This window comes from Phacochoerus africanus, chromosome 14 (assembly GCF_016906955.1).
Source record: "Phacochoerus africanus isolate WHEZ1 chromosome 14, ROS_Pafr_v1, whole genome shotgun sequence".
Classification (NCBI taxonomy): domain Eukaryota; kingdom Metazoa; phylum Chordata; class Mammalia; order Artiodactyla; family Suidae; genus Phacochoerus; species Phacochoerus africanus.
Window position 1 is genome coordinate 6,728,873 of NC_062557.1, and position 138,324 is coordinate 6,867,196.

The window sequence follows — 138,324 nt, forward strand, 5'->3', positions numbered from 1 at the left end:
TGGAGGAGAGGGACAAAGGGAGCAGCTGAGCCCTGCCTTCCACAGTGCTCCCCGCTGGCTGTGGACAGGGGGCAGGCACAGTTTCTTTGCAATAACTTAGATCCTCCTGGAAATCTGGCTTAAAGCCCTGCCCCTGGGGCTCCTGGTCCGGTCGGTCCATCCCGCCAGTCTTGCAGCGCCCCCTGCTGTCTGAGCCCGTAGCGACAGGCCAAAGGGGGGAGCTGGGCCTCAGGACCCTTCCAGGAGGCCAAATTTTCCCACTGACAAAGGAGTTTGGGCTTCAGGGGAGGTGGCGGGAGGGGGGAGCGGCACAAGATTCCCAAGACACCCCCATGTCAACGACAGTCCTGTTGTCCCTGCCAGTGCATCTATAACCTGGCTGACAAAGGGCTCAACATTTAATTCAATAAATAAGTATACTGTTCCTCTCTGGGGCACCTCCCCTGGGCCTGGTTGCTGAAAACAACAGATCTTCCAAAAGTCTGGCTTCTTGTCCCTATCATGCCCCCACCCCCATCCCAGGACGACATGGGCAGCTGTGGGTTTACCCAATTAGCCTGAAGTGGACTGGATGTGGCGTGGGGCGGGCAGGGGCGGGACTGGGGAAGTGAGAACAGGCCTGGGGGCACTGACAGCCACATAAGAAACTATAGGAAGTAGGTGCAGATAAGAGGGCATCTTTGGCAAAGCTGGAAAGCTGTGCAAACTTTCAGCCCAGTGTAGAATGGAAAAACACTGCTGGAGGTGGGAGTACTAAAGGGAGTCCAGGAGACTTGGCAAACAGTGTATTTATTCTCCTGTCTGAGAACCAATAAGAGCAGCAGAGGGATCCTTAACCCACCGAGGGAGGCCAGGAATCGAACCCGCAACCTGATGGTTCCTAGTCAGATTCTTTAACCACTGAGCCACAATGGGAACTCCAGACACCCAATCATGATTAAGAAAGTAGGAGAAACTCTTCTGAAATAAAAGATACAGTCAGTGTGGAATTTAAAAGATCTAGAGCAGACTTGGGGAAACTGGTTGTTTTTCTTCTTTTTTGGCCACACCTCTGGCATGTGAAAGTTCCCCCTGTGCAACAAGAGAACTTCAAACTCTGGGAAACTTCTTGAAGAAAGACACTTGTCTTCAGATATTTTTCATCGCAGTTTAATCAAAAAACATCAAGATCTTCCAAGAATCCAGGAAGAAAGATGATGTTTAAGATTCAAAACCTACATTGAATCCTGCTACTGCAACCAGCAAGAAAAATGGGAGAAAAAAGAATGTATACATGTATGTGTAACTGGGTCACCATGCTGTACAGTAGAAAAAAAAATGAATTGGGGAAATAACAACAAAAAAATTAAAAATTAAATTAAATTAAATTAAAAAAAGAAAGAAAAACGGAGGGGGTTCCCATCATGGTGCAGCGGAAACAAATCCAGCTAGCATCCATGAGGACTCAGGTTTGATCCCTGGCCTTGCTCTGTGGGTTAAGGATTCAGCATTGCCATGAGCTGTCGTGTAGGTCGCAGATGCGGCTCGGTTCCCGCGTTGCTGTGGCTGTGGTGTAAGCTGGCGGCTACAGCTCCGATTGGGCCCCTAGCCTGGGAACCTCCATTTGCCTCCAGTGTAGCCCTAAAAAGACAAAAAAAAAAAAGAGAAAGAAAGAAAGAAAGAAAGAAAGAAAGAAAGAAAGAAAGAAAGAAAGAAGAAAGAAAGAAAGAAAGAAAGAAAGAGAAAGAAAGAAAAATGAAGGAATATTTCCTTGGGGGTGGGAGTGGAGGGGGACTGTAAGGAAAAAACTTAGAATTCCAGAAAGAATTTCTGTTAGTCCGGATATTTCAGCAGATGGGTTGGAGGAATGAAGGGTCACCCACACACCAGCAGTCCCGTTCTCCTTCAGAAGACTTTGAGAGTTTAATGCTGAAAATGCACCAGAGTTCCCTGGTGGCCTAGTGCCTCGGGTGCAGACAAAAAAACAAAAACAAACAAACAAAAAAAATGCACGGGCATTCCTGCTGTGGCACAGTGGGATCGGAGGCATCTCTGTAGCACCAGGACACAGGTTTGATCCCCAGCCCGGCACAGCAGGTTACAGGATCCAGTGTTGCCCCAGCTGTGGTGTAGGTTTTAACCGTGTCTTGGTTCTGCTCCCCGGCCTGGGAACTGCACATGCCACAGGGCAGCCAAAAAAAGAAAAACAAAAAATGCATATAAAGGGAGCAAAAGTCGTTAAAAAATTTTTTTATCATGGTTGATTTACAATGTTCTGTCAATTTCTGCTGTATAGCGAGGTGCCCCAGTTGTATGTATATACATTCTTTTTCTCATATTGTCTTTTATTATGTTCTATCACAAGTGATTGGACATAGTTCCCCGTGCTGTACAGCAGGATCTCATCAAAAGCAGTTTTTGGGGTTTTATTCTTTTCAGGGCTGTACCATAAAGTTCCCAGGCCAGGGGTTGAATCAGAGCTACAGCTGCCAACCTAAGCCACAGCCACAGCAGCACCAGATTCTTAACCCACTGAGTGGGGCCAGGGATCGAGCCCGAGTCCTCATGGATACTAGTCGCGTTTGTTACCACTGAGCCACAACGAGAACTTCCAAAAGCAGTGTTAAGAATACTTTTCATTCCCATTTCAGTGGCATGCTTATCACAGTGATGATCTCTCTACCTTTTATTAAAGATGACCAGAATGTTCAAAAGAAACTACTGCCTAACGCATCTTATTAGGGAAATATGAGATTGCGTCCCAGATCTGTTGGGTCCAGGACAAAAAATTTATAAGATGTGCATACAGCGCTAAAGCTCGCCTTCCTCTAATCTTCTGCATCTGAGACCGTCTGCGAGGTGATGGGTGGACAGAGAAGGGATCAGGAACCCGCAGACATGGTTTGAGTCTCAATACCGCTCTTGACCAGCGCAGCTGCAGGGGTATCATTGAACATCTCGGTACCTCTGTTCCCTCTGTCTGTAAAATGGTTGGAGTACCCAGGATGCTGGCTTATTTGGAACCCTGAGTTGTGAATTCTGGCGGCTGGAATCCCCCCACCAGTGCAAACTTCTGTCTGCCTCAATAGGGCCTCCCCACCTGTTCTGGAAATTCCTCCTCTCCCTGGGGCTCAGGGACAATGAGTGAATTCTTTCATCTCTGGGAGGACAGCCCACCAGCTGGTTGAAAGGAGCTTCCTGTCTTGCTCCACCGCAGCGGCCCTTTCATGACAAGGGTCCCCCGATGCTGGGCAGCTCTCCTGCAGGGTCCTGCAGGTTTTGCTCAGAGTGGGAAAGGGATCTCTCCTCCACAATGTTCCTTTTTTTTTGGAGGGGGGGGGGTCTCCGCCCTGGATGTCAGGAAGTTTTTGGGCCAGGTATTGAACCCTCATCCCAGCAGTGAGCCGAGACACTGCGGTGACAATACTAGATCCTTTTTTTTTTTTTGGTCTTTTTGTCTTTTCTAGGGCCGCTTCCAGCAGCATATGGAGGTTCCCAGGCTAGGGGTCTAACCGGAGCTGTAGCCGCCGGCCTACACCAGAGCAACGCTGGATCCGAGCTGCGTCTGCAACCTACACCACAGCTCACAGCAACGCTGGATCCTTAACCCAATGAAGAAGGGCAGGGATTGAACCCACAACCTCATGGTTCCTAGTCAGATTCGTTAACCACTGCGCCACGACGGGAACTCTGACAATGCCAGATCCTTGACCGGTAGCGTTGGGAGGCACCTTTTTTCCCAGCAGCTCCCTTGGTAGGGTGGACTTGACCTCTGGGCTGGGGGAAGCATCCTTCTCATCCTCTTGTGCTTCTTCTTGGGGTCCCTGCCCTTGCACCCCCTCCTCCTTCAGCAAAGAGTGAAGCTCTGGTTCCTCCACTCTCTCTCAGTGTGCACAGAGTTGAGCTCACAGTAAAACCCATCTGCTGACGCCAGGTTGGGGTGGAGGAAGGCACAGCGGGGCACCCAGGAGGGAGTCCAGGCAGTTAGGGCTCAAAGGACCTGAACTCCTTATTCGATGTGCTAAATTACATGGAGATATACTTGTTGGAGAAAAGGGGAGGGGGGAGAAACAGTCAAATAAGACAAAATTATAATAGTTTAGTCATCACACAAAGTCAAGGACCTTTCATTCCGCCTCAAGGGCTATAGATAAAATCGTAACCAAATCTTTTTCTAAACTTTTATTTATTTATTTATTTTTGGTCTGTTTTAGGGCCATACCCGTGGCACATGTTGAAGTTCCCAGACCAGGGGTGGAATTGGAGTTGTAGCTGCTGGCCTACATCACAGCCACAGCAACGCCAGATCCAAGCCACATCTGTGACCTACACCACAGCTCACGGCAACCCTGGATCCTTAACCCACTGAGGGAGGCCAGGGATTGAACCCACGTCCTCGTGGATGCTAGTTGGGTTTGTTACCACTGCTCCATGACTGGAACTCCTCTGACCCAGATCTTTTACAGATACTGAACCACACACACACACACACACACACACACACACACACACACGCGCGCGCACACACACACGCACGTGCAAACACACGCCCGCCTTGTGGAAGAAGTTAACAGAATGCGGCCACAAGCACATAAACTCCAGAGCAGTTGGAACCAGATGGTGGATGATGTTGCTGGTGGCCTCACCACAGACCAATCAGAAGAGCGTCCATGAGCTGATCACGCACCCGGCAACCCTCCCCCTCACACTATCTTTGAAGATCTTTTCCTAAAAGCCGTGGGGGAGTTCTGGCCTTTTGAGCTGTAGCTGCCTGGACTCGGGACCAGAAGTGTCCCAGAATCCAGGATTTTTCAGAATAGAGGGAGGCAGTGTGTGGCCCAGGCACTGTATCAGCTGCAGAGTCTAGCAGGGTGTGCGGCAGCAGGGGAGAGTTACGCCTGCTGGGAGCCTGCACCAGAACCTTCGTAGCAGGATACCACCAAGCCCCATGTGATCTTGCATCCATTCTGGTCCAGCTTTGTTGCTAAATGTGTTTGTGGTAAACTCAGGAAAAATGTTTTGGTTTTCAGGGCTTTCTGGAGTTTAGAATTGTGGATCGAGGATTGGAGACCCGCCTTTTTCTCCTTCTGGGTGTGACTGAAAGTCCCTTCCTGCCAGCCGTTGGGGTGGAGGGGGAGTAGAGAGGAAAGGGCGGAAAGCCAAGTGCACTTATTTCGCACCAACTGTGTGCCTGACCCGCATCTGGCTCTTTCGCTTCTGTGATCCCATTAAGGGCTTGGGTGCTGGTGGGGGCCCGCCTGGACCATTCAGGGGAAAGGTCAGCTCAGTCTGATCTAAAAGCAGAAAGCAGACTGCTAATGTGTTTACCCAATGCCTGGAGCAGGTGGGAGGTTCATCTGCTAATCTCTCCCAGCTGCCTCTAGGGCTGGCATCACCGAAAAGAGAGAGGCCGGGAGGGGCTGAGCAGAGCCCCTCAGGGTCTCAGATCAGCTGAGCCACCTCCCTTCTGCCCCTTGGTGGAGAAAGAGACTTCTTCTCCAAGTGGAGGAGGCTCAGGCGGCGCGGGACCAAGGCCTCCCTTCCAAGCCTCCTGGCCCCTGAGCTAAGAGGGAACCTCCTTTCTTTGTCCTGCTCCTTGGCAACCATGAAAACTGCAGCCCCAGGGCTGTTTTGGGCCCTTGAACCCATTCTATCTTCTGGGCAGAAAGTTAAATGAAATCAATCCAGACCTCAGGCAGGGGTTGTGTTGCCCCAGCCCTGGGACAACACACCTGCTTAAGATCACCCCCTTTCCCAGGTGGCCCCCTCCCTGCATTGGATTCCCCCAGACCAGGAAAGGCCTGGAATCCTGAAGGTATCTTCTTTTCCTCTGGCATTGCCACTAGAAGTTGATCACAAGAGAAGTGATCGACTCAGAGAATGAAAGGTGGGCTCTAGGCTGGAAACAATATACATCTTTCCATCCATCCATCCATCTATTCATCCATCCATCCATCCATTCAGTCATTCATTCACTCAACCATCATTCATTTAGCTTCCTGGGGAGCCACTCCTGAAGGAAGGAGCCCCCTACCCCACCACACATTGCAAAGTAGGGTGTTGATAAGGTTTGTGGGCGCAACCACAAAGACCCAAGCACATCTGGTGTGAGCTCCCTGAATGCCCCCCCTACAATTCTGCCCCTCTGGGGAGTCCTGGAGCCTTTAGCACAGGTTCTGCCACCATACCCACAGATCGTGACCCCAGGCCACAGGGCAAGTGGGTGTCATGGATGACCTCTCGGACAGTGGCCCGGAAAGTCTTGCTGACAAAGCAGTAGAGGCCGAAATTAACCGCTGTGTTGAGCATGGCCGCCATGTTGGCCACATCCAAGGCCAGGTGGACCCTCCAGTCCCGGGAGACGGGGGCCACGTACAGGTGGTAGAGCATGACAAAGATCCGGGGTGCCCAAAGGAGTGTGAAGAGCGTGGTGACGCCCAGGAGGATGGCTGTGCTCTTGCCCACCCGGGGCGGCAGCCCTCTCTGGCTCCTCCTCCGGAGCCGGCAGATGATGGCCGAGTTGGCGACCAGGAAAACGCCACAAGGGATGAAATAGACAATGAGGCAGTGAGCCCACTTGAGGACCTTGTCCATTGTGCTGGGAGGGTCCGCGTCCCTCCACACATCCAGCCACCAGTAGAAGGGGATGCCGGTCAGCAGGGCAGCACCAAGGACAGCGGCAATGGCCCGGCGAGTCCGGCCAGGGGATGAGGTGGCCCGATGGTGCAGGGGGTGGCACAGGGCACTGTACCGGTCGACCGTGAGCAGGACAGCGATCCAGACTGAGGCATGGTTGGCCGCAAACTCCAGGATGTTTGCCGTGCGCACCACGGCCCGGGGCACCTCCCGGGCCAGCACGGCGCCCTGCAGGAGGAAGCCCACGAACACGATGACCACCTGGGTGACGATATCCGAGGCTGTGAGCGCCAGAAGGTAGCAGTAGGAAGGCTTCCTGGTCCTGGCGGCAAGGCGGGCCAGGGCCGCTGTGGTCAGGAGATTAACTGACAGTAACCGAGGGTGGGGATGGGAGAGGTCAGAGGCATTAGAAGGGCTGCTCAGATTTGCTTCAGCATCATCCCGCCCCACCTGCTGGTTCTGGCTTCTCTTTTCCTCTTTCCAGATCTTTCTTACTTTCCTCCTTCTTTCCTTCCTTTCTTTTTTTTTTCCCCCTGCCGTACCTGCAGCATGTGGAAGTTCCCAGACCAGGGATCGAACCCACACCCCAGCAATGACCCGAGCCACAGCAGTGACAATGTCCGATTTTTTCTTTTTTTTTTTTCTAGGGCCACACCCACAGCATATGGAGGTTCCCAGGCTAGGGGTCCAATCGGGGCTATAGCGTCCAGCCTACACCACAGCCACAGCAACGCCAGATCCTTAACCCACTGAGCGAGGCCAGGGATTGAACCCACAACCTCATGGTTCCTAGTCAGATTTATTTCTGCTGCACCACTACGCTGGATTCTTAAGCCGCTGAACAACCAGGGAGCTCCCTCCAGATCCTTCTTACAACTCACTGGGTCAGGAAGGTTAACAGACCAGTCCTGCCCTGTCCAGCCACACAGTGCCAGCCTCTTGCCTTACACACAGGCTTCCCTGGTGACAGGCAGGGACAGGCAATTGCCCAATCCTACCCGTCCTTGCCTGCATCCACACCCCACCCTGACCCCCAGCGCTGCCCTCTGAGTGCAGTGGATGGTACAGGATACTTTCCACAGAGCTGAGGGAGCCCTGCATGCATTTAGTCATCCTAAGAGAGTGCCCCTTCCTCGGGGGCAGAAGCGGGCTGTCTGCTCTGGTAAAACCTTGGGTTTGCTGATTTATTTATTTTGCTTTTTAGGGCCACGCCTTCGGTGCACAGAAGTTCCCAGCCTAGGGGTACCACTGGAGCTACAGCTGCCGGCCTGCACCACAGCCACAGCAACGTGGGATCTGAGCCACACCTGCGACCTACACCACAGCTCATGGTGGATCTTAACCCACGGAGCAGGGCCACGGATCGAACCCGTGTCCTCATGGATACTAGTGGGGTTCATTTCCACTGAGCCACACCTTGGGTTTAACTATTATCACTCTTCCCGGCCTCTCACTTTTACTTCCACTATGCTTTGCTCTCCGATGACTCAGATCACCCCACAAAGGCAAAGGGATCCCTGGGGTCTATGTCCTGGGTCTCAGGGGTCAGCACAGAGGACTGGCACCAATTGAAGGAGGACCCCCATTTCTTGCCAACCCCCAGACCCCAGCTCCCCACTCACCAGGCAGCCCCAGGCCCAGCAGGACGCTGTAGTAGATGACAGGGATGACACCGGCCACACATGGGGACCTCCCTGGGATCTCTGGCCAATGGCCTTCAAACTCCTGGCTCAGCCCACTGCCATTGGCGGTAGGCAGCAGGGTCGCTCGAGGCTGGCCAGCTAGGAAGGGCAGAAGTGGGGGTTAGAGCCTTTGGTCTCTTTCCAGCCTGGCCTGGCAGCAGCCCCCCCCCGCCCCCGACCCTGACCCTGACCCTGAGGCCTTTATTCACCCCTGCTCTGGGCCGGCCCCCTGGTCAGGCCTGGCCAAAGGGTAATTGCTATTGTCAAGTCCCCTCCATCCCAGGCCATGGCTCAGTGGCCTGGCTCCCCCATGAATGGGAGGAAGGACTCGGTGGGCGTTTCTTGTTGTCAGAGCCATTTCTTGATCTCATTGCTCCCCGTGGATCTTAAGGCTGGAAAGCAGATCCCTAAAATGGGCTTCTAGTCACTGGTGGGGGTGGGGGTGGAGGTGGGGCACTTGTGAAATACAGGTTCCTGAGCCTCGCTCCAGGCAGTCTGAGCCAGAGAGTCTGGACTGGGGCTTGAGCAGCTATGGTTTTTAAAGCATCCTGGGTGATTTGAACCACAGGCAGCTGCGTGGCTCTACCAAATGGCAGCCCATTTTAAGGAGAGATGTTAACAGAGTTCCCGTCATGGCTCAGCGGTAATGAGCCCGACTAGTACCCATGAGGACTCAGGTTCGATCCCTGGCCTCACTCAGTGGGTTAAGGATCTGCCGTGATCTGTGGTGTGGGTCGAAGATGCAGCTTGGATTTGGCATTGCTGTGGCTGTGGCTGTGGTGTAGGCCGGCAGCTGCATCTCTGATTCGACCCTAGCCTGGGAACTTCCATATGCGGCAGGTGTGGCCCTAAAAACAAAAACAAACAAAAAACAAAAAAGGAGAGATGTTACTAAGTTCCCCTCCTTTAGATGATAAAGAACTTCCTCCTCTAATGCTCTTGGAGCTGGGACGGCCCTGGTTTTCTGATGGGGAAGCTGAGGCCAGGAGGTAGGGTGACCTGCCTGCCATCACACACAGCTGGCTGGTGGCCAGTCTGGGATAAAGACTAGCCACATGCTCTGGTCCCTGCCCGCCTCAGCCCACGCTTTAGGATTTGGGGTTTCACCTTCCGACTTTGATTTCCCCCAGCAGCTTCAAGCTCCCCGCCCTGGGCTCTAGGTTTCTTACTGGCCCTTCCGCCTTTCTCACCCCTTCCACCCCCGACCTAGAGGCTTTACCTGTGCCTTGTCCCGTAAGCCTCATGCTCCTGGGTCCTGAGTCTTGGGTCACCCTGTGGCTTTTTCTGGGGGTCCCTGCAGCTCCCTCTCAGCATTGCCAGCTCTCCACGATTCTTCCAGCGGCACTGAGCCAGCGGTCAGCGCCTGAGAGGTGGGGTGGTGGGAGGGGGGAGGAGGAGGAAGGAGAGGGTGGGGCTGAGGTGGAGGGAATAAGCCTGTAATGCAGATGCTGCCTGGAGCAAAGGATCGCGCGAGAGGGCACAGGCAGGGAAGGGGAGAGGCTGGGAGGGGGACCCGGGGGAGGAGGTGGCCTCGGGGCTCTGGTGGGGCTGCCTTGGGCTCCAAGGGCACTGGGCTCAGGCTGACAGTCACACCCTGGGGGCGAGGACCTTGGGGACAGAAGGATTTCCAGAGCTGATTCTACTAATTTTAGAGAGTGGGGGAAACCAGTGCCAGGGGAGGAGAGGTGAGGCTGCCATGGGCAGGACCCCCTTCTGGAGAGAGGACTCAGGGGCCAAGTTTGAAGGAGTCAGTCCTGTGGTGGCTGTGGGCTATGGGCCAAGAAGGAGGCTACCCAGGGGACTGCTGGCCTGGAAGCATGGCAGGAAGCCATGTGCAATGCCCGCCAGGACCACCAGGAAAAGCCTCCCAGGCTGCCAGCCATGCTGGGAAGGCAAGACCCAGTGCCCTACCCCCGCAAGCTATTGTTTTCCTGGTGAAACCGACCATCCTTCATGGAAAATCAGTCACTGGCAAATAAACACCACCTAGTGTAGCCAACACTCTGGAGAGGCTGGGATCTGCTTCTGGCCAGTTGCCCCACCCCACGAGGGGAAGAGTGACCAGTGCAGCCCACAGTGGGCGCCCGGGACACTGTGTGGATTTTCTCCAGGGAGAGTTGAGGCCCAGCCTGGTATCACTTGCCCCGCTTGCCCTCTGGGAATGTTGCTGAGTGGGTTTCTGGGCCCCCTCAATTAGATCCCACCTCTGGGGCTAGAGCTCTCTGGACTCGAAATCCCAGCCCCACCTCCACGCCCAGTCGGGGGACTCACAGAGGCCTTGCTGCCCCCTGGTGGCCAGGTCCTGACTCTGCAGGCTTCCGAGAGTCACTGGCTTTAGCCAAGTCACCTGGACAACAGGCAGTACCCACTCAGGTCCCCAGGCAGAGTGTCCGGGACTCCAGCCCCAGAGAGGGCAAGGAATTCCCCAACCTGCCACCACCCTGCAGCAGGAGACTGTGGGTGAGCAAGGGGCCGCTTACAGCCTGATGTGAATCTCTGCCAACATTTCCCGAGGACCTCCCCTGTCCTCCATGTGCCACCCTACTGGCAGCCCTGCAGGCTCAATCTAGTTACCTCCGTTTCACACAAGAGGGAATCGAGGCTCAGAGAAGTCCAGCAACTAGGCTAAAGCCACAGAGCTAGTAAGTGGGGGTTGGAATCCAAACTCAGGTTTGTCCCTCCCCTAGAGCAGGTGGCTGGTCACTGCCTCCCACCATCTCCTGCCGAAGAGCAGGTGCTCAGCCCGCCAGAGGCCACTGTGAGCTCAGGCTTTATAGAGGAGGGGGAGTGGGTCAGGCACCCAGCACTCCAGCTGGCGGAAGAGTGTGATGCCGAGGCAGAACAGTGGGTGTGGCACCGGGGGATAGCCTGGTTTCAGGGACAGCTTACAATACTGAGTCAGTGACTTCAGGGAACAATTCCTTCCTGCTATATATATATATTTTTTCTTTTTAGGGCCACACCCACGGCATATGGAGGTTTCCAGGCTAGGGGTCAAATTGGACCCCTAGGTGTAGGCCGGCAGCTACATCTCCAATTGGAGCTCTAACCTGGGAACCTTCATATACCATGGGTGCAGCACGAAAAAGACAAAATATATATATATGAATAACAAGTTAGAACTAGTAAGGGGCGGGACTTCTTAGAGATGGGGAGTTGGGGGGAACCCTCCTGAGTCTTCTTGGTAACCTGGAGCCTCCCTGATCTCTGCACACTTGAAATGCCACTCATCTAATTCTAGAAGGTAGATCTTAGCCTGAGGGTGTACATAACACCATAACACTCACCAGAATGCTTAGAACATACAGGTGCCCTGGCTCATAGGTGGGGCGTGGGAGTTTCTGGTGCAGGTGGGTGACACATCTAGAGACAGATGCAGAGCCGCAGAGCCTCTGGAGACTGGAGGTGTTTTTTGTTTTGTTTTGTTTTTTTGGCTGTGACTGTGACATGCAAAATTTCCAGAGCCAAGGTTCAGACATGAGCCACAGCCCAAGCCTCTGCAGTGACAGCGCTGGATCCTTAACCTGCTGAGCCACAGGAGAACTCCAAGTCTAGAGTTAAGAAGTGTGTTTAGGTGGCCTAGCATTTAAGGGTTCAGCATTGTCACTGCTATAGCCCAGGTTCGATCCCTGGCCCAGGAACTTCTGCATACAACAGGTGTGGCCAAAAAAGACCAAAACCATTTTCCACACTAAGGAAACTCAAAATTAGCAAGAAAATCAAGAGGTAAGTAAATACTACAAAAAAAAAAGATATTAAAAAAAGTATGTTGGAGTTCCCACCGTGGCTCAGTGGTAACAAACCTGACTAGTATCCATGAGGATGGGGGTTCGATTCCTTGCCTGGCTCAATGGTGCTGCCGTGAGTGACGGTGTAAGTCACAGACTTGGCTCAGATCTGGCCTTGCTGTGGCTGTGGCGTAGGTCGTTAGCTGTAGCTCTGATTCAGTCCCTAGCCTGGAAACTTGCATATACCTCAGGTTTGGCCCTAAAAAGACCAAAAAAAAAAAAAAAAAAAGAGCCACGTTTACTGAAAGACCATTTTCTGAGTGGTGGGTTCTCTTATCATCTTTTTATCATCAATGACATTCCTATTGAAAAGCATTGTGCGCAGAAGCCAGGCTGCACTCAGAGGCCTGGACTCCCAGTCACGCTGAGGCTCTGTCTTGCTGGGCTGGGCCAGGGAGGTACTGCAGCCCATGGGAAGGGCAGGCAGGCAGCCAGTAGGCAAGGGGTGGTGGATCTGGATGAGGGGAGCCAGGCGTGAAGGTCAGGGCAGCCGGGAGGGGTTTCCGCTGGGCTGGACAGCTGCATCTCTGCCAACATGGACGAGGCAGGTGCCAGACCCAATTCCGGCTCTCTCCCCCGCCCCAGAGAGGGGGTGGAGCTGTTGCGTCTCTCTGTGCCAGCCAGGGGCAGAAATCAATGCATCGAGCTGGTCTCTGGGATCCAGAGAACAAGGGACAGCAGGCTGCGACCTGTCCCCAGTGAAGGACCAGGCCTCAGGGAGAACCTCTGAGCTGGATCTCTCGGGAGAGGCCCCTCCCCCACACTTCAATTCAGCAATTTCAAAGGACTCCCTCCCATGAAGATCTGGGCCAGACCCTACTTGTTCCTGGAAAAGGTGAGGCCTCAATGGTACTGGCCCATCCATATGCATGCCCTGCAGGCTCTAAGCCTCACCCTCCTGATTTTAGAAGAGCACCCCTAGGAGTTCCCTCTGTGGTTCAGCGGAAATGAGCCCGACTAGTATCCATGAGGACATGGGTTTGATCCCTGGCCTCACTCAGTGGGTTAAGGAACTGGCTTCGCCATGAGCTGTGGTGTAGATTGCAGATGCGGCTCGTCTGCAGCTGATTCAACCCCTAGTCTGGGAAGTTCCATATGGCTTGGGTGCAGTGCTAAAAAGAAAAAAAAAAAAAAAAAAGAAGAAGAAGAAAGAAAGAAAGGAAAAAGAGCACACCTCTGCCCCAACCCAGCCAGGACCGCCAGCTAGGTCTCTGCCTCAGTCTCTCCCACTGCGGAGATGGGGTCCTGGTTCTGCTGTGTGTACCCTTGGAACTCTGAGATGGGGAAAACTCTCAGTAGGAAGTTGGTCAGAAGCTGCTAAAGAAGCCTTCCAATGAGGTGAGCCAAGAGACCTGAGACCACTTGGGAAGGTGAATACGAGTGAGTGAAGGAGCATCTCCAGTCCCCCCGCCTGGATTTGCGCTGGATGGGCAGGGGGCTGGGCTGCCTGCCGAGGACCCACCTCCAGCGAGGTGGCCAGCCCTGTTCTGGCCAGGGATGCTCCCCTGCAGGGGTGCACAGGGTAGGGTTCATCTGCTCTATGCCTGGCCCTGCCATCTCAGCCCACCTTGACCGTGGTGGGGGGTGGTGAAGGTCACAGCCCCCATCTCTCTAAAGGCCCATCACCCTCCCCAGAGCATGGCAGGAGCATTGTTCAACAAAGAACAGGGAAATGATACCCGTTACCCCCTGGGCCTCAATTTGAGACACTTACCCTCTTTTCTGGAGGGCTAGCCCACCCCAAAATGGGAGAAGGGGAGGGCAGCCTGAGCCACCGCCCCCCCTCTCCTCTTCCAGGCCCTTCCTTTGCAGTCGGCTCACCACGGGGCTCTGGCCACGATGCTGCCAAGCGTACCCTGTGCCAGTTAGAGACTGCACAGGGCGTTGGGGGAGGGGCTGCGGACCCTCCAGGCTGGTGGCTGCCAGTGGTCCCGAAGCCCTTGGCCTGCCCTTTGGAGAGCCTTAATCTTCCCAGAAGAGGAATGACTAGCTCTGCTGGGTGGTAGGAGATGTGGGGGAGGATGCCGGATCTGTTCCCCTCGGGGGCCCACGGGCAGCACAATAGCCCCTGGGGCTGCCTCTCTCTGGCTTAAGTGGTTGCCCGGGCAACCGCTGGGGCCAGTTTCCACCAATCCAAGGCAGGGGCTGAGTTGGGGGAGGGAAGCCAGCCGAGAAAGGGAGGGTGCCGGCCCCTTGAGCTAGATGGTATATAAGGAGGAGGGATGTGCACGGTCCCCTCCAGTGGGCTTGGGGGCAGGGCGCAAAGATGCTTAGGCTGGGCTACGCCAAGCCTGGATCCTGGGCCAGCTTCTGGGCCATCCTGACTTTGGTGGGCCTGGCCACTCATGCAGGTGAGTGGGCTGTGGGCAGGGAGAGGGGGCAGGACCTTCCAGCTCTAGCTGCACACAGCCAGAAGGGGGCGATGTGCAGCCGACCAGGACCGGCAGAGTCAGCTGGGTGGAGGAGGGCAGCCTGCCTCCGAGGGTTGGAGGGCTGGGCGGGCAGGCAGGCAGGGGGCAGAACGACCAGAAGATTTTTCCACTGTCCATTGTCCTAGGCAGCTGGCCTAGACCGAGCAGAGTGGGATGCTGTGCTGATCCTTCAAAGTGACAGCTTGGGGAGGCGAGGCTGGGAAAGAACCATGGACTCCTGTCACCCCCTTTCTTCCTGCCTCTGTCTCCCTTTCTCTTACACATAGAGGCTCTGCTCTTACATGAGCCTTCTCCTCAATAGTCCCCAGACGTGTGTGTCTGTGTGTGTGTGTGTGAGATATCCATCTGCTGCTGTCAGCTCCTCACACCTTCCCCCGCTTGGAGAAGCTGCTGGCCATTTTCTGTCAATGAATTTGCTGTGACTGAGTGCATGTCCCCATCTGACCCTCACGGGTGTCCCTGGAAACATGACAGCAGGGCCCAGCGCAGTTTGCCTGGAAGCGGGGACGCCAGCCTCAACCCGTAGGTACCTTGAGGGTCCCACTCCAGGACCAGCTACCCCTCTGTGCTTTCTCTGGTCTTCCAAGGCCAGTGTAGACGTCTAACTCACAGAAACAGACCCAGGAGGGCAGCTGGCCCTGGAAACAGCTTCTCCTCCAGGCCGCCGCCTCCCCTCACGATCCGCCCCTTCCCTCCCACTCATTGCCTGGCCCCCAACCCTTTCTCCCTTCCCAGCAGGCCAAGCCCATCCTCTTCAAGAGCCTTTTTTTTTTTTTGGTCTTTTTGCCTTTTGAGGGCCGCTCCTACGGCATATGAAGGTTCCCAGGCTAGGCGTCCCATCAGAACTGTAGCCACCGGCCTACGCCAGAGCCCCAGCAACGCAGGATCCGAGCCGTGTCTGCAACCTACACCACAGCTCATGGCAACGCCGGATCCCCAACCCACTAAGCAAGGCCAGGGATCAAACCCGAAACTTCATGGTTCCTAGTCGGATAGGTTAACCACTGCGCCACAACGGGAACTCCTCTTCAAGAGCCTTTGCAGGGCTGGTTCCTGGACTCCGGCTGGCTCCTCATCACTTTCTTGGGGAGCCTGTCTCTGAGTCCTGCGCCTAAAGGTGCTGCCACTCCACTACCATCACCTCCCTCCTTTGTCACAATCTAAAGCTAGAGCGCTTATTTTAACTAGTGTACTCATCGTCTGTCTAATAAGCTAATTTGGGGGGGGGTGTTTTTTTTTTTTTTTTTGCCATTTCTAGGGCCGCTCCTACGGCATATGGAGGTTCCCAGGCTAGGGGTCCCATCAGAGCTGTAGCCACCGGCCTATGCCAGAGCCACAGCAACACAGGATCTGAGCCGCATCTGCAACCTACACTACAGCTCATGGCAACGCCATATCTTTAACCCACTGATCAAGGCCAGGGATTGAACCCCCAACCTCATGGTTCCTAGTCGGACTCATTAACCACTGAGCCACGACAGGAACTCCCAACTAATTTGTGCTTTTATGAGTGTAAGGAGCGGGCTTGTTTTGGTCACTGTGCTATACTGAGCTCCCTGGAGTGTCTGGCTTGTAGTAAAGGCTCAATAGCCATTTGTTAGCAAATGCACTGCTTCAGGCAGCTCTTGGCCTGTGTACGTGGACACTTCTTCACGACATGAGAGGGGTGGGGACTGAGAGGTTCCTCCAGGCTCGGCTGGGGGTCTGGCATCATGAAGACCAGCTCTGGACATTTTATCCCATGCTAGAGCATGACTTCTCCCTGCCAGGAAACTGTCCCCCTCCCCTGACTTCCAAGGGCATCCTCTCAGGGTCTGCTCAGGGTCAGGTTCACAGGCTTCCCTACCCAGGATGTGCTTGTGCCCACACACATGCATCCACACCCTTCAGGGGCACAAACAGGTAAGCACACAGCCTTCCCAGGCCCACCCACTCTCTGCCCACATCCAATCACACGCATCTCCAGCTGGACCCTCTGCATCCCCAGAATGCTGCCTGGGGCCCGGGCGCTGTCTCAGACTGTGCTGTGTTCCTTCCTGCTCCAGCCCACAAAGCTGATGTCGGCGGGGAGTCAACAGGCACCTCCATCAACCACTCCCAGATGCTGCTCCAACGCCTGCAGGAGCTGCTGCGGCAGGGCAATGCCAGCGACGTGGTCCTGCGGGTGCAGGTGGCAGGCACCGACGAGGTCCGAGTCTTCCATGCCCACCGCTTGCTCCTGGGGCTGCACAGTGAGCTGTTCCGGGAGCTGTTGAGTAACCAGAGCGAGGTGGTGCTGCAGGAGCCCAGGGACTGTGCTGCTGTCTTTGACAAGTTCATCAGGTGGGGAAGGATCCCTTCATCCCTTTTCCAGCCTCTGGCTTCTCTACTCACAGGGTGAGGGAAGTCCTGGCTCCTAGCAAATATCAATGGCCATTCCCTGGACGGCGTTAGGATGACAGTGCAACCACCTCCTTCTTAGTGCAGCATGATTCCCTGTTCCTGCCCGGACGCTCTGTGTCACTTGATGTCAATTACCAAATGCTCCCACAGCTGCTTACAAACCTGGCATTGAGGGCTTTTAAAAACTAGATTCCTGGCCTCACCCTGGATCCTGGGCTTCAGGTCTAGGGTTGGAAGAAGCTGTCCTTTCTGATTTTAATATCTCCATGCGGTTTTGATGTCTAGCCAGGTTTTGAACCACAGGGCTAGGGAATTGAAAAAGCTTACGCAGCTCTCTCTCTCTTTAAAAAAATTTTTTTTAGGGCTGCACCCGTGGCATATGGAAGTCCTCAGGCTAGGTGTCAAATCAGAGCTTCAGCTGCTGGCCTACGCCACAGCCGCAGCAACTCCAGATCCGAGCTTTATCTGCGATCTGTGCTGCAGCTTGCAGCAATGCCGGATCCTTAACCCAGAGAGGCCAGGGATCAGATCTGCATCCTCATGGATACTAGCTGGGAACTCCTAGCTAGCTCTCTTCCCCACCTCCTGCTTCTCGCTAGCATGTTGCCCTGGGGCACCATTTACACTCTAGTCTGAGCAAGTGACCCTGATTAATGGCTTAGACAAGATGGCTGCAGAATTCCTGTCACTGCTTCCAACTTCCAGGCAACAGGAAAAGGGGTAACACGGAAGGGCAAAAGGGTCTTTTGCACCCCAGTCTGCTCTATGTATCCAGTCTGCTCTAGGTATCCAGCCTTTCTTCAATCCCACTCTGCCTTTGCCAACATCTCATTGGCTAGATCTTAGTCACATGACCATATCCTCCAAGGAAGCCTGGGAAACTCCTTTTATTCCCAGAGGCAAATAGCGCAGTTAAATGGCTTTCACACACTCACAGCAAGTAGCTGGCAGCATATGAATCCAAGCCCGGATTGTAAATCCCACAATGGTAGGAGCCACTCTGTCTTGTTCCAGCACAGAGTTTGCCACCTAGCCGGTGCTCAATAAATGCACGCTATTTCCATATCCCCAGGAGAAATGGAAAGAGGCATGAGACAGGATGGGCTTGGGCGGGTCCTTGAGAGGAAAAGGGAGGAAGACTCAGGGCTTATTGCTCTGTCGACACCCTTGACCACGGAGCTCTTTACCCAAAGCTCGGTGCTCTCCGGACTCAGAGAGCGGCTCTGAGGGGGTCTGGGGTGTGCGTGGTGGGGCGGGCTCGCCGTGATCGCTCCCGTTTCTGTGCCTCTCCCGCAGGTACCTCTACTGCGGCGAACTGACCATGCTGCTGGTGCAGGCCATTCCGCTGCACAGGCTGGCCACCAAGTACGGTGTGGCCTCCCTGCAGCGCGGCGTGGCCGACTACATGCGCGCACACCTGGCGGGCGGCGTGGGCCCGGCGGTGGGCTGGTACCACTACGCGGTGAGCACCGGGGACGAGGCCCTGCGCCAGAGCTGCCTGCAGTTCCTGGCCTGGAACTTGTCGGCCGTGGCCGGGAGCGCCGAGTGGGGGGCCGTGAGCCCGGAATTGCTGGCTCAGCTGCTGCCGCGTTCGGACCTGGTGCTGCAGGACGAGCTGGAGCTGTTCCACGCGCTGGAGGCGTGGCTGGGCCGCGCGCGGCCGCCGCCCGCCGTGGCCGAGCGGGCGCTGCGCTCCATCCGCTACCCCATGATCCCGCCGGCCCAGCTGTTCCAGCTGCAGGCGCGCTCGGCCGCCCTGGCGCGACACGGCCCGGCGGTGGCCGACCTCCTGCTGCAGGCCTACCAGTTCCACGCTGCCTCGCCGCTGCACTACGCCAAGTTCTTCGACGTCAACGGCAGCGCCTTTCTGCCCCGCAACTACCTCGCGCCCGCCTGGGGCGCCCCGTGGGTCATCAACAACCCGGCCCGCGACGACCGCAGCACCAGCTTCCAGACCCAGCTGGGCCCGAGCGGCCACGACTCTGGCCGCCGGGTCACGTGGAACGTGCTCTTCTCTCCGCGCTGGCTGCCCGTCAGCCTGCGGCCCGTCTACGCGGACGCCGCGGGCACTGCGCTGCCCCTGGCGCGCCCAGAGGACGGCCGGCCGCGGCTCGTGGTCACACCCGCCAGTAGCGGCGGCGACGCGGCGGGCGTGAGCTTCCAGAAGACGGTGCTGGTGGGGGCGCGCCAGCACGGCCGCCTGCTGGTGCGCCACGCGTACAGCTTCCACCAGAGCAGCGAGGAGGCCGGCGACTTCCTGGCGCACGCCGACCTGCAGCGGCGCAACTCGGAGTACCTGGTGGAGAACGCCCTGCACCTCCACCTCATCGTCAAGCCCGTCTACCACACCCTCATCCGGACCCCCAAGTAGCCAAGCCGGGCCAGCGCGGGGAGCTCGGTGCCCCTTGACACCTCTGGATCAGGAAATCAAGGCCCAGCAGAGACGGACCAGAGGGACTGGCGGTGGCATGGCCAGTGGAGGTGCCTACCCTTGCCCCCTGGGTGGCCAGGCGCAGGCGGCCTTGGAGCTGGGTGGAATCCACGCGAGGGGTGGTAGACCAGATGCCTGGTTTCAGGAGCCGATTTCAGGCTGACTTGAGGGTAACGCTCTTGGTAGAATAAACTGATGCTCAAAGAGGCGAGGGGATGATGAAACCACCCAGTTACTGGGTCCAAACAGTCCAAGGGGGGTCCCATAGGTCAGGGGTTTCCCATCTTTTGTTAGCTTTTCCTGAGACCCCCTTCCTCCCCGCCCCGCCTCCAAGCACAGGGAACACAGCAGGTAAGAGCCTCCAGATGGTCAGGGCACTAGGTACCCCTGCGGGAGCTTTCTCACCTGGAAGCTGAGGGACTTAGCAGAACCATTTCTGAGTCCTGACTTCCTGGGGGCAACACCTCATTTGAATTGTGGACCACAGCAAGTCTCTGACCTTTCCTGGGAGGGGGCCTGGGCAGGTGTGAAGGCTGCTGGGATGGGGCATGAATGGGCCTGATAGCCCCGCCCTTCCTGGGGAGGGGCCTCAGGATCTACAGAAAAACCACTTTCCCCAGGAGGTGGTAGGTTGGTGCTATACTATCCCCCGGGTGGGGGGAGGGTGTGGGGGAGGGGAGGGGGGGAAGGTGTTGGGTTGAATCTTAGTCATTCATGACTGCCGCACATTCCAGGCAAAGTCTAGTTTCCAACACAACCATCAAGACCCAAATGGGATTTTATTGCTAAAAAGGAGGAGGGGGGAGCCACTGCCAAGTAACAAAACCTTAGTCCCTCTCCCACCCCAACCACAGTATGTGAAGTGCCTTTTGGCCCCACCCCTAACCACCCAGGATGCTCCTGTCCCAGGTGTAGGCCCCAGAGACCTGTCCCACTAACAGCTCCCTTCCCCCCATTTCCAAGGCTGAGTCTGGCCACAGGGCTCACAACGGGGTTTTGGCAACAGGGTTCTGTCTGGGGCTGGGAGGCCAGGGAGCCCTGCCATCCCAGCCATGCCTTCTGGGCTCACCTCCTTTTCCTTGTGGCACTGAAAGCATGGGAAGTGTGGGGCTGGCACCCTCACAATTCCTGGGCCTCGGGAGCCCCAGCCTTCTGAGATCCTGAGCTCCTGTTCCCAGGTCACTCCGATTTGGCCAGCCTCCATCTCCCATTTCCTGCTACACCCCATGCAGTCTTGGGGCTGCCAAGAGGGTTGGTTCCAGGCAGGGCCCCTCAGTTATGTCGTAGACGTCCATTTTTGCCATGGGTGCTGGTGCCATGGGGCAGGCGGGGCCCATGGGTAGCCCGTCGGGAAACACCAGCTGGGTTGGAGGGGACAGCCAGGGGTGAGAAGTCCCCAGGGCCTGCAACAGGGGGAAGGACAAGGAGCAGTGCTTTAGGAATGCCTCTCCATCCACTCTCTGATCACCCAGTGGCTTTGAACTCCTAGGGGCCCAACCCAAAAAGCCAGTCCCACAGATATTCTTGGAGATGCCTGTTTCCAGCAAGGGGCAGCCATAGGGGCCAGGGAGCTCAACGTGCCTCCTCCCTGGGCTGGCCAAGGGCTCCCCTTCCCCATCCGCATTCCGGCCCTTGCTGGTACTGACCTGAGTTCTGGCTTGGAGGGAGTTTGACCTTGGCCATAGGCAGCATGACCCTTCCCGGTTGCCGGATACCAGGGGCTGGGTGCCCGCATAATGGCATTCTGTGGTCTGAGATGCTCTCCACCGGACGGGGCCCCAGGAGGTGTGTCTTGGGGCGAGAGAGCTGTGTTGGTTGGAGAAGAGGGAGGTGGGGTTGGAGCTGCACGGGGCTCTGTCCCAGCTAAGGGGCTCTGTCCCAGCTGCTGAGGCAGCCTGGAGGACAGAGGCATGGAGGGTGGTGCAGTTGGGGGTGCCCTGGGCCTCTGGAGAAATCCAGCCGGCAGACCCCCACCAGCTAGGAAAGGGCCCCAAATCCCAAACCCTGCCCCTCAACTCACCCCTTGCCCCATGACCTCAAAGGACCGGGACCTCCGCTTCCTCCTCTTTGCCTCTAGCGACTCTTCCCGTTTCTTGTCCAGGCTTTTCTTCTGGCCACGCAGCCAGGGCCCAGGGCCATCGCCACGACGCTCCACCGCCTGGGATGGGGTGTCGCCCGTGCTGCTGGACAGGTTGTCCTCACTGGCAGCGTGCTGCAGCGTGGGGCTGGGTGGCCGCTTGCAGGCCAGAGGGCCTGGCGGCCGCGCATCATCAGCCTCGCTCAGCGAGTTCAGGGACAGGCTGCTGCGCTCCACAGAAGGTGCCAGCAGGTGGCGCCCTTCAGTGCCCAGGGCCCGCGTGCGTCGCCGGGCAGCCTTCACCGAGATGCACTTGGTGCTGGTCAGGATCTCCTTCCTCTCTGCAACGGAACAGAGGCGCATCCAACCGGGGATCAAGGCCACATATTCCTACCCACTTCTGTACCTCCAGCACTGCTCCTCTGCCACAGCATCCCCTCTTGCTTGCTATTTAAGAAACTTTGGGCAAATCTCTGAGCTTCCTTTTAATCTGTAAACTGGGGATGATGAAACTAACCCCACTGGGTTGTGAGGATTAACTCAGATAATAGGCCTAGCCTATGGCTGGGGGATAGGATTCGGTCTACATTTGCTATTATTTTTTGAGGATCCTAAAGACTAAGGGTCATGTGCTCTCCGTTCTGATTCTGATTTTTTTTTTTTTTGGTCTTTTTAGGGCCGCACCTGCGGCTTAATGGAAGTTCCCAGGCGAGGGGTTGAATTGGAGCTGCAGTTGCCAGCCTACACCACAGCCACAGCAAAACAGGATCTGAACCATGTCTGCAACCTACACCACAGCTCATAGCAATGCTGGATCCTTAACCTACTGAGCGAGGCCAGGGATTGAACCCACATCCTCATGGATACTAGTCGGGTTCATTACTACTGAACCGCAACAGAAACGCCTTTTTTCTTTTCTTTTCTTTTTTCCTAACAATTATTTCTAAGTATCCTAAGTGCCATGTGTCCCCATTCTGATTTCTGATTGTGCCCCCAGCATGCATAGCACACAATTGCATGGCTGTGTTGCAGGGCAGAAAACAGACAAGGGCTTTGGGCTGGACCATCTGAGCAGTTTAGGCGATGCCAGGCTCAGGGCGACAGGGTGGGCGGGTGGGGGGGCAGACCTTTGTGGGACAAGGGGATCTCCGACAGATTCTCACTGCTGTCGGGGGAGGAGTTGATCCGGCTGCTCAGGCTGACCAGGCTGTTCTGAGTGGGGGCCTGTGAGATGAATTGGTAGGGAAGAGAAGCCATTGGACACAGCAGGGACCTAAGCCCCCAGGGCGCTGTTTTGGAAAGGCTCCATCCTAACCACTGGGTGTCCACCCTTGTGCTCCCACCCTCAGCAGAGGCCAGTGGTGCCCCGTGCTCACCTCCTGGGTCACCAGGTTGCCGATCCGGATGGGAGGAGGGGTGGCCACAGAGGAACTCTTCCCCTGCCAGACCCGGGGACTGGCCTTGAACGTGTAGTTGACTTCACTGAGGATGGCAGAGGAGGATGGGCATCTGTTGACCAGGCTGGTCCCACTGCAGTCCCCCACCCCCACCCCACTGGAGAGCTGCCGTGTAAAGGGAGAGGGAACCCAAAGTCATGGCTGCAGACCTGCGCTGCCCCCTTCCTTTCATTCCTGCTCCATCTTCCCCAGGACACCCTAATCTGGGTTGGGGCCCCAGGACATGGCACAGCCCCGTGGTGGCTCAGGCAGGCAGGACTGGCAGGAGGGGGTCCCTGGTCTTACCTCTCTGTGCTGAGTGGAGGGAGGAAGCTGCTGTGCAGGCGCTGGGCTTCAGTGCTCAGTGTCTTCATGCTCTCTGGCTCAGACTCCGGGGTCAGCAGGGTTCCTGCTGGGCTAATTTGGGGCAAGGAGCTGTCCTGGGAAGGGTGGAGTGGGAGTGGTGGATGCAATCAGAAGACTTGGCCCTGGACCAGGTAACAGCACAGGGTGTCCGGGGCTGTAATAGGGGCTGGCAGCCACAGGCAGCAGTGAGCTTGCGTTCTAGGTCCCAAGGGGCAAGCAGTGATCTGCTAGGTATCCCCAGTGGCACCGCCTGGTGGCCTGGTCTCCTGGGAGGGCATCTGGGGCCATTTGTGTTATCTCAGCCAACCCTGACCCTCAGGCCCTGGTTGGGGACCGATGCCAGAGAATACCCTGGGACGGAGATATTACTCAGGCTTGGCAAAGATTTGGGTGGGGTAAGAAGAGTCAACTCCGAGGGGGCCAGCTTAGTCTCATCACCATCCCAGCTACCTGCAGGCACTGCCTCCGACACCAGCCCATCCTTTAGCACATGTGCGCATGCTCAGGCCCAGGCGCCCACCTGCAGGGCCCTTGAAGCCACGCGGTCCATGATGGTGGCCCGCTCCAGGCTGCCCTCCTCCAGCTCCCGCAGGTACACCTCATACAGCTCCTCCAGGTGCTGCGGGACGGCCAGGTTGTAGTCTGCCAGGGGAGGGGCAGTGCTCAGCGCGTGATCTCCGACCCTCCGCGGCTCGATGGGGCCCGTGGGGGGCTCGGACACGCGGGGCGCGGGTCGTACCGTCGATGATCTGCCGCTGGCACTGGATGATCTCGTCGCAGAGGCTGCGGTGCTGCTCCAGGCGGCGCACGGCCTCGCGGCGGTGGCGGAGCGCGCCGTCGCGGAGCAGCGCGTGCGACTGCATCTCGGTGTTCTCCACCTCGAGCTCGTGCACGCGGCACAGCAGGCTGAGCACCTCGCGCTGCTCCTCGGAGCCGATGCGCCGCGGCAGCGTCTCCTCCAGGCGCCGGCCTCGCGCACGCAGCTCGCGGCAGCGCTGCTCCAGTGTCACCTGGCGACGGCGCAGGGTCAGCGCCAGGCGAAGGGCCGCTCCCACCTGCGCTTGAGCCTGTCCCTGCCCCTCCAGTCCCCGGACCCCAGGCGCCGAGCTCCGTTCCGAGGCCCACCGTCGAAGCTGTTTCTTGGGCCTTGCAACCAAGGGCTGCTCCTAAGTGGCCCCTCTGTCCCCACCTTCTTGCCTCCCTGACCACAGCCTAGAATCAGCTTCGTGGAACTGCTCAACCCCAGCCCGTCCGATGCCCCTGAGGCTCATGGAATCCTGAGGCCAGAGATCTTTTATCTGGAAAATCCTACAACAAAAGCCAGAGATCTCTTATCTGGAAAATCCTAGTTATTATACTGGCTTACCATTTTTTGAGTCCTTAGGAGGTGAAAGGCATTTATTTCATCTTCCCAACAACCCCACTAAGGCTGACTACCCCCATTTTACAGATGAGTAAGAGAGGCACAAAGAGGTGAAGGAACTGAGCAAGATCACAGGGGACCTGTGGCCTGAATTCCCGGGTTTCACTCCCCCACCCCCGCGCCAGCCCCTTCCTCTTTAGACCCTCTCGAACCCACTCCCCCCGACCCCCACACCCAGGTACCTTCTGCTTTCGCAGCTTCTTCTGCTCGCCCATCAGGGCGGCGATGCTCTCCCGGGCTGAGGCGACCTCGGGGGGCTCCAGGATGTCTGGTTGGTCATCACCTGTGTCCGAGTCCTTCTCACTGTCGTCCTTGGTGTAGGACTCCTTCCGCTGCTCCTCGCGCCACTTGAGGGCCCTGCGTGACTTCTCGTGCTCCCAGCTGCTCCAGCCCCACCCCCGAGAGAGACAGGGGATTCAGGCCATGGCTGGCACGGCGCGCAGCTCCAGCTCCCGGCCCCGGGTCCCGGGACCAGGGAGGTGCTTACCCGGCGATGGTGAGCAGGTGGCGGGAGGTGTCAATCTGCACCTCCATGGCGTGGTTCTCCAGCTCCAGCAGGCGTCTCCGCACGTCCATCTGCTCCTGGAAAGCGCTGATGAGCTGCTCCCGTAGCTGTCCTAGCTCAGCCTGTTCACCCTGCCCGCTCTGAAGCGGGACCTCGGCTGCCCATTGGATGGGAGGTGGGGGGAGATCAGTGGAGAAGGAAAGGAAAGTCTGGGCCCATCCGGGGCCCTTCCTCTCTTTCTTCCCATGCAACCACCTCCTCCAGAAAGACCTCCCAGATTACTACTCCCTCCCACATCCCACTTCCACACTGAATCTTCAGGCTATGACCCAAAGGTGATTCCCAGTATAAACTAGACTCCAGACAGCCTTTATTTATTTATTTTTCTTTTTATGGTCACACCTGCAGCATATGCAAGTTCCCAGGTTAGGGGATGAATCGGAGCTGTGGCTGCCGGCCTAGGCCACAGCCACAGCAATTCCAAATCCTAGCTGTCTCTGCAACCTATGCCACAGCTTGCAGTGGCTCCTTAACCCACTGAGTGAGGCCAGGGATCGAACCCACATCCTCATGGATACTAGTCAGGTTCTTAACCTGATGAGCCACAATGGGAACTCCTATTTATTAATTTTAATTTTACTTATTTATTTATTTTTGGCCATGTCCGAGGCATGCAGAAGTTCCCAGATGAGGGACTGAACCTGAGCCACAGCAGTGACCTGAGCCACTGAAGTGACAATGTGGGATCCTTAACCTGCTGAGCTACACGGGAACTCCCAAGACTTTAGAGCTTCTTTCTGTCAATTAATAAAAAGTGCCCCTTAGGGAGTTCTCTGATGGCCTAGCTGGTTGAGGCTCCTGCCTCCTGACTGCTGTGGCTCTGGTTGATGCTGTGTGGCATAGGTTCGATCCCTGTCCCAGAAACTTCCACAAACTGCCTGTGTGGCAAAAGCACACAAACAAAACCAGCAAAAAAACGACGTACACACACACAAAAAAAAAACCCCAAGAGAGAACCTGAAATAAACATTGCAACTCTCATTGGGAAAAAAAAAAAAAAAAAAAAAAGCACCTCTTAGACCCTTTGCTGCTGCGGAAAATCCTCCGAGCAAATAGAGAATTCTACAAGAGAATTTCTGGTGATGCCAGGCAGTCTCACAGCCCTGCACTGCAGCCTCGAGAGTGATGCCCCACACAGCTAAATGGCCCTGTGTCTCTCGCTTGTGTCATTCCCGCCCCCCCCCACCCCGCCCGATCTTCAGGTCAAGTGTCCTAAGCAGAGATCATGATTCCATTTGACAAGGAAAAGGATGCAGAAGGCCCAAGGCCATTCAGCCAGAAAATGCCTGAGTCTGGCTTTGAACCAGGTCGCTGCCTGACCCCAGGGTAATTCGAGACAGCCTGGAAGGGCGTGGGGAAACTGGCTCCCACTAACCCAGACCCATCCGCACACCTGGGATGGGGCGGATGTCGCCCCGCTCCGGCTGGCAGCGGGCCCGGCCCCGCCCACCCTGCTCATCGATCTTGCGCTTGAGCCGCTGGATCTCGCCTCGCAGGTCCGCGATGATGCTGGTGTACTGGGCGATGTGGTAGGAGACGCTGAGCAGATTCTGCTTCACCTGCGGGGATCGAGGGATGAGCAGGAGGTCTCCAATTCCCAAACCTGTCACACCACAGGCCTCTGCCAAAAGCATAGCTTTTTTTTTTTTTTTTCCTTTTTAGGGCTGCACCTTTGGCCTATGGAAGTTCCCATGCGAGAGGTTCAGTCAGAGCTGCAGCTGCCGGCCTACACCACAGCCAGATCCGAACTGAGTCTGCCACCTACACCACAGCTCATGCCAACGCCAAAAGCATAGTCTTAAAATGCTGCCTCCCCTGCTCAGCCTTCAGTGGCTCTCTACTGCTGGGGGAGATGCCCAGACTCCTTCACCTGGTGGTGCGCCTCTCTCTAGATTTTCTTATGACTCTGGAACATTCTGCTCTAGCCAAGGAACCATTCTGCTCACTCCACTCCCACCACAGACACCACCTCCTTCCTGCCTTTGTTTTTTTTGTTGTTTTTTTCTTTTTAGGGCTACACCCTCGGCATATGGAGGTTCCCAGGCCAGGGATTGAATCGGAGCTACGGCTGCCAGCCTACACCACAGCCACAGCAACGCGGGATCCGAGCCACGTCTGTGACCTACGCCACAGCTCACGGCAATGCTAGATCCTTAACCCACTGAGCAAGGCCAGGGATCGAACCCGAAACCTCATGGTTCTTCGTCAAATTTGTTCCCACTGCACCACGACTGGAACTCCTCCGTGCTGCCTTTGGAACGTCTTCCGTGACTGCTCCCTCACTTCTGGAGTTTCTTCCCATCCTTCAGATTCCCCATCAGTCTCCAAAGAGCTCCACGCGTCCCTCCCCCCCGCCCCCCGCCACTGTCAGCATCATTTCCTGCTATTAATACTATTCTGAGCTATCAATTCCCCCCCCCTTTTTTTTCTCTTTTGGCCCCACCTTCGGCATTTGGGAAATTCCTCCGCCAGGGATCGAATCTGAGCCGAAGCTTCAACCTCCGCCACAGCTGTGGCAACTCCAGATCCTTAACTCACAGTGCCAGGCTGGGGACTGAACCCTCACCACCCCAGAGACACCTCTGGATCCCTAACCCACTGCGCCACAGGCAGAACTCCCTCAATTCACTGTTTTAAGGCCAAATCGCCTCCCACCATTAAGTTCCCTGAGGGTTGGAATAAAGCAGAAAGCGCCTGGAACAGGGGCTGGCCCATTGTATTGTTGGGAGAATGTTTGCAACATTCTAGAAAACAGAATTCCTAATAGGCTGTGGGAATTCTAACACCAGAGGGGGTGAGAACGTGAACTTGGAAACCAGGCAGACGCAGCTCTAATCTCAGCACCATCACTGCCCAGTTGGGGGGGGGGTCACTTAACGCCCATCCCCTCATTTTCCACAAGTGTAAAACGGGGCTAGAAATACCCCCCGCCTCCCCCGAGAATCATATCAGATTTAGCCATGGCCCGACACAGGTGCTTAGGGATGGGTATGACTTTTCTGACCAGGGGCTGTGGGAAGGTACATGTCTGAAGGCCCATCTGATGATGAAAACCGGAAGATGGACGGGGTTGGGGCTGGGGGAGCACAGACGTTGAAAAGGGGACCCTCGGGCAGCACGTGTGGGAGGTACAGGGAAGGGCACAGCCGTGACACTAGACTGGGAAGTGAGGCCAGTGCAACGATGGCTGTTTGCAGAGAGCATGGGGTGGATGGCAGGGCCTGGAATCAGTCCAGGGGCTCGAGTCTTGGTCCGGGAAGGTGGGTTCTGGCGGGGGGGGGGGGGCAGACCCAGGATCCCTCACCCTGGTCTTGATGTTCTTGGCCCGGCCGGCGTAGGTCAGGGTGTTCCGCGACTCCTCGAAGGCGCTGCTCGCAGGGCTGATGTGGGCGATCATCACTGTGCGGCTGTTTCCCCCCAGGGAGTCCTGGAGGGGAGGGGGGCTGTGGTCGGCAGGGGACACCTCCCTGGACCCAAAGCATCACACCCCTCTCCTGAGTCCAGAGGCCCCTCCCCTGTCATCCCCTCTCCTCTCTTCCGGTTTCTTCTCCAGAGGTCACATCTGAAAACCTCCGAGTATCCAGGTCAAGGTCTCCTGGCTTTCCCTTCTCTTCCCCTCTCTGATGAGAAGGAGGGAAGCCAGCTGCCCTGGTTGCCCGTGGGGTCTGGACCCTCCCCGCATCACCCCAGGCCTCCCAGGTCCTCCCTTTTCTGACTGCTGTTGGCACCGTTATTTGCATGGAGTGAGGAGGGGGTGGAGACCTCTGTATGAAAGCTGAATTTGGCCTGTGGGCACCCCTCCCTTGTCCTGGGCTGGCCGAGCCCCCCGAGAGAGGGGGCGGTGGGGCTGAGACAACCCCTTGGCTGCAGGGAATTCCCGTTGTGGCACAACGGAAATGATTCCAACTAGTATCGATGCGGATGCGGGTTCGATCCCTGGCCTCACTCAGTGGGTTGGGGATCTGGTGTTGCGGAGAGCTGTGGCGTAGGTCACAGACGTGGCACAGATCCCACGTTGCTGTGGCTGTGGGGTAGGCCAGCAGCTATAGCTCCGCTTCAACCCCTAACCAGGGAGCTTCCATATGCTGCGGGTGTGGCCCTAAAAAGCAAATAAATAAATAAAAATCAAAAAAACCCCAAGCCCTTGGCGGAAGCAATTACCAGCTGAGTGGTCTCAGGTGAGCTCCTTGGCCTCTCTAGGGTGGCCATAGCTACCTGTCCCTACCTCCCAGCCCGTGGGTGCAGTGACGTGGGCAGGTGGATGGCCAGCGAGTGCTAAGTCCACTGCAGCTATGGTATTTGCCCAGACCAACCCCTGTTTGGATCCTGTGTCAAGCACCCAGTAGCGGGAGCCTTTCGCCTCTTTGTGCCTCAAATTTCATCACTTGCAAATGGAAATAGTAATCCCCTAACTCTGACTTGCTGAACACAGAGCCCACCCAGGAGTGGGCCCACAAACAGCAACCTCTGCAAGCCGCAAGGCTTACTGCCTGAACCCCCAATCCAGACAACTCCCGGTTGCCCCCAAACCCACAGCCCTGGGGTGGGGGTGGGGGGGTCAAATGCAGTCCCAGTCCCCATCCCTGCTGCCCACTCTTTGGTGAGAATCCCCAGATCATATACAGGACACCCAGTTAAATCTGAATTTTAGATAAACAGTGAATGATTTTTTAAAGTATAAGTATATCCCAAATATGGCATGGGATATACTTATACCAAAATAGATTTTTGTTGTTTACCTAAAATTCAAATGCAGCTGGGAGGAAAAAAAAAAAACAAAACAAATTGCCCTGAAAAGCAAAACAAAACAAAACCCAAAAAACCAAACGCAGCTGGGCATCCTGTATTCTAATTTGTGCATCTGGCAGCCACTCTCTGGGCGCCCAGTGCCCAGACCAGGCAGCAGCTGGTACCTTCAGGAGCCGGGTCAGCTTGCTGTCTCGGTAATTGATGTACTTGTTGCCGCTCTTGTCGCTCAGCGCATTGATGCAGTTGCCCAGGGCCAGCAGCGAGCGGTTGATGTGCGCCCCCTCTTTCATGCGCTGCCCTCGGTTCTGTGTCTGCGGGGCAAGAAGGGAACATCACTCCCCGCCCCGGGGCCATCCTGGGTTGTAAACCCCTGCCTCTCGCCTGGGACTCTGCAACATTGGGGTGATGCTGCTGGCCCGGTCCTGCTCTCTGCCCAGGAGTCGTGGAGGGCATTTGAGAAAGTCAGAGACCAGGAAGGCGTCTGAACAAGGGCTTCTGAGGAGGGCTGAGGGCCTGGCTCTTGTCACACCCAGAGCTGGCCTGGTGGCCCAGCCAAGGCCAGCGCAGAGAAGATGGAAAAAGTCATGACCTCCCGGGCAGCTCAGCTGAGAGCCAGCCGGGTCACAGGCACTGGGCTCTAGAGGGCGTGCAGGATTTAGCAAGGAAGGAGGAAGGGGTGTGTGTGTGTGTGTGTGTGTGTGTGTGTGTAGGATAGAGTCAAATCCCAGGGGGTTCTGCCCGCAGCCGCCCTCAGGAGCCGGCTGTGCCCAGCCTGGTGAAGCTGGAACCTGCTTGCTCCAGTCACTGAGAAGCCCACTCCCTCCCCCCACTCCTCCTCCAGGAAGCCCTCAGGCCTTTCCTGGAAGAGAGGGCTGTGTTTCTCCAGCCTCACCCTGATTAAACCAACCCTACAAGTTCAAACACGAAGTCTTGTTACTTCTCCCTGGAGCCTCCTGTCCCTTCTATTTGTTCCAGTGCTAAGAGTGACATCACCCAGCCTCCTCACTCAGGTGACCAGGAAACCTCCAAGTCGGCCCACAGGAGGGGGCCCAGGTGGTGAAGCCAGGCAGGCAGAGCATAGTGGTAGAAACGGGTGACAGACAGACCTTTTTCTCTCCTTGGTATGGTTGGCAGGGCGCCCCCCAGGCTCTCCCCAGGGAACCTCAATCAGAGGATGTTGTCTGCCTGCTACCCCAGCACCTCCTCTGCGCCCCTTCATTCTCTTGCCCCCTCGGCCCCCCCCGACATTCCTCAGGGCAGCCACAGGCTCGTTCCCTGGAGAAACCTTCACATTCCCAGGCCCCTTCCCGCAAACAGCCCCTGGGTGCCTCCCCAGGGTGCCCCATGCCATCCCCTCCTTCCTGTTCCTCTGGGACATTCCTCGGTCCCTTCCCCTCATCCCTACCCTTCTGGGGACAGTCCCTACCCCACCCTTCAGGGAGCTGGGTGGCCAGCATCCTTGCTCTGCCCCAGCCCCAGCCTTCCTCCCCAGCCCTGGGGGAAGCCAGCCTCACCTGGGAGGCGCGCTCGGAGCCGGCCAGGTCAACCATGAACAGGCGGCCCTGCCGCACCTCCTGCAGGATGTTCCTGACCCGGCTGCGCTGGCGCACGGCCACCTGGAGCACAGCGTGGGAGCGGGAGGACGTCTGGTTGGCGGCCGTGGGCTCCTGCGTCCTCTGCCGGTTCCCCTTCATCAGCAGCTGCATGATCTGAGTGTGCGGGACAGAGCAGGGGAGGCCACTCCTGGCGACCGTGGGGATGCTCCCACATCCCACATCTGAGAGGCTGGGAAGGGGTCGGGGGGCAGGACAGCCCCCTGTGTGCTGGTTGCCTGGTCGGCCGCCCAGTATCCATAGGGCTGGGGACACGGAGGCAGGTGAGAGGCCCTCGTTTGCTGTCAGATAGGATTCTCTGTGTCTGCCCTAGCCCCAGGCCCAGCTGAGTGGGCATCTGCTCCCCAGCTGCAGTGCCCAGCCCCCTCCTGCCCTGCCCCCTCTTCCAGGGGTGAGGGCCCTCTCCACTGCCCAGTCTGGCTGCACAAGACTTGTCTCTTTAGGAGTTCCCGTTGTGGCTCTGTGGAAACAAATCTGACTAGTATCCATGAGGATGTGGGTTCGATTCCTGGCCTTGCTCAGTGGGTTAAGGATCCCGCTTTGCTGCGAGCTGTGGTGTAGGTCACAGACGCGGGTTGGATCCTGTGTCGCTGTGTCGCTGTGTCGCTGTGTTGCTGTGTCGCTGTGTCGCTGTGGTGTAGGCCAGTAGCTGCAGCCCCGACTCGATCCCTAGCCTGGGAACCTGCATATGCTGCGGGAATGGCCCTAAAAAGCAAAAAGAAAAAAAATGGAGGAAAAAAAAACAACTCGCCTCTTTGGCATTGATGGTGGAGACCTCGGTGATTCCGGCCACCTGGATCACCCCTTTTGAGTCCTCCCTCAGCTCCAGGTACCCGAGGGCAGGGTTCAGCAGGTCCCGGATCATCTCATTGTAGATCTGATGGAAACAGGTTGGGAAGGGCAGGGGGCAGATATTAAGGGGGATCAAGGCCAGGAGGTTCAGGCGACGGCCAGGCTCCCCATCCCTCCCCAGAGCTCCAGGCTCCTCTCACAGACACTCTGGTTAAGGAGAAATAGCCTTTGGCCTTGACAGGCAGTGGTTTCATGTGGGATCTCAGTTCCCAGACCAGAGCTGGGCTGCAGCAGTGAACGTGCCGTGTCCTAAGCACTAGACCACCAGGGAACTCCCAATTCCTTCCTTTTTATGGAGTGGGCATAAGGAGATTTTAGCATCCAGAGGGGAACACTAGCCTGCCAGAGTCAAGGGTACAGAAGGCATCAGAGCCAAGTGGGACTCCCTCTGCACCCAGCTGGGTACTGGGCAGAGGATGGGACATGACCCATGGCCGAGCCCTGTTTGTTGCTAGGCAACCCGTAGGCTACCTCTGCCTCCCTTCCCTCCTAGGCCCCCGAAGTGCATCTTGCTGGCTGAGTCAATACCACACTGGCTGGAGCAGCGCTGGCAGCAATGCCTTGCTGCCCTTCCTGAGCTGTCACCCAGGAGATTATCAGTTTCCCGAGGGAGCTGGAGGGGCCAGGAGCCAGATGGAATCTAGCCCACCGGCTCTCCTGCCTCTGGCCTCTGCGCACTTGCACACCTGCTGATCCATCATTACCACAGGTGGGGAGTGGGGGCTGTGGCAAGGTCATGAAGGCTGGCAGGTCCAAGCCTGTCCGTAGGTACATGCAGTTTTCACCTGTGCCTATACCACCGAGTGCAACAGGTAGCCTGGCCAGGCAGACAGGGTCAGCTTTAAGGAGTGGGCCCAGGAAGATGCCATCTGGAAGGATGGCTGAGGTCTGTGCTCAGCGACAAGGCTACTTTGGAGTGTGACACAACAGACAAGGTGCGGCTTTAAAACCCCAGGGTCCTGAGTTTGGATCCCTGCTCCCTCACTTACTGTGTGGCATTGATCTAGCTGCCCAACTTCTCTGAGTCTCAAGGGTTTGTTTGTTTGTTTGTTTGTTTGTTTGTTTTTTAGGGCTGTGCCTATGGACTATGGAAGTTCCCAGGCTAGGGGCTGAATCAGAGCTGCAGCTGAGGTCTGCGCCAGAGCCATAGCAACGCAGGATCCGAGCCATATCTGCAACCTGTGCCCACAGCTTGCAGCAACACCCATCCTTAACCCACTGAGGGAGGCCTGGGATCGAACCTGCATCTTCATGGATACTAGTCTGGTTTTTAACCCACTGAGCCACAACCAGAACTCTAGTCTCAGGTGTTTATAAAGCAGGGCCGCCTGTATGCACGTGGGAGCTGTAGTAGGAGGCCCCCAGGAAACCGCCCAGCGACCTGGCCCCAGAGGGGTGGTCCAAGCTCCGTCCCATGGGGTTTGCATCCAGGCCGAGCTCCGGGGGGGCCTCACCTCCAGGTAGGACATGGACACCTCGTACTCCATGTCATCGCTGGTCTCCTCAATGGCTCGGAAGAGGTCATTGAGGGTCCGAACATAGATACCGGGCTCGTGGTCCGTGCCCAGCATGGTATAGGTCTTCCCGCAGCCTGGGGCAGAGCAGGGGTGCGGGTGAGCAGGGTGGGGGCCCGGAGTCCAGGGGCTCCTGGCAAACCTGGGGCTGTCCTCAAGGCGACCAGGGAGGTGCGGGGAGGGGGAGAAGATGGTGTCCTGGGCTGGGGATGGGGCTCTGGGTCCAGAGGGCCCTGGGGGAGGGCAGCTTCAATCAGCCACATCCTGACTCCTGCCGGCCAGAGGGGCTCGATCCTCAGCGGGCAGGGACAGCTGGGGCATATGGTCCTCCCCCAGGGGCTGGACTCCCCTCACCTGTGGGGCCGTAGGCAAAGACAGTGGCATTATAGCCTGAGATGACGCCTTCGATGAGGCTTTTGGTGGTGGCCTGATACACCATCTCCTGCAGGGAAAGGAGACCCGTCAGGGGCCTGGGCACAGGCAGGGCAGGGCACACAGGCCTGCAGGCCCCGCCTGGCCCCAACAGAAGCAGCTTCTGTCTCTGAAGCCCTCCGCCCTAGAGAAGGCGGGGGTGGGAAGTGCGGATGGCTGTCTCTGCTTTCACCCCATGGGGGGATGCCAGCCTGAAAGGGAGTGCAGGACACCTGAGACGCTTCCCCCCACAGCTGGGTCCCAGTCCCCAGCCTCGAGGACGCATTACATCTGCTCCTGGGAGCATCCCGCACACGGGCAAGGCAGGGGTCCCTGCAAGGGTGTCGGCTTCCCCGAGGCTCTCCCATCAGCACCAGATGGGCTTTGAGCACCTCCTGTAGGGGCCGCCTGCGGGGGGTGCTGTGGGGGTCCCTGTGTCGGGGGGTATCTGCGGGCTGACCACTGTGTGTCCACACAGGAGGCTCACACGTATGGGGATGTGGCAGGATAGAAGCCAGAGAGCAAGTGGTGGAGGGAAGGCCGAGGTTTGGTGGCAGGGTCCCCTGAGAGCTCCCTTGCCAGCGGGGCCGAGGGCAGAGAGGGGATCCCCTGTGTGTCCCCGGGCCCAGGCCCTCCCTTACCTGGGTGGCAGTGAAGTCAAAGGCCACGTCGAATAGGTAGGACTTCTCTCGGGAGCGGTGCGCCCGCAGGATGTCATCGGGGTCCTCCATTGGGTCCATAAGAACCACCATCTGCAAAAGTCCCCAAGGGGGTCCGGTGGTCACCTGGGAGCCCCAGGCCTACCGCAGGACATGGTGGGGAGTGGGAGGGGCCGGATGATGCTGCGCCGGGAGCACCAGGACCAAGGAGGTAAACTGAGTCCTAAGAGAGGACAGGGCGCAGAGGAGGACGGACTGTCCCAGGGCCACCCAAGGTCACAGAGACAGTGACAGAGCTCCCTTTCAGGGTCAGCAGGGGAGCCAGGGCCAGTGACACTCCACAGAGGCCTGGCGAACAGAAAAGGAGGGATGGGCAGCCACAATGAGGGGCAGAGGGAGCTGATGGTGAGGCAGCAGGGGGCTGACTTGGGAGCCCAACCCACCCCGTGGACTTGGGGGGTCCGCGTGGGTCCCTTTGGGAGTACCCTTATCCAGCACCAGGATCCAGGGGGCCCAGTCCAGGGGGGCTGCAGCCCTGGGGCTCCCACCAGCCTCCTCCCAGCACTCTCCCTGTGCCCTGATTGCACCCCCTCCTCCTGGACTCCTGCCGTAGGTACACACCTGCGCTCATTGCATCTAAACTGGCCTAAGACCCTCGGGGTCCCGGCAGAGCTCCCTCTGGGATTCTCAATGGAGACGGAAGAGGTAAGACAGCTCCCTGGGAGGCCTGACCCTGGCAGCCTCACCCAGAGGCTTTTTCCAATCAGATGGGCTTCCAGGCAGGCCAGTTAGGGAAGATGCTACAGACAGGTGAGGCTGGGCTTTGTGCAGGGCAAGGAGGAGGCTGCTGACAGAGGTCCTGGAGAAGCTGGCCAGAGGCTAGGGGGCCACCAGGAGCTGAATGCAGGGCTCCTGGGCCTGTGCTATGCCTCGGGTGCCCACATGTCCCCAAACACCTCTTTTGGGGCTTCCACCCCAGCACCCTGGAAGCTTTGTCCAGGATCCAGTTCTTGGCTCAGGCCCTAACATCAGCCACAGGAGCCCTGATGAAGTTTCAGACCCAAATGGAGATAAACCAGCCCCCAAATCCGCAGGTATGGACCGCAGCAGGATGCAGCGGAACCTGAGCAGCCATACAGCTTGCACCCTGGTGCCAGAGACAGTGTCCCCCGGAAGCTCCAGCGGCCTCCAGGGCACCCTCCGTGGTCTTTCAGTGCAGGCGCGGGTGAGCCACATGCACTAATGCCCATCACCCACTGATCACCTTCAAATGACCTCTGGGCATTGCCAAGTTCATGGCACCGTGGGCATTTGGTTCCTTTGAATCAGGACATTGTCAGCACTGCTGCCATGGTCCCCTCTTAAAGAGGGCTTTGTCTGGGTCTCTGTCTGCCTGGGCCCCAGCCTGCACCCCACCCCTCAGAGCATCACCCCCATCCCTGTCCACTCGGGCACACAATGGAGGCCTTGTGCTGCATGGCCAGGTGAACTGGAGCTGAGCCACGGACGGCTGGAGAGGGGCGTGCTCTGGGTGGCCAAGGGGAGCAGCATGGAGAGGTCAGGTGGGGTGACCACGATGGCTGGGTACCTTCTCTATACCGGGCATTAAATGAGGCTCCAAGGAGGGAAAATGAGATACGGTTCCAAGAGGCCTCTGACACGCACGTCCAGTGGGGAATCGATGATTATAATAACAAGTGCCAGGCTACGGGAGGCTATCAGAGTTAGGGGCGGGGCATCCAGCTTTTCCACTCCAGGAGGGCTTCCTGGAGGAGATGGCATCAGTTCTGAGTCTTAAAGAATGAGGAGGTCTTGGCCGAGGAAAATGAGGTGAGGCAAGTACAAGGAGGGAAAAGCACCAGCAAAGCCGTGAGGGGAGAGGGAGGCCGTGGGCAGTTCATGGCAGGGCTGGGATGAGCACAGACCCAAGATAACCTCCGAAAGGCCTGGGTCTCTCCGGGCCCTTCTGTGAGCACATGCTGTCCCGCTCTGGGAGGCTCCCGCATGTCCTAAATGTCACCCTGGCCAGCAGCCAGCATCTGCCCAAGGAAAGGTTTCTGAATGAAGCGGCACCCGGGGAGCTTTGACGGTGCCCACGCGGCTCTGAGCACCTTGCACGCGCTTTCTCATCTTCTCTGACAACTCAGAGCAGGCGCTCTTGTTATGGTGGAATTGTAATGAGAAATCAGTTGTGTAACGTCCCCATTGCTGCCCTGCCAAGGACGGAGCTGGCTGGATTCAGAGCTGTTAGGTTCCGGAACCTAGACTCCTCACCCCAAGGCCTCCCATCCCTGCCTCTGGAGCCATAGCGGCCTTCCTGAGGAAACGCCCATTCGTCGTGGCTGCCCTGCATCCTTCCCAAAGTCAGATGTCGAGGTCCAAGCCCCAGGACCCTGAACGTGATCTTGTTCGGAAACAGGGTTGCTGCAGATGTCTTTTGTCAAGTTAGGAAGTGTCCTGATAAAAAGGGGAAATTGGGACACAGGCACACATGGAGGGAAGACAATGGGAAGAGACACGGGGAGCAGGGGCTGTCTGCACATCATGGGCAGAGGTCTGGAAAAAGTTCTCCGTTGCAGCCCTCAGAAGGAGCCAGCCCTTCAGACGTCTGGCCTGACGTCTATTGGTCAAGCCCCCAGTCTTGTATTTTCCTGCCCGCGAGGCACCGGGCACCGGCCTCTGGGACGTTTCAATGAGGATGTGGCTCACACAGGTTGCACGGGGGCCTCCCATCGCTGCCAGGAGGGTGGGAGGCATAGAGCAGGGCTCTGTCCCCACAGCTCCAGGCCTCCTAACCCAGCAGAGGCCCCAGCTTCACCGTTCCCTGCCCCCACTGCCTCCACACCAGGCCTGTTTTAATTCAATGCCCATTTTCTTTCTACAGTTCTAGCTTTGGGCTCCGATACCCAAGATCCGAGATCCGTTATGGAAGTAGGGGGGCCTCAGGTGAGGGCGAGGGCGCCATCCATGGTCTGTGTCCCTGTTAGGGGCCAGACTCCTCCCAGCATCTCCTAGGTGAGAAATACCATGAACAAAGCCGGTCGTGTTGGGAGTCCTTCCTGCTGCGCACCACTAAGCTGTGGGCTTTGGTCGGCTTTGCAGCTTTAACCCATTCCTTTCTGGCCTCCAAAGGGCTAAACCAAGACCAGGGTTTCAGAATCTTGGCATTACTGACACTTTGGGCTGGTGCACTGTCATCGGGAGCGTGTTTAGCAGCAGCTCTTGGCTCTACCCACTAAGACGCCAGTGGCACAGCCTCTGCCCAGATGTGACACTGCAGAATGTTCCCTGGGGAGCAAAATCACCCTGGTTGAAAACCTCTGACCTAGATTATCCCTCCTCAAGCCTCCCAACCGGTAGTGAACCCTCTCGGGGAGGAGGTGGGCAAATTGGGTTCAGGTTCAGGTTCCACGCACCTCTCTGGGCCTCAGCTTCTTCCCGGTTGGAAGTTAGAGAGGACCAACCGAGTCATAGCCTTGAGAGAAGAAATCACGCCAATACCCCTCACCGACTCAGAAGGCCCAGCAGAGAATGGGAATCTGGGGAGGCCCCAACCTGGGAGCATCATTTCAGCTCAGGGAGCTGGGCCCATAGCTCCTTGATTCTCCAGGTATTACAAGACAAGTAAAACGAAAGCCTGATTCCACGTGGATATCACTCCTGTAAGGCTGTTTCTAGATTTTTTGCTTGTTTTTTTATTCTTTAAGCAGGAGAACTTGTGGCTGTCTTATTTCTAGTTATGTACCATCTTGGGGGTACTCAAGAAAGGAGAGTTTTGCAATCCCAGGCCCGGAAAGCCCGCAAGCTACATAGACCAGAATGCTGAGCTCATAAAGCCACCAAGGCTGGTGCCTTGGCCAGGTCCCCACCTGCCTGCAAAACCCTGGGGACCCTGAGGCCTGGGATGAGGGGAGGCATAACGAAGATCACCTAGGGCTGCATCTCTCACGGGTCTGCAGATATCTTCATCAGCATCCCCACCCCCACCGCGGAGCTTGTAAAATACAGATTCCCCCGGTGCCACAAATTCACTAAATGAGACTCTCTGGGGAACTGGGCCCACACATCTGCCTTTTTTCAACCGGTACTCTTGCTTTGTACCCGTTCTGGTGCTAAGTATCAAAATCTTCGCATCCTGGCAGGTGTGTTTTTTTTTTTGTTTGTTTGTTTTTTTTTTTTTGGTGGTGTTGGTGCCCACAGCTGCAAAGGTTCCCAGGCCAGGGATGCTCTTGCCACAGCAGCGATCCGAGCCACAGCAATTGACAATGCTGGATCCTTAACCTGCTGAGCCACCAAGGGACTCCCATTATTCATAATAGTCAGAAGGTAGGAAATAACCCAAACGCCCATCAGCTAAAGAATGGGCCAACCCAATGCGGCGTATCCACTGCCTGGAATACTATCCACAAAAAGGAAGGTCTGGCACATGCTACTGTGTGTGTGAACCTCAAAAACATCAGGCTCAGTGAGACAAGTCAGACACGAAGGGCTGCACATGGTATGATTTCATTTACACGATCTGTCCGGAACAGGTGAATCTAGAGAGATAGAAAAAAAAAGAAAAGAAAAAAAGAAAAAAAAAGGAGTTCCTGTCATGGGACAGGGAAACGAATGCAACTAGGAACCATTAGGTTGTGGGTTCGATTCTTGGCCTTGATTAGTGGGTTAAGGATCCGGCGTTGCCATGAGCTGTGGTGTAGGTCGCAGATGAGGCTCGGATCTAGTGTTGCAATGGCTGTGGCATAGGCTGGCAGCTGTAGCTCCGATTGGACCCCTAGCCTGGGAACCTCCATATGCTGCTAGTGTAGCCCTAAAAAAAAAAAAAAAAGGAAAAAGAAAAAAGAAAGCCTGGCCTGGGGCCGGAGCGGGGAGGGGACGTGGCTGGGGCAATGGGTGGGGTGGGGTGAGGTGTCCTCTAAGGGGTGGCAGGAAAGACTCCTGGACCCTCTCCCAGTCACCCTCCACTGGGCTCAGCTCTTTGGGGCAACAGAGCCAAGGAGCATCCAGATGGGTGTGCAGGGCAGCCCCCAGCCCTGGGCAGACAAGTGGCTAAGGTGCCAGGCTGTCCCCATGGCATCTGTCACCTTACACTTTATCTTTCACAATAGTGTCCCTCTTGCAAGGCAAAGCTTCCCCTTACAGATCACCTCCGATCCTCGCAGCAGCTCTTGTGCTGGGCAGGGCAAGTTCGTAATATCCTGTCTTCTGATGAAGAGGACTTGGACGCCCCTTGCCTGGGGGCTCAGACAGGACTCCAGAAGCACAGGAGAGTGACAGGTGGGCTTTGAGCAGATAAAAGCTAATTATGGGATTATGCCTATGGCCGGGCAACTCAAATCTTGTAGATAAACAGAGTCTGGAAGGCTCGGGGCAGGGTCAGCGGGCCGTGGGCTCTGTGGGCTGGGGGTCGGGGGGTGCGGGGAAAGTAAGTCTTCTTTTTCCAGCCTTGGTACTTCTGGGTCCCACTGGCCTCTCAGGCTGTCCCCGCCTTTTGTGGTCATTGATGGCACCCCTGAGGGGTCTGGGCGTCAAGGTCTAGTTCTACCCCAGATGCTACTAGGAGACCCAGTTCCTGCCACTCTCTTCCAGGAATACACATGCGTGGTGGTGACAGACTGGGGACCTCAGACAGAGTCTGAAGCCAAAGGGGAGGAAGGGCAGGAGGTGGGCCAGGGTCTCACTTACCCCTGGGGTCTGAAACCATCCTGTATATCAGCCCTTGAGATACACTAACATCTATTAAGCCCCTACTGTGTACGAGGCACTGGGTACCCACTGCCCACGAAGACTTCTAAGAGCACCCTGTGTGGGCCTGAATGGAATGGGGGGGCTAAGACCCAGGCAGCCACACTGCCCCCTTTACAGCTCTAAACCCTAACTCCAGCTTCCCCAGAACCCAGGCACGCCGGCCTCTTGACACCTGAGGACACTCTGCCGCATGAAGGGCCACCTCTGCCAAGCCAGGGGAATGATGTCCCCCTCGTCCCCAGGAGAACAATGCCCAGCTCTATGCCAGGTTGCCTGGGACCCCTCATGGTGGCCCAAGCCAGGCCTTGGCCCACCTCGCCCCACCTCAACATCCACCGACTTCAGCAGCACCATCTCCCTGCTGACCAAGGGCTGGGCCCTCCATAGTGGGATGCTCGGCTCAGGGCCCCTCCCACCCCCAGGCCCAAGATGGCACCAGCAGTGGTGCAGGCCAGTGATGCAGGCGTGGAGGGGCCAGGGCCACAGACAAGCTGTGGGGATCGCTGGAGAGGGATGGCACTCAGGGGACAGGGCCTGGTCAGAGCAGGAGGCTGGGCCATCGTCTGTCCATTTTGCTTCTTGGACTCCTGGGTCTTCGTCTCCTGCCTGCCAGGGCCTTACTGGTCAGAGGGACGGAGCGTTTGGGCAGTGGCTGGATTTAAAGAGGTTCTCAGCCTGCATTTCCCTGCAGGGCCCAGAGTCCGTGTTGAGAATCCTAAGCCCTCGCTACTCCTGCAAGTCCAAGCTGACAACGGGGCAGCCCCACTGGGACTGGCCAGCCTGGGACCTTCTCAGAGGCGCAGCTTGGCCTCCTGCTCCACTGGCTGGGACAGAAAGGAGCCAGTGTTCGCCGTGAGTGGGCACACAATAGGCTGTGACCTGGACCAGAGTGTTTCCATCAGCATTAGGGAATATCTATCAGCCCCCACTCCGGCTGGGAGCCAGGAGCCGCCGAGAGACAGCATCATTGTCCCATCCCTGCGGACCCGATGGCCTCGGGGACAAGTTGGACTGACGCGGAGAGGCCTTGCTTGGAAGGAGGTTTCTCTGGCTCTTCATGGCTGGCCCCTCTCACCAGCCAATCCAGCAGCTCTGGGCACTTTCAGTCACTCATAGGTGATGACTCAGAGCTCTTAAATGCCTACTGTGGGAGCTCCCTGGTGGCCTAGCAGTTAAGAGTCTGGCGTTGTCACTGCTGTGGCTCAGGTCACTGTGGCGTTTTTTTTTGTTTGTTTGTTTAGGTCCACACCTTGGCATATGGAGGTTCCCAGGCTAGGGGTCTAATCGGAGTTCCAGCGGTCAGCTTACACCACAGCCACAGCAATGCCACATCTGAGCTGCATCTTTGACATACACCACAGCTCATGGCAACACCGGATCCTTAACCCACTGAGTGAGGCCAGGGATCGAACCTGCATCCCTGTGGATGCTAGTCAGATTTGTTTCTGCTGAGCCACAACAGGAACTTCTGTGGTGCAGGTTCAATCCCTGGCCCAGGAACTTTCGTAAGCTGCCAGTGCGGCCAAAATGCCTACTGTGTTCCTGGGGGAGGCACTGTGCATACACTAGTGCCCAAAGATTCTCTGGAGAAGGTATTATGGCTACTGTCCCCACTAACAGAGGAGGCAACTGAAGCTTCTGGAAGAACCTGGCCAGGGCCACACAGCTGGCAAATAGCAGAACCTCCCTTGCCCACCCTGGGCCTTTGCGTGGGGGGGTCTTCCCAGCCATCTCCCACTTTCCCTGAGGCTACCCTTTCCCAAGAGGGAACAGGAGAAATCAGGAGGCTGGTACCACCTGGCTCTGCTGTCTGTGCCCAGAGCTCATTGGGGCTGAAGAAAGAGGCTGGGTGGGCACCAGTCCCCAGGGAGCCCAGAGGCAGGCAGGCATCTTGGGCTGTGCTGTCCACCTACGGTTTGCTTACTGTGGCCCTTGGGCTTCCTGAGTCCAGCCTGCCAGGCCCCAGGCCAGCAGGTGCCCACTTTGCACCTTTCTCTGCATTGCACTGTGCCACCCCGACTCCTGCGATCCCCCCTCCCCAGCCCATCCTGCCACCTGCATGAGCCCTGGTCTCAGGAGAAGCCAGCAGCAGCAGCAGCCACTGAGCGGAGGCAAGTGGTGGCTCTCGGGCTCCCCATAGGCCTCATCGCCCTGACCCTTCTAACTGGGCATCAAGGCTGCCCCCACTGCCCTCACCCCTGGGCCCACCCCACCGCACACCTGAGGGCTAAACTGCCCACCCAAACAGACATCCTAGCCGCAGTTTAGTGTGTGGTCTGGCTCCTCCGACACTTCCAGCCTCACGCACACCTCTCCCCGCTTCTCTCTCCTGCTTGAGTTACCCAGGTGTATCACTATCCCTCTCACCACAGGGCCTTTGCACATGCAAGCCCCTCTGGTTGAAATATCTCCCTTCAGCACACTCCTAATCACCTCTTCTTCATCCTCTTCCAGCTCAAGCATCCTTTCTCAAGGAAGCCCTCTCTGACCTCCAGGACCAGGTCAAGTTCCCTTTGACTCTCATAGCCCCCCACATTTCTTTGCACCCCTGGTTGACTATACATTCACAGGTCTGTGTTTCAATTCCTTCGTTAAAGTCTGGTCGCCATGCACTGCCAACAGAGGGAGGACAGGGGCTTTTCTGCTCACCGCAGTTTCCTGGCTCTTAGAACTGCCCCCAGTGTGTTGTGGGTACTTGATAAATATTTATTGTCTCCTGTGTAAACGGAGGTGGGGCTTGCCCCTCCCACCTCATCATGGTGACAGGAGGACCCAGAGAGCAAATAGACATCCAAAGACTTTGCAAAACATGAACAGTCTGGAGGTGAGTTAGCTCTAGTCCCTCTGAGCACTTGCTCTATGGGGACCAGACACGTTAAGGTGAGGAGTCATGTCATGGGTTCATGGAAGGTATGTGAATTTTTTCAGGGCTGGATGGAGGGGCTCAGGGCTCCCCCTTCCAGGCCAGGGAAGCTTTTAGCTCTCCTTGGATCAATCTAGGGAGGCTTACTGGAAGAAGGACCATGGTTTCCTGATGATGGAATCAATAGTGCAGCCCAGAGTTCAGAGGGTAGAGGAAAGGCTCTTTCCCTCCGCCCCCTCCCCAGGTACCTGCCCCACAGGTGTCAGCAGACCTCCGCTCTGCCCTGCAGTCCGGTCCACAGCCCCGCTCACCTGCTCGTCTACTTTATGGGCGATGAGGGTGGCTCCTTCCTCCAGCTCCGCCACGCTGATGGGCCGGACCCGGAGCGCCACCTAGGAGGGAAGGCCAGAACCCTGGACTCAGATGGAGAGAGCTGTGCTGGGCCACAGAGAGAGAAGGATGAGTGGACCCCTGGATTCCTCCCTCGGACAAGCTCCATGGATTCTTCTCTGACCTGCCCCCCAAGCCTGGTTCACCTTTTTTTTTTTCTTTTTCCCTTTTTAGGGCTGCACCTGTGGCATATGGAAGTTCCCAGGCTAGGGGTTTAATCAGAGCTGCAGCTGCCAGCCTACGCCACAGCCACAGCAACATCAGCTCTGAGCTGCATCTATGACATATACTGCAGCTTGTCAGATCCTTAATCCACTGAGCGGGGCCAGGGATGGAACCCACATCCTCATGGATACCAGTAGGGCTCTTAACCTGTTGAGCCACAACAGGAACTCCTAGCTTGGTACATCTTAAGGAAAGCTCAGTATTTTAAGGCTACCATCTAGGTCGAGGGCGCCAGGTTTACAGGGACAGGGCTGTGTCTGAGTCTATGAATTTCCCAGGAGCCTGTGCCCCAAGGAGAGTCCCAGGGGAGAGAGCTGTCTGCTCCTCCGGGCTGCATCAGTCACACGGCCAAATTAAGCACCTGCAGCTCTCCTGGGCTTTGAACTAGGCGCCCTTGGCACAGGAACAGACGGTCTGCGCATCTGTGAATGATGCACTGCTCACAGTTGGTGGGTGATGGGGGAGGGCAGAGAATGTCCCCTCCTTATGCTGACAACTTGTGACCATGTTCCCTCCCGGGGACAGTGACATCGGGATCTCCCTCCTCCGCCTATTCTCCGGCCAGCGAGAGGTGTGCGTGGGAGGGTCTTCATTCTGGGCATGGGTCTCCCCCAAAGGACAGTGAGACGTTTCTTCCTTTTTTTAAAAAAAAATTTATTATAGTTGATTAACAATGTTCTCTTAATTTCTGCTGTATAGCAAAGTGACCCAGTTATATATAAATGTTCTTTTTTTCACATTATCCTCCATCATGTTCCATCACAAGTGATCAGATAGAGTTCCCTGGGCAGAATCTCATTGCTTATCAGGAGCTGTTTCTTCTGCTGATCAAGGGGAAATAGCTGCTGGGCCCTCACACTGTACGAATCCCTCACTCTCAGAGGCACTTGGCTGCCTCTCAGATCTTCCGTGTCGGGCTCCTCAGCCAAACTCCTCTGGCAGGAGGGGAAGCCCCTTGTTCCTGCCCCAGACACACCACACACATATGCCAAGGCAAGCCACTCTCAAAGGGACAATTCTAAACTGCCAGAGAGGGTCTGGGGCTCCTTGGGGGCCTGCGGCTGAGGTTCCCCTGCAGAGGCTGGAGTCTCCGGGGCTGCCTTGTCCTCCAGTTACAGCACCACCCACCTGCTGGGGAGGGAGGCCCTTCCCCAGATCTCAGAAGTCAGGGGGCAGGGAGGGGGCTGGGAGGAAGCAGTGGCCTTGGGGTCACGGAGTTTTCCCCCTCAGCACTCTCACCTGGCACCACGGGTCATTAGAAATCTGTCTTTGGAGTTCCTGTCGTGGTGCAGCGGAAATGAATCCGACCAGGAACCATGAGGTTGCAGGTTCGATCCCTGGCCCCGCTCAGTGGGTAGGATCCGGCGTTGCTGTGGCTATGGTGTAGGCCAGCAGCTGTAGCTCTGATTAGACCCCTAGTCTGGGAACCTCCTTATGCCGCCGGTGCGGCCCTAAAAAGCAAACAAAAGAAAAAAAAGAAATCTGTCGTTGCCTCTACCCGCCTCCCACACCCCCCACTCACACCTCTTCCTCTGCCCCAGATCCCAGGGCAGGGGGCGGGGATGGGGGGTGGGGGTGCATCTTGTTTGCTTCCAGCACTTCTCTGAAATATTTAGAGTCCTGACTAGGGCAGCCTCTGTGTTGCAACCCAATAAGCCAGCCACCTGCAAACCTGTGCCAGCTCCTCTGGCAGGTGGGGGCGGCTATTGTGTCTACCTGTGATTCCCCAAACCCTTTAATCGCCTGAACTAGGAAACTCCCACCTTTCTTCTCAGGGCGGGTAGGTCAAGCCCTCCCTGCCCCTGGCTTTTCTGGATCAGAGAGCAGTCTTGTCCCAGAGGCCCATCTGCAGAGGTGAGTGCCAGGGGTCCCCTGGTGGGAGGGTGGAAAGGGGGAGCGGGGCTGAAGCCAGGTTAACTTTTCAGGCCTTAGCAGGATGGCCGCGGTGCCTTCCTCCTTGACATCCACGACTCGGGGAAAGTTGCTCTGGACAGTCCCAGCCCGGATGCTGAGTGTCCTCTTCGTGGGGGCACACAGTCCAGTCCAGAGGCCGACGGAGAGTTTGGGTTCGGGGTTGTTGGGGGCATGGAGGGGTCGAGGAGGAGGAGGAGGAGGAGGCTGATGGGGTCTCACCATGAGTTGCTGGTCCTTGGAGTCCCCGCTGTCCTTCATGCTTGCGGCGGGTGGAAGGGCTCAGGCCGCGACAGCGCGCATGGCCGAGCCGCACCCCCACCGCCGCCGTCGCCGCCGCCGCCGCCGCCGCCGGGTCCCTCGCAGCCTCGCCTGCGCCGCGGCTGCCTGACAACCCGAAACCAACAACGCGCCCGCGGCCGAGGGCGCTGACCCGGAGGCGGGGCCGGGGGAGGGCCCGACGGCGCCTCCCGCCCCCCGCGCCCCCGCCCCTCCGCGCTGCGGCTCAAAGCTGGTCGCCTCCGCCGAGGAGGCGCCCGAGCCTGCGCCGCTCTCCCGGCGACTGTCCGCCTGTGCGAACCTCCGGCCCCCGGCGCGGCCCCGCGTCCGCCGAGCACCGCCGCGTCCGTCCGTTTGGTAGCTCTGGGCTCCCCCTCCCCGCGGCCCCCGGCTCGCGGCCCCGGCTCCCCTCGCACCGCCCTCCAGGGGGCGCCCGTCCGGCCGCGCGACTCGAAGGCCCGCCGCGCTCCCCGCCGCTGGGGCCACGCGCATCTGCTGCCAGTCTGCCCTCCTGTCTGTCTGATCTCAGCGTCTCCAGGGCGGCGGCGGGCAGCCTTGTGTTTCCATGGGCCCTGCGTGCATCGTGGCTGTGGCTCGTGTCTCTGGCGTGGAGTCTTCACTTCGTGTCCAGTGACAGAGGAGGTAAAGAGTTGGCCTTTGGCCCGGGCTGCCCACCCGAGCGTGCAGGGGAGCACCTGTATTACTTGGGTTGTGTCCCAGAAGAGCCCGCCTCAAGGTACCCCACTAGCAAACAAGACCTCATGGGGAAACCCAGAATCTAGGTCAAGGCGGCTGGGTCTGTGTGTCCCCTGCCTGCTGTTAAGAGCCACGATACTGTGCAAGAAGGTGTCCGTCAAACGCTGCAGTCTCCATTCTTGGGGAGATCAACAGCAGTTACACAGTGGAAAGATTCCTGGCCTCAGGAGGCGCCCCCCCCCCCGGGAAAACAGGATTCTGGTCCCAGCTCGGCATCCAACTTGCCAAACCACCTGGAGCCAGTCTTGCCTGTCCCCCTCCCGGGCTTAGTTTCCTGGGCGATGGTGGAGCTCCGCCCACTTCTGTTGGTCCATCTTTCTTGTCTTCTGCCCCCACTGAAGCTGAACCAGGCAGCCCCCCCCTCCCCCGCAAAGACTGGGCAAGGGGAGTCCAGCGGGGTCACTTCCCTTTTAAGGAGCCGCTCATCCCCCGGGACTGTCTCAGACAGCCTGGCATACACCCCGAGGAAGAGCGTGATGCCAGCCTGGGCTCTGGGACTGGCTTCCCCGGCTGCCCCCAAGGAGCATGTGTTAGGTATAGTTATTAATAAACCATGGCAGGATGCAGTCCCTGGCCCCGGATTTGATAAGTAGATAAACCAAGAGAAGCTCCACGGAAACCAAACACTCCTGCAGGGGGTCCCAAGGGTTTGTCCTGTTCACTGGCCAAGGCTGCCCCCCGGGGCTGTACATGGAAGCTGGCTGGTCTGCAAATGGGTGAGCTGCAGGGAGGAGCAGGGAAGTCTGAAGACATGTCATTTGGATCGAAAACCCCCTCTGGGCTTGCATTTCAGACCCCAGGGTCTAATCTGTTTGGGCCAGCACCAAAGGCCTCTGGTCAATTATATTACAGCTATTTTTCTCTCTCTCTTTTTTTTTCCCACACGCACACATCCCACCCAGGATGGCCTGTGGTGTCCAAATAAAAGGCGCTTCTAAGCAGGCAGTCCCAGCCCTTCTTGGATTCTAATTCATCACAAAATCTTCTCTATTTTCAAATGTCCTTCGCTCAATTCTTTTTTTTTTTTTTGTCTTTTGTCTTTGTTGTTGTTGTTGTTGTTGCTATTTCTTGGGCCGCTCCCGCGGCATATGGAGGTTCCCAGGCTAGGGGTCCAATCGGAGCTGTAGCCACCAGCCTACGCCAGAGCCACAGCAATGCGGGATCCGAGCCGCGTCTGCAACCTACACCACAGCTCACGGCAACGCCGGATCGTTAACCCATTGAGCAAGGGCAGGGACCGAACCCGCAACCTCATGGTTCCTAGTCGGATTCGTTAACCACTGCGCCACGACGGGAACTCCTCGATTCTTGAGTCAATGACACTGCTGTCCTTGGGGGAGGTCTTTTTTTCCAAGGCATATGGAAGTTCCCGGATTAGGGGTTGAATTGGAGCTGCAGCTGCCACAGCCACAGCAATGCCAGATCAAGCCACATCTGTGACCACAGCTTGTGGCAATGCCAGATCCTTAACCCACTGAGGAAGGCCAGGGGTTGAACTCACATCCTGACAGACACTATGTCGGGTTCTTAACCTGCCGAGCCACGACGGGAACTCCCTGCCTTGTTGTTCTGGAGGTCCATCTTCCATTTATTTGTCTGCTTTCAAAACTGATCTCACATGTCCCCTCCAGCCTTCTCTGGCCTTTTCGAGCTCATTTGAGATCATCAGGCATTTACCTGAAGTTTCCAGTGGGCCAAAGCTCCTTTACCTAATGAAAAATACTGCCACTGTCCTCTAGAGTATTGATGTCATTAACAACCATCGTCTCCACGGAACAACTGTATTTCTTTCTTTCTTTCTTTTTTTCTAGTCGTGTCCAAGGCATGTGGAAGTTCTCGGGCCAGGGATTGAACCTGCGCCATAGCAGCAACCCAAGCTGCTGCAGTGACTACACCTGATCCTTAACTGCTGTGCCACAAGAGGTGAACGCCGCAATGGTATTTTCAATCAGAGATAAATGACATTCTCCACCGTCCTCCAAACCCACCCCAGTCGGAACCCACTGGGCTCACTGAGCCCTGAGTACTCTCTAAAGTCCTGTCACCCTCAAGGGCCCAAGGCACCAAAGTCCCCCCTGCCTGTGAGCTGGACATGGGCACTGATAACTTGGGAGGTGAAATGAGAGCAAGTCATTGGGAAACGAAGCATCCACTGAGGATTTTCTCTTAAGAAGAAGCCCCAGGAGTTCCCTGGTGGCTCAGTGGGTTAAGGATCTAGTGTCTCATTGCTGGAACTCTTGTTACTGCTGTGATGCTGGTTTGATCCTGGCCCTGGAACTTTCCGAATGCCTCAGGCATGCCCCCCCCCCCCCCGCCCCAAACTGAACAACACACACAAAAAAAGAACAACAAAGAAGAAGCCCCAGCATCCCTTCACAGGCTTGGGCTTCAGCTGCTGAAGGAATCCTGAGAAACCATTTCACACATCATCCTAGTAGCTTCTCTTATGAATCTAGAATTTGCTGCTCATGGGGAAGGCTGCCACCAGTTTTTTTTTGTTTTGTTTTGTTTTTTTGTCTTTTTGCCATTTCTTGGGCTGCTCCCTCGGCATATGGGGTTCCCAGGCTAGGGGTCGAATTGGAGCTGTAGCCACCAGCCTACGCCAGAGCCACAGCAACGCGGGATCCGAGCCGCGTCTGCAACCTACACCACAGCTCACGGCAACGCCGGATCGTTAACCCACTGAGCAAGGCCAGGGATTGAACCCGCAACCTCATGGTTCCTAGTTGGATTCGTTAACCACTGAAGGCCCACCTGCGGCATATGGAAGTTCCCAGGCTAGGGGTCTAATCTGAGCTGCAGCTACAGCCACAGCAACACAGGATCTGAGTCGCATCTGTGGCCTACACTATAGCTCACAGCAACTCTGGATCCTTAACCCACTGAGTGAGGCCAGGGATCGAACCTGCATCCTCAAGGATACTAGGTGGATTTGTTTCTGTTGCACCACAACGGGACCTCCATGTCACCAGTTGCTTTTAAGTGAGGGAGGTAATAGACATCGAAGACTTTAACCCAGTTGTGTGTGCTGGGCTACATAACCCATGGTGTGTTGTGTTGACATGTCCAATATTTCATTGACTCCCACCAAATCATCTCCCAAGGTAGGGAACAGAGGTGCGGGGGCTCAGGGCATCCACAGCCATCACACCGCTCCAAGCCTCCATCCTCTCTCACCTGACACTTGATGTCCTCCAACCAGTCTCTGTGCCACCTCCCTCCAGGCATCATCCGCCAGCAGCCCAGTGATTATCAAAAATACAAATCTGATCACGCCACTGCCCTGCTTCTCAATGCAATGAGGAGAAATGTCAAAATCCTCAACAGGCCCTTCAAGGTCCTGCCTGCCTCGCCCCTGGGCGCCCTGCGGGCTCTCTCCCCATCTCTCCAGGCCTTGCTCACTGCCCTGCTGGTCAGACAGCAGCACCAGCACCTTCTCTCCTCTGCCCAAACACCCGCTCCATTGTACACGGCCCCCATCCCCCGCGAGCACGCCCTGCACACAGATACACCTGCGCCTGCACACACACACACCGCCTGGCTGCCTCGGGGTCATCCTGGGTCTCAGCTTCGTCGGTCCTTTTTCATGGAGGCCTCCCTGCCAGCCCCATGTCTCCCCTAAAGTCTAGGTTGGTTCCTCCTATTATCCCTCTCACAGACTCTTTGCTTTTCACAACCGTCATTCTACATTTATCTGTGGATCTGTCAGCATTCTGTTCCTCCCACTAGTGCGCCAGCTCCGGGAGAGCAGGGCCTGAATCTAGCTTGTTTGCTGCACCATGGCTGGTGCCTCGTGTGATGCTGAGCCAAATCGGCTGCCTCTAAGCCCCATAAAAGTGGCTTCTGTCCATCCCGTTTCACCCCAAGGATAACCCTCAGCACCTAGTGGCTGGCCGCGGGGACCTCTAGATCTGGGAGACAGAGAAGAGCCAAAAGGGGTGCTGATCTGACCTGGTGGTCTGCCAGAGGCCACATCTGCTTCCCCTGGTGGGGCTCAGTGCCAACCCGGAGGCCTCTGGACCCCAAGGAACACTTAATTTTGTTTCTAACAAAGGGCAACCCCTGCCCCAGGGCCCACAGGACCCAAGGGCCACACGAGGGAAAGTGGGACAGGAGTTCCGTTGTGGCTCCGTGGGTTAAGAACCCGACTTGTATCTATGAGGATGTGGGTTCAAGCCCTGGCCCCAGTCAGTGAGTTAAGGATCCAGTGTTGCTGTGAGCAGCTCTGATTTGACCCCTAGCCTGGGTATTTCCATATGAATCGAGTGCGACCCTAAAAAAAAAAAAAAAAAAAAAGGGACCGTGGGACAGTGATTCCCATGGCTGCAACTAAAGCATCCTTGGTAAGTGGCACATTAATCAATCCACCCATCCAGGCGGAATAGGCCCGAGAGGAGGAGCACACCCTCCCCCTGCTCGAATGTGTCCCATCATCCACATTCCACGCCCACGGGCTGGGTCTGTCCAGAGGCATCTGGATGCATGATGGCTTTTGTTTTGCTCCCAGCTGGGAAAGATGAAGCAACAGGCTCCAGAGGAGGCAGTCACGGGTGAGGGTGGGCTGCGATGGGCATGGCATTCAGAGCTCACGTCACCCTTTGCTCCCCATGTCTGTGGGGACCTTCCCTCCTCTCCCACACCCTTTCCTCAAATGCCATCCGGCACAGTGGCACCCTCTGTACCACAGCAAAGGGTTTGAGGCCCCAACGGTGGCCCACTCTTGCCAGCACAAGCCAAAGGCCCAAATTCTGGTACAGCAAAAGAAGGTTCTCTGTTGGAGCTCATGGACCTGGCATCTCCCCCAGGGGTGCACCAGCGTGCCCGGGGCTGATGCAACAGGGAGCTATGCCAGTAGCACCTCCAACCAGTTAATGTCAATCCAGCATCTTCCGAGACATTGCCAAGGGTCCCAACAGCTGCAAAACCACCCTCAGTGGAAACAACTGATCTTGGGGCAGTTCTGGGGGTCCCATTTCCTCCCGTGGTAAGTGGCCTGTCACAGGAGATGGTACAGAGCAGGGGTGGGATGTGCTGGCACCTCTGCCAGCCTGGCCTGCACCTCTACCAGGGATGCCAGGAGCAGGGTGCATGCCGGCGTCAGCTCTGGGGTCAGACTGGGGGCTGAGATCCCAGCTGTGCCATTTGCTCCCATGAGACTCAGGCAACTCCCTCCTCCTCTCTGTGTCTCACTTGTCACATTGTGACTCAGGGCTTAAAGATGCTGACATCACTCCTGGGGCTCTTGCAAACATCAAGTCCTCGATAAACGTGTCCCGAGGTGATTGTTTTATGGTCTAGCCACAGTGGCTACTGAATTGTTTTTTTTTTCCTTTGGGCACAGGAGTGGCTGACCCTGGCTTCTTCCACAGTGAGATCCTAACACAGGCATTTTGTTTGTTTGAGGGCCGCACTCACGCAGCATATGGAAGTTCCCAGGCCAGGGATTGAATCTGAGCCGCAGCTGCAATCGATGCTGTGGCAGCACCGGATCCTTAACCTACTGAGCCAGGTTGGGGATGGAACTTGCACCTCTGCAGTGACCTGAGCCAATACTTTTGGGTTCTTAACCTACTGTGCCACAGTGGGAACTCCTAGCAGGCATTTTTTTAAAAATTTTTATTTACTTTTAAAATTTTTATAATTTATTTATTTTTTGCTTTTTTAGGGCCACACCCAGGGCATAGGGAGATTCCCAGACTAGGGGTCCAATTGGAGCCACAGCTGCTGGTCTATGCCACAGCTAAAGCAACGTGGGATCTGAGCCACATCTGCGACCTACACCCCAGCTCACGGCAACGCCGGATCGTTAACCCACTGAGCAAGGCCAGGGGTCAAACCCGCAACCCCATGGTTTCCAATCGGATTCGTTAACCACTGAGCCACGCCGGGAACTCCTCAAGGGCACTTTTGGTCCCCATCCGGATCACCTGACACCCACAGAACCAAAGGAGGTCAGAGCTTTTCCTCCTGCAAAGCTGCCCCTGAACCATCCTCTCACTCTACCTACATTTCTGGTCACCGGACGCTCTGCTTTGTTGGGTTTTCGGGGCAGCCCACTGCCCATGCTGGAGCTTCCGTGGGCCTGCACTGTCCCCGGCCCACAGTTGACCACTGTGCAGCGTCGGGAGTGAGCTGCCGGGGCTCCTGTCCCGGTTCTGCCCGCCACGGGCCCTGTGACCTGGGCAGGTCCCCACATCTCTCTTGGAGCCTGGAACCTGTTTCTTCCTCTTTCAGGGAGGGATGCTCAGAGCACAAACCTTGCAGGGACTTTATCCACAGAACGACATGAGGTAACATGAGAACAGTGCATAACGAGCACTACCCGTCAGCACTATTGTTACTAATTTAATTTTAGGAGAATGAAGATGGGAGAAAGCTTTTGCCGTGCATAAGAGGAACCAGGCTCCTTTCATCTGCCGACTCCTGCCCTCTGGGAGGCAGACATTCCCCAGGGGCGCTGCTTGGAAAGCTTAGAAATGGAAAGCTTGCTGCTCGGAGGTGAGTGGGGAGGGTCGGGGGCACAAGAGACCCCCTCCCTCCACCACAGGCCTTCCTGAGGCCCGGCCATGGCTGTGGCCAGCCCAGTGGAGGCTTTGCAAACTTGTCAGGAAGGACCTCACAAAGGTGAATTCGAGGGAACGGGCAGGGCCGGGTGACGTGGGCGAGGTCAGCTGGCGTGTGGCTGAGATGAGGGGACCAGCTCCGGGAGAAGCCCTGCCCCTTCCCTTCCTCTGAGGGGTCTCTGGGGATGATGAGGGCTCAGGAAGCCATCAGGGACCAGGGATTTGCAGGGTTTGGGGCTGGGTCAGGGCCCCTTTGCTCCCCCCGCCCCGAGACCCTTTAAGGGAGGCGCTCAGCCCCCCACTTATAAAGCCAGAGCTGCGCCGAGAGATGGGAACCGGAGGCGCACGTGTGAGCGGGACTGCGGGCTGCGGTCAAGGCTGACCTTCCAAGGTCGGGCTCTCTTCACCGCCTCTTTCTTCCTCCCCTCCGTCCTCTCCCTCCACCTCCTCGTCTGTCTCCAGACTTGGTCGCCTCTGCTACGGAAAGACAACACAGAATCGTTGGGGGCGCGGGGGGGGGGCAGGGGGGCAGGCCTCCCCTGCACACAGGAAGTGAAGCCCTTGAACCTGGGTTGCTGAGCGCCCCGGGGACAATGCTGCCCACCCCACGAGGGCTAGAGGGAGCTCAGCACAGTGGCACAGCCTTGGGCGTCTGCCGCTTGCTGCCTGGGCAACCTCGGACTGGTTCTTCCGGAGTCCCCTTGGTTCCCTCCCCTGTCAAGGGGGCATGATTTCTTGTAGGGCTGGGTCTGGGATTAGAAATAATGAGGCTGGAGTTCCTCTAGTGGCTTTTGGAGATAATGAACCTGACTAGTATTCATGAGGATGTGGCTTTGACTCCTGGCTTTGCTCAGTGGGCTAAGGATCCAGCGTTGCCACCAGCTGCAGCTCAGGTTGAAGACAAGGCTCGGATCTGGCGTTGCCGTGGCTGTGGTGTTGGCCAGCGCCTACAGCTCCAATTTAACCCCTAGCCTGGGAACCTCCATAGGCCGCATGTGTGGCCCTAAAAAGAAAAAGAAGAAAAAAAAGAGTGTAAGGACCCAGCTATGCTTTCTCAGCTCTGACCCCAGAATTTCTGGCCAATGGCAGACCAGACTCAGAGGCTGGCAGGAAGGGTGCCGTGGGCAGAAGAGGGAGGGGGCCAGGTCCCTGTGAAGCTTCGCCCCTTCTAACAATCCGCTTCTTCAGTTGGAGTGGCCAAGTTCTGTGGGAGCACATTTGGAGACCCCAGCACCAGGCATGGAGTCTATGGTCACAGTGCAATTTGTGGGCGTTGCTGTCTGGAGGGCCGGGGGCCCAGGGGTGATGGGAGGGAGGCACCCAGGGCTATGGGTGAGAAATCGGGGACTCCAGCCTTGCCTCGGCCCTACGTGTACCCCACGGATGGTGTGCGAATAGAGCCCCTCAGATCCAAGTGTGTCCAGGTGTAAAATGCACCTGACGAAATTACAGCCTGTTTCTTGGGCCAGTGGGATGGAGGCAGGCGCGGGGAGCAGTCACGAGAAGGAGCCAATCATCTCCTTCGTGTGCTCACCCCCTTCGGTCACCATCCCTCCATTAGGCCTGAGAACTTGCCACTTGGCTCCCCTTGTTGGCTGGGCTGGCTTTACGGCTGGGCGCCCTGTGGGTCACACTGCATGTGCTGACCAGGGCACCCCACATGCTTAACTTTCTGCTGCCCTTGTCTTGAACTTCTCAATACTTTTTTTTTTTTTTGCTTCATCTGCTGCATGCAGAAAAGTTCCCGGGCTTAGCAATCAAATCCGCACCACAGCAGTAGCCAGAGCCACAGCAGTAACATGCCAGATCCTTAACCCACAGAGCCACTGGGGAACTCTTCCATACCTTTGAACTGGAGGTCCCACATTTTCCTTCCTCCCCTAATTAGATGGCCAGTCTTACTTACAAGGGCAGACGTTGGCCCCCATTCCCTCGTCTTTTCCCTCCTCTTTCACACCTTAGCATCTTATCTGTGGGCCCCTAAAAGCAATGGTCCAGACAGACCAGGTCTTTTTTTCCCCCTCTATCCCCTGGCACAGAAGGGGGCCTGGAAGGTGACCAGGCACCACCTTTATCGCTCAATCTACTCATTTTCCAGATAAAAATTAAGGACCAAGAAGTCAAGTGACCAACCCAGGAGCTACAGCGCAAAAGTTCTCTGGAGGTGGGGCAATGGATAGATGAGCTCAGGACCTCCCCTTGACCCCCGGCGGGGTCACCAGGGATCTCACACGCCACTCCCCCCCAGGTCTCCAAGGCTTTCTCTCTGATAACTTGTATACCCTCGGGTTCTCATTCAGTTGGTCACATGCAAGTTCAAGTTGCCCACCGTGGTGGGGAGAGGATTCTGAGAAGCACGGGGCATGGCTCCTGCACTCAAGGAGCCTGACGTCTGGAGGCTTAGGATTCCTCAAGGAAAGGGGAGTGATTCCTGCCATTTGCCTGATGGACAAATAAAGGTCCACCTGATGAGGCCCCCTGCTCAAGGTCGCGCAGGGAGGCAGCCCCGGACACTGTGGGTCCCTCCCAGAGGACCCCCCCCGCCACGCCCCATCCCCAACTCTGCTCGAGGCCCCGGCAACCTTGGGCTTCTTCTTCATGGCTTCCGCCTCCTTCCTCTTCAGCTCTGTGAAGATGACATCAAAGAACTCCTCCTCGGCCTTGGAGACCAGCTCCTCCAAGTTCAAGGTGGGCTCCTCCTCCCTCAGGTCATCGTCCCTGCCCTCCGCCTTGCCCTTCTCCTTCAGCCGCATCTCACGATGTCTGGCCTCCAGGATCTTCTCCCGCCGAGTCTCACGCTCAAATATCTGGAGCACACAGGGAGGAGAGGCCATGGGGCGAGACAGGCCATGGAGGCGAGTGGCTGCCTCCATGCACGGGGGCCAGGAGGGTTCCCCTCGCTCTACTCCAAGCAGCCCCCACAGAGCTCCACACTCAGGGCTTCTGGCAAGAAAGGAGGGCTAAGTATTGGGGCCAGAAGGCAGGAGCAGGGGACGCCAAGGGACTCCATTCCAAGAAGTTCCAAGAACAGGGACACAGGTATGAAGAACACCCTCGAGGGTTGTACCACACGGCGGCCCCGGGTCCATGGAGGACCAGCTCAATGATGGGACCATAATCTCAGGCAAAACCAGCAGGGTCCCCCAGGGTCTCAGCACCGGGGTTTTCAGGCCCTCTGTGGGCCCCACGGTTCTGCGGGGGCATCTCCAGAGCTCCCTGGCAGGGTGACGGATCTCAGCCCCCCAGCACCCCTTCCCCAGGGCTGTTCCCCTCCAGTTGGCTTCTCCACTGGCATCCTGCTAAGTCTCCATGGGGCAGGTTCTGCTGCAAAAAAAGTACATTGTTTGAAACTAGACAAATTGACTGAATCCAATCGCTTTGATTTGCAGCTGAAAGATGGAAGCCTGGAGAGATTAAGTGACTTGCCCAGGGCCACTTGGCTCCTGCGTGATGAAGCCAGGGCGGATTCAGACACTGCTAACACCCATTTCTCGTGCTCATTTCAGGACACGAGGCTGCCTACCCCCAAATGTCCACCCATTTCCCAGGAGGTGACAGAGAGGGGTGTCGGTTCTTCTCTGGCTGCCCTGCTTGGCCAGGGGCCCAGGTCAGGATAGGAGCTGGCATGTGCCTCCCCCCGGGCCCCGCATGTACCGAGGAAGCCGTGTTCTTCTCATTCCTCTGGAGGGTGCACAGCCCAGAGGAGACCTCCAGCAGCGTCGCTGTCCCCAGCTGGGAACCACAGGCGATGAAGGACCCGCTGTCCTGCACCCGGAGGCTAAAGAGGGCCTCATCACACACCTGTTGGAGGGGCAGAGCCGGGCAGGGGAGGAGAGAGGAGCAAGGTCATTCTTTCTTGGTCTGATTACCTGGCTCCTGGGGAGGCTGAGAGAAGCAGCCCCCTTCAAACATCCTTCATGACTCGCCTGACTCCACCCTCAACCTGCAGGACAGAGTCCACACTTAAGACGGGCTGCAAGATACTTCACTCCCAGCCTCATCGCCCGCCTTACCCCACCCACCTTCGGTCCAGCCCCGCTTTCTTTCTTCTTTTCCTTTGTTTAGCTACACTTGCGGCATGAGAAGTCCCCCGACCAGGACTCGAACCGGAGAAACAGCAGTGACAACATCTCGTCTTTAACCCATTGAGCCGCCAGGGAACTCCCAGCCCCACTTTCATTCTGCAATTGCCCAAACCCTATGCTTTTTTTCTTTCTTTTTTTCTTTTCTTTTAGGGCATATGCATATGGAAGTTCCCAGGCCAGGGGTCAAATCGGAGCTGCAGCTGCTGGCCTACTATGCCACAGCCACAGCCACACCAGATCCGAGCTGTGTCTGTGACCTGTGGTGAAGCTGGCAGAAATCCTAGATCCTTGATCCACTGATTGAGGCCAGGGATCAAACCCGCATCCTCAAGGAGACTAGTCAGGTTCTTAACTTGCTGAGCCACAGCGGGAACTCCCCCTACGCTTTTCCATGACCTCAGCCTGCAAGTCTCTGCTCGGGCTTTGCTGATATGATAACATTAGCTCAGGCTGGAAGGGTCAGCAGCCAGGAGTCTGAGCTTCTCAGGGAACAGGCCTGGCGGGAGAGGAGGCCAGGCACCTGCTTGTTTGCCTTTGTTAATTTCCCTCAGGTGATTCTGAGGGCCTGGATGCATGGGGAGGGGTGTGTGTGTGTACATGACCTTCAGGCTGAGGGCGGGGTCACACTGCTTGAACACGAAGTCCCAGATGTCCAGGGTCCCGTCCATCTTGGTGGTGAAAAACACCGCCGGCCTTACAGGGCTCCAGGCGCCATCAGTGAGATAAGCCATGTGGTACCTGCCGGGAGCCGGATGCCACCGGTCAGGGACCGCTTTGGTTGGGAGGGACACAGATCCCACAATGAGATGTCACCTTCCACCTGTCAGGAAGGCTAAATCATTAGAAAAAACCAAAGATGAGTGTTGGTGAGGGTGTGGAGAAAAGGGACCCCTTGTGCCCTGTTGGCGGAATGTAAATTGGAGCAGCCACCACGGAGAAGAGTATGGAGCTTCTATATGTGGAACCCCATGGCATAGGGAGTTCCCCGGCCCGTGATCAAATCTGAGCTGCAGTTGTGACCTAAGCTGCCGCTGCGTCAGTGCTGCATCCTTAACCCACTGTGCTGGGCCAGGGATCAAACCTGCGTCCCAGCGCTCCCAAGCTGCCACCGATCCCATTATGCCATAGCAGGAACTCCTGGAATCTGGATTTTACAAAATAACTCCTCCTAGAAGATTCTGAGGCAAGCAGGTTTGGGAACCACTGGAACCAAAGCAGCCCCTTAGGGTCCATGGTGGCACTGACTTTGCAGGGGTCTGTGGCTGCATAAGCTGGAACCTCAGATGCACACTTAGGAAGGCAAGAAGGGAATCTGTCCCCAGGCCCAGGTTGCTGCTCTGCTCGCTTGGATCCACCTGCACAGCGGCAGTTCTGCAGGGCATGGCTCCCCGGCTCACCACCCCGACGGGTCTCAATCCAATGGTGTCCCCTTGGCCTCTCTCTGGGCAAACAAGGTGAACCCCGGCCCCCTGCCCCCCACCCTGCCCCAGCCTTTCTGATCCAAGACTGGTGCTCTGTCCCAACCCCCCCTCAGCCCCGCCCCCCACCTCCCAGGAGAGGAGACCCACTGAGCTGTCCTGAGCAAGTGCCAGACTCTCACTCCAAGCCTCCTGGGTTCAAACCCCAGTTCTGCTCGTCACCTCAGCTAAGAGGCCAGAAGCATGTGGCTTTGCCTCCACGTAGCTCAGTTCCCCAGCCCAGGGAGGCCACGGGAAGAGCATGGCTGGTGGGGATGGCTGGAGGGTCATGAAAATGAACCCATGGCTGTCATGATTGTCAGTCTCAGCAGTTTGATGCTTATTCCTTCAAACTGAATCAAGCCACTTCCTAGCAGGGGCTTAGGTGTTTTAGGAAGTGTTTTTTACATTTTACGGGTGTTCACACAGAGGCTCCTGGGCTGGGGGGCCTTGTCCCCTCCATCCCCTGCATCCCCTCCCGCCCCCGCGCCCCGCTGACTTGGTCCACATGATGGATGACTCCCGGCTGTCTTCCGACCAGATGCGGGCGGTCCAGTCGCCGACGGTCAGGAAGTTCTTTGGGTAAAACGGGTTTCTCTGCAGGGCGTAGACGGGGCCGTGGTGGCCCGAGAAGGTGCACACGATCTTCTCGGCCTGCGTCTTGGCCTTGCGGTTGCAGGAGATGACGATGCCCTGCTCTGTGCCCACCATGAACTTGGTTGGCTGTGGAGGGGGTGACAGGGGAGTGGGAGCGCCATGAAACATCAGCTCAGGGTTTAGCTGGCAGGGTGAGCGACCTTCTGGGGTCAGGGGGGTGGGGGGTGGGGGGCCATTCAGAGGTGCTGGAAATGCCCTCAGTTTGGGTCTCTGCTCCGGCTGTGCCCCATCCATCCCCTTCTAGGGATCCACCCCCACTCTTTTTTTTTTTTTTTTTTGCCCACGCCCACAGCATGCAGCCGACTCCTGGCCAGGAATTCAACCTTTGCCACAGCAGGAGACCTGAGCCACAGCAGTGACAACTGGATCCTTAACCTGCTGAGCTGCCGGGGCAAAGCTGCCCCACTCTTTCCGCTCATCCCATCCTTCTTTAGCACCGGCTCAAGGGGCCCCTGGGTAATGAAACCCACCCTGACTTCTGGTCCCTGGAGAATCAATATCATCACCAGCCTTCATCTTGCAGCATCATCGTGTCCACTAAGCACTTTGCCATAAAGATCCTTAACGTCTGTTTACACATAAAGTAAATGAATAAATCTAGAAGAGCCCCCTTCAGCCTCCAGCTACTATTCCCTGCAAAACTGGGTTACATTGTACATCTGTGTTCATAGCTTTTTTTTTTTTTTCTTTTGGCCATGTCTGCAGCATTTGGAAATTCCCAGGCCAGGGATCAAACCTGTGCCACTGAGGTAACCAGAGCCACAGCAGTGACAAAGCCAGATCCTTAGCCTGCTGAGCCAGGAGCGAACTCTGATACCATCTTTATTCGTAACAGCTAAGAAGCAAAAGCAACCCACCTGTCCATCAACGCACGAAAGGATAAACAAAATACAGTCTCTCCATACAATGTACTGTTATTTGGCCACACAAAGGGAGTACATTCTGACACATGCTACAATATTGGATAAACCTTAAGGAGTTCCCGCTGTGGCTCAGCGAAAATGATCTGACTCATACCCATGAGGACACATGCCTGATCCCTGGCCTTACTCAGTGGGTTAAGGATACGGCGTTGCTATGAGCTGTGGTGTAGATTGCAGATGTGGCTCGGATCCCAAGTTGCTGTGGCTGTGGTGTAGGCTGGCAGTGGCAGCTCTGATTCAACCCCTAGCCTAGGAACTTCCACCCATATGCCGTGGGTGCAGCCCTAAAAAGCAAAAAAAAAAAAAAAAAAGGGAGGGATAATCACATTACGTCCCAAGATAGTCCTGGGTGATTACCCACGCTCAGTACGAAAGGCAGTTACTAGGGTCTGGCGCACAGAGGGGGAAGATGAAGACTAGCGGCCGCGTGGTCACTGCATCTAGCGCTTGGCCTGGAAATCCCTGGTGCCAGGACAGAAGGTTTTTCTGAGTCCTCCCCACGGTGACCTCCACACCCAGGGTCAGGGGTCAGTAAGATGGCCTTCCACAGCCCACCACATTCATGCCCTGGCGTGGGTGAGGATGCCACCCCCAAGGGCTTGGGAATGATGTCACATGGCCTGGAAGCAAACCAGGAACAGTCCCAAGGGAGGAGCCAGGCCAGGAGCCATCTGGGGAGGTTGTTTTCTTGCTTTGGAAGGAGTCTTTGTTTGCAGCTTCTAGAAGCTTCCCTCCTCAGATACATCCACCTCCTGGTTTTTTTTTGGGGGGGGAGTCTTTTTAGGGCCATACTCGCGGCATATGGACGTTCCCAGGGTAGGGGTCGAATCAGAGCTGTAGCTGCTGGCCTACACCATAGCCACAGCGACACCAGATTCAAGCCATGTCTGCGACCTACACCACAGTTCATGGCAACGCCATATCCTTAACCCAGGCCGGGGATCGAACCCACATCCTCATGGATACTGGTAGGGTTTGTTACTACTGAGCCATAACAGAACTCCCACCTTACTGCTTTGACATTTCTTTCCTGTTCTTTCGCAGGTGCCAAATGCCATCCTCTGCCTGTGCTCTGGTTTTCCAAGGAGTCTCCTCTGATCTCATTTCCTTCTCCAACACCTCGTCTTTCCCCACAGGAAGGAAGAGACCAGCTCAGGGTCCCACGTGAGGCAGGGACAGAGGCCGAGCCTGGCCTCTGAATGCTGGTCCTGGACAGGGCTCTTCTTATAGCACAGGGCTTTCTGGAATCCTGTCCTGTCAGAGAGCTTGCCTTCTGATCAGCCCAGCCACTAGCCAAATGGTGACACTGAGGGAATTAGAACCACCTCCTTCCTCTACTCCACTGCCCCCTGCTGGAAAGGTATTGTAACGACCACACAGATCTAGGAGGACCAGGAGAGGATGGCGCCTCCTGGACCAGTCCAGGGCACAAGATGAGAAGCCTCTGATACACCAGCCACGGGCCTGCCCTTGGCTCTGGCTGCCCTGGAAATGGAAGCCAGGAAAGGGAGAGGCAGGGACGCTCACCAGAGTGGACTCAAACTCCAGGGAGATGGCCCCCAAGGCATTCTCCAACTGTTCCTTTTTGGAGATGTCCATGACAACGACCTCGGTGGGCTCGCTCATCTTCCGGATGTCCCACCACATGACCTGATGGGCAGAGGGGCCAACGTTGAGACCTGGGGTCCCTCGATTCTCCTGGCGTTTGCCTTCCTTTCCCCCTCTACCTTTCTTGGGGCCAGTCACTGCGGCCAAAAGGGAGCCTGACAACTGCTACCAGTGACCCAAGGGAACAAACATGCTTTGCGAATCACTGCTCTGGTCCACAGTCCCAAGCCTGGCTGGTCATCAGAGCCATGGACAAGCTTCCTAAAATCCAGAGCTACTGAAGGAAAACCTCCAGGTGGGGGCCCTGGAGTCCATACCTTTAAAGGCTCCTCACTATATGGCAATATACAGCAAACATCAAAATGCACATATATTTTGACCCAGAAATCCACTGAACGTATGCTTCCTGGCTGTGCAGAAATCGACATAAAAATGTACTCTTTGCCACTTTTTTTGGTTAACTACAAATTATTGAAATCTACTTTTAAAACTATAGCACAATAATTTATTACATCTTTAACAGGCATAGGGAAGCACTTTATGAAATATGAAATCATCTTCAAGTCATGTGAAACGAAAAACAAGTGCAGATCAACGTGTAAGGTGTGCAGAAAGAGAGTGAAGAGAGAGAGATACGTTTGCTTCTGCCTGCAGACCCTGCCCCTGGAGGCAGAAGAAAGAGGATGGCGTGGGTGGGGGCCGCCTAAAGGGAGGGGGGACTGGGAGGCTGGGAGGCAGAGGTGGGAGGAAGGCCTTAACTGTCTGCCTTATTGTACCTTTGGGGTTTTGTTCCGTTACATGTATTACCTTGTATTCAATTTTAAAAATGAAATACAAAAGGGAACATTCTTAGGGAATTTCATTGAGGGCCCAGGGAACCGCTACTGCTCCCCACCCCCTTTCCCCCTACAGCGCCTGGCTGGTCGGCACCTGCCCGTCCGTGGATGCTGAGAAGCATTCGGTGCCCGTCTTTGACTGCAGCCAGATGGTGCCATATACAGGGTCTCGGTGACTGAACTCAATGGTGGACAGCTCTGCCACCAGGCTGCCTTTCCGGGTGTCCCAACAGGCTGGTGGGGAAAGAAATGAAAGGGAGCTGATGGGGTCATAAGCTTCTTTCCTTTGTGCAGGGAGCACGGGATAGGAGGATGCTGCTTGCTTGGTTTGGCAGGTATTTGGTTATTTTAGAATCAGGGCTAGGTTCAAACCAGCCTGAGTTTCTATCAGCCTCCAAACCACGCTTCATTCATTCCACTGATGCCCTAACACATGCTGAGCACCATGCGGGGCCCTGGGGAAGCCGCTGGAACTTGGGCAGACACAATCCCTCGGAGGCAGGACACGGACTTGCACGTACAGCCTGTGCTGTGATCACTCTGGAGGGAGACACACGGGGGTGGTCCTGGTGGAGGAAGTGAGGAGGAAGAAAGACTGAGGATGAGCTTCGGGATGGAGTCAGGCCAAGAGAGAGGAGCACCTCCACCCCAGGGGAAGGCTCTGGAAAGTAACACCATTTAGGCAAACCTCTCCTGTCGCATCGACTCATTCCCTTTCAGTCTCTGTTCCTTGGCTGCTTCTGATCGGAAAGAAACCCACATAGGAGATTTAGCCTTTCTCCTGATTGATTATTAGTACTTCATCTCTTCTTCTTTACCAAGAAAGATGGGAAGCTTATCCTTTTTATTGCTTTGGTCCTGACAGATTCTGTTTTCATTTTCCCACGCATGCGCGGTGAGCACCCACCCTTTTACTCAGCGCTATTTCTAGGAAAGCTGGTTTTGTAAGACAGCAACAAAAGAACACGATCCACAAGTCTTAATGCACGGAATCCAAGTCCAAGCCATTTGGCCCTGGACCTCTCTGGCCCAGAAAGAGGTTTTCTTGGCTAAGCATGCTCGATTGGGCACAGCAATGCCCAAGGATGGGTTCCCCTGTGTCCACTGCAGGCAGCAGCGCCCCAGAGCCTGGGCTGGTCTGAGCTGGCATGAAAAACCACTGAAAGAGGTTATGAACAATGAGCCAGGCAGGGCTCCTAGCCCCGGCCAAGTAGCTCTGCTAGTAGTCTTTTAGAGCCCCAGCACCCAGATAAATTTGCTGGGAGACATCTGGTTACCCGAATCTATTTCAGAACCCAGAAGCTCCCCCAGAAAGGAGGCAGCAGGTGTAAAAGGGAGATCAGAAGCCACAGTGCGCTTTTGAGAAGTTTCCCCACCGTTCCGGCTCCCACTCTTGGAGTAAGAAGAGGATATGGGAAAGCATGTGAAGATAGCACGGGAGGGGAACCCTTTTTGTGCCTGGTCGAGTCTGGCCTGGGCTGTAGACCAGAATTAAGCATTTAGCTGTTTCAAGGCCAGAGGTGGCGGGCAGGCAGGAACGTTCCGGGTCCATGTGGGCAGGTTTCTTCTGGGCTCACCAGGGATCAGAATGTTTTCTGAGTGTGCCGCCAGCAAAAATGGCACAGTCGGGACCGCTGAGGATTCCCTCCTCCATAAAGGCCATGAGAAAATTGGCAAAAGTAGTCGGATTCAACTTTATCAGAACTCTGGATATTAGCCAAAGCTTGCAGCGAATAAGAGCGTTTATTCAAGAAAAACAGCTGAATCTTGGTAAGAACAGTAAGTTTGCGGCATCGTGACTTGCCCTGGTTAGGATCCTATACACTCCGGTTCCATGGTAGCCTGGACAAATAACATTCTGCGTTCCTGCTAAAAAAAAAAAAAAAAAAAAAAATAGCCTGGCAGTTTCTGCAGGATGGAACAGAATGGGGCTGGAGCTCTTTCAAAGGCTATTCAAAGAACTATCATTATTTGATCTGTCCAGTGGTTCCCTAGAAGGTTCCACCTGCCCCCCTCACTTGCAAGGTTGTCTATATTCAACTTGACTTGGAGCTTGCCCCGTGAAAAAGGTTTTTTGTTTTTTTTGTTTGTTTGTTTTTTTTGGCCGTACCCTAAGCACCTGCTGCTGCTACTATTACTCACACCCGTTACCACATAGGTTCCTGGGCCAGGGATCGAACCCATATCACAGCAGCAACCCAAGCAGCTTCAGTGATAACACCAGATCCTTAACCCACTGCACCACCAGGGAACTGCAAAAAAGGTCTTTTTAACAAGGCAATTTTGACAATAATTATAATTAGCTTTGCAGCGTTTTGAAGTGGTGGCTAACACATGGGGCGAACAATAGGCTAACCAAGACGCTTAAAAGGAAAAGCCGGAGATCAAGATGTCCATCGGGATTTTGAAAAGCTCCGATGTATTCCTGGGACCTAGAAGGTCACAGGCACGGGTGCGGCTGGGTGGACGCCCAGGGCTGTGCAAAGGCTCGGGAAAGAACCGAGTAGGCCCTAAGGTCTCACCTCTGAGAAAATCAATACCATAAAAAGTTGGTTCTTTGAATACAAAATTAACCATCCCCTAGCCAGACTGACCAAGTGAAAAAAAGAGAGAGAACTCTCAAATTATTAAAATCAGGACAGACACAGGAGGCATTACTACCAGCCTTACAGAAGTGAAGTGACGGTGAGAGAATATTCTGAACGATTACACGCCAATAAATCAGAAAACCCAGGTGATGTCTTGAGAGACACAGCTATCAAAACTGATTCAGGAAGAAATAGAAAATGCGAGAAGACTTGTATCAAATGAAGAGGTTGAACTTTCCTTTTGAAAACTACCAATAAGGAAAATCCCAGGACCAGCTGGCTTCACTGGTGAATTCTACCAAAGCTTTAAAGAAGAATTAATACCAACTTCAAAACAAAAAACAAGAAACAAAACAGAAGAGGAGGGAACACTACCCCATGCATTCTATACGGCTGCTGTTCCTCACACCTGTTACCCTATAGGTTCTCCTGGCTGCCCTCCCAAGAGGGAGCTCCCCAACGGTCTCATTATCCCTTAGCCTCTAGCTACCCTAACCTAGCTCAGAGTAGGTGTGCAATAAAGGTTCCTGGATTTCACTTGACCTGTAATTTTCTAAACGTTTTATTTTGAGCGAATTTTAGACTCACTTGCATTTGTAACTGAGGACACGGCTGAGGTGATCAGCAAAACCGGTGTCACTGGGACATCTGGAGTTGGTCAGCTGCGGGAAGTACCCACCCCACTTTGTCCTCCACAGCCAGGGGGTCTGGCAGGTGGGCTCTGGTTGGACAGCAGTCAGGGCCAAGGGGCCCCAGAGACCAGGGGACATGGGTGGGCTCCTGGTTAAGCACCTGGGTCCCTCCTTACCGATCTGCCCATTGTAGCAACCTCCCAGGAGCACGTGGGAATCTTTGGGGTTGTATTCCAAGGTGACAAGAGGAGAAGGCGGCTTTAGGGCAATTTCTGGCCGGTTGGGGTTTTCTATAAAGCAGAACAACAACAACAACTATAGATGTGCATCTTACCAGACCTGGAAAGAAAAGGACAGGGACAGTTTAATCCCCTTCTACAGATGGGGCGTCGGGGGAGGAAAGCCCTTCTCCAGGCTGCAACCTCTGGTTCTCAGTGGCTAGCACCTAGCCCTCGGGGCTCTTCTACTGGTTTTATTTTGGGGAATCAAGATTGTATGTGTGTGAGAGAGAGACTGTCATTCTACTCCATTTCCCAGGTTTGCTATAAAATGTGGTTTGGGTTCTAAGGTTTTACGTGAAGGTGACTCTCCCCTGACTTGTGTGAACCAGTTTCCCTGTCCGCATCCTGGGGATAATGACGGAGTCCAGCCCCTGGGGGCGGCTGTAAGAGCTCCTTCTAAGAGCTTCAGTGTGAAGCTCAGCAGCCACACCTGCTAATAATGGCTAGTGTTTATTTTCACAACGCCAACAAAGAGGGACTTGTGAGAGCTTGAAGCCTACCCTCTGCCCGCAACCTGCCAGGCTCTGTCCTTGGAGTGAGCACCACTGTCAACAATGGTCCCTGTTCCCAAGTGGACACACTGCCCCCTACTGGGGAAAAGTGCCAGGACAGGCAGGACGGAGGCAAGTCCCCTTCCCTCCCCCTTGGGTCCCTTCTCAGTTGGCTGGGGTCTCTTTCTGTGTATGTTCATTAGGGCCTCAGAGCTGGGACTCCATGGGGGTCTGGTCTTGAGTGATTTAAGATCTCAGAAGACGAGTTCCTGCTTCTGCTCTGGCTCAGCTGGGCTGCACCTGAACCCAGACAGGGAGGGGATGACACTGTGGCTTCTTCCCTGGTCCCTACGCATCGCCGGGAGGGAACAGCCCCCTGAGAGCCTCACTGCTTCTACCCTCCTCCCCCTGCTGTCACTGGCCTCTGCCCGGCTCCCTCCTCCTTCCCTGGGCACTGGACCCTCCACCCCCACCCCCGTTTCTCACCCAGGTCCCAGATGTATGACTCGTTGCTCATGCCCTCGGGTGCCCGCTGAAAATTCAGGCAAGAATATGCCACTGCCAACTTCCTGTTGCCATCGGGGTGCCAGGAGAGATGTGTGGCTGATCGCTTAATTTCCTGGGGATCCCTTTAGGGGAGGGCAAGAGGGCAGAAGACTGGAGCGCCAGGATCCCCACATTTCTTATTTGCTACATTTGTCCTTAGAAAAAGTCAAACATATTTAAATATTCACTCAGAGAAATTTATTTTTTCTTTTTAGGGCCCCACCTTCGGCATATGGAAATTCCCAGGCTAGGGGTGGAATCTGAGCTGCAGCTGCCACCTACACTGCAGCTTGCAGCAGGAGCACTGGATCCTTAACTGATCCGAGCAAGGCCAGGGATTGAACCTGCATCCTCGTGCATACTTGTCAGGTTCTTAACCCACTGAACCACAACGGGAACTTCCAGAGAAATTTATTTCTTAAACAAAGATGACAGGACTCTCTTAATCAGAAAACTGACCTCGCCAGCCATAAATAAAAATTAATAATAAAAGATTAAGAGCATGGAAATCAAATACTAAATTTCAGTCTGATGCTTTCGTTTGCTGAAAGTTTTGAGTCTGAGGCTTGACTTCTCATGCTCCTTGGCATTTGCCCAACTGAGCTGCAAACTTATGTGCACACAAAACCCTGCACACAGGAGTTCCCGTTGTGGTGCAGTGGTTAACAAATCCGACTAGGAACCATGAGGTTGAGGGTTCGGACCCTGCCCTCGCTCAGGGGGTTAGGGATTTGGCGTTGCCGTGAGCTGGGGTGTAGGTCCCAGACTCGGCTTGGATCCCCTGTTGCTGTGGCTCTGTTGCAGGCCGGTGGCTACAGCTCCGATTAGCCTGGGAACCTCCATATGCCACGGGAGTGGCCCCAGAAAAGCCAAAAAGACAAACAAACAAAGAAAAAAAACCCCTGCACACAGATGTTTCCAGCAGTTTTATTCATAAACTACCCAAACCTGGACCCAACCAAGATGTCCCTCCGTGGGTGAATGGATAAACTGTGGCACATCCAGACATTGGAATATTATTCAGCATTAAAAAGAAATGAGGAGTTCCCGTCGTGGCGCAGTGGTTAACGAACCCGACTAGGAACCATGAGGTTGCGGGTTCGGTCCCTGCCCTTGCTCAGTGGGTTAACGATCCGGCATTGCCGTGAGCTGTGGTGTAGATTGCAGACGCGGCTCGGATCCCGCGTTGCTGTGGCTCTGGCGTAGGCCGGTGGCTACAGCTCCAATTCAACCCTTAGCCTGGGAACCTCCATATGCCGTGGGAGCGGCCCAAGAAATAGCAACAACAACAACAACAAAAAGACAAAAGACAAAAAAAAAAAGAAATGAGCTATCATGCCATGAAGAGACATGGCGGAAACTTAATGCGCATTATTAACTGAAAGAAACCCATCCTAGAGGGCCACACCCCGTGTTCTTCCAAGGATATGACATTCTGGGAAAGGCAAAACCATGGAGACAGTACAAAGATGAGTTATTGCCAAGGGTTTGGGGGGAGGAAGGGATAAAGAGGTAAAACACAGGGGATTTTTAAAAATTGAGGCAGAGTTGATTTACAGGGCTGTGTTAGGTTCAGGTATACAGCCAAATGATTCAGTTATACTCAGATGCTTTTCCATGATAGGTTATTACAAGATATTGAATATTGTTCCCTGTGCCACACAGTATACTTGCAGTTTATCTATTTTATATATAGGCGTGTGTATCTGTTAATCCCCAACTCCTGATTCACACCCACCCTTTGGGTAACCATAAATTTGTTTTCTTTGTCAACAAGGGATATTTAGGGCAGTGAAACTCTTCTGCAGTTACACTTGGAATAAACAGCACAAAGAGAGACTACCGCCTCTGTGCTCTAGGCTGAGTGGTCCCCTCAGATTTCCTATGTCGAAACCTAATCTTCAATGAGCTGCTATTAGAAGGTGGGGCCTCGAGGAGGTGATTAGGTCACGAGGGGGGAGCCCTCATGAAGGGGGTTAGTGTCCTTATAAAAGAGGGTGCAGGAGTTCCCATCATGGCTCAGTGGTTAATGAATCCGACTAGGAACCATGAGGTTGCGGGTTAGGGCCCTGGTCTTGCTCAGTGGGTTAAGGATCCGGTGTTGCGTGAGCTGTGGTGTAGGTTGCAGATGCGGCTCGGATCCTGCGTTGCTGTGGCTCTGGCGTAGGCTGGCGGCTACAGCTCCGATTCGACTTCTAGCCAGGGAACCTCCATGTGCCGGCAGGAGCGGCCCAAAGAAATGGCAAAAAGACACAAATAAATACATAAAAATGAAAAATAAAAATAAAAGAGGGTGCAGAGATTCCCTCATGCCTTCTGCTCTGAGTTCACCGTGAGCAGATGGCTGTCTATGAATTAGAAAGTGCATCCTCTCCAGACACAGAATGTGACCGTGCTGGCACCCTCATCTCCGGGCTCCCAGCCTTCAGACCAGTGGGAAATAAATTTCTGTTGTTTATAAGCCACCCCACTTATGGTATCTCATTACAGCAGCCTGAACTGCCTAAGGACAGGTGAGAATGTCGTCAGTGTTTGCTTACTCTTTCCCCAGACTCTGTCCTCCCTTTCCACCAACCAGACCTGCCCCCAGGGTAGGGACCATTTGTCTGCTGGGCATTTTACTGCTCCGCCCCTTATCAAGCTCGGAGCACAGAGGGCATGGTACCCACAGCGTGGGGTGATGGGCAAGGGGTCACCTTTGGGAGCACCCACCCATAGAGGCGACGGAGACTGGCCAGACACCTGTCTGGCTGTAGAGGTACCTGAAAACATTGATGGTTTTAGCTGAAGGGGCCTCATCTGTCACCTCTACTGCATCCTCATCATCGAAATACTCCTGGTAGATGTCAATGGCATTATTCTGCTTGATGCAGTGCTCCATGATCTGAGGAGGACACATCAGGAGGTCTTAGCGGCAAAGGGAGGTCCTTTAAGCCTGACCAAGGCTGAGATGGAGTCTGGGAGGCAAGAAATATCTAGTGATTTTTTTCCCATTCTTCCAGCCCATGCATTTTCAATGTGGGGGGGGGGGGTGTGGAGCAACGCTGCCCCCAAAGCGGTGGAAGTTGGTTCTTGGGGGTAAAATAATATTACTCTTTGCACAAAGCACAGATAATCATACAACATATAAACAATATATGGTATACGTACACTATTAAATTTTCATGGTGGGGGAAGTGTCTAAAAAGGCTTGTTGGGGCACAATGAAAAAAGGTGAAGAAACACTGTTCCAAACAAACAGAGTTAGTAACCACTCCGTATATGGCATCCATCTCCTGGTTCTTCCACCCAGAAGTCAACTCTCCATTATTCCAAATGGCCAACAAGGAAAAGCTCAAGTGCAAGGGCCACCTCCTCCAGGAAGACGTCCCTGATTGCTTCCCTCCTTACGGGGCAAAATGCCAAAGCATCTCCCTCCTCACAGCTTTTCTTTCTATGTCATACAGTGATCGCTCTGTATCTGCCCTTGGCCTCCAGCAGACTACAAACTCTTTGGGGACAGGATGCATGAGAATTTCATTTTTGCAATCTCTACTGAGGCTAGTAGAGATTAGAAGCTTCGTCCAAATGTGTGGAATGAACGGATGATCCCTATTGGCAGGTAGCTGCCAGGTGGGGTTCCTTGGGGGTCTCTTTGCCCAAGGGTTTTCCCACTTTGCAGATGCCTTCTAAGACCTGTTCAGCCCTTGGACTTCCCTGACTTTATCATTCCGTCTGCTGTGTGGACCTGTCTGCCTGCTCCCAGACAGCAGGGTCCATAAGGCAGCTGGTGTCCTCCCCTGAGGAGCCACAGCCGCTGAGCTTGCCGTGCGGCTGGGGAAGCAGAGGGTGGCTGGGGCCCTGATCACTGGAGCCGAAGGAAGCCTTACCGAGCCCAGCTGTGTGATGGCATTGATGTAGTTCTCGTCCTTTTCCACCTTCTTCCGGAAGCGGATGGTCTGCTCCAGCTCTAGGGGGTTCACGTCCTTGGGCCAGCCCCCCTCGACGTGGTTAACCCCCCGGGTCTCCATCTCAAACCGCTCCGTGTTGGCCTAAACAGGGAGCCAAGGATGAGAAGGCGCCTGCCCCTGGTGTAAGCGTATGGCCACTTCTGCAAACCAGGATCCTAGGGCTTCCGGGTCCCTGGGCCCTGGTACCCTCCCACTGGTCTGGAGGCTGGGAGCCTGAGATGAGGGTGCCAGCACGGTCACATTCTGTGTCTGGGGAGGACACCCTTTCTAATTCATAGATGGCCATCTGCTCACTGTGAACTCACAGAGCACAGGCATGGGTCTGAGGGCACTTCTGCCCTCAGGCGTCCAGCATCTGCGATGGTCCAAGCTAACTGGCTCCAGGGGGATGGAGTCACCCAGTCCCACCTCCCTGACCGGGCGCCCACACCTCCATTGGCTGGGGCCCTGGGGCAGGGACCCACCTCGTGTTCCGACATGCTGGTGGAGCACTGGATGCCCTTGTCCACGGGGTTCCGCTCCACGAACTGCTGGGCCAGCTCGGGGTTGGGCTGGATGTCGATGTTCAGCTCCGCCTGGCGGTCGGAGAAGTTGCACTGCTTCCCGAACTCGCTGCGCCGCTTGACGTACACGTACACGATCTCCATGGCGCCGCCGGCTTCGGGGACAGAGGGGGCTGTGCCACGAGAGGCCCCGCCCGGCTGCTTCCCCCTCCCCACGGGCCCCACCAGGGGCGGCTCCGGGTTCCCAATCCCGGAGTGATCGGGGTGGTGGTTCCCTAAGAGAGTCACCCAGGCGCTGCCTCTGCATTTGAAAAGGTAATTTACAGAGAGCTACGTGCATGCTCAACACGACGCTGTTCAGTCCTTACTGCTGCCCTCCGAGGTGGACCGATTTCATTTTCTTAATGTTGTCTTTTGAAATCCAAAAATTCTATTTATTTATTTTGCTTTTTTTTTTTTTAGGGTCGCACCTGTGGCATATGGAAGTTTCCAGCTAGGGGTTGAATCAGAGCTGCAGCTTCCAGCCTACACCACAGCCACCGCAACACCAGATCCGAGTCACCTCTGCAACCTACACCACAGCTCTTGGCAATGCTGGATCCTTAACTCACGGAGCAAGGCCAGGGATTGCACCTGCGTCCTCATGGATCTGAATTGGATTCGTTTCCACTGCGCCACAATGGGAACTCCAAGTTTTAAAATTCTAATGAGGTCCAGTTTCTCATTTCTTTTTTTTTATGGGCCATGCTTTCAATGCCGTAACTGATCAGACTTGGAGGAAATATTTGCAAATCATATTTCTGATAAAGGACTTGTATCCAGAATATCTAAAGCCCACCAGATCCCCCGGGGCGGTGAAGAGCAGTTCCAGGGACTCTCATGGCATGTCCACTACAATGCCCCAAAACAGGCATCACAGTTCTCATTCTGCAGATGACAAAAACGATGGTCAGAAAGTACCAGGTCAAAGGTCACAGTTCTTAATTCTAAGTACACCCAAGACCCAGACACATCTGGCTCCAGAGCAGTGATTCTCAACCTTGTCTACACCCTTATAAACACCCAGAGGGCTTTATAAAAATCACAGTGCTCAGGCTGAACTGCAGACTAACTAAATCATAATCTCTCAGCAGTTTTTTAAAAAACAAAATAAAACACATAGGAGTTTCCTGGTGATTCAGTGGCTCTGGTTATTGCTGTGGCACGGGTTCGATCCCTGACCTGGGAACTTCCACATACCATGGGTGCAACTAAAAACAGAAGGAAAAAAACCCATGTAATTCCAGCAGGCAGCCAAGGGTGAGACCCACTGATTTAAAGTGAGGGCTCTCGGAGTTCCCTCCTTGGCTCAGCAATAAGGAATCCCACTAGTACCCACAAGGATGAGGGTTCAATCTCTGATCTCAGTCGGTGGGTTAAGGATCTGGTGTTGCTGTGAGCTGCAGTGTAGGTTGCAGGCTGGGCTCGGATCTGGTGTGGCTGTGGCTGTGACATAGGCCGGTAGCTGCAGCTCCGAGTTGACCCCTAGCCTGGAAACTTCCATATGCTGTGAGTGCAGCCCTAAAGAGACCAAAATAAATAAATAAATAAATAAAGATTCCCAGGCCTCCTCCTGCAAATGCTCATCTATATGTCTGGGATAAGTCCTAGCAATCTGCGTGTTTCACAGTCACCCTAGATGGGTATTAGAACCAGATCCACCTCCTCCAACCTCCACGGCTTCAAGGAACCAGATGGGTGGGCCCAGGCTGCTGAACCCTGAGATGCAGAACCAAGACAGCCTAGAAGCATGTGCCTGGGTGGCCTTGGGCTCTGCAGCATCTGGGAGGGTGATAAGCATGAGAGGTTAACTCCTAGGTCCCTTTGCATCCACATACGTTGTTCCTTGAAGCCAGTACCACCCATCCCCCATCCTCCCCTCACCCCAGAGCCCCAGGCAAAACTTGACTTGAACCAGACTCACAGAGAGCAGTATTTTCCACTCTTTCTTGTGGTTTGGAAATTCTCCTACTCGGGAAGGATAGAAGAACAGAGGGCTTGGAGAACAGAGGGCGGGGACAGAAGCACAAAATATAGCAGGTGGCCCTAACGGTTTATTCGACATGGACAAGATAGGACCTTGTGAAAAAGAATGCACATCCAATTAGCTTTTTCCCCTCCACTGGTACAATGCTGAAGTACAACAGGGCTGCACCTGAGCCCAACTCCCCCACCCCCATTCCCCTTTCTGTCTCCCAAGGACTGCCAGTCTCAGGCAATTACAAACTGCCCGTGTCTCTCTCTCTCTCTCTCCCTCAGTTAAAAGAAAATTGCTATGAGACAGCCTGCTCCTAGAGGACCCAAGGAGTCTTAAGAGCATGAGGAAACCCCAGGAAGAAAAAAATAGCCTCTTTAGCCCCGATCATATTTTTAACAGCTTTGTTTTCCTTCTTGGTGCTTCCCAAGGCCAAGCCAGGAGTGAGAACAGAGGCATTGTTTTCTCTCTGGAGGCAGACAGAGGGGACATTTAAAGCCTGGCTGGGGATGGGAAGACAGCTCATTCAAGGACCTCGAGTGGGCTCTTTCTCACAAACTGGCGAGGCATGAAGATGAATGGTGAAGTCAGAGCTGGGGGTCTCGGGAGGTCTCTCCCTGCCCTGGGGAGACACGTTCCCCAGGCTAGGCTGCCCCCCAGCAACTGTCTGAGCGGGGCTGTCTGCAAAGGGGGCTTCCAAAGGAGGCAGGAACAGCATTACTGCCCTCTAGGAGTTTGGGGGAGGAGCTCGACCATCCGTGGGAGCCTTGAGACCCCCAGGCATCGCAGACACACACAACTGGAGACGTGCTGCTCTGAATGTAAAAAATGCAACTGACTCCAGAGTTCCCATAATGGCTCAGTGGGTTAAGAATCTGACATAGTGTCTGGGAGGATGTGGGTCTGATCCTTGGACTTGCTCAGTGGGTTAAGGATCAGGCATTGCCTCAAGCTGCAGCGTAGGTCACAGATGCAGCTCAGATCTGGTGTTGCTGGGGCTGTGGCACGGGTGGGCAGCTGCAGCCTGGGAACTTCCATGTGCCACAGGTGTGACCATAAAAGGAAAAAGAGGGAGTTCGCTTCGTGGCTTAGAGGTTAACGAACCCAGCTAGGATCCATGAGGATGCGGGTTCGATCTCTCACCTCACTCAGTGGGTTAAGGATCCAGCGTTGCTGTGACTGTGGTGTAGGCCGGTGGCTGTAGCTCCATTGCAACCCCTAGCCTGGGAACTTCTATATGCTACAGGTATGGCCCTAAAAAGAAAAAGAAAGAAAGAAAAGAAAAAGAGAAAAAGAAAAACAAATTCAACCATCTCCTGTATCCTGGGGCAGTCAGACTGGAACCTTCAAATGTAAAAACTTGTCTTGTGCAGTCATCCTGAGCAAAGCAATTCCTGGAAAGAACCTCCCTGGGCTTAAGAGAAAGTGTGTTTTCCAAATAGGGCGCCAGGAGTTCAGTGCGGGAGCTTCCAGGGGAGGCAAGCAGAGGGTGCCCCCCTTCCTGGCCGCTGGACACCCTGGGGGTAGAAAGGCCAGAAGTTCTCCTCTTTCTCTGGCCCCCGCGGCAGCCCCCAGTCTCCGTGCCCCACCTGGCAGGACAGAGGAAGGTGGGGAGGTCTTTTTCTCTCTTTCTTGTGTCTGTGCACCTTCTGGAATTTGCACCAGGGACTCACTGGCCTTCCAAAGAGGCTGGGGCTTCCTGGTGCTCAATCACTATTATTTCTTTCCCTCCATTCTTACCAGAAAGCTCTCCTCTCCACAGGTCCAGCCTTCCCCCAGCCCAACCCCATCCTTTTAGCTGTAAGCCCTTCAGAGGTCTCCAGTCTCCTCCAGGAGACAGATGGCCTCTGGATCCGACTGGCAGCAGGGGGTGCAGAAGGCAAGGTGTTTAGAACCTGCTGGGTCCTTAGGCTGGGGGAGCGGGGAGCGTTGAGAGCCGCGAGGATTAATGGGGCGGGGGACACCAGCAGCGCTAGTCCCAGGATCCGCTACCTGGCAGAGCTAGGCCGGTAAGGCACCCCGCGAGGCGTTTCTGGCACTAGGGGTGATTCTCACCCTCCGGGCTTCTCCCCTCCCCTCTCCACTCGCCTCTTCAGCCGCGGACATCCACCCCGCGCCCTCCCTTACCCTCGGTCCGCTCCTGCTGCCGCTGGGTCGCCGGGGAAGCACCTGGGCCGAGGCGCGGGCTCCAGCGCTGCTCAAACGGCTGGGAGCCGCGGAGTTTACCCGTTGCTTAGCAACCTCGGCGGGGCTGGGACGCGAGGCGGCGCGGAAGGCGACTCAGAGCACGTGACTCCCCAGACCGCCACGTTGGAAGCGCCGCTCGTCCCCTTTAAGTTAGCGAGCATCGGAAATGATACACGTTTGTAGGATCTTTGCCAAGGCGCTTATCCAAGTCTACAAATCTGCATTGGGCAAGATTCCGAGAAAATGTAAATTGCAGCCGTCGCGCCTCGGCGTCCTGCGCCCTCGCTGCTCTGCGCCGGGGGCTCTGCTCTTTATTTGCTCCGGAGGTCGTTTTACCACCTCTTCCTTCAGTTTCCTCGTCCACTAAGTGGGCTTTATACCCCTCAGCCTCCTCTCTGCTACCATATCCCCAGCATGTTGCGTAATAAGCTTAAGTCTGACTACACCACTAGGATGGAAACTCCTGGAAAGTAGGGACTGGGTGTTTCCCAGTTTAGCTCTCGGTCACCGCATTGTGAGCATGTACTAAGTGTTTACTGAATGAATGATAAGTAGATAAGTTTTAAAGACGACATTCCTCACGGTCACGGCAATGAGGTTACGGCAATAATGTAAACTATAAGAAGGAGGTTGGGGGCTGAGAAGCACAGGTTTAAATCCCAGTTCAGCCATTCACTGATGGCATGACCTTGGGTGAGTTATTTTTCTAAGACTCAACCGTCCTGGTCAGCAAAGGGAGGGGACAGTGGCAGTACTTAGGATAACTGGGAGGACCAGCTGAGCTGACGTGGCACAGTGCCCAGGCTCCAGCCGACCACAGAGCTGGCGCCTGAAGGAAGGCAGCTCTGTGCAGCCTAGGGCAGGAACTAGCCAGAGTTCAGGGATGGGTGCTGGAGATTTGGACTGGGGTGGACTATGAATCATCCAGGAATTGGGATTTGAGGTTGGAACTGAGCCTCGAAAAATAGTTATAAGTTGCAGGAGAGAGAGGCTGGGAGAGGATTCCAGATGCTGAGCTAAGGGCGTAATGTGAACAAGGAATGGTGGTTGTCATGGGAGAAAGGCATCTTGCGGGACAGGAGTCCCTGCAGGGGGACAATGAGAGAGGAATTTGCAAAGGTCAGCTGGGGCCAGTTTGTGGGGGCTCTGGGGGGCAGTCTAAAGCATCTGGCCAGCTTCCAGGGGCGGGGGTTGGAGCCATGAAAGTACAGGGAGAAAGCAAACATTTCCTCCCTCAGGCTCCCCAACTTCTCCATAAATGAGTTTTCACCACTGCTGGGCAGAGATGGCACTTTGCTCAGCCACACTAACCAAAAGCAAGTCCAGAAGTGACTACTGCCACCAACTGCCCCCTCTGCTCCCACCACCAGTTCCTATGGGCCAAGGACTCCCTTGGGTGGATGCTGAGGGGATTGATTGGGGCTGGGTGCAGGATTGTCTGAAAGCCTCGCGGAACCTGCTCTTTGTGGTCACAGGTGGAATCAGACCCAGAAACAGATCAGCTCCGCCATGGAGTGCTGGCTGGTTTTGACTGCAATTATAGGCGCCCCTCCGCCAGTCCCACCCTGCTTTGGGAAGCTGAGGCCCTCTGCACACCCGTTATACCCTGGGTGGGGCTGTGGGTACAAAAGGGGGAAATGGGAAAAGTTGAAAGGCAAACCAAAGCCTCCCTTCTCATATTATTGCAGTGAATTATTACAGGCTCCCCTCCCCCCATCGCTCAGAAAGCCTGCACACTGCCAAGGGCCAAAGGGTGGCTCTGTTCACCGGCAACACAGGCAGCACCATGGGCAGGCCCGCCTCAGCTACCCTGGGACGCCAGCAATAGCTCCTATAATTAGAAGCATGCACATTGTCCCAGTCGAAAATACTGCAGTGCCGCTCAGATCTCTGCTCAATCGCCACAGGATTGGCAACTGAAAATCTTTGCTGAGTGCTGCCACTGGTCCTGGATGTCCCCAAGACAAGTCCACAATCCATTGCACTGCTGTTCTTTTAATTTCCCATTTAACCAAAACTGTGGTCAAGGACTCATAATGTAAAGCCTACCACCTTAACTAAAGTGTATGGTTCATACATATTGCTATGCATGCATCACCACCATCCATCTCCAGAGGCTCTTCTCGTCTTGCAAATCTCAAACTCTATACCCATTGAACGAGCATGCCCATTCGCCCTCCCCTAGCTCCTGGAGCGCACAGTCCTACATTCTCTTTGACTACTCTAAGTACCTTGCAGAAGTGGAATCACACAGTATTCGTTTGGTTGTTTCAAACAGTGAAATCCCAGCTTGTTTCACCGAGCATCATGTCTTCAAGGTTCATCCATGTTGTGGCCCGTGTCAGGATTGTCTTCCTTTTTGAGACTGAATAGTGTTCCATTGTATGGCTAGAGTACACTTGGTTTATCCATTCATCCACTGATGGACACTAAGGTTGATTCCTCTTTTTATTACTGTGACTAATGCTGCTAAGAACAGGTGGTACTGATATTGAGATGATGCTTTCTTCAATTCACTTCTTTTGGGCAGTGGAATTGCTGGGTGATATGATCATTCTGTTTACTTAATAGAACTCATTTGTAATTTTTTGAAGAGCCTCCATGCTATTATTTGCAGCAGCATTTCACGCTGTTAGCTGCTCCATAGGGAGACGTGTGAATGACAGCCTCAAACACATGCCTGTTCCTGGCATGGGCTCCATCTACACAGGGGCTTGATGGCATTCACTGCTCTCTATCATTATTATTATTTTTTTGGCCACACCCTGGCATGCAGAAGTTCCCAGGCCAGGGACCGAACATGCACCACAGCAGCAATCAGAGCCACAGCAGGGACAATGCCAGGTCCTTAACCCACTGTGCCACCAGGGAACTCCATGGAGTTCATGACTTTCTAATAGTAGGTTCTTGGGGCTAGAGTCAGGGCTGAGAAGAGAGGACAGGCATGCTGAGCTGCCGAGCAGGCAGGTGGAAGAAAGACGGTCATGGTGATGGAAGGACCACCCACTCCATCACAGGCTGAGACAGGAGAGGGGGGTGACACATGCGGTGATGGACACCACCCTTGAGTCTGTGCGTCCCACGTGGCCCCTTCCTATTTCATGCAAGGCCTGCCTGCAGTTCAGGTCCCATGGAAGACCCACGATGAAAGCTTCCAAGGCAAATCTCATTTGGGTGTTGAGATGCATTCTCTTTTATTTTTTTTAATGTTTTCTTTTTTGGCCGCAGAGTTCTCATGGCATATAGAGTTCTCGGGATCAGATCTGAGCCACAGTTGCCACCTATACCGCAGCAGTATTGGATCCTTAACCCACTGTGCTAGACTGGGGATCGAACCTTTGTCCCAGCTCTCCAGAGACACCACTGATCCTGTTATACAGCAGGAACTCCGAGATGCATTTACCTTTTTTTTTTTTTTTTTTTGCTTTTTAGGGTTGCACCTATGGCATATGGAAGTTCTCAGACCAGGGGGCGAGTCAGAGCTACAACTGCCAGCCTACACTATAGCCACAGCAACACAGGATCCAAGCTACATCTGTGACCTACACCACAGCTCATGGCAATGCCGGATCCTTAACCCACTGATTGAGGTCAGGGATCAAGTCCGAAACCTCACGAATTCTAGTCAGATTCGTTTCCTCTGCACCACAACGGGAACTCCTACTTTTTTTTTTTTAATGGCCACACCCACAGCATATGGAAATTCCCGTTAGTGGTTGAATCAGAGCTGTAGCTGCTGGCCTACACCACTGCCACAGCAATGCCAGATCTGAGCCCCATCTGCAGCTTTTGGCAAAGCCAGATCCTTAACTTACTGAGTGAGGCCATGGATGGAAACTGCATCTTCATGGATATGAGTCAGATTCTTAATCTGCTGAGCCACAGGCAGGAACTCTGCATTTACTTTTTTTTTTTCTTTTTTTGTCTATTCTAGGGCCACACCCATGGCATATGGAGGTTCCCAGGCTAGGGGTCTAATTGGAGCTGTAGCCACCGGCCTATGCCAGAGTCACAGCAACACAGGATCCGAGCCATGTCTGTGACCTACACCACAGCTCACGGCAACGCCGGATCCTTAACCCACTGAGCAAGGCCAGGGATCGAACCCACAACCTCACGGTGCCAAGTTGGATTCGCTAACCACTGAGCTACGACGGGAACGCCTGCATTTACTTTTAAAATCAGTTAAGTTATAGAAAAGAAGTTTCTCCACTGCTCCAAGCCTTATCCCCGCTGGTCCTGGTATCCTGAGATGAGGGAGGAAGGAGGCTGTTCTGTGAGTGGAGTGGGGAGAACATTTCCAATCAAGAGAGGCCTTGTGATGGATGCGCCGGTCTGAGCCTGCATGGCCTGCCGCCAGAGCCCTTTGCATGTCTCAAGTGCTCTCAGAGGATGCGTAGGCCGTCCACTTCAGGAAGCTCCTTAAAAACACTCTGGACTCCAGGAGCACAGCTGCTGCACGGAAGAGTCGACAGTAGCTCAGGACCACGCGGGGTCCCTCCCAGGCTGGCTCCGTTATTCACAGGACAAATGAGTCGCTGCAAACAAAAAGCCTGAACGGTGCCCCAAGGGGCATCCTGTGGAGGTGAGGAGTTTAGGAAGGGAATGCAGCAAGGACCCTCTGCACAGCTGGGGAGGTAGCCCGTCACGTGACCTCTGCCCCAAACCCACGTCATTGCCCAGAGATGTCCAGCCTGGCCTGTGAGTTACACACTCCTAGCTCTGACACTTGCTTCTACTAAGTCCCTAGTCTCTGCCCCTCTGTTCTTTTCTTTTTGCTTTTTAGGGCCGCACCTGCGGCATAGGGAGGTTCCCAAGCTAGGGGTCCAGTCGGAACTGTAGCTGCCGGCTTATGCCACAGCCACAGCCACGCCAGATCCAAGCGGCGTCTGCGACCTCCACCGCAGCTCACGGCCACGCTGGATCCTTAACCCACTGAGCGAGGCCAGGGATCAAACCCGCCACCTCATGGTTCCTAGTCGGATTCGTTTCCACTGCGCCATGAAGGGAACTCCTCTGTTCTTTTATTTACAAAATGAATGACCCATCAGGGTCATTAGGACCTTTAACAGTTAAAGGGTGCATTGGGACAGTACCTCGGAGATACTCAACAAACGTCCCTCATTATCAGCAACCTTAAAAGCAATAATCCCTAAGTAAGGATACAAATGAACTTATTTACAAAACAGATTCAGAACAGACTTCGAAAACAAACTTATGGTTCCCAAAGCGGGAAGGGAGTGGGGAGGGATGGACTGGGAGTCTGGGATTGGCATGTGCACATCGCTGTGTACGGAACGATGTGTATATAGCACGGGGAACTCTCAGTATTCTGTGAGAACCTGTATGAGAAAGGAATCTGCAAAAGAATGGGTATGAGTATAACCGAATCACGCTGGAGCATAGCCGAAATTAATGCAGCATTGTAAATCAATCAAATTCACTAAAACTGGGCAGGGCGGGGGGTGGGGGGGAAGCAACGACTTTTAGGGGGAACTCTGGTGACTCAGGCAGAGAGGCCTGTCCTTCGTCGGAAAGAGCAGTCAGGCCATGAGAGAGGCCCTGTGACATGCACTCAATAGCCTCGTCTTTCAATCCTCCACCCCGAAAGCTGCTCTGAAGCCCTTCCCACGGCCCCCCCCTCCCCAGCTGGAAGGGACCGTTAGGTACCCTCGTCACTCCCAGAGCTGAGGAAGCTGGAGACTGTGCATTTTAGTACAAGTGGTTTATTTCTCCCCCAGGTGAGCGCACACCTGTATCAGGCGGAGGTGTGCCCACGCCCCTCCTTCAGGGACCACCCAAGGGAGTCTAGTTTAGTGTACATGCATTAAAAACAACTCTAGTCGTCAACAGCGAAGGTTAAGAAGCCACACCTCGATGTCATCTGCACGAGACAACGGCCTCATGAAGGTGGGTTCACGGTACGTGTATGTACAGGTGAATGGGGGACAGTCCTGGTGGCCCCCTGGCCCCGCTGTCCTGGAGGCTTGGCTGGGGGCTGAGGACCACTTGGCTGTCAGTGTTTTGATGGGAAGGCAGCTCCTCCAAACTAGAAATGGAGCTCCTGTCCAAGGCCAGGTTCCCCCGCATCCCTGCTTTGGCGTGCCAGGCCGTGGGGGCTCCCAGCTCATGCGCTCTTTGTTGGCAGGAGGTTGGAAAAGCACCAAAGACCCAAACCCTGGATCCTCAGCAGAAAGGATGGTGGGTCATTATTTTCTCCTGGTCCACAAGCTCCTTCTCACCCAGCAGGTGCAGCTCAGGGGCTGGGGACAATGGGGGGGGGATAGGATGGTGGGAGAGGCAGGGAGGATACATCAGGTCACAGTCGCCCCTTTTTGCTAAAACCTTCTGTGACAAACTTGCCTGAAGACAAAAGGGAGAGAGAGCTGACCTCTGCATACAGATTCCTGGATCAGACTCTGTTCACGCTCAGTTTTCCCTCTTAAAGATTTTATTCTCTTAAAATGCCTCCCACCGAGTGGGATGAACCCACATCATCCCCATCAATCAGCTGCTTGGGACAGGATGTCTCGCTGATCTTTATTTTGTTTAAAAATCCCCCTTCGATCGGTAAAGAACTGGCCACTGTCAGCAAAATCCGCAAAGTAATGGGAGACAAATGGGGTGGAACAGAAGAACCCACATCTGTTGTAAAAACCGGATGTGCTGTGAGTTTCAATTCTTTGGATAATTAAAATCTTTAAAACACTGGCAACAACAACAAAAAAAAAGAGTTAACATCGCTTTCAAAGTGTCTGTGAATACCTGAGACCGTCCCTACCACGGTGAGCCAACTCCTAGCAGCGCTTCTGGAGTGGAAGTGAGGCCACAGAAGGCTACAGAAAGATGGGCCCACTACTTGGAAGTCCACCGGGCACGAGACTGTGGTCCCCCAGCTCAGAGCCACCAGTCTCCTGTGCAGAGCCCTCCAGGGCCTTCCCTGGGTGGCCCAGGAGACTGCTTTGGACAGAGTCTGGTCTCATCAGGAAAGTCACCCTCTTTAAAAGCATCTCCTGATAAGCCTTTACCTGCAGGGAAATGCCATCCATCCGTGTAGCCAGGAGGAGAGCGGGGATTCAGAGTGGTCACCTGAGCTTCTGGCTGTGCCAGCAGGAGGCACAGTCTTGGCAATGGGATCCTCGAGCCTGATCTGGTCCCTCCTCACTGCCACTCCCCACATGGGACATACGGGTGAACTGAACCAGGCTCCCAGCTCAGGGAGGGCCAAGCACCGGGGGCGGGGCGGGGGGCATTTCTGGTGTGAACAGGAGGCCAAGTCCAAGTCCAAAGTCCAAGTCATGGGTCTTCTGAATGCCTGGGAATCAGCCAACCCCGGGCTGATTCTCCCTGAATCTCAGCTGCTCCTGTGCGCCAGCAGAAGCCTTGCAATCCTGCAGGCGCGCAGCCTCCAGGTGGCTTTGGTTTCTATTAAAGAAACGCAGCTTTTTAACATGTGCATGAGTTAAAAACCAGAACGGATCAAGGAGGCAGGAACTCCTGGAAGTGTTAGGCTGGAAACTCGCTCCCATAGTGTCTCAGCTGTCCATCTGCCACCGACAGGTAGGTGGCCCTCATGCTGGGAGAGTACTGTGGGACAGAGGAGAGGGGACAGTCAGAACAGGGTATCACCATGCCACCTGTTAACCCAGACACTGTACTAGCAAAAACGCTGAGAATTTCTGAAGGAGCGTGAGCTGGGCCAGCCATGGAGTTTCAAAGACAAAGCATCGCAAGGAACGAAGGATACTAGAGTGGCCCAGGGAGGCTTCCTGTCTGCCGATGCTTCCTGCCCTGGGGCCGTCAGGACATCTGGTTCCCAGCCTTCAACTCAAGATGTACACATCTACCAGCCCCCCTAATGCACTTCGGAGCCCACCTAATGAGCAGGCTGTGGGCACAGGCCCACTGACTCAGCCCCAGGTTCAAATCCAGCTGTGTGCCATACTTGTCCATGACCTTGGCTGAGGTTCTCCAATCTCCCCAAGCCTCAGTTTCCCTACCTGCACAATGGACCTCTGAGCACTCAGCTTTTACACTGAAAGGACGGAGTAATGTAAAGCAGGACAGACCCCTAACACAGTGGCTCTCAAGCCCGGCTGTGCATTAGAGACACGGGGTGTGTGTGTGTTGGGCGAGGAGAGTCTAAAAGCATCCTGATACCCAGGTCTCACTCGCCTGTCTTTTTTTTTTTTTTTTTTTTTTTTTTTTAGGGCTGCACCTGCGGCATATGGAAGTTCCCAGGTCAGGGGTCGAATCAGATCTGCAGCTGCTGGCCTACACCACAACCACAGCAACTCAGGATCCAAGCTGCGTCTGCAACCTACACCACAACTCATGCCAACACCAGATCCTTAACCCACTAAGCGAGGCCAGGGATCGAACCCACGTCCTCCTGGATGCTAGCCGGGTTTGTTACTGCTGAGCCACGACGGGAACGCCTCTCCAGGTGCTTCTGATGCAGGCTCACGGGGAGACCTTCCTCCTAGAAGCAGTATTTCCTGGACCCGCTGGAGGACGAGGATCACCCGGGCTGTGTTTGGAGTGCCTGTATGGGTATTCTGAAACAACTGCCCAGCTCATTTTGGTCTATCAGGTCTAGGAGATGGTGCCTGGCAGGACAGGAGTGAGTCCTAGAAACCAGAGCTAAGGGGAGACATGTTTCTAGCCAAGGGGACTGGCTGTATGTTCTGATTACCTTGCCATGACCCGCCAGAGTGAAGGCTCAAGTCTGTCCCAGAGATGGAGCTGGCGGGGAGGGATTTAGCCATACGTCAAACACGCCTGATGAATGATATTTAGAGCAGGTGCAAGGGGAGGGAGAGTGGGGAGAGGCCAGCTGTGTGCTCTACATTAGGGCGCACATCTGCACCCTCCACGCTGTGGCTTCCTTGGTCAGCAGCCTGAGATGTCTCCTCACGCCCCTGGCATGGTAGGAGGGTGGGGGGCGGGGGTCTTCCTGGGGACAGGGGGATGTCAACTCTGCCAAAGCAATTCGAGTTTCTGGGCAGGTCTCAATTATGGGGGGCGGGGGAGGTTTATTCTGTCCTTGAGCCTTGCAAATAAGGTCCGTTCTTGGTCATCCCTGCTAACGGCAGCAGGGAGAGCGGCCCGAATCTTTCCAAACAGAAGGTAATCCGGGATGCATTTTTATTTGGCATCCCTGTCCCTCGAGCCATTCATTTTTTTCGCAGTGGTGGCTCTCCCCTAATTATTTTGTACTGAGATTAATATTAAAATCAAGCTGCACTCCTGGAGCCACAGTAGCTGGAACAAGGAACCCAAAAGGCTTCTCTGTTAGAGAGAAGCCAGCTTGGGATTTAAAAGGTGAAAAGTCTGGAAGCAGGCTGGGACCAGCCGCTCTCCCGGCTTGAGGCCCCCGGGCCTGGCTCCAATGCTCTTTGCCAAAGGACAGCAGAGAGGTTCCCTGGGCAAAAACAGCAAGGGAGAGATGGCAGGTGGGTCCGGGTACCACACTGCAGATGTATGGGGCCGTTTATCCTGCGGGTGGGGGCTGAGCTGTGCTCAGTAGCGCCCCGGCTTCCACCCACTAGATGCCAGTAGCAACTATCCCTAGTTCTGACAACCAAAGATGCCTCCAGGAGTTCCCATTGTGGCTCAGTGGTAACAAATTTGACTAGTATCCATGAGGACGCGGGTTCGATCCCTGGCCTTGCTCAGTGGGTTAAGGATCCGGCATGGTGTAGGTCACAGACGCAGACCAGAGGTTCCCAGGGGGAGCAAACTCACCCTGCGTGAGACCCAGAGCTCCAAGGTAAGGCTCACATGTCACCTCCTCAGACCCCAAAGGAATAGTTCCCTTCCTCTCAGTCCCAAAGCATCGCATGGCACTTAATACAACAGTTTTCTCTAGTTTCCCCCCCTGCAGACTGTCCATTTCCTGAAGCCAGGCTCTGGGTCCCCACCTCTCATTCCTGGGGCCACCACTATCATTTTCACCAAGAACACTTGCTGAAGCCCTGAGCGCACGTGAACTTCCCAGTTCTCAGGGCCCAGATCTATGTCCTGGGTCCCACATCTTGGCATCTCCAGGGCTCCTAGTTCACCAACTGGAGGCTCCTTTCAAACTACCAGGGTTGGGCAGCAGAAACCCCTCGATCCGCCCAGTCAAGGCAGGAGCCCCCCTTCCCACAGCCACTTAGCTCAGGAACTCTTGTGTCCAAAAAGTTCCGGCTGTAGCATAATGGGAACTGTGGTGTCTCTGTAGCACCAGGATGCAGGTTCGATCCCTGGCCCCCCACAGTGGGTTAAAAGATCCTGTGATGCTACAGCTGCAGTGTAGGTTACAACTGTAGCTCAGATCTGATCCCCGGCCCAGGATTCCAAATGCTGCAGGGCGTCCAAAAAAAAAAAAAAAAAAACCACCTCTTCTGCCCACCCCTGTGGTAGACTTCTGATCCCATCTTGGATCCCACCCCCTTTTTCTAATACTCACCACGCCTTTGCAGAGGAGGTGGGGTGGGAGGACAGGAGGAAGGGGTAAAATACGCTCACTCTTGGAGCCCTTACTGTGTCTACACATATACGTTTTCATAAGGCCCAATTCCCCCAGTGCTTAGACCTCCCTCGAGGTGCGGTTACACCCCCGTTCTACAGACGGGAAAACTGAGGCACAGAGTCGTGAAGTACTTGTCCAAGGTCACAGAGCTCATAAGCCAGGAGCTGGCATTTGCCCTGGGCACTTGGCACTAGATTCTACATTTCTGAACCTTAACTGTCTCTCTTTGAAGCGGTCTTTCGACCCTCATACTTCTTCAGGGGGCAGCCCACCCACCCTTCTCACCGCAGGCTCTCACCCTGATGCTGCGTCTAGGTCCCCTGACTGCAGCAGGAGGGGAGCCCGTGTGGGTGCAGCCCTGGGGACGCAGGAGCTGGGTGGGGTTAGGATGGGGCGGGTCTGCTCATTAGCCCTCTCTCACCTGCCTCCGCAGGGCCCCCCACCCTCCAGCCCAGGGTGTCAAGGCAAACAAATCTAGAAAGAAAAGATTTCCCTGGTGCAAAGAAGGGAGAGAAATGCTTCTTAGAACAGTATGTTCCTTAGAAAACTTACAAATGACTTCTCTGCCCCTTGGAGATGTATATAAACCTTTTGAAAGGCCAGTGAAAGCTCTAGGAGGTTTTTTTTTCTTTTTCTTTTTTCTTTTTTTCAGGGCTGCACCTGCAGCATATGGAAGGTCCCAGGCCAGGGGTCGAATCGGAGCTACAGTTGCCAACACACGCCACAGCCACAGCAACGAAGGATCTGAGCCATGTCTGTGAACTACACCACAGCTCATGGCAATGTGGGATCCTTAACCCACTGAACGAGGCCAGGGATCGAACCCATGACCTTGATAGGTTCGTTACCACTGAGCCACAGTGGGAATTCCTCTGGGCAGTTTTAAAATCCAGCAATATTTTCGTCTGGGAACCACTGAAAGGGTGGCATCAAAGAAGACTGTCCCATTTCGGTGGCACTTAGCCACCTTGATGGCCGCCCCCCATTACCAGTGTGACAAATGGCGCTGCTGAGTTCTCTTTCTTGAGGACAGGTACTCTCTACCCCGAGAACAGGTACGCAGTGCGGTGTATCTGCCTGGTTGTGTAGTCTCCTTAGCTGATGGCCAGCCAAGAGCGGGGCAGTCTGGTTTAAGGCTTACTCAGTAACAAAACTTGTTTTCATTCTTTCCCACCTCTACTGGGGGCGGGGGGGGGGGTTCACTGGGTCCACAGGAAAGGTTTTTCTCTTTAATTATGCCCCCCCCACCCCCGCCCCCCAAAGGGCAGTGCCTTTGCCTCAGGAGCCCAGGTTACCCAGGTTACCGTGGGCGGAGGGGAGCCTCTTCCGATAAGCGGCACGTTCTCATAGCGTGGATTCCCACCAAAGAGCACGGCTTGGTTCCTGCGGGGCCAAGAGGGAGGGCAGGGTGGGTGTGGGGGGGCTCAGATTTCTACAGAAGGGTCCCCAGGGTGTGCAGATGAGAGTGGGGGATGGAAACCCACAGAAGAGAGCGGGGAGGGAGTGTGGGCAGTGAGCTAGGGCGGGGGCACTCCCGGGGGCCCAAGGGAGAGGCAGCAGCTGTGCAGCCGGGAGAAATGCAGCTTCTCAGGCCTTTGATCTGCCCCGTGGATCTTCCTCCAGCCCTAGATGTTCCCGGGGGGGCGTCCTGCCAGGCGTCCCGCCACTGCGGCCAGGGGACCTGCTAGGCTTGGATTTCTTCCTCCCCGCCTGGCTCTCTGGACCAGTCATGCTGCCTGCAGATCCAGCTCCTCAGGACTAGGGAAGGAAAGCGAGGCCGCCCCAGCCTGATGTGTCGGGGAGGGGTTCGGGGGGTGCCACCTGGGGAGCCATGCCGTACATGTACTCCGAGACGGGGGCGTTGGAGATGGTCTGGGCCGGGGGCTGCAGGCTGGTCTGGCTGCCCAGGCCGCTGCTGTAGCTGCAGAAGCTGCGCAGCTGCCCCCGAGAGGGGTTGTGGGCGGCGATGCGCCGGGCCTGGGGGTTGAAGGGGTCGTCGTCGTCAATGTCGTCGTAGTCTCTGTCCCTAGAATGACACGGAGGATGGGGCTGGCCGTGAGGGGCGGGGTGGGGGTGCTCTAGGCAGTGGGGTGGTCCTGGCTCACTTCCCAATCGTTGCCCCCAGGACTCTCCCTCTGGCTACAGGTGTCTCCTCGAGGTTCCTTGAAAACATGATCCGCAGCCCTGCCTGTCACAGCTCACTCTGCTGCACTCCCAACCGCACGACCACCTCCTCCACGCAGCTCGCCAGGCCGATCACATGCAGGCTCCCCACCCTGCCTCCTTGTCTGGTCTAGTCAAGGCACCAGCGTCTGTCTCCTCAATGAGACTCTAGGTGCCCCGGTAACAGAGCTACCATCTATCCTTCTGGTATACTGGGGGCACCCCGCCCAGTCCCAAAAGCTCTCCTCATCATCTCACGCCAGAAAGAGAGGACAGCAAAGGATGCCAGGCTGCAGCATGACTCCATCACCATCCTTGGCCCTGCTCCTGCCCTGACTCTCTCCAACCTCTTTTTCCGGGCCAAGGTCTGTCTGGACTGTCAGGGCTGCTTCTGCAGAAATCCAGCCAGCCTGTTGGGGCTGATGGCCCAGGCCCCCCCCCCCCCCGCCGCCCTTCTCCACCCCAGATTATCAGCTCTTGGCTCAGAGCCTCCTGCCCGCTCCTCCAGGAACCCCACCCCACCCCCCACCCGCACCCCAGCAGCCCACCTGGTGGCAAAGTGCTTCCAGGCCCTCGGTGCTATGCAGATCATGGTGGAGAAAGCCAGGGCAGCCAGGAGGGAGAAGAGGCCGAGGTAGAGCAGGCCCTCGAGGCCATCATAGCAGATGCCAGCGAGGGCGTCCAGGTAGTCCTGGAAGAAGAAGAGGGACGTGCCCTTGGGGTGGGGGAGCTGTCTTTGGAAGCCCCCCCCGCCGAACTCCCAGCCTGGACCTGGGCTCTCGTCCCCTCCCCCATCCCAAGCACCTTGTAGAGTCACTACGGGTCCATGTAGGGGACCCCAATGCCATGGGGCTTCGTGGGTTCACTCTACGAGAACGTGGTGGACACCTACTGTGTGGGCTCTGAATAGGACAGATGAGCTTGCAGGGTGGGGCTGACAGGCGACAGGGGGCATTTCATCTGGGACCAGGATGGCAAGGAGTGGCGTGAGCCTTGAGCAGCTGAGGCAGAGGGGACAAACTTGGCGTGTACAGGACAGAGAGAGGCGGCCAGCAGGAGGCGGGTGAGATGGGCAGGCTGGGCCTCGAAGGGCAGGCAAGGAGTCTGAATTCAACCCAAGGTGACAGGAAGATACGGGAGGGTTTGGGGATGAAAGGGATGGGAGGCAATTCATCTTTATGTTTGTGTTTAATTATTTGAAAAGTTTAACAGCCCTGCCAATAAGTCTTTTTTTTTTTTTTTTTTTTTGCCATTTCTAGGGGCGCTCCCGTGGCATATGGAGATTCCCAGGCTAGGGGTCCAATTGGAGCCACAACCACCGGCCTACGCCAGAGCCACAGCAATGTGGGGTCTGAGCCGCGTCTGCGACCTGCACCACAGCTCACAGCAACGCCGGGTCCCCAACCCACTCAGCAAGGCCAGGGATCGAACCCGCAACCTCATGGTTCCTAGTTGGATTCGTTAACCACTGAGCCACGACGGGAACTCCCCAGTAAGTCTTTACATGGGTTTTTATTTTATTTTTTCACTTATTTTTAAAGTTTTGTTGAAGTATAGTTAATTGACAAGTCTGTGATAATTTCTGCTGTACGCGATTTGTCTTTAAAAGGACTGCTCTGGATGTCGTGCATGAGGGGGCAGGAGAAAGTGGGGACCAGTTAGGAGGCCATGGCCGTCACCCGGGGGCACAGCATGGCGGGTGGACCAAGGTAGGAGTCGTGTAGGGTGAGAAGAGAGGATGGAGCAGGATATATTGGGGAGTCTGAGTGTAAGGACTGGCTGAGGGCTTGGATGTGGAGGGGGAGGGAGGATACTGGGGTGACTCCCATGTCCCCAGCTCTGAAGTCAGACTGCCAGGGCCCGAAACCCAAGCACTTGACTTGACGGCTCTGGAATCTTCAGTGAGCTACCTTATAGATCTATAGATAAATACATCTATCCATCTATCCATCTATTGACACACACACATACACGTTGCTTATCTATAAAATTTCCCATGAAACAGCATGAATTTCCCAGTATAACTGTGAGGACTAAGTGACATATCAGATGCACAGTTCACAGAACAAGGCTGAACACAGAACCGGGTGCTCAGTAACTGGCCGTCATGATCAATATTATGACTCTTCACTTGAAAGCCACATGGGAGGTGAATGCTGTTGCCATACACTGGCTCACTGCTTCGGGGACAGGGGGTCCCCGCATACTCCCAGTGTGTTCTCTGCGTTAATGTCTGATATCCCAAGTTCCTAGAGATGACCCTGGTAATGAGATGGGAGGTCCACTTGCAACCCAGGGAGTTGGATGGGTTGACCAGATGGCTGGGAGTCTGGGCACTGGGGAGCAGCCTCCCTCACATAGCTCAGGGCCCCCCAGTGTTCTAGAGGTAAAGTGATCCAAATCTCTCACCCCCACCCCCTGGTACCCTTTCCTGAGTCTCCCCGGCTCAGCTACTGGAGAGAATCTAGAAGCCAGTGCCCAGCTTCCTCCCCACTCCCCGAGCCTGGAGGGAGCCCAGGCAATCACTCTCCTAGCCTTTGCTGGCTTCTCCCTGGGAAGAGGTAGCCTCCTGGGGTGCCCCCACCCACCCGCCCCTTAGGGCCACCCCAGCACCTTGTGCAGCCCCCGGCAATCCAACATGGCAGTCAGCTGGTGGAGGCTGGACTCTGATGAGTTCAACAGGAGCTGGATTCCAAGCAGATCTTTCTGAAGCAGGAAGAGAGACACGAACACGCAGACAGAGAGGCAGAGAATGAGCGCTGGGATGGGGAGGGCTTGTGGATAAAACTGGCCAACAGCAGCTGTGTAAAGAGGCCTTCAAAGCCAAAGGAAGGGGCTAGACTGCCAAGGGAAGGAAGGCTTTCTTTCCACAGCCTGGTCCCTGACGTCCTGGCCCGTGGGAAGTGGCTGCCTTACCTCTGCCGTGGGGAAGAGGGGCACCGCAAACTGCAGCAGGCCTGCGACCTGGATCTGCATGCTGGTCAGCGAGCGCTGGAAGACCGTCAGTGCCTGGGCCAGGAGAGACCGCGGTCCCGCGTGAGGTTCGATTCCCAGGCGCTCCCACAGCATGTGCTTCCAAGCAGCTCCCTGCACCCGCTCAAATGCAGCTGCCGTGACAGCCCCGATTACAGGCCTTCCTGCTTGCAGGAAGTCCCCGCAGTCTTCAGGCTGCCGGAGAGCTGCACTGTCTCCTTACTTCTTGCTATGCAGTGTCCTAGAGGGACAGCCTTGCCTGGGAGCTTGTGAGACATGCAGTCTTGGGCCCCACCCCTGCCAAGGACCATGATGAAGCAAAGAACACCCAGCCACCTCCACCTTACTGGTCAGTGCTGGGGCTTGGGGTCAAGAGGGAGTGAGCTGACCCCCAAAGAGGCTGGGCGGGGTGGGCCATACCTGCTGGAAGGGGCTGCTTCCGCTCTGACTGCAGTACAGGTAGTAACGGGTCACCTCTGCAAGGCAAAGACACTGGGTCAGGCAGGAGCTCACGAGTGACCAGGGCCTCGTCCCTGCTCAGCGGCCAAGCTGGGCCCCAAGCTCCCAAAGGAAGCAGCTTCTAAGAAGTGACCCAGAAGGCTGTATAGCCCAGGGAGCTATATCTGATCACTTGTGATGGAACATGATGGAGGATAATGTGAAAAAATGTATATATATGCACAGCTGGGTCACTGTACTACACAGCAAAAATTGACAGAATAATGTCTATCAACCATACTAAAAGAATTTTTAAAAATTAAAAAAAATGAGAGCTAGCCCCTGTCTAGCTCTGAAGTATGGGGGTGGGGAGGGAATGGGTAACCACAGGGCAGAAAGGGGTAAGTAGAGACACCGTCTGGCTGACCATGGGCCTGGCTTGAGCGTCCCAAGTGGGTCCAACAAGAGAGCCTGAGAGCTGGTTACCTGCGGGGACTTGGCCCTCCGTGATATTCAGGATAAAGGTGTCGGGAGCCACGCAGAAGTCACTGGTGCCCTGAGCCGGGGACAGACGGCAGGGATGGAGGAAAGTCACATGCCAGGCTCTGGGAGGAGCCAAGCACTCCGGGGACCCCGGAGCTGTCCTGGGTGGGCACCAACAGTCAGGAGCCAGCCCCCCACCCCCGCCCCACCCGCCCCACCCCCGGCTCTGATCCTGGCCCAGCCCCTGTCTAGCTCTGGAATTTTTTTTTTTTTTTTTGCTTTCTAGGGCCACACACCAGGGGCATATGGATGTTCCCAGGGTAGGGATCTAATAGTAGCTATAGCTGCCAGCCTATGCCACAGCCACAGCAACGCCAGATCTGAGCTGCATCTACAACCTACACCACAGCTCATGGCAATGCCAGATCCTTAACCCACTGAGTGAGGCCAAGGACCGAACCGGCAACCTCATGGTTCCTAGTGGGGTTCGTTTCCTCTGTGCCACCACGGGAACTCCACATACTGTTAACGTGTAACTCTTATTTCTGAATGCCTCTCCTGGGATGGATCTGGGGTGGGGGTGGGGTGTTTGGGGGATTTATTTGCACCACGGCCTGGTTTGCTCAACTCTGTTTTGTTTTTTCTCTTACTGTTATCAAGCCCACATGCTCTGGGTGTCCATGCATGAAGCCTCCCCCAGAATCTCTTTCTAAAGAGCAGCCAGGGGAAGCCTGGTCCTCCAGCCAAATCCTAGGGGCGCATTCCCCAAGGCCTTTTCCTGTTGGTGTCCTGTCCTCCTTCAGGAGGGGTGGCCTCAGGGGCCCAGGCTGGAGCGTCATCCATTCATTCACTGAGCTGGAAGTATTTACTGAGTGCCCCTTAGGTGCCATGCACGAGACCCAGTCGCAAGCTGTACCGTGGCACTAGGCGTATTCGGACAGGACTGGGGACAGAAGTACCCCCCCAGATACAGAGCTTCCACAGAGCCACATCTGTGCATGCACACATGCCCTCACACACACAAAGCCACGTGCTCAGGACCCTGGGAGAAGTGCTTCGTGTGCAAATCACCAGCATACATCGCCAGGAAGTCTGGCTCATGGTTATAAATCAGAGCTGCTGCCCCTGTGGGCCCAGGCATACCCCTGCACCCATCACTGGAGAGGCAGAGAAGGGGGCGAAGCCTGAGGCGGGGGGAGGGAGGCCTTGGGAAAAATCCAGAGCAAGGGCGCCATCTTGGTCTGCCCCCCCCCCCCCCAGGGGATCCAGAGAAGGACAGGAGGCCCCTGGCAGAGGCCCTGCCAGGGATATGGCCTCCCATCCAACTTCACTCCATAGGCCAGGCCTGCTGTCAGGCAGTCAGTGAGGATGCGACATCCTACCAGCAAAGACAAGGGCTGTACGTGCGTGCGCACGTGTGCCTGTTCTTTGAGCTCCAGGGTTGGGGCCGTAGGGGCGGGGCTGGGAGGTGCCCTGGGCACAGTTGGAGTCACCCCGTGACCCTCCTAGAATGAAAATAAATGTGCAGAAAACTAAGGAATATTGGAGTTCCCGTCATGGCTCTGTGGTTAACGAATCTGACTGGGAACCATGAGGTTTTGGGTTCGATTCCAGGCCCTGCTCAGTGGGTTAAGAATCCGGCATTGCTGTGAGCTGTGGTGTAGGTCACAGATGCAGCTCAGATCTGGCGTTGCTGTGGCTGTGGTGTAGGCCAGCAGCTGTAGCTCCAATTCGACCCCTAGCGTGGGAACCGCCATATACCGCAGGTCTGGCCCTAAAAAGACAAAAAAGGAAAAAGAAAACCAAGGAATATTTACCACGGGGCCTCCCCCCCTTCCCCGCCCGGGGTTAACCAACCTGTCTCGTCCTACCAACCCTCCCCTCCCACTTTTTTTTGGGGGGGGGTGTTTTTAGGGTCACACCTGCAGTTATGGAGGTTCCCAGGCTAGGGGTCGAACCAGAGCTGCAGCTGCCGGCCTAGGCCACAGGCACAGATGAGCTGAGTCTGCAACCTACACCACAGCTCACAGCAATGCCAGTTCCTTAACTCACTGAGCAAGGCTAAGGATCAAACCCGTGTCCTCATGGATACTAGTTGGGCTCAACCTGCTGACCCACAATGGGAGCTCCCTCAGCAACCCTTTGAGGGCTGTTCTCCTCATTCTCAGGAAACTGAGGTCTGGGAACTTCAGTAACATTCCTGGGTGTTCCTGCCGGGGTGTGAGTGTGTGTGTGTGTGTGTGTAGGGGGAGTGCAGGCCCAGCCAGGGTGTCCCAGAGGCCACACTCCTACTTCCCCACCAGACTCAGTGAAGCGGACCTGCAGCCACCTGCTCTGCACCCGCATCCCCCCACTCCTTAGCCGATTCCCAGAGCCCTGCCTCAGTCAGTGGCGCTCCATGGCAGAGGCTGGGGGGTCCTGCCCTCCCTCCTCCCCCGAGTCCACTCCTCCCATCCCTGGGTGCTTTCTCTCCTCTGGGTCCCGCACCCACCCCTCACCTTCGGTCTTACACCCCTGACCCAAGACGGCAGGTAGGACTCAGCTCCTCAATTTCACCACCCTCCCCCTCGTGTTCTCAGGGGCAGTGGTCCTTCCCCAGGGAGGCCCTTTCTGGGAGACCAGAAAGGGAGCGGGTGCAGCTGCAGTGTGGCTCTCAAAAACAAAAACAACCCCCCCCCCCCAACGGGCTCGGCGAGCATGGGCAAGGGCCACACAAAAGCTGCCCACAATAGCCTCCGGGGGCCTGGCTCCCTCTGGCCCCCTTCCCATGAAAATGCATCAGGACCTGCAGCCCCGTCAAAGGCCCATTCAGCGCTTCACCCGCTCCCGCTTCATACAAGGGCCTGACTAATTGAATTAGGGCAACGGCCTTTCTCTCCAGTTCCCTGGCATTCGGGGCACGGGGCACTTGGCTAGGAGCTTAAACTGCCTCTGGTTTCCTAGAACACAGAAGCCTGGGGAGAGGGAGAAGTCCCCGCTGGGAGGGAGCTTTCTCCCAAAGTGCAGCCCGTGGTAGCCAGCTGGAAGCCACTGCAGCTTCCAGAAGGCAGAGGCTGCCGGGGGGCAGGATGGGGCCCCGGGAGAGCGCCCCATGTGCAAGTTCCTCTGTGCTCACTTTTGTCCCTGGAGGAGAGGCTGTCGGTCAGGCAGCTGTGCGTGTGGCTCCGGCCAGCAGCCGCTCCCCCCGGGCCACTTACAGCTCTCCCAGCTCCAGATGACATCAGGGCGCATGTGAGCATGACCCCCCCCCCCTCCAATTCCTGCCCTTCCCTGCACCTGGAGGGGCCCCAGTGCTTGGAACGGTAGGCTCCAGACTGTCCCCTGCTTCCTCTTGTCCAAAGTGGACATTGCATGAGGGGAAAGAGGGGGACAAAACAGGAGATGCCCACCTCCTCCGCTTTCCAGACAAGCTCTGATCAAAGCTGATCCAAGCCAAGCAGAACCAGAGTCTGTTCATTCTGGGGGCATCATGGAGGCTGAAGGGCCAAGGCCAGAGCCACCAGCCAGACCCCAAGTCACTGGGCAGGGCATGTGTTTGGATAGAGGGTTTCCAGTGCGAGCCCCTCTCTTTTCTCCCCGGGTAGAAAGGGCATAACAGATGCAGGTCACATGGTTAATGTGTGGCCCTTAAGTCAGCTAGGGGTTCCCTGAAATCCCCAGGTAAATGCTGCCCCCCTCTACATCACACACGCACACGCACGTGCGCACACACACACACACGCACGCACAGCACTGCCACTGGGTTGATTCACACCAGGGTGCAACAGTCTGTCTGCATGTCCTTCTTGTGCCAGCTGCGACTTCGACTTTGTCCTTAGACTTAGTCGAGAGCAGTTTTCCTGGTATCAACATCCCCAGGCACCTGCACCGCTGAGGGTCACGCAGCCCGACGTCAGCTGAATGAATGAGTGACACAGGCACACAGCTCATCTAAAGCATCAGGTCTATTAAAGGCCAAATGTACCTGCATAGGAAACATCCTCCTTACACTCCTAACTGACCTTGTGTGTATTTAGGCTTTTTTCCTTCTTTTTTCTTTTTAGGGCCATTCCTGTGGCATATGCAACGTCCCAGGCTAGGGCTCAAATCGGAGCTGTAGCCACTGGCCTACACCACAGCCGCAGCAACAACTCGGGATCCGAGCCATACCTGCGACCTACTGCACAGCTCACGGCAACGCCGGATCCTTAACGGACTGAGCGAGGCCAGGAATGGAATGCATATCCTCACGGATACTATGTCGGGTGTTCTCAACCTGCGGAGCTACAACGGGAACTCCTGTCTTTGTTTTTTAACATTTTGAGGCACCACCTTTGGAAACACAGACCACTGTGTTTTAGATGGTGTGTGAACCCAAGGGCAATGAACGGGACAGGAGGCAAACAAAATGCCAGCGTCCATGCTCTTGATGGTGGAGAAGCCAGCCCGGGAGTGCGCTTCCCAAGCCAGAGGGCTCCTCCAGCCCGAGGTTCAAGCCCCGACCACCCCCACCAGCCCCAGGGAGATAGGACCTTGTGCCTTCCTCATCAGCAGTGGCTGGGAGCAGGCCAGCAGGGTGGGCAAGGGATCGGGCTTCAGGCGTCTTAGCTTGGCTCTGCCCCCAGATGCCTCGTGATCCGGGGCAAGCCTCTTCCTTTCCCTGGGCCCCGTGTCCCCGTCTGAAGGGTGAGGGCACTGGCATGGATAAGCCAAGCGCCTTCAGTTCTGAGACTCTGGGATTCTAGGTTAGGGACTGAGATTGGGATGCTGGACAGGACACATCAATGTGCTAGCTGGTTGGACCACCCACCACCCCCACGCCCCCCAACTCACCACTGCTGCAGCCGCGTCGGCGGCCAGGGACGTCCAGCTGAGGAGCAGGGCCAGCATCCCGCAGCACAGCATCCTAGGAGAGAGGCGGCCGCCGGTGGGATCCAGGCGAAGGTTGGCAGGCGGGGATCCCGTGATGGCTGTCACCCCGCCAACCTTTAGTGCCCTTCCTTTCAGCTACCTGTCCTCCCTGACCCCCCCACACTCTTGCAGTGGCCCTGAAGGCAGCTTCAGTCTCTGCCCTGACAGGCTGATGGCTGGGGGAAGGGTACAGACTGATGCTCAGAGCACAGGCCCCTAGGCCAGAGACACAGCGGCACGGGTTCCCACTAAGGAGGCAGTGAGCAGCGCTGGTGCTTCAGCCCCAGGGGTCGTGGAGGAACAGGTGAAAGAAAGCCCAGTCCTTGCTTGGTGTCCAGTCGGTGGCTGCTGCCCCCCTTGGCTGGGTGCTGAGGAGGGGGCAGAAGGTGGCTTCAGGCCACTGCCCCCACCACATCCTCCCGGCCTGGCCAAACCCTCAAGTCTCACTGATGGTGGCACCGTCACCCCACCGGCTTGGTCAGCTCTTGTCCCAGGCCCAGAGGCAGGGCTACTCACGAGGCCAGGAGGCACCTGGAGCGCTTGGCCAGTCCCAGGCAGGTGAGGAGGCAGATGACTAGGTCCAGGACGAAGAGCAGGAGGTAGGAGAGCCACCTGGGCGGAGGGGGAGGGCAGTCATGGGGAGCCCTGGACCGCTGTTCCATGCCTGCCTGACCCTTTGTGATACCAACTGCCCACAGCCAGCAGCTAAGCAGACCAGACAAGGGGCACCCCTGCCCCCAGACGGGAAGAGCCCAGCGTGCTGGGCAGACAGCTCTTTGGGGCTCTGGTGGCTGCACCCCAGCTTCTGCCTGGACGAGGGAGCCACCCTCCCCACCCCGGCTGAGTGTCTCAGCACTGTCCCCAGGACGTTCCCCAACGGGACATGTGCTACCTCCACACCGTGCACTCTGTCTGCCAGTATCCGTGCGTGGGCAGAAGAACAAGAAAGGCGGCTGATGCAAGCCAAGAAAGGAACTTCCCCTTCTGATTACTTTGGACCAAGTTTCAACAGCCACATGTAACGAGCAGCCACAACGTGGACACTCGTCTTTTGGCTGCTTCCCAATCGGCATCTCTTTAGACCCTGGTTCCTGCGGCTTCTAGAACTCTTGCACACTGTCAGGGAGGCAAGACCTGACATTTATACCCACGGATCTAGAAAGCCCCTAAGAGGCCCGCTGCTGCTGCTTCTTCTTTTTTGCTTTTTAGGGCTGTACCTGTGGCGTATGGAGGTTCCCAGGCTAAGGGTTGAATCAGAGCTACAGCTGCTGGCCTATGTCACAGCCACAGCAACGCCAGATCTGAGCTGCCTCTGTGACCTACACCACAGTTCAAGGCAATGCTGGATCCTTAATCCACTGAGCGAGGCCAGGGATCGAACCCGAATCTTCATGGTTACGAGTCAGGTTCGTTACTGCTGAGCCACAACAGGAAGTCTGAGGCCCGCTTCTTTGATGATCGCTCAGCCCGGCCTCCCCTTCGCCACGGTCTCCCCGTCTGTCCCCCAAGAGGTCTGAGATCCACCACTTTGGACATTCAGATTCATCTCAACCAGCTTTTGTGCCGGGCACCAACTTAGCATCAGGGGACACCTGGATGAGTGGGCTCGTTCCCATACCATCAGGAGCTCAGGGTGGGGCAAGGGGGCTCAGGCCAGGACACCCCAGGGGACTGTGAGTGTCCAGGCCTCCCAGCCCCTCACTCCTCTGGCTTTTTGGTCCCCTGGGACTGGGGTGATGGGGGAAAGGCAGTCACCTGCCAGCTGGGGGACCTTGGCAAGTGGCTGCCCCACCCCTGGCTCCTTGAGCCTCAGTTTCCAAAACCACGAAGGAAGCTGGAACCCTCATCTCCCAAGGCTGGGTGAGGATTAAGCACTTGCTAAATGAAAAGGGCAGGAAGAGGCAGAGGGATTCTGGGGTCCCTGCTTCTCAAAGCACTGGCTGCTGAGCCCAGGGTGCCCGAAGTCCAAGGGTGCCATGAAGATCCCAAGCAAAGCGCCCTCCTTCCTTCCCTTCTGAACAGGTTCCCAAGGCGCCCTCACAGCTCAGGGCCAGCTCCTCCCCACCCAGAGCAGCCACTCCCATCTGCCCTGTGCTGGGGCAACCATCTGAGCGGCAGGTGGACAAAGGAGGCAGGGGCCAGAGAGAAGCTTCTCCTATTTCCAACAGAGGGAGGCTTCCAATCCTGACTTGTTTCTATTTTTTCTTTTTTTGTGCCACCTGCAGCACATGGAAGTTCCCAGGCTAGGGGGTCAAACCGGAGCTGAAGCCGCGAGCCTACACCACAGCCACAGCCACAGTCACATGGGATCCAGGCCTTGTCTGCAACCCACACCATAGCTTGCAGCAATGCCAGATCTTCGATCCCACCAAGCAAGGCCAGGGATGGAACCCGCGTCCTCATGCACACTAGTTGAGTTTGTTACCGCTGAGTCACGGCGGGAGCTCCCGCATGACTTCTCTTGACACAAAAGCTAAATCAACGCGTGGACCTGTCCTCTCCAGTCATGGTTTTTGCATCACTAATACCATAAGGATGATGAAAAAGAGTCTGGAGTATGGGTAGGGGGTGAGGTGGAGCTGGAAGAGAGTGACCAGAGGCTCCAAGGGCGAGGGAGTGTGCTGGAGGCCACCTGGCAGCCTCTTTGTGAACAGAGGCTTAATGCCCAGAATGGGGCCTAATCAAAATCCTCAACTCCTGCCTGGAGTAGGGGCAGCCACTGCAGCCTCTGGGGTTCCCGGGAATGAATCTGGGGGCGCTGGGGAAAGTGCAGCACCTACTCTCCGCTAGGACGAGGCCCCCAAGGAACCAGGCTTCTTAGAATCAGCATCAGAGACTGAAAGAGCCTCTGGAACATCTAGCACTAGGAGCCCATTCTACAGACCGGAGAACTGAGGCCTGTGGGAGAAGAAACTGTCCTGGGAATTCCAGGCTCTTTCCATTGTCTCTGAGCCTTCCTGCGAGAAACAGAGCCAGCCATTAGGCACCGCACCAACAATTAGGAACCTCTCAAAATCTGGTTTCGTGTTTCAGACCTAAAGGTTTCTAGTTACCTCTCCCTCCTCTGTGTATTAGCAGGAAATCAAGTTAGGATTGCTTCTAACCAACTCTCCACGATTGTGTTTCAACGTCCTCTCTCTGCATTTACGCCTCGTGTCGTACGGGGTTCCTGGAAGCAGCTCTTCGAGGCAGATGCGTTTTCCCAGAGGAGCCAGGCGAAGGCCTGGGGATGTGTTTCTAACTGAGAACTTGGCTCCCACCGTGGCGGAGGCCCTTACTCCCGCCGCTCCTCCCACATCCGGCCTCCATCCAAGTGCTGGCTTTGTTACACCCTTTGTAAGCCTCCTGGCTTTTTAACTGCCTCCAGGACTTAGCCGGCCCTTGTGTAAAAGTACTACTAAGTATTCGCTTAGCTGGATGGCTATGCTCTAGAACCATCTGGAAAGCAAAAATGGGGAGGCTGTGCAGAGGAAACCCAGCCCATAAGGCCGGTTAGCTCATGAAGAATCAAATGAAGCTTTTGTTCTGCGGCAGCTCAGGAGAGGGAGGGAGGGAGCAAACAGCAGACGAGGCGAAGGGCCAGAACATTTTGCCAACGCTCAGAAGCCACAGGTGCTAACCTTGGACTAGACCCGAACAACGGGTGGGGGTTGGGGATGTGGGTTCCAGGGGACCCCCTCGATCACCCACACTGAAATAGATACCACGCAGTTGTTAGCACCCTTAACCCTTTCAAAAATAATGTCGGAGTTCCTGCCATGGCTCAGCGGATTAAAAGCCCGACTAGGATCCATGAGGATGCAGGTTCGATCCCCGACCTTGCTCAGTGCGTTAAAGAGCCGGTGTTGCTGTGGCTGCAGCTCCAATTCGACCCCTAGCCTGGGAACTTCCATGTGCTGCAACTGTGGCTGTACAAAGAAAAAAAAAATCTTAGGAGTTCCCACTGTGGCGCAGTGGTTAACGAATCCAACTAGGAACCATGAGGTTGCGGGTTCGGTCCCTGCCTTTGCTCAGTGGGTTAACGATCCGGCGTTGCCGTGAGCTGTGGTGTAGGTTGCAGACGCGGCTCGGATCCAGCGTTGCTGTGTCTCTGGCATAGGCTGGTGACTACAGCTCCGATTCGACCCCTAGCCCAGGAACCTCCATATGCCGCGGGAGAGGCCCAAAGAAATAGCAAAAAGACAAAAAAAAAAAGAAAAAAATCTTAAAAAATAAGCCTTCTGATATAGACAAACGCATACATTCTCATTTCAGCATGGTCATTCTCCACCTGCCCACGTTCGCAGCTATGGCTGCTCAGGGAGACTGCAAAGGCGGGGTCAAGATGGACACCCGCTTTCCCTGACAAAGACTTTGAAGGCTCAGGCCATGAATGACTCCCACATCATGGGACTCATCAGATGCCTCTGGGGTCACAGGTCCCAGCCGGTCCTTAGAGCTGGCAGTTTCTTTTGGTCACTCGGGAGAAAGGCACTTTGGGACATAAGCCAAAAAAAAAATTGGGGAAGTTGCATCTGTCATATCTGGGAAGGCAGGGGCTGGAGCCTTGGGGTGGGGGAGGGATAAGGGGTGATGCCTGGAGCTGGGGGGCCCACCAGCTCCCCCTTGTCAGGGCCCGGCCATCTCTTACCCCAGGGAAGGGGAGGAGAGGCCTGGATGGGGAGGTCTCTGGCCAGAGGCCACCAGGAGCATTTTCTCTGGATCAGTATTAGTTCAGCCTGGGGCGGGGCTTTCTCATAAAGGGGAAATGAATCCATAGTACATTGTGCAACGTTAGGGTAAAGACTCTGACCTTGGCTGAGGCTTGAAGAAGAGGCAATGAACTGGAGAGGGGGTGGGGCACCCAAAGAGCAGATACTGGCTCCCCAGCACCTCCTCCCTGCCAGGCGCCCTCCCCTGGGGGCACAAGGACCTATATGCCAGGAGTTCGTGCCACCCTTTGGTTGGGAGCCGCGCAAAGCCTCCTTTCCATGGCTCTGCCCAGCGTAAGCTTCACCAGACCCCGTGCATGGAGGGAGGCGGCTGGTCCCTGGCCAGCTGGCCTGGGTTCAATGTCTTCATCGGGGATGGGGTCTGGGTGATGGGGAGGCAGGGGAGATGTAAACAAAACCCCAAAGATGAGATAATGCAGGTATGAGTCTACATTCCTGATACAGGGAAGGCGGGGACGGTGCCTTGTAGCCCCCATCACTCTGGCGGGGGCATCCCTGGGCTTGCTAAGGAGTTGCCCAGTGGGGAGGTGCCACGCCGGCAAAGAGGCCTCCATCTCCCTGGCCTCCTGCATCTCTGGTGCAGGAAATCCCATCCCCAAAGCCCCAGCAGACGAGGGACCCTTAAACTACCTGTGCATCACCCAGGCCAGCCACCAAGAATGCTGGTCCCAGAGGGGCCCCTGCTGTGTGCGGAGATCTTGGCACATCCCTGCCCCTCTCTAGGGCTCAGTGCCTGCCTGGACGAGCAGGCTGTACTACGGGCCCACCCACCAGCTCTCAAGTCCTCTGATTCAGCCAATGGCTTACTATGACCTTGGGTGGCACTTTCCCTCCTGAGCCCCAAGATGCTGACTTGGATGAAGGGAGCTGGAGCAGCCGGGCCCCTCACCTGTAGTACTCCACGTAGCCAGTCTGGTCAGCCAGTTCGGTCAGCTGCATGGTGACCTCCCTCCACGCGGGCACCCCTGCCATCTGGACAAGGATACTGCCCGCCATCTGCTGTATGAACTTTAGCGTCTGGAGGTAATCACCCCGGGCGGCAAAGATCTCACTGAGCCGGGCCAGGTGCTGCTCCAGGTCCACCTTCATCCTCTGGGTGGTTCCGGACACCTGGGGGGGCGGGGCTTGTGAGTCGGAGGGGCCTTGGGTGGGTGGAAGCCTCTGCCTGACTCTGGAGAAGGGCTTGGCCTTGAACACGTGCCCCAAGCCCTGAAGGCAGAGGATCCAGACAGCAAAGGATGGATGCCAGAGGCTCCCACCACCCACCTAGCCCAAGGGTCCCTCCATCCAGGGGACAGGCCCGACCTGGCCTTAACCGGGCCCTGGGCTCCAATACCCAGAGCCCCACTATAAAGACAGACCCAGAAGGAGGAGCAAACAAGAGAAGCCATTTTTTTTTTCTTTTTGCTTTTTTAGGACAGAACCTGCTGCACAGACGTGGAAGTTCCCAGGCTAGGGGTCGAATCAGAGCTGCAGCTGCCACCTACACCACAGCCACAGCAATGCGGCATCCGGCAACACCCGATCCTTAACCCACTGAGTGAGGCCAGGGATCGAACCCACATTCTCATGGATACTAACCAGGTTTGTAACCCGCTGAGCCATACCAGGAACTCCCAGAGAAGCCATTTTTCTTCCTTGAAGATTCTCTTAAAACTTTCAACACTTTGGACGATGGATTCTCATTTAGGGTGAGGAATAAAATGTTTAAACCCAAGAGTCCCTCTGCTACCTGACCTTTGGCTTCTGCAATCGGCTTTCTCAGCATCTCACAAGAGAAAGGCTCTGTTGTCAAGCAACAGCTCACAGCCTCCTGAACACGAGCGAGGGCAGAACAATGGAACTTTGAATTAATGCAGGCAGACCCGATCCTGCCTCCCTCTGAACAGCCTGGACACGTGACAGGAGGAGGAAACTGGTGCTTTCTGTGTGCGATCATCCCAACCCCCCTATCTCCCTTCTGTCCTGCCTGGAGTTGAGTGGACCTTGAAGCAAGCATCTTTCTTTTCTTTCTTTCTTTCTTTCTTTTTTTTTTTTTTTTTAGGGCCATACCAGCGGCACATGGAGGTTCTCAGGCTAGGGGTTGAATTGGAGCTGCAGCTGCCGGCCTGTGCCACAGCAACGGCAACATCAGATCCGAGCTGCATCTTCGACCTACACCGAAGCTTGTGGCAACACTGGATCCTTAACCCATTGAGCGAGGCCAGGGATTGAACCTGCATCCTCATGGATAGTAGTCAAGTTCTCAACCTGCTGAGCCACAACGGGAACTTCGGAAGCATCTTTCTATTCAAAAGTGGAGCAGGAAGTAAATAGCAATTAGCTTCCAATAAAGAATTTCAGATGCTCAAAAAAAAAAAAAAGTGGAGGGAGAAGGACGAGGGCAGTGACTGTCCTGGGCTCGCAAACAAGGGCCACAGGTATTGGAAAGGTGCCTCTCAACAGCCAGGATGCAGGGTTCTGGCAGGGCCCACGAACGTTGCCTGGGAACCCTAAGCCTGTCCCCCCAAGCTTGTTCCCAGCCTGGGTATGGGCAGTGAGGGGAAGAAGGGCTGGGGTGCTTGGAGATCATCAGGCGAAAGCAACAAGCACAACCGGCTGGGAGCGCGGAGTGTGTGCTGACCCTCCAGGCAGCCTTCAGCTCCCTCTGGTCTGGAAGGAAGCTAAGGAAGGCTTAGGAGTTCCGAGGCAAGGCCATCAGACACCATTCCTGGCAGCAAACGCTGTTCCCCCGCGTTAGGGGGCCTGGACGCAGCTTTGTGGCTTTTTACATCTGTGCTAGGCTGTGAGTTCCTGGTTCCAGAGAAGAGAATGGCCCCCTTTGTTTCATTTTATTTTTTCAGGGTCAGAGGTTTTTCCTTTTTCGGACTTGTTCCTGGTTCTTAGAAGCGGACTAAAGACTAAGAGACACCAGAGGGTAGGGACACTGGACGCCTACAAGTAACTGCAGTGAGGAAAGCTCACCTTGGGGTGTTAGGTGGTAACTGCACAAAATCAAACACAAAGCTGCAGGACAAGAATAGCTGGAGAAAGGGAAATTGTAACAACATAACTTGTATCTTCCCTGGTTCATATGCCATCAGGAGCCGGTGCTAAAAATAGGGACCACCCCTTTCCCTATGTAAACAGCAGCTCCCTAAGCTGCTGGGAGCCTGAGTTCTCTCCATAAACCTGCTTGAGATCTCATTGCTCCTGTCTCTGCCTCCTTCCCTCGCTGTTTCTAACCCTCATAGACGCTCCTTTTCAACTCAGTAAGACACGTGCTTTAGGAGCAAAACCTGTCCTACGTGATATTTTCATATTCCTATGTGACACTTAAACTTGAGACCCCAGGGCTGTTAAAAGCGCTCTGTAAACTCTTCCTGTAAGACGACTTTTCCCCCTTCCGTAGCTCTCAGTGTTTAACTTATTTCTTAAATCCCTCGCTGGAAAAAAAAACCAAAAAAACAAACAAACAAAAAAAAACCCCAAAAGCCAGCAAACATCTGTTAGGTTCTCTCTTTCCTCCTGATCTCTTCCCATAGGAAACCAATCGAAACAGAAAAAAATTAAAATCGCAACGTTGACCTAGTTACACCCTCCTCTCCCCCGCTTCCCCCTTCCACCTGGTCCTTGGCAGTTCTTTGTGGGGGTACAGAGCTCCCTGCAGGGAGCCACAGACAGGGACACAGAGATGGGAGTGGGCTCTCTCTCTGGGGAAGAGAAATGCTTCAAAAGAGAGAGGGCCCGCTCAGGAGTGGCGCAATGGGATTGGCGGCGTCTTGGGAGCGCCAGGATGCAGGTTCCATCCCTAGCCTGGCAGCATGGTGGGTTAAAGATCTGGTGTTCCCACAGCTGCAGCTCAGGTCACAACTGTGGCTCAGATCGGATCCCTGGCTGGGGAACTCCTTATGCTGTGGGGTGGCCAAAAAAGAAAAAAAAAAAAGAGAGAGAGAGAGAGAGAGAGAGAGAGAGAGGGTCAGTTCAGATCCCCAGGCTGGGGTGTGGGGAGTGGGGAGCCAGCAGGTGGTGGAAGCTGTTGTCCCATAGGATGGGTCAGTGGTTCTCCAGCTGTGGCCCCTGGACCAGCAGCATCGGTGTAATCAGCTGGGAACTCATTATTAACATCCTTTTTTTTTTTTTTTCTTTTTTCTTTTTTGGCTGCTGCGTGCAGGGGCTTGATATAAGATCTCAGTTCCCAGACCTGGGATTGAACCTGGGCCACACTGGTAAAAGCGCAGAATCCTAACCACTAGGCCACCAGGGAACTCTTATTTATAACATCTTTTTTTTTTCTGGGAGGGGTGGGAGGTGGGGAACTCAGGATAAATGCAAATTCTCAGCCCTGCCCCCAGATCTACAGAATCAGAAACCCTGAGGGGGGGCCGACTCTGTTTATGAAGCCCTCCAGGGGATTCTGAGGCAAGTTCAAGCTCGGAAATCTCTGTAAGAGGAAACTCCTTAGGTTAATGAGGTTTTCTAGAAGGGCAGGGGTGAAGGCGGGGGCTGAGGGCAGGGCCCCCATCTCAGAGCCTGGAAGGGAAGGGCTCAGACCAGACCCCCGGGTTCCAGTTCTTGCTTTGAAATGTACTAGCTCCTCACCCCGGGCAAGGACCTAACCTCCCTGTGCCCAGATCTTCAGGCAAGTGCTGCCCCCAGGCCTGCTGCTGGCTCAGAGGAGAGCCAGGGGGAGCACGTGGCTCAACCCGAGGCAGCCGTGCTCCCAGGGACTGTCAGCCCAGGACCCTTGTTTAAATCCCTGAGGGGTTAGAGGCGAGCCTGGTGTCCTGAGTCACTGGTGCCCAGATGGGGGGCCTTGGATCCAGAGAAAGGACCCACCTGGAACCCCCAAATGATGCTTTCTGACCCCCCAAATCAGTGTGCAGCTGATCCAGGACCCTGCCACCCACAGAGGCACACGGCTCCTCAGGGGGGCAGGCACAAGCTGGGGCTTCTGTTCCAGGAAAGGGACACCAGGAGGGCCTGCCTCCCTCCAGCCCAGGTCTGAGTTGCCTGAGCTGTATCCCCAGCACCCCTGGCCCCCCAATCCAAGCCTCCTCTCTTTTTCGAGGTGGTCATAGTCATATATATGATTGTAGTAACTATTATTATTCTTTTTTGTCTTTTTGCCTTTTCTAGGGTTGCTCTCGCGGCATATGGAGGTTCCCAAACTAGGGATCCAATCGGCGCTGTAGCCGCCGGACTGCGCCAGAGCCACAGCAACACAGGATCCAAGCCCTGTCTTCGACCTACACCATGGCTCACGGCAATGCCGGATCGTTAACCCACTGAGCAAGGCCAGGGATCGAACCCTCAACCTCATGGTTCCCAGTCGGATTCGTTAACCTCTGAGCCACGATGGGAACTCTGATTGTAGTAATTATAATAATGGCATCATTCTCATGCCCCCCATTTGGAGACTTCTTTGTAGACTGCCAGGCACTAACACCATTTATCTGACATTTGGCCTTCACCCCTGGGATCTGGGCAGCCCTCTAAGATCTGCTGCCTCCCCCTGGGGCCCTGGGGACTGGGAGGACTGGGTGCCCACCCTGAGGCCCAGCCAAGGATGGGCAGAGATCCATCACACGGGGTCTGTCTCCCCCCGCCCTGGAGAAAGCAGCTCACACCTGCTCGCGCAGCGGGGGAAGGAGGCGGCCCTCTGGGTGGAAGCAGGTCACGGTCCACTGGACCATCACCAGGGCCTGGGACGCCCAGCTCACTTTTCAGAACTGGTGGAGAGGAATTCCTGTTGTGGCTTAGCACAAACGAATCTGACTAGTATCCATGAGGATGTGGGTTCGATCCCCGGCCTCGCTCAGACGGTTAAGGATCTGGTGTTGTCATGAGCTGCAGTGGTAGGTTGCAGACTTGGCTCGGATCTGGTGCTGCTGGGGCTGTGGCGTGGGCCGGCAGCTCTGATTTGACCCTTCGCCTGGGACCCTCCATATGTTGCGAGTGTGGAGAGAGGACAAGGGGCTGGCCTCCAGGGACACCCAGAACCCCTCCTTTTGGGAACAGAGGCGCATCCAGAGTCCTGGGGTCTGCTGCAATCCTGGGGTGCTCTCAGTACTGGGGAGACTGGGGGTCTCGTTCCCAGCTCATCTCTCCTGGGAGGTCAGGACATGAACAACTTGAATTTCCCATCAGGATGGCTCTGGGACTTTCTCCTGAGGCCTCTGGGGAGACAGGTCATTTCTTATAATGGCCACAAGCCAGCTAGTGAAGGCTGTGGGGCTTCCCCAGGGAAGGGGTTGTCCTTTGGGGGCTGGCTCTTCCTCCAGTGGTTCTGGTGCTGGTGGGTGGAGTCTCTGCGCCACCTGGGCAGAGGTGAGGGGGTGGTCCCCAGGTAGTGAGCTCCCCTCCAGACCAGGTGGTACCCAGGCCTCCTTGCGCTAGTCAGGCTGCCTGCCCGAGGGACTGTCCCTCTGCTCCTCCATCCCAGCGCCTCCCCCATCCCCAATAGAGCCACTCCAGCCCAGTGTCCAGACAGCTTTTGGCCTCCAGGGACAGGTCCCAGTGGACACAGGCATTGATGGATGAGCTCATCAGGAGAGCTGGGCCCCTAGTCTGCTGTATGACCCTCAGCTCCCCAGAAGGACTTTCTCAGCGGCCAGTGCCACGGAACCCGGCACCCAGCCATCCCACCCAAGCAGCAGCACTGCTGTCTCTTTAAGGGAGGGGTGGGCTGGGGGGATTAAGGCCTTAGAGGCGCTTAAGGGAGAGGAGGGGCAATGAGGTCGAATCCTCCCCCAGAATCCCTTTCCAGCGGCACTAAGATGAAGCCCACATCCTGTGGCCGGGGCTGGATTTGGTGGCTGAGATTGCCTGATACAAAGGACCATTTGCTGAGGTCACCCCTCTGCTGGGGACCTGGCCCAGCGGTGACTGGGAGCAGGGTGGAGGGCCTGAGAAATCAGCCAGAAAGACCGGGTGCTCCTGGAGAAACTGACAAGCACTTGGGACCAAGGTCTGCATTTGAGAAAACCCCGAATCCCTGCCCTCAAGGCTCAGCAAAAGAGCTCTTCCTTTTGCTAAAAATCCCGCATCTCCCCTGGCCAGCCTGGCACACCCTTTACCTCGTGCCCCTCCCCGCTTGAGTCACGGCGCCTGGAAATCAGAGCCCGGAGGACACCTTGCTGGGTTTTGGGCGCTTCACTTGTTTTTGAAGAGTTTCCCCCCTTGACGTCTCTTGGACCCCACCCACAGTCTCTACACGCAGAGCTGAAAGGGGACCCAGGAAACACCATGGGGCTCTCCTTCCACATTTGGGGGCCCCTGAGACAAAGGGCACTGTGCTCAGATCCCATGGCTGCCCCGCCCCCCCCCCCCCCCCCCCCCCGACCCATTCCTGCCACCCCTCCTGCTTGCTCCTGGCAGAACCAATCACAGCCCCAAGGGGCGTGTGCAGCGCCTTGGAGCTGGGCTGGCTGGGATGTGACTGGAGCCCTTGTTCTGACCACACTGACCTCACGGGCAGCTCCCAGTCGGGCCCGGCTGCCCAGAACCTTACCAGCTCATCGATCCCAGAGAAGGTGCTATTGGCGTTGTCCAAGGAGTAGATCAGCTGGTACACCCCATCATTGGTCTCGCTGTTTCCGTAGAAACCAACGCCTACCGCAGCACTATGGGCAAAGATCCCAAAGTTAGAGGTGACACCCAGAGGAGATTTTTTTTTTTTTTTGGCTGCGTGCCCATGGCAGGTGGAAGTTCCTGGGCCAGGGATTCAAACCCGTGCCACAGCAGCAACCTGAGCTGCTGAAGTGACAAATGTCGAACCCTTAATCTGCTATGCCACAAGGCAACTCTGAACTTTCGAAAAATATACTATTTTTTTTAGCACCTTTTTTTTTGGTCTTTTTTTGCTATTTCTTGGGCCGCTCCCACGGCATATGGAGGTTCCCAGGCTAGGGGTCGAATCGGAGCTGCAGCCACTGGCCTACGCCAGAGCCACAGCAATGCTGGATCCGAGCCGTGTCTGCAACCTACACCACAGCTCACGGCAACGCTGGATCGTTAACCCACTGAGCAAGGGCAGGGACCGAACCCGCAACCTCATGGTTCCTAGTCGGATTCGTTAACCACTGTGCCACGACGGGAACTCCTTTAGCAACTTTTTAACTTCACAACAAAACTGAATGGAGAGCACAGCAGTTTTCCAGATCCCCATGGCCCCGTGCACACACAGAGAGGTGGATGATGCCACGTGTCCACCGTTAGAGCATCACACAAAGTGGCTTCACTGCCCTTAAAACCCCCTGTACTCTGCCTACTCATTCCTCACCACCCCCCACCCCTGCAACTGCTGATCTTTTGACTGTCCCCATAGCTTTGCCTTTTCCAGAATGTCCCATGGCTGGAAACATACAGTGTGTAACCTTTTCAGATAGACTTCTTTCGCTCAGTAATATGCATTGAAAATTCCTCCAAGTCTTTCCACGGCTCGACAGCTCTCTCTTTTTTAAAAGCGCTGAATAATATTCCAACGTTTGGGTGGACTACAATTTATCCATTCACCTACTGAAAGGCATCTTGGTGGCTTCTAGGTTTTGGCAATAATGATGAAAGCAGCTATAAACGTCCATTAGAGTGGGTTTTTAACTCTAGCTGAGTCAATTCTCTCCTGGGGGTTGGCGAGATGGCAGGTGGGCTGGTGGCGGAAGGGGTGACGGTTCCGGGCCAGCTGTCCCCGGCCTGGCTAACTAGCTCTACAGTATATTTCATTTAGCCAACAGGAAACGCCTCCTGTCTTCTAGTCCCAGGGCTCTGAAGGGTGGACGAGTGCTGGCTGGGCCCCAGGGATTTTGATGTCATAGGTCTTGGGGGAGCTCAGGAACCTTTACTAGCTCCCCAGGTGACTCTGACACACGTGGGCTTGGGGACCGCTGAGGCCGTGTGAAACCATGGTTGGCTCTCCCCAACCCTCCAAGGTTTGGGGACCCCCCTCCATTCTCCACCCTTTCCCTACTTCCCCACGCCCCGCTCCGCACGAGGCACCTGTCCTACTGAAAAGTTCTGGTTTGTAGAAAGTCCCTTATGTTGAGCTAAAGCCCACCTCTTTAAACCATGTACCCACTGGTTCCTGGTTGTCCTCTGGGCCAGCCTGGAATAGGCCACCAGTTCTGCAAGACACTCCATCACACATCTGACGCGGGCCCCGTGTCACCCTTTCTTTGCTCTCCAAGTCACACGCGCCCTCCAGACCCTGGTCTATAGCATCCTCTAGGTTCAACTCTCTCTTATTGGTCAATGTCACCCTTAAACATGGCCTCTGAGTGAAGCACCCAAGCCCAGGTGGTCCCTCCAGCTCTGAGCACGGTGTGCTGGCAGTGGCGACGGTGGTGGTGGGCTCCTTTCCTCCCACTGACCCTGTCGTCCACAAACACCCCTGGACGGCTCCCTGGGAAATGATGCTAAGCCCAGGCATTCCTCCTCCTGGTGCCATATTGATTTTTTTTTTTTTAATTTAGTTGTTGTTGTTGTTGTTGTTGCTATTTCTTGGGCCGCTCCCGCGGCATATGGAGGTTCCCAGGCTAGGGGTTGAATTGGAGCTGTAGCCACCGGCCTACGCCAGAGCCACAGCAACGCAGGATCTGAGCCGCGTCTGCAACCTACACCACAGCTCACGGCAATGCCGGAACCTTGACCCACTGAGCAAGGGCAGGGACCGAACCCGCAACCTCATGGTTCCTAGGCGGATTCGTTAACCACTGCGCCACAACGGGAACTCCCCCATATTGATTTTCGTTTTGTTTTAACCAAAAGCAGAACATGCAATTTATTCCTGCGAAGTTTCATCTAGTTGGTTTTAGTCCAACATTCCAGCCTGAACAAATCATCTCAAATCTTGCCTCTGTCATTGATCCCGTTTTATCCGACTCACCCCATTGGGGGGTCCTCTCAAGATTCATTAAACAGCCTCCCTGCGTTTGATTTTGGGGGAAAGATGAAGGCACATGCGCATACATTTTTTTCTTTAAACAGGACAGGACCTGGGATGGAATCCCCCATGAGACTGTTATAGAAACCTCCTTCCAGGAGTTCCCACTGTGGCTCCTCGGGTTAAGAACCCGACTAGTACCCAAGAGGATGTGGGGTCGATCCCTGGCCCCTCTCGGTGGGGTAAAGATCTGGTGTTGCCTTAGCTGTGGTGTAGGTCGAAGATGCAGCTCTCATCTGGCATTGCTGTGGCTGTGGTGTAGGCTGGCAGCTGCAGCTCCAGTTTGACCCTAGTCTGGGAACTTCCATATCCTCAGGTGCAGCCCTAAAAAGACAAAAAGAAAGAAAGAACAGAAACCTCCTTCCAGGGTGCCCTTGACGCTAATTCAGCGTTTCTCAGGAAGTGGTCCATGGACCAGAGGCAGAATCGCCTGGAGTACCTGTTACAAGTGCAGGTAAGGGTGGAGGGTATCCATGCTGCATCCGGTGTTAGCAGCGTCGTCGGAGAATGTGCTTTTTTTTTTTTTTTTTCCTGTTTGGTCTTTTTAGGGCCGCACCTGCAGCATATGGAGATCCCCACGCTGGAGGTCAAATTGGAGCTGTAGCCACCGGCCTACATCACAGCCACAGCAACGCCATAGCTGAGCTGCGTCTATGACCTACACCATAGCTCACAGCAATGCTGGATCCTTAACCTACTGAGCAAGGCCAGGGACTGAACCTTCGTCTTCATGGATCCTAGTCAGATTTGTTTCTGAAGAGCCACGGAGGGAACTCAGAGAATGTGCATTTTGAAACAGGGCTCACACACACACGCTGCCCAGTCTGGTGAACCAATGTGTAAATCAGTAGTCTTTGCATCCAGCCAGGATTGTCCGACCAACTTTGAATCCCCCGTGCAATCTGTCTAACTCGACAGCATCCCCAAGGAGACTGCGAGGATCTGGATCAAATGCACAGTTGAAACATTTATACATTAAATGTATTGTATGTCTGCGACCTTCTATTTAGTAACTTCATTTATCTTTTAAATCTTAGTATGTCCCAAAAAACACCCTCCACTTGCTCCCTGTGTTCCTTCCTTTCTCTGCTAGTCATCCGTCTCAGGATCTGGTGTTTTCTGGGAACTGGGCATCAAGCCACTGCTCTTCCATCCTTTAGGTCCTCCTTCCCTGTTCTTGTCTCTCTCTCTTTTTTTTTTGGCCACACCCACGGCATTCGGAAGTTCCCAGGCCAGGGACTGAACCTGCGCGTTTCAGCAGTGACAACGCTGGATCCTTAACCCACTGAGCCACCGGGGAGCCCCCTCCCTTTCCCTGTTTTCATCAAGGGAGGATTCCAGTTTTGTGTCTTCTCCCAGGCTGTGGAGTTACCGGAGATGTTGGCTCAGGAGCGGCTGTGCCTCACACGAGGTCTGGTCTTCTAAGGCGAGCCTGTGGTTCTGCTCTCTCTCTGGTGTGACAACACCATTATCTTTTCCAGATGTGAAATCACCATTCCCCCCACAGAGAGAAGCCTGGGGGAGCTCCCCCCTTATCCCTTTCGCCTTTTGGGGAAACCCTTGTTCATACTTTCTTCTACGATTGACTCTTCCCTCTTCTCCGCAATCCTTGCTCTCTAAGAGTTCAGCCACACCTCGCCCTCCGAATCCCCCAACCTCACCTCGTACCCCTTCTCCTTCCTGCTTCCGACTCCCTTCCCTGCCTCTCTCCCCCACCTCACACCGACCTGAGCCCAACTCCACAGAAGGTAACTGTTCACCTCCATCCATGGCACTTACAGCTGATCCCTCGCCCTGCAGCACCCCCACCCCAGCCCCCTCAGCAGCCTCCACTGCTCCAGCCATGCTGGCTTCTTTCAGCGCCTTAAATCTTTACGCCAACCCCCACCCCAACAACAGGGCCTTTGCACATACTCCGCCTCCCTCTGCCTGCAAGTATTTCCCGCTAGCCTGCCCCCACCTTTGTCCAGTTCACGCCTTCTCATCCTGTGGATCTTGGTGGCCTTGTCACCCAGGAACTCCCCTCTCGGGCCCTCCAACTCCATGCCTGTGCTATTCCTCCCAACCAACCCCTTAATTTGTAATCACTCAAATCAAATAAACCTACGAGTCCCTGCCTCTCCCAACAGACCAAGAGCTACAAGAAGGCAGAGTTGGTGGCTGTTTTTCTCAACGCTGGCTCCCCTCCTGCCTGGCGCATATAACTTGGAGAATTTGGAAGAATGAACCATGCCACAAACATTCCTCTCTTTTTTTTCACCCCCTGAAGCGGCAGTAATGATTACTTATTGAATTGACCCTCCAAAGTCATTCTTACTGTTCCAAAGTATTCTTCTGTCATTTGCAGTAATTTTTCTTTCTTTCTTCTTCTTCTTTTTTTTTTTTTTTTTTTTGCTTTTTAGGGTTGCACCTGTGGCATATGGAGGTTTCCAGGCTAGGGGTCAAATCGGAGCTACAGCTGCCGGCCTATACCACAGCCACAGCAATGCCAGATCAGAGCCGTGTCTGTGACCTACACCACAGCTCACGGCAACGCCAGATCCTTAACCCACTGAGCAAGGCCAGGCATCGAACCAACATCCTCATGGCATACACCACACTATGTTGGGGTCTTAATCCACTGAGCCACAACAAGAACTCTGCTGGTTTCTTCAGCTACCTCCGTCCTGCCTCTCCCCCCACCCTGCGTACCCCACTCTTAGGAGGAGGAGGAGGGGCTTCGCAGGAGGCCCCTCTCTGCTGGAAGTCATATTTATCTTTGAACTTGTGACTGAGGCTGGAACTCTCGCCTTAAAGCTTATGACTTAAGTCCCGGCTGTGTGTCTCCCCCAGCCCTGGGTCCCATCCATGGGCCGGATGCTCTGTCACCCCTGCAATGCTGCTTTGGGTTCTCACCTATCTTTTGGCTTAGATGCTCCTGACACTGCAGACAGGACGGAACCGCGACATGGAGAAGAGGGATGAGGGAGGAGGTGAGCTGCCCGGGAGGAGCCCCCCCGGTGTCCTCCCTCCCAGCCTCTCTGGGTCCCGTCTACTTCCCATCCTGCTGCCAAGACGGTGGGGTGACTCCTGATGTGAGCTCTTGGATGCAACAGACAATGAGCATTGAGGGCCTGCACCCCCATGCATGACCACCCCCAGGAGCCCTGCAGCTGGAGGACCTGAGGTTTTTGGAAAATCCTCTGTAGATGCGAAATCGAGAAAAATACAGCTCGTGAAAACAAGGCCAGCGCGTGTATGGACACTGCCTGGGCAGCGTGGCGCTGTCACCAAGTCAGACATCCTCACTTTGCCATCCAAAGCAAAGAAGACCCGGCTGATGGCACTAAGAGCTTTGGATCTTGTGAGAAGATGGGGGAGCAGGACTTTGATCACAGACACAGGGCGGCAGCTGCAGGGCAGGGACAAGGACACAGACACAGAGAACAGAGATGGCCTCTGTTTGGGATAAACTGCTCAGGAGCCCCCCGGACAGGCCCACATGGGGGTAGGGGCTGGGGATGCTTGAGAACCTCCATCTCCATCCAAGACATCTGATTCCCGTTGCTTGTTGCTAAAAGGGGCAGCATTTATCCGGGAAACAGGCTCTCCCATTGAGGTGCCCAGAGCTCAGGCAGAAGAACATGGCCAGACAGCTGACAAGACACTTGGGGCTTGTTGGGGGGCGGAGGTGGGGCATCCTGTCAGGGGACAGGCTATGGCAGGACCTAGATGATCCGGCCCACACTTCATCTGCTCTGTCTGCCTCTTACCGCCACACTGAGACCCCGCCTCCCGCCCGAGCCACACATGCTGGGGCCAGCGCAGAGGGACACTCACCAGCAGATGAGCCCGGCCACCACGGCCGTCCAGGTGACACAGCAGGAATTGCGCCTCTTGGTCTGCACCGCATCGTTCTGCCTGCAGCAGCACGCGCAGACCAGGTACGCCGCGAGGAAGATGAGGTTCAGGCCCAGGCAGACGGCGGCCACCAGCCCCAGGAACAGCAGCGACTGAGAAGGGAGAGGCCTGGGTCAGCACCTGGTCCCACGGGGGATGAGGGGTGGGTTGGGACGTGCCCTGCCCTCGGGTCTGAGCACCTGCGGGGCTGTGGAGCAGGAACCTGGACCGAGCTGTACGGCTGACGTCCATCCTCCCAGGATGGACGCTCCTGCTCTGTACGCAGGGCGCCCGACACTCACGCTGGGTGGGAGTCGGGGAGATGGAGCTTAGGTGCAGGTGGGGGCAGAGGACAAGAGACAAGTGGAGGCAGGAGGAGCAGCTCAAGGCCGGCCCCCAGGTCCAGGGCTTGCACACCTGGATGAAGGTAGGGGCCAGGCCCTGCCTGAAGGATGCTCTGAGCCGCTCAAGAGACAAGGCAGGAATCGTCAAGTGACAGTGAGGTCTGTGGGGGATGCTCTGAATGACTGAGAGAGACGAGGAGAGGGACGTCCATGGGATCCGGGCATCCAAGACCTTCTGGAGGATACGGGGCTTGGGAAGGATGTCTGAGAAGCTGAGTGGTACCTGGGTCAGGAAGGGATGGAGAATCTGCTTCCTCCGAGCCTTGTTCTGGGTGTTGGGGTCCATCCCCAGCAAGAGGCCAACTCTGCGCTGGGGCAGTAGGGAGGTGCACCTGGGGAGTTTCTTTCACCACATCCTGAAAGGGACAGCGGTCCCCGGATGCCAACGGTGCCACCAAAGCCCAGAATTCTGAGGGGGAGGAGGTGCCATTTTGGGCTCTCCTCAGGTCCAGCAAAGGGAGCTGCTGTCTGTCAGGAGGCTTGGGACCCCCCCCCCCCCGCCCCGCTGCAATCCCCAGCCCTCCAATCTCTTGACTCAGCCAGATGGATACCAGATGGCACCAGGACTGATGGCCACCAGCCAGGGCTGGACCTGGCACTCTGTCAGGCTTCTGCCGCCATGTGTCCCCGAGGTGTTCCCAGCCCAGAATCCCCAGGGCTCCAGTCTGAGCTGTCTGGTGGTGATCAGCAGAGGAGGGGAGACGCCGGGACCCTTCCAGTCTAAGGGGCAGAAAAGACTCGTGCAGAAGCAGGTACACACCAGCGACAACCCTGAACACAGAGACTGGGGGCTTCTGTCCTGAGCCCGGGGTCATAGGGGTGGGGCAGAGCCTCACAGGGGGTCGGGCACCTGCTGGGCATGTGAGGGTTCCGGGTGGCCTTCCTATCCCTGAGCTGCATGGACAGATGGCCAAAGTGGTGGGGAAGAGGACAGAAGAGATGGCTCATTTGGGAAGGGGACAGGTGGATGTGACTTTGTGTGGCTTTCACCTCCACATGGGATAAATGTGTCACACGTGCTGCCAGGTACTCCCCCTCAACCCATTCCCTCCCCTTCTACCACCGCCGGCCCACCCAGCAGCATGGATGGTAAGCCCTCCTCTTCTAGGCATCTGGGAAGGCCCAGCAGACCCGGACACGGACACGTCCCCCTGTGGAAGTCCTCCTGGGGTGGCAGGGGCTGGGCTCCCGGGCCTGCATCAGTAGGTCTGCTCCGTGGGCTGAGCCAGGAGGCCCCACCCTGGTGAAACAGTGGAATGGAGCTGCTAGCCCCCAGCCCACGACCCTCATGGGCGGCTCCGTAGCCCCAGGCCAAGGATGGAATGGGGTTTAGTGCCTTGCTATTCGAAGTGAAGTTCACCCACCCTGCAGCGGGGTATTGACATCTTCTGGAATCAGAATGCACCACCTCAAGCCCCACCCTGGATCCAGTGAATCGGAATTGAGGATCCCAGAAGATCTGTATGCCATTCAAGTCTGGGAAGCACTGATTACTGTCAACGGACTCTCTCAATCTCTTTCTAGTAGCTTAACCTTTTTTGTTTGTTTGTTTGTTTGTTTTTTTAGGGCCGCACCTGTGGCACATGGAGGTTCCCAGGCCAGGGGTCCAATCAGAGCTATAGCTGCCGGCCCATGCCAGAGCCACAGCAACGCCAGATCCGAGCCACGTCTGCGACCCAAACCACAGCTCACGGCAATGCCGGATCCTTAACCTACTGAGCAAGGCCAGGGATCAAACCTGCAACCTCACGGTTCCTAGTCAGATTCGTTAACTACTGTGCCACGACGGGCACTCCGGCTTAACCTTTTCTTCAAACAGATTTGCTTAGCAGAGTCTCCTCTGACTGAGGAGTGGAGGTCAATGCCAGGCTTTGCTTTGACCGCCCCCTTGCAGTCCCGAGGTCCCCCTGCTAAAGCCCAGGATCCCCTGCACAAGTCGCAGACCACTGTACATACTGCGTGAGCCAGCAATCCTACCCCTCAATATTTGCCTGGCAGAGAGGAGGGCTCGTGTTCCCCACAGACACAGGCATGAATGTTCACAGCAGCCTAACACTTCGGTAATAGCCAAACACTGGAAACAACCCAAATGCCCCCCCCAAAAGAGAGGTGATACCTAACACTCTATACAGCAAATGGAATACTATGCAGCCATTAAAAGCAAACTTAAGCCACAGCTGGGGTTATGGGTGAACCTCACAGACAGGATGTGGGAGGAAGGAAGGCAGACAAAACAGATAACAAAATGCAAAGTCAGAGAAACTCATCTGTAATGACAGAGGTCTGAACACTAACTACCTTTGGGAGGAAATCAAGTGGGATGGAGCCTTGGTGGGGGGGTCAGGACTACACTTTGATTAGGATGCTCTCTCTCTCTTTCTTTCTCTCTCTCTCTGCCACACACACACACACACACACACACACACACACACACACACACACAGATGTACTGAGATATACACTTAGGAATGTGCACTTCCTGTAAATTAATGCTAGGGGAAAAAAGTAACAAAACCCCAGATAAACCTTTTGCATAGATTAGAGACCGGTTAACATCCGGACCCCCTCCCAGCTCCCCCTGCCTCCTGGACAGTGTCCCTCTCCATCTCCCCCCGAACGGGAAAACCCACCAACTCTACCACGGGTCCCCACCCAGCAAGGAAGGACCTCCAGGAAGTAATCACGACTTGGGCTGGTGCCGTTTCAATCTCTCCAAACCACAGCCCCTCCCCAGCCCGCTCCGTCCCTGCGCTGGCTGCCCTCACACCCTCAACAGCCCAATCCAGCCTCCTGATCTCCTGCAAACCCAGTCTCAGGGTCAGGGCCCTGGGATGCTAAGGTTGGGCACCTGGCCTCAATTTGGTTACCTGTGTTTCAGCCCAGCCCTGGGGAGGCCATGCCTGGCAAACCCAAATGCGGAGGCCCTTTGGCTAGCAGATCACTTCTAGAACTTTCCTCGGGTGCTGGCAGCATGAAGGCAGGGGTGGAGGGGGCTGGGAGAGAGGGAGGTGGGTGGGAATGAGGGAGGTGGGGTTGGAGGGGAGAGGGAAGAGGAGCCAGCAGAACCATCCCCCACAGCCACCTCTGTTAGCCACTTCAGTGTCACCAGCCACCCTCTAACAAACAGGCAATTATCTTCCTGCTCCCCAAATTCACTCCACGTCCCCATGTGCGTGGGGTGGGGGAGGGTGTCAGAGGCTCTCCTGAGCAGAGAAAACCAGGAGCTTTGCTCACACACCCTCCTGCTCCCCCGGAGCCAAGAAAGGACAGTGTCCCAGGTCAGCCCGTGCCTCCCACAGCGCCCTGTGGCGGCCACCACCTCCACAGCCCCCACATCAGGGCTCAGGCTCTGGCTTCTCTCCTCATCAAAGTGACTCCAATTAGTTCTGGTTTGTCACTGTGTAACAAGAAACCAGAGCATGAACCCAGGACCCAAGCTGGGGCCAGCGGTGACTGCCTGGCATTTTGGGAACTCGGAGGCTGCAGCTGGGGCCCCCGGAGTGGCTTCTGCACTAGGGCGGGGGTGGGGCAACAGCCTGAACGCCGCCTCCCCCTCACCCCAAGACCCCAGGAGGTAGAGAGCGGAGCCAGCCTATGGGTGAGGCCAGGGGGAGGGGAGCTGGAGGGAGAGGCAGAGAGCAGAAAGGGTTAAGCACCCGTCCTCAGGGCAGGCGGCAGGGGGGCAGCGTGATTGTCTGCTGACCGTGACTCAGTGTTTAGAAGGGATGAATGGGGCTTCCTCGTCCCAACCTTGGCTCCTCTTTAATGCTGCCTGTGGGGCTCCCCTCCACCCCCCAGAACTGCCCCCTAGTTGGGGGTGCCCTCCAGTTCTGGGCCTGGCCACCCCCTCCCCTGGCCTGAGGATGCACACTGGGGACTCTCTGGGGAGTGTGTGGCCGGAATCCCCCAAAGTTAACACAAGAAAATAGCCGCCTACGTGTGCAAAGTTAAGAACCTCTCCACTTCCTCACACGCGTCCCAAGGGCAGCAGCTTCGCATCCACTAACCGATCTGGTCCTTTTATGAGCTCTCTGCAGCCGGAACCCTTGCCCCCTCCACTTCTCCTCACCCACCAAAGGGGAGAAGACTCAGGCTGAGAGGTCTGGGCTGCTTCCCCGCCTGGGGTTGGGGGCCCAGCGGGGCTGGGTGCCCTCCTCCACCTGGTGCTCGCCTCGCCCACCAACTGGGTGCGGCTGCCCCAAGAGCCTGGTAGACGGAGGCCAGGCAGCCTGAACGAGGACTCAGAGTCAGGTCCTCTGGCTGTAAGGGGTAGTGGGATCAATCAGCAGGGGGCTTCCACGGTTCCCCAAGACTCCAGAAAGTGAGTGGGAGCCCTGCTTCCTCAGGGCGGTGATGGGAACTGACTTGGCTCAGGATGTCTCTGTTTACCAGGAGACCTGGCCATCACTCAGACCTCAGTGCCTTCTAGATGACCTGTAGGGCTCCTCCCCTGCCCCGAGCTTCCCTCTAGGCTGCACTGCCTATCAAGAGCTCCACCTAATCTTTGGTGTGTACACAGACAGACAGACACACACACACACTGTACCACAAGCCACGATTCACTTGGATGTTTGGGGCATGAGCTGAAGCCCCCTCTGCCTGTGTCTTGCAGTCTTTCCTGATCAGCATTTGTAGACGAGCTTCCTTCTGTCGCCTCCATGGGCTCCTGTACTTGGACATGATGCTGAGCCTCAAGGCCAGGCTGAGGAACAAGTTACACCACTGGGGCCTACCCCCCGCTCGGGGCCCCTCTGTTACAAGGAACATCTCATTTAATACTTTTGCACAGGAGTAAAGTGAGGTCCAGAGGGATCCAGAGACCTGCCATGGTCACAAAACTGGGATTCTAACCCTGACAGCTGGATGGCACAGCCCCGCCCCAGCTACGCAGCTGCTGCTATAGCTCGGGGCCCAGAAGGGCTTGGCTGCCATGGTGATCACGTGACCCACGTCTGGCCTGGTGCTTGTCCCCAGTCAAGGTGGCTGAGTTCTGGGATGACTGACAGCAGATGGTACCCAATCCCCGGTGTTCACCGACCTGCTGCTTGACTCCGGCAGTGCAGGGACTGGCAGTGCAGGGACTGCCCGCTCAGGAGGAAGCGGACTTCCAGGAGAGACCCAGGTCGGACGACAGGGGAACTTAGCAAAACAAAAGCCGCCTTAAAAACACCCAGAGCCAGACTTCCCTTCTAGGCCCACCTCACTCATCTTCCACTTAGAGCGTAAAGCCGGGACAAGGAGGGTGGGGGTGGGGCCAGGTGTTAGGCTGCCCGGGAACAGCTGCCCAGGGGAAGTGGATGCCCCCAGAGCCATCTGATGCCAACACAGTATGCCAGGGTGTGAACCTGGGGAGAAGAGAGGCAGGGGCTGTGAGTAGGTCCCTTTGGCTCAGCTGTTGCCTTTCCAGGGGACTGAGTCGGGAGGGAGGCAGGCTCAGGCCCCTCCAACCACAGCTGCTGGCCAGACGGGAGCTGTGTCTGGGGTGGGGATGGGGGCACCCTATCACCCCTGCCCACACCAGAAGGTCTCCTCCATCCAATTTACACGTCCTCCAGTGGAAAGGCGAAAACTATGGCTAGAGACCCCAGGGGCAGGATCTGAGATGTAGGGTTGGGACTCACGGACTCCGGGTTGGGGACACACACACACACACACACGTACATGTATACGCAAGCAACACAGCTGTCTCTGAAATCATATCCGCCTCTTTCCATGCATTCACTGGGAGCGGAAGATTCCCTGGAGCTCTCAGCCACATTCTCAGGGAACTGCCTTCCACGGCTGGGCTCCGGGAGAGGGCGGGGCAAGCAGGCTGGGAAGGAGGCAAACCCTCCAAACATCCTCTTCCACAGACCCCTGCCCAACAGCAAGCAGGAAGGGGTCCTGCTTCTCCCCTCCTTCTGGAAGGGCAGGCACCACCTGCCCGAGGGTGATAGGGACACCAGGGGTTATAATTAGACTCCCTGTCGCCGTGTGCGCCCTGCGCACCCTACTGGATCAGGATCCCCTGGGCCCTCTGGGAGAAAATCCTGGCCTGGCAGGAGAAGAAGTGAACAGCTGACGCCCAGCTCAGCCTCCCCGGAGGCCCGCTCGGCCCCGATTGGCCCCGCCCCCTGGCCCCACACCGGGAGACTGGAGAACCTGACGCGGCAGGCAGAGGCCGCCCGGGGTCAAAGTCCCCCTATACGCGCTGAGCTCGAAACAAATGGGCCCCATCCTGGGCTTCCCAGCCCCGGAATTTTTAACGCAACAGAAAACTGACTCAGTCTGGCCACCGGGGCCGGAGTGGGCTTGGCCAGGCCTGAGAAGGCTGGCAAGTTCTGCAGCTCTGTCCAGCGAGCGCGCCTCTCTCTGTTAGGGGCGCGGAAACCACGGAGGAAAGCGAGGAAAGAGCCAGCAAAGCCGGGAAAGGGCAGAGGCACAAGGATGAGAGTGGCTGGCTAAGACCCACAAAACCACACAAGTCCAGGGCCTAGACGGTGCGTCTTACAGAGGAGGAGGGTGACACCGTGTGAGATGGGGCCGATGGGGGACCACCTTCCTTCTCCCGAATATCCACATGTGGCTGTGGGTCCACACCACCCTCCCTCCCCCAGCTCTGCCGCCTTCCAGGAAGGGCCCAGGCGGAGCTGCTGGCAGCGGCTTCCACGCTGCAGGCAGGGGCTGGGGAGGGGGCTGCGGAGACGAACAGGGAGACACCATCAGTTTCTGCCCAAACTTCTCTCAGGCTACGCAGACCCAGAAAGAGAGAGCCCGTCTCCTAACCGCAGGAGGAAAACCCTGGGACGTCCCTCGGCATCCTCGAAGCGAGCGCGCCGAAATTACCCCGTACAGGCTCAAATGCCCCCACCCCGCGCGTCGCTGCCCTCCCCATCGGCGCTCAGCCCCAACCTCCTCGCCCTTCCCCCCGTGCCCCCTGGGTCTGCTTAACTCCCATCTCTCCAGTTGTCCCGGCTCATGAGGTTCCCAGAAGGGAAGGCTGTGCCCCAAGGACCCAAGGGGAAAGGGGAGAGGGATAAAGAGGCTGCAGGGAAGAGAGAGAGAGAGAGAGTGTGTGTGTGTGTGTGTATGTGGCGGGGGCGTGTGGAGAGCGGCGGGCTGGGGATGGGGGAAGGGGTGGTGCGGGGACACCGGGGCGCCGGCCGTGGCCCGGGTCGGGGGCGGCGCGGACTCACCTCCTGGTAACTCTCATCGCGGGGCCTGAAGGTGCTGTCCACCGGCTGCAGGCGCAGACCCAGGTGCGGGACGCTGTGCAGCCACACGACCCACCAGGGCGCGATGTACTCCACGCGCGCCGCGGGCATGGCTCGGCCGGAGTGCGCCCGCCCGCTGCGGCCGCCGCCGCCGCCGCCGCCGCCTGCTGGCCCGGGAAGCCCGCCCGCCCCGCCCCAGGCCCCGCCCCAGCCCCAGGCCCCGCCCGACCCCGGACTGGGCCCCGCCCCCTAAGCGCGCGCCCGCCCGGGCCCCCTCCTGGATCCGGGCCCCCTCCTGGATCCAGCCCCTCGCCCTGGGCTCACCCTAGGGCTACGAAGGGTCGCGCCCAAGAACCGAAGCCTTCTTTTGGTCTGGAATCTGTCCCGGCCCCACGGACGAAAGAGGTGGAAAGAGAAGTGAAAACAGCCCTCAGAATCTGTCTCTTAACAGCAGTCGCTAGATCCCCGGGCTTCTGGTTACTTCTCAAGTCAAGCACATAGTGTCTGTGAGGACGGTGGGCAGTGGTGGCACGAGGGAGGCGAGGCCGGCCGTTGCTAGCGCTTTTAGAGGCTAGTGAACTGACAGATTGGGGACGGAAGGGAGCAACGCTCAGTCCCGAGTCACTGGTTCTAAATTCAGTCTCAACCGTGATTGAGCGTCCCACTCTATAAACCAGGTGCACTCAAAGACTTGGTCCTGCCCTGGGAGCGCGCCATCCATCTGCCCAAACAACTAATGGGTGTCGCCTGGAAAGCCATGGGGATTGAGGAAGGCAGCCGATTCTTCCTAGCCGGCGGCACGGGGCGGGCCCCCTGGGGCAGAGACCCGGGAGGTGTCTCGAGGGGAAAGGCGGGGAAGGGCGAGAGGTCTCAGGGAGGCGCCAGAGCCGTCAACACAAGTTTCCCGAGCGCCTACTCTGTGCCGGGCTCTGTTCTGTCCGTGAACGAAAGCAGCCAGAATCTCTCGAGGGAAGGGGACCTCATTTTAGGGGCGGATGGTAGCAATCCCCATGTGAAGACAGAAACCGCGCTAAGTTAGCGGTGCTCTGGAGAAAAGCAGAGCAGGGTCCGCGCACCAGGCGGCGGCGGGGATACCGGGTGGGGGTGTAGGCCCGGGCCCGATGGAGCCTGGGGGCAGATCGCACTCACCGAGGCGGAGGTCTTGCGACCCAAACAGCGTGCCGGGAAGGCGGGACGCGAGGGGGCGGGAAGCGGGTGGTTAAGGCTTGGGACAGGGTCCAGGGGAGGATAAAGGGCCGCCTGAGGTCGGTGAGATGGGAGTGGGGGAGTTAAGGAGACCTGACGGGATCTGCCTTGGGTTGCAAACAGTCGCAAGTGGTAGCGAGGGGGGCATAGAGATGCCGGCGGAAGACGCCCGTGAGAAAAGAAACCCCAGAGACTTCAGGACTTCTGGCTTGGAGGAGGCGGAACTTGCGGGTGAAATGCCAGCAAACATACTTGGCTGCTAGAGGGGGACAGACGCCAGACGCCCTTTCTTCTCTCAGAGATCCAGGTGTGGTAGGTGGAGTCTGTTCTGCGGCCGAGGCCTCTCTTCCGGGCGGTCACAGTCCGGGTCAAGGTTCCCTGCGCCTCGCGGCGGCTGTCCCATCTGCGCATGCCTGCCCAAAGCCCAGGCGCCCGGCGGGGCAAGGACGCTGGAGGGCGCTGTCCCTCTCACAGGGGTCTTCTTTTCTTCAGCAAATTTTGAACATCTCTGTTCTAAGGGGTATAGCTGTAACCAAAACATGCACGTCCCTGCCGGCATGGGGTCTGACGTTTAATAGGGGAGGGGAGGCAGCTTTTATCCCATACGGTGATGAACGACAACCCCCCCTTAAGTGCTTTCAAGGGCCCAGTATGTAAAGGGGGGCGAGGTCTGGAGGGCGGGGATGTTTCCTAAAGAAGGGCCCAAGAGGTAATAGCTGAGGGCTGGGGGAGGATGGATTCTGAGCATGGGGGTACAGACAGTACACTATGACATCAGGGACCAAGGTCTGCAAGGAGCAGAAGGGGAATCAGGAAGTGCAAACCCCGGGGTGAGGGGAGTGACAAGGAGGCGGGGAAACTGCACAGAAAGACAGATCCAGAGGCTGGCTGCCAGGGGCTGCAGTGCCCCAGGGAACTTTGGAGTGATGGTAATATTTTCTCTGGATTGCTGTGGTGGTTACACAGCTGTAATGTCCAACTATGCAGAACTGTGTACCCAAAGGAGCGAGTTTCGCTGAATTATATCTCAATTAGCCTTACTTTATTTTTGGCTGCTCCTGCAGCAGGCAGAAGTTCCCAGGCCAAGGATCTCACCAGAGCCACAGCAGTGACGCCAAATCCTTTACTGCTAAGCCACCAGGGAACTCCAGCCTTACTTTAAAATAAATACATTAAAAAAAAAAAAAAAAAGGAAAGAGGCTGGCAAGGTAGGCCTGGGTCACCTGGCCCCACAGGCCCTGGGAAGGGTTTTGGTCTTGAACCAGTCAGGCTGGTAGCTGAGCAAAATGGACCTGAGGCGATTCCATTGGGCCCTTAATGGGCACTGATAAACAGCATGACCACGCAGCCCCGGGACCTCGGGGCTAGGCACTGCCTGGTGCCATGTACAAGCTCCCCTCCGTGCCCCGCCTCCTTCTCAACAGCACAGGCTGCAGCTGCTGAGCCCGGCCATGGGCCACGGGCCACAGGCCACACACCAAGCCGGAAGTTATGAGGATTTGGCATTCCTCTAGGAAGATTAGATCAAATGCCAACGCATTACAGAAGGGAGGGGAGGGGTCTGCCTGCAGGGAAGTGGCAGGAGCCAGCCCTGACTCCGGAGGGAGGGGGGCCTGCACCCCACAGGTAAAGACAGAGACTGCCTGGAAAAGCTCACCTTCAGGGCCCCCTGCAGCCACAGAGTGCAGCTTGAAACACACAAACCTGCTTGGCCAGCCTGCGACAAGCTAGCCAGTGACCATCTTAGCTGCTTCCCCAGGGGCCTGCTGGCTTAGACAAGTGACCGGTGAAGCAAAGAAGCAGAACAGAAACGTGAGGCCTCCCCGGGACTCGTTAAGGGGTTGAAGTGAACAGCACTCCTGCCTGCACCCCACCCGCAGTGGGAACCAGCTCATCCAGGCTGGCCAGCTGGCCTCAACAGGGCAGTGGTCAGCACTGGCCACCTGAGGGCTTAAAAACATACCCAGGCCTCAAACCAACCACGCATAATCTCTGGAATCAGCCCTGGCCACCACCGTGGATTTTTTGTGTTCCAAATGACTGGGAGGCAGAGACCAGAGCTAAGAAGCAGGGCATGAAAGGATGCCTTCTGAAGCGGCTGCAGGGTTTGTATCCTAGGAGCCGGGGCTGGTTTCTGAACAATGTGCTGGGACAAAGGAAATGGAGCGGCAACCCCCCTCCTCCTCCTGGGAAGCTGGAATGCTGAAAGAGTGGGCAAGACTGGAAGCCGCCAAACGCGCCCCATCGGGGTCTGTTGACAACCTCTGAGCATGGAGGCCCCCTCTCCTGCAATAAACAAAACCCATGCTTCTCAGGATTGGATACAGCAACTACCTCACATGCTTAGCATTCTTGGAGAATAGAAAGCCTGTGATCTCAGGCGCTTAGCTACTTGGGAGCAGATTCTATCGATGCAAACCAGGTCCAGACTCTCACTGGTAGTTTGGTGCCACCTTGTGGTCTGCATTGACATGACCCCACACCGATGGCTTGCTTTTAACAAGCACCAAGGTCCTATTAGCTCCCTTGACTTTTAAACAAGTGAAATGGGTAGGTTATTTCCCAGAACCTTATGCGACCCAAGTTGGAGTTCTGGGAAAAGCACTCTGGAAACTCCACTCAGCTGCATGAGCCCACAGGACTTGTGTCGGGTATGTCATTGTCACTTATGTGGTCATCTTTCAGGCTCAAGGAGTATTTTCTGCTTAGTGTGCCTCCCCCACCCAAGGCCCTTGCTCAAACACACTGCCCTCTGTGGGGAAGGAATGGAGGTCCTGCCACTGAGGCAGGAAGGGTGCATGCAGGCAGATACCTGCTGGCCACAGGGCACGAGTGCCCACTGCAGAAGCCTATCTTGCAGTCTCCTGAGCACTGCCTCATCTGTGCTTGACTGTTTCCTGTGGCCACTCTGTCACCAAGATGCAGAGCGCAGAAGTGCTTGGAGGGCCCCCCTGCCCCTGCCCCAATTCTCGAGGAGGTGGAGTGAATGCCTCAGCATCATTCACAAGTTTTAGAAGCAGGTCCAAATGCCTAAGGAGTCAGGGCGCCAGGACCTAAAAGGCTGCACTCATGCTGGGATTCGGGCCTTTACACACCTGTTCAGCAGCATGTGCCATTCTCACAGCCACCACTCCTCTGCCTTGAGGTCCAAGGTCCAATCTTTGGCTCAACCTCCAAACGCCAGCTGGATTTTCAACTAACTTTTGGCTCCAAGGTCTCCTTTTGCTAGGCTAACATGTCCTCACCTCTCATTCTCCTGAGCCCTCATCTAAACCATCCTTGTACCCGTGCTCATCTCCTGGCACCCCACGTGGCTCAACTCCACTTAATCATGAGTAGCCCTTAGGAAACACACCCAAGAGTGAATTTTCACTTCTGTGCCGGAGAACACCTAAGTGTCTTAGCCTGGCAAGAAAAGATCCGTGCGGCCTCAGTGTGAGGAATACCCCAACGCGGCAGCTACAAATGTGCCACCACATCCTGAGGAAGGGAATTTAATTTACTGCTGCTTCCAAGAAGGCTAATCACCTCCTTTTAACTATCATTTTCATTACCAGGGAGCTCATTTTCCCTAAGTGACTTTCAAATCTCATGAGTGCAGACTGGCTTGCTTCCACACGTATCTGGTTCTTCTAAATGCCTATTTCCATTTACTTTCAAACTAAAAAAAAGAGAGAGAGAGATGGCTTTATTTGTCTACTGGGATCACAGCCCAAGATTTTGAGGCAACCAGGGCCCCCATCCCGTTCCCACCAGAAGCCACTCCCAGATACCATTTTCTTCCCCATTCTCAAAGACAAGGGACAGCTTGAGAATTTTAAAAATTTTAATACAGTTCCAATCAGCATGCGTGGTTCACTTCAGCTCCTTCACGGCCAGACCTAGAGGATAAAGGCACAAAGTGAGCCATCCGGAGATGCATTTTGTCCTAGTTACTACTGCTTGTTGGACTCTGTATTTAAGCTGAAGGCTCACAAAGCTCAGGAATGAAGCCCACCAGGGAGGCTTTGCTCCCCAAACGCTGGACAATAAAAACATTCCCTTGCTTGGCTTTCTAAAGATGGTCCAGGAGTTCCCGTTGTGGCGCAGTGGAAATGAATCCGACTAGGAACCATGAGGTTTCGGGTTCAATCCCTGGCCTCGCTCAATGGGTTAAGGATCCAGCGTTGCAGTGAGCTGCAGTGTAGGCTGGTGGCAACAGCTGCGATTAGACCCCTAGCCTGGGAACCTCCCTATGCTGCGGGTGTGGCCCTAGAAAAAGACACAAATAAAACAAACAAACAAAAACCCCCCACAAAAAACAACTAAAGACGGTCCAACTAGTCTCAGAAAGGCAAGTAGTGCTGGCTGCTTTTCACTGGGAAGCAGCAGCCTTTAGAACCCCCTGGGCTCCTTGGGCCATTTCCTCCTAGCTCTCAGTTGCTCTTTTGAGCCTGTTGCCACCAGGAAGGCCCCCCTGCTTAACCTGTGTTCACAGCCTGTGGTTTTTAGTAAGTTTCTCAACCTGTGAAAACAAGGATTATCAACACCAGCACCCACCTACCGGGCAGGGTTGCGGGTGTTAGCTGTCACTACACTGCATTAGGAAAGCACCAAAGGGGTGACACAACCTTTCCTGCAGCAAAGAAACCACCTTGGGTGCGGGATCTAACCTCCTCGCACCACACCAATAGCAGGAGCAGATGCTTAGACAAACCACAAGATGGACCTCCTGATTCCGGAGAGAGGTCAAGGATCAGCATGGTGACACCTGCACCTCCGTGTTTGGGGTTGTCATCGCTCCTGTCCTTTCCCCGTTTCGGACTCACCTGGGGGCAGGGACTGCTTCAGCTTCTCTGCCTTCTCTTTGTCTGTGATGACCAAGGTGTACAGGTATCTGCTGCATCGAACTTTGAACTTCACATTATCCTTATTTTTCTTGATCTTGACAGCTACCAGAGACCAGAGGTAGTGATTAAAAGTTGTACCACAGAAAAGGCGTGGCACAGCCTGCTTTATGCTTCTCCAAAAGGGGGCACACATCACGGAGCTGCTGACGGCAGTGCCCGCCTCCCTCCACTGTCCCTCGGCCAACAGAAAACCAGACCCAGGCCCGCCTCTGCCCTCAAACAGTGCAGAAATCTACATCTCCCTTATAGTAACACTTGAGAGCCTGGAGCTTAATGTTGATATTTATGTGGTACAGGGAACCCATCCTAGAACTTCCTGTATCTGTCTTATTTTTTTTTAAGGGATGAAAGCAGTTCAGAAAATAAGGAGAGGGATTTTCTGCTGGGATGAAACTCCCCACCCTGCTTCTAGAAACCAGTTCTCTGCATCAGAGAAGCCATCGAGGGAGGCTAAAGCTCTGCCTTCAGGACCCCCACCTGACACAACGAGCACAGGCTGAAGCTTCTTCAAATTTGACACAAGACCCATTTCCTGGGCTCTTTATTGCTTTAAAAAGCTATGAGGACCGCAGCTCAGACAGTAAAGAGCCCCACGTGCACCCAGAATCCAACAGTACAAGGTCTGAAGTTCAGCAGCATCTGGTTACCTACAAGCGCCAGCGGGCTTCCACTTCCACGAGGCCAGCAGCTCTCTGGCTGCAGGAAGTCATGGCTTCCCAGGAGGGAAGGCCGCCAGGCACCGTCACATCCCTCCTTCCAACTTCTTTATAAACAGCTCACAACTGTTCCAAGAACTTGTAAAAGCAGCCAAGTCCCAACAGAGGATCAGTGGCTAAGAAGTGCACACGGGCCCCGGAACTCAGCCCACGGGCCCGGCCAGACACGCAAGCACCAAGCACCTCACCAGCCTTCTCTGCCATCTTAACACTCCTCTCAAGGCCAAGTGCAGGGCATGGCCCCAGCAGCTGGTGTGTGCCCGTTTGGGCCTGGAGATCTCTGCAAAGGTTTATTCAACACCATCTCATGCTAGAGCAAGTCCCCCTACAGGAATATACTCAGAGCTGAAAGCAGGAACGCGGAGTATTTGTGTACCAACAGTTGCAGCAACACTATTCACAAAAGCCAAGGCAGAAACCCCCCCAGTGCCCGCGGGCATCTGGATAAACATGTGGGTGCTGGATTATCTAGTCTTAAAGAGAAAATTCCACACGGGTCAGTTCTGAAGACAGAGCGCTAGATGAAGCCAGTCATAAAAGAACAAGCAGTGGATGATTCCACTTACACGAGGACCTAGAGCGGCCAAACTGACAGAATGCGCACGGCGCTTGCCAGGGCTTGGAGGGGGAGAATGGGGAGCTCTCGTTGAATGGCAAGTTTCTGGTTTGCCTTTTATTTTTTCCCTGCTGGCTGGCCAGGGATGGAAGCCAGGGTGCCACAGCAGCGACAACACCTGATCCTTAACCTACTGCAACATAAGAGAACTCCACAAAAGCTTCGGTTTTGTAGATGAAAGAATTCTGGAAAACGATGGCAGCACAAAAAGGTGAATGCGCTCAGCCAATGCCAATAAACTGCACACCTAGAAATGGCTTTAGGTCACGTATATTTTACAATTAAAACACTATAGGAGTTCCTGCTGTGGTGCAACGGGATCAGCAGCACTGGGACACAGGTTCGATCCCCAGCCCCCCAGTGGGTTAAAGGGTCCGGCACTGCGGCAACTGGCTCAGATCGGATCCCTGGCCCAGGAACTCCGTATGCCACAAGGCGGCCAAAACAGAAAAGAAACTACAGAGACATTTAAAAAAAGTACTCAAAAAACTGAACGCCCCATCCCATCCAGGGGGGCACGACCCCTACTATCCCCACCACCACTCTAAAATCAAGCTCCTGAACAGAACTAAAACGCACAGGAATATGACGGGTTAGGTATCATTTCTTCAACGTGTTTGACCCTCCAATGGACCATGTGATCTGAGGCTTTTGCACCAACCCTCTGAGATGGATGTTATCACCCCCCAAACATAAGGAAACGGGGGTGTCGTGTTTACCTTAAGGACAGCGACCTACTGAAGAGCTGGGATCTGAACCCAGGCAGTGACGGCGAATGCCCTGGTCTGGACTGAAACTGACCTGACAAATGCCCTCTTTGTGCGCTGCCAGTACATACAAAACACAAGCTCACTGTCATCTGCGGTCCCCACAACCAAGGCAGGACAGACACTGCCCCCAGCTGCTGCTGGTTCCTAGTGTGGTCCCCAGCTCACACAGCACCAGGTCAAAGGCAACAGCCTGCGCCAGGTATGAGGACACAAACATGCCTCTCCCTGTACCCAAAGGCTCTCCTGCACTCCATGGCCCACTTCACCCTGCTGCTGACACAGGGCATTAATCAGAGACCAGAGACCGGCAGTCTCAGCCCACCAACAGCAGTCTATGGTCACAAATTCCCCCATTTCCCCTCTATTTTTTATAGGGCCGCACCCTCGGCATATGGGAAGTTTCCAAGCTAGGGGTCTAACGGGAGCTGCTGCCACTGGCCTACACCACAGCTCAGGGCAAAGCTGGATCCTTAAACCACTGAGCGAGGCCAGGGATCAAAGCTGCGTCCTCATGGATACAAGTCGGGTCCTTAGCCCCCTGAGCCACGATGGGAACTCAATTTCCTCTTTATGACAAACCTATGAGAAAAAAGAAGCTACAAAAAATACTTGACACAGCAGGAAAGAAATGATATCGGATTGTTGTATAACAAACCATACGTTAACAAATGGATTACGGCAGAATTTCCCCCCACGTTTGGCATTTAAAAAAACAAACATGCAAAAGAGACATATCAGTCAAAGATATGCTGTTGTAGTCTTTTTAGGGCCGCACCCAGGGCATATGGAGGTTCCCAGGCTAGGGGGCAAATGGGAGCTGTAGTTGTCGGCCTTCGCCACAGCCACGCTGGATCCCCGACCTACTGAGCAATGCCAGGGATCGAACCTGCATCCTCATGGATGCTAGTCAAATGGATTACCTTCCGCTGCACCACAACAGGAACTCCCTGTTTTACGTTTTCGATGCATCAATTACTTGCTCCTTCGTTTATAAGCCAGGACACTAACACGCGTCTAAGTGAAGTTATTTAGTTCCCTGTGAGCAGAGCTTGTCCGCCTCAGCCCAGAACCCAACCTGCACTAACTCAGAATTTGATACACGCGTTTCCAGACCGTCACCCAGTAAGGATTCCATTCAGAGCACCCACCATTCATATAACGAAACAAAAAAACCCCACGGCATTAAACGTTCACAGATAGCGAAGTGCTCAAGCAGCCTCCCGGCCCCGGCCCGACCGGCAGCCACACGAGGACGGCTCGGCGCAAACTCGCTTATCTCGACCCTCAGGACGATCGCTTACATTTGGCGTCCTTTCGTCTGGCCGTCAGCAGAAAATCCTTGATTTCCTCAATTTTGCGAGGCTGCAAAGCAAAGAAAAGGAAATGACCTGCAGAAACACACTTCCCGGGCTGGTCAAGTCCGCCAGCCCCTCTCAGGCCTCCGGAGCCTCTCGCAGAGGCCTGTTCTCGCTCCCGACCCACGACCCCCGCCCCCCGGAGAAGCCCCCAGAAACGGGTTGTACTCACCATGGCGACGAGGCGCGGAGAGCGAGGCTGGAACCTGCGGGGAAAACGAGCATTGGCGTTAGCGGCGTACGCGGACTCGTGGGGAGCCCCACTTTCCTTCCCCGCATGCCCGAAATGCCGGCCCCACCGCACTCCATCCTTCTCCCCCGCACCCTTCATCCAGGCCCAGGATTCCCAGGTGCTACTTGGCCGTGGATTACAACGGATTCCCCCCGAATCCCCAGGTACGGCCCGAGAAATACTAACCGCGACCGGCAAAAAGCAAGCAGAACGGAAAAGGAAGAGACTTCCGCTTCCGGGCAGTTAACCCCCTCCCCCAGAGGAAGCTGGGTACGGTGTCTGCAAAGGGTCAACAATAGTCGTTTGCCCTTCCCGTCGCTGCATCTCTGCCCCCTTCTGGCTTAGATTAATAGCGCAGCTCCACGAATGCAATGCGCCGCCTTCCTCCTCCCCTCCTCCCTCCTCTGCCCCTGTGTCTCCTGGCCCAAAAACCCCACCTTGCCCTTGCTACGTTTTATTTCAGATCCAATTTGAGGACTTTTATATTAGGACTCATTAGCTGCTAATTCATTAGACCTGTGTATTGGGCATCTACTCAAAGATTTTCTAATTTAAATGAAGGGATCTTCTTAGGTGCATTTTAGAACCTCTTTCTAGGGGTTCCTTCCCTTTCCTCCTGGTCTCCTTTTCCACGGACTTCCAATTGTCACGGGCAGGGCTTGCCTCCTTTTATTTGATGGAGCTTTTCCATTTGCTGCTTCCAATTCTTTTAAGAATTGGTGCAGGAGTTCCCGCTATGGTGCATTGTATTAAGAACCTGACTCAGGTCGCTTCAGAGGTGTGGGTTCGATCCCTGGCCTGGGAACTTCCATATGCTGAGGATTTGGACATTAAAAAAAGAGAGAGAGAAAACTGGTGCAACGAAAGAGAGTTAGAACTTGCAATAGCTGAGGTCTATGGAACACTCACATGGGGCGGTGGGGAGGGTGGTGTGCTAAGCACGTGGCCCACAGGGCCTCTGTGAGCCTCAGGTGTGAGAGGTGGCTTTGGCCATGACCCTAGTCTTACCTACAGAGAATGAAGCTTGTAGTTGCCGAGAGGGACTGAGTCAGAACTTGAACCCAAGCTCGCATACTCCTGACTGCTTCCTCACTGAGGCTGTGCATCTGAAACGGGCTGGCGGCTCTGGGAAGGCAGGGCTTCCTTTGCTCCTTTGGTTTCTTGCAGCCTCCATCCCATCCCTGGTATTATTTTTCTTGCCACGAAAACAGACACTCTCAGAGAATGTCTTTTCAGGCAGGCTCCGGGAAACCTGAGGTTATTGATTTTATTTTTTATCCTTCACTTTAATTGTATTTTTAACCTCCCTACAAATGTCTACATTTTATTATGTTTGTTTCCCCTGAATTTAATAACCGCAGAACAGAATGTAATTGCCCTTTGCGCATTATTGCAGAGCAGCCCACCTGAAGAGAAAGAGTCCTTTACCGTGAACTTAACTTTGAACTCACTCCCCTCCCTCCCTCCATCAGACAAGCCCACTTTGAGCATCTTCCTAGAGGACTGGAGATACAGGGAAGGATACACACACAGGCCTCGCCCCTGGGAGAACACAGCATCCTCTAATTGTGCTAGAGAGCCTTTTAGAAGAAGCCAAGTGCATTAACAACAAGAAACGTTATTTGGTAGAGACTTCACTTGAGATCATCTGAAGGTCAGGGTCCGGTCTGAAACTCTTGAGCACCTCAGCCCTGATCTGAGGTAGGCATTCCCAGAGCCCCGAGTCTGACTTTGCCAGCCCTGCTCCATCTCAGGCTGCTTCCTTTCTCGCCTTTTCTCCCCCGCTCTGCCAAAAGCAACAACCTTTTCAGTCCCACCAATTGGCTTCTTTTTCTTTTTTTGGCCATGCCCACGGCATGCAGAAGTTCCAGAGCCGGAGATTGAACCTGCCCCACAGCAGTGACAACGCCAAGTCCTTAACCCACTGAGACACCAGGGAACTCCCCCAACTGGTTTCTTATGGGCATTTCTTGACTCCGGGCATTTGCCTGTATCGTCCCCTCTGACATTAAGTCCTGCTCATCTTCGGAGCTCAGCTCACCCCCCCCTCCAGGCAGGACCCTGCATCTCTGCGTCCCGTCACTGGTCACTCAGGCGGTAGTTACTCAAATGCATCTCTCCATAGACTGAGTGCCAGGGCTAAACCTTTCATGCCTTTGCACTGACTTTTCTTTAAAGGCCAGAATGGGGTTCTGCATTCTGTTGATGGCTCTTGAAATGCAGTACTTGTATGTAGCCGGGGCTCAGTACTGATCCGGAGGGTCCTCGAGATGGATGCGGCTCTGACATCACACACTAGATGAAGGCTGGATAAATTAATGGAGGGGTGGACGGACAAATGAAAGAAGGTTTGGAGGGAGGGATGGATGGATGAAGGAATGGATGGAGAGATGGGGAGCGGGGGAGGGGGACAAAGAGAGCCAGAGCAGGAGATCCCTGGCTGCTCTATGGGGTGAGGATCTGGTGTTGTCACTGCTGTGGCTTGGGTCACTGCTAGGGTGCAGGTTCATTCCCTGGCCTGAGAACATTCGCGTGCTCTGGGTGTGGCCAAAAAAAGGAACAGAAGGATGGATGGATGGAGAAAGGGATGGAGGGATGGGGGAGGAAGGAAAGGCAGGAGGGAGGGAAGGAGGGATTAATTTGGACAAAGCAGTGCTGGATACATTGTAGATCCACAAAAATGTTTGTTGAGTGAATGCCTGATGCTGCTCCTCATTGCAGGACGTACAGGACAGGGACAGGGAGAGGGGCTGCACCTCCCTTTGGCAGTGAACCCAGAGACAGACATTCACCCTCTTGAACAGATATACGGTAACAGAACACAAAGGCAGAAGTGCTCAAGTACCAAAGGCTTTCTCCAGCTCCCTGAGGGGGACAAAGAGCAAAATTAACTGCAGCCACTGGGAGGTGAAGCGAGGACTCTGGGAGAAGGCGTCCTTTGCTTCATGGGACGATGATCCCCGAATGTCACAGTGGAAGCAGGAGCCAAAGTCCTGGCCCTGGGTGTGTGGCGCCCATGTCTCTGAGTGGAGCCCAGGATGCTGTGTTTGACAGACACTTCCCTGGTGATGCTGAGGCACATGCAAGACAGCAAACTCTCCCAGGGCTCAGGAAGGACACTGTGGGAGATGAAGACCCCCGGACTCAAGAGTGTGGCCAGCTGGCTGTTACTCGTCCCTCTGGCTGTGAAGCATGGAGCATGGGTTGGAAGTGTCCAAGGCTGGGGCAGTGGGGAAGGTGGAAGCTACTGTCACTGTCCCAGGGCCAGGGAGGAGGGTGTCAACCGGGATGGTGGCAGTGCGGACCGAGAGCTGGGGGGTGGACACAGGGCGCGTCTGGAGCTGTGGGGAGCCACCCCCACCCTGCCACCCTCTTTCCTTTCTCTCCATCAACCAGCTGCTCTCCGGGCCACCCAGCTGGGTCCACAGCCTCCTGCCTCTGGCAGGTGCCTGGCCACCTCTGAAGGCTGCCCGGTTTACACTCATCTTCAGCTTTCAGGTCACATTGAAGTAGGACTGGGACTGGCCAAGAAACTGGCACCCACCACACAGGGGGCAGAGGGATGATCTCTCTTTCAATTTATTCCATTCGTTCAACTCATGTTTTTGTTGTTGCTATTGCTTATGCTTTTTTTAGGGCCGCACCAGTGGAGGCATGTGGAGGTTCCCAGGCTAGGGGTCAAATCATTGTTACAGCTGCCAGCCACAGCCACAGCAATGAGGGATCCAAGCCACATCTGCAGCCTATACCAACGCACCGAGTGAGGCCATGGATCGAACATGCGTCCTCATGAATGCTAGTTGGATTGATTTCCACTGCACCACAACGGCAACTCCTCGATTCATGTTTAATGAACTCCTGCTTTCTGTGCCAGGCCCCCAGAGTAACCAGGCTCTTGGGGGTTGGTGTTTTATCCAACCCGTGTCCTGAGCACCAAGGATGGTACCGGGGGTGCAGTGGTCCTCCTGGGGGTGCCAGTGGGGGAGCACATGGTTCGTATAAGAGCCGGGAAGCAGGGGAAGGGAGTGGCTCCCAAACTGCCTTTCCCACTTTAGGCTGCTCTGCAGGGTTGGGCTTACCCACGGCAGGCATCATCTTGCTAAAGCCCAGTGAGTGATTCCAGTCTCGCCTTCTTCACTTGTTTCTAAAGTGAGGGGTGTGTGTGAGCACCATACTACCTCTCTCCCCTCCCTCTCGGGGCTGCTGTGAAGCCTGGGTGGGATTATTGGAAAAGCCATTGTCAGGGCCATTCGCTGCCATCTTGGGGTCTGAAAGTCCCCTCCCTGTCCTAGGTGCACTTTCTACCAGTGGCCACACGAGGGCGCTAAGACCATATCTGGAAGTGGAAAGAGAAGCAATGTCTGCCCCCTTCTGCCTTGAATCCTAAATGCTCCAGCTGAGAGCTCGTATATAAATTAGAGGTAATATTTGTGTGGTATTTCATACCTGATGGGGGTGCTCTACCATCTCATATAATTTCCA

The 138,324-nt window shown here is 55.6% G+C and overlaps 6 protein-coding genes across 12 annotated transcripts; 1 reads left to right on the forward strand and 5 right to left on the reverse strand.

The window, feature by feature from the left end:
• Nucleotides 1-6,108: 6,108 nt before the first annotated feature.
• GPR142 (G protein-coupled receptor 142) lies at nt 6,109-9,611 on the reverse strand. The gene is given in 4 exon segments (XM_047758607.1): nt 6,109-6,980; nt 8,238-8,396; nt 9,517-9,568; nt 9,570-9,611. Coding segments are annotated over 4 exon segments (1,125 nt in total).
• A 4,731-nt stretch (nt 9,612-14,342) lies between these two features.
• BTBD17 (BTB domain containing 17) lies at nt 14,343-19,856 on the forward strand. Its single transcript, XM_047758606.1, has 3 exons — nt 14,343-14,436; nt 16,563-16,839; nt 18,196-19,856. Exons 1-3 carry the CDS (start codon nt 14,352-14,354, stop codon nt 19,268-19,270), a joined length of 1,437 nt encoding a protein of 478 aa, XP_047614562.1. The 5' UTR covers nt 14,343-14,351; the 3' UTR covers nt 19,271-19,856.
• Nucleotides 19,857-20,090: 234 nt separating this feature from the next.
• KIF19 (kinesin family member 19) lies at nt 20,091-46,529 on the reverse strand. Of its 2 annotated transcripts, none has more exons than XM_047758604.1 (20): nt 46,355-46,529; nt 43,918-43,998; nt 34,978-35,088; nt 34,280-34,367; nt 33,866-34,002; nt 32,311-32,436; nt 31,461-31,655; nt 30,111-30,257; nt 28,502-28,624; nt 26,591-26,756; nt 25,120-25,294; nt 24,815-25,013; nt 23,949-24,219; nt 23,730-23,851; nt 23,150-23,283; nt 22,784-22,889; nt 22,535-22,631; nt 21,351-21,748; nt 20,977-21,136; nt 20,091-20,733 (listed from the first exon to the last, which is right to left on the reverse strand). In XM_047758604.1, exons 1-20 carry the CDS (start codon nt 46,391-46,393, stop codon nt 20,603-20,605), a joined length of 3,006 nt encoding a protein of 1,001 aa, XP_047614560.1. In that variant the 5' UTR covers nt 46,394-46,529; the 3' UTR covers nt 20,091-20,602. The 2 variants fall into 2 exon arrangements, with proteins under 2 accessions (XP_047614560.1, XP_047614561.1); XM_047758605.1 differs by having other exon boundaries at nt 20,977-21,121; nt 46,355-46,456.
• A 6,464-nt stretch (nt 46,530-52,993) lies between these two features.
• Nucleotides 52,994-76,517, reverse strand: DNAI2 (dynein axonemal intermediate chain 2). 2 transcript variants are annotated; one of them, XM_047758602.1, is made up of 13 exons: nt 76,429-76,517; nt 72,249-72,442; nt 71,704-71,865; nt 70,597-70,718; nt 67,775-67,917; nt 66,693-66,806; nt 63,391-63,530; nt 62,380-62,502; nt 59,772-59,995; nt 58,418-58,553; nt 57,385-57,531; nt 56,313-56,537; nt 52,994-54,207 (listed from the first exon to the last, which is right to left on the reverse strand). In XM_047758602.1, the coding sequence occupies exons 2-13, from the start codon at nt 72,429-72,431 to the stop codon at nt 54,103-54,105; spliced, it is 1,824 nt and encodes a 607-aa protein (XP_047614558.1). In that variant the 5' UTR covers nt 72,432-72,442; nt 76,429-76,517; the 3' UTR covers nt 52,994-54,102. The 2 variants fall into 2 exon arrangements, with proteins under 2 accessions (XP_047614558.1, XP_047614559.1); XM_047758603.1 differs by lacking the exon at nt 76,429-76,517 and having other exon boundaries at nt 52,994-54,204; nt 72,249-72,712.
• Nucleotides 76,518-82,196: 5,679 nt separating this feature from the next.
• Nucleotides 82,197-125,690, reverse strand: TTYH2 (tweety family member 2). 5 transcript variants are annotated; one of them, XM_047757034.1, is made up of 15 exons: nt 124,041-124,188; nt 117,417-117,585; nt 116,402-116,574; nt 110,156-110,267; nt 103,553-103,773; nt 98,468-98,563; nt 97,874-97,946; nt 93,065-93,134; nt 92,561-92,616; nt 92,084-92,176; nt 91,781-91,873; nt 89,716-89,858; nt 88,845-89,030; nt 88,309-88,387; nt 82,197-84,075 (listed from the first exon to the last, which is right to left on the reverse strand). In XM_047757034.1, exons 1-15 carry the CDS (start codon nt 124,055-124,057, stop codon nt 83,995-83,997), a joined length of 1,662 nt encoding a protein of 553 aa, XP_047612990.1. In that variant the 5' UTR covers nt 124,058-124,188; the 3' UTR covers nt 82,197-83,994. The 5 variants fall into 5 exon arrangements, with proteins under 5 accessions (XP_047612990.1, XP_047612991.1, XP_047612992.1 ...); XM_047757035.1 differs by lacking the exons at nt 117,417-117,585; nt 124,041-124,188 and adding an exon at nt 125,517-125,690; XM_047757036.1 differs by lacking the exon at nt 117,417-117,585 and having other exon boundaries at nt 124,041-124,203.
• A 3,382-nt stretch (nt 125,691-129,072) lies between these two features.
• RPL38 (ribosomal protein L38) lies at nt 129,073-134,105 on the reverse strand. Its single transcript, XM_047758095.1, has 5 exons — nt 134,029-134,105; nt 133,783-133,816; nt 133,557-133,617; nt 130,073-130,195; nt 129,073-129,145 (listed from the first exon to the last, which is right to left on the reverse strand). The coding sequence occupies exons 2-5, from the start codon at nt 133,783-133,785 to the stop codon at nt 129,120-129,122; spliced, it is 213 nt and encodes a 70-aa protein (XP_047614051.1). The 5' UTR covers nt 133,786-133,816; nt 134,029-134,105; the 3' UTR covers nt 129,073-129,119.
• Between the last annotated feature and the right edge of the window lie 4,219 nt (nt 134,106-138,324).

Bases quoted from the DNA above. Each gene is read 5' to 3' on its own strand.
- BTBD17 (XM_047758606.1), top strand. From the start codon at position 14,352: ATGCTTAGGCTGGGCTACGCCAAGCCTGGATCCTGGGCCAGCTTCTGG. The intron at 14,437-16,562 runs GTGAGTGGGCTG...TTCCTGCTCCAG, and splicing joins GGGCCTGGCCACTCATGCAG to CCCACAAAGCTGATGTCGGC. The intron at 16,840-18,195 runs GTGGGGAAGGAT...CCTCTCCCGCAG, and splicing joins GTCTTTGACAAGTTCATCAG to GTACCTCTACTGCGGCGAAC.
- KIF19 (XM_047758604.1), bottom strand. From the start codon at position 46,393: ATGAAGGACAGCGGGGACTCCAAGGACCAGCAACTCATG. The intron at 31,656-32,310 runs GCGAGTTGTTTT...CCGCACACTCAG, and splicing joins CCACCATCAATGCCAAAGAG to ATCATGCAGCTGCTGATGAA. The intron at 23,852-23,948 runs GTACGACCCGCG...CTCCCCTGGCAG, and splicing joins CCAGCGGCAGATCATCGACG to ACTACAACCTGGCCGTCCCG.
- DNAI2 (XM_047758602.1), bottom strand. From the start codon at position 72,431: ATGGAGATCGTGTACGTGTACGTCAAGCGGCGCAGCGAGTTCGGGAAG. The intron at 71,866-72,248 runs GTGGGTCCCTGC...CTCCCTGTTTAG, and splicing joins CCAGCATGTCGGAACACGAG to GCCAACACGGAGCGGTTTGA. The intron at 62,503-63,390 runs GTGCCGACCAGC...TCTGCCCATCAG, and splicing joins CAGCATCCACGGACGGGCAG to GTCATGTGGTGGGACATCCG.
- TTYH2 (XM_047757034.1), bottom strand. The intron at 93,135-97,873 runs GTGAGTTGGGGG...TCCCCGGCTCAG, and splicing joins CCGACGCGGCTGCAGCAGTG to GGCACCAGTGACTTCTGCGT. The intron at 92,177-92,560 runs GTATGGCCCACC...CTCCTGGCCCAG, and splicing joins GAAGCAGCCCCTTCCAGCAG to GCACTGACGGTCTTCCAGCG.
- RPL38 (XM_047758095.1), bottom strand. The intron at 130,196-133,556 runs GTAAGCGATCGT...GGTCTCTGGTAG, and splicing joins CAGACGAAAGGACGCCAAAT to CTGTCAAGATCAAGAAAAAT. The intron at 129,146-130,072 runs GTGAGTCCGAAA...TTTATCCTCTAG, and splicing joins GAAGCAGTCCCTGCCCCCAG to GTCTGGCCGTGAAGGAGCTG.